Source organism: Bombina bombina, chromosome 6 (assembly GCF_027579735.1).
Source record: "Bombina bombina isolate aBomBom1 chromosome 6, aBomBom1.pri, whole genome shotgun sequence".
Lineage (NCBI taxonomy): Eukaryota > Metazoa > Chordata > Amphibia > Anura > Bombinatoridae > Bombina > Bombina bombina.
Window position 1 is genome coordinate 337515023 of NC_069504.1, and position 144179 is coordinate 337659201.

Here is a 144179-nt window from a genome sequence, read left to right on the forward strand (position 1 = left end):
CCAGGGATCCTGGACATCTCTTGCCCAAGCCTGGGCGAAGAGAGAAAGTCTGCCCCCCACTAGATCCGTTTCCGGATAGGGGGCCCTCTCTTCATGCTGTCTTGGGGGCAGCAGCAGGTTTCTTGGCCTGCTTGCCCTTGTTCCAGGACTGGTTAACTTTCCAGCCCTGCCTGTAACGAGCAACAGCTCCTTCCTGTTTTGGAGTGGAGGAAGTTGATGCTGCTCCAGCCTTGAAGTTACGAAAGGCACGAAAATTAGACTCTTTGGCCTTTGATTTGGCCCTGTCCTGAGGTAGAGCATGGCCCTTACCTCCCGTAATGTCAGCTATAATTTCTTTCAAGCCGGGCTCGAATAAGGTCTGCCCTTTGAAAGGAATATTAAGCAATTTAGATTTAGAAGTCACGTCAGCTGACCAGGATTTAAGCCATAGCGCTCTGCGTGCTTGGATGGCGAATCCGGAGTTCTTAGCCGTAAGTTTGGTTAAATGTACGACGGCATCAGAAACAAATGCGTTAGCTAGCTTAAGTGCTTTAAGCTTGTTCATAATTTCATCCAATGGAGCTGTGCGAATGGCCTCTTCCAGAGACTCAAACCAGAATGCCGCCGCAGCAGTGACAGGCGCAATGCATGCAAGGGGCTGTAAGATAAAACCTTGTTGAACAAACATTTTCTTAAGGTAACCCTCTAATTTCTTATCCATTGGATCTGAAAAGGCACAACTATCCTCCACCGGGATAGTGGTACGCTTAGCTAAAGTAGAAACTGCTCCCTCCACCTTAGGGACCGTCTGCCATAAGTCTCGTGTGGTGGCGTCTATAGGAAACATTTTCCTAAATATGGGAGGAGGGGAAAAGGGCACACCAGGTCTATCCCACTCCTTGCTAATAATCTCTGTAAGCCTTTTAGGTATAGGAAGCACGTCAGTACACACCGGTACCGCATAGTATCTATCCAACCTACATAATTTTCCTGGAATTGCAACCGTGTTACAATCATTCAGAGCCGCTAATACCTCCCCTAGCAATATGCGGAGGTTCTCAAGCTTAAATTTAAAATTAGAAATCTCTGAATCCAGTCTCCCTGGATCAGATTCGTCACCCACAGAATGAAGCTCTCCGTCTTCACGTTCTGCAAACTGTGACGCAGTATCTGACATGGCTCTCACCTCATCCGCGCGCTCTGTCCTTAACCCAGAGCTATCGCGCTTGCCTCTTAATTCTGGCAATTTAGATAATACTTCTGTCATAACAGTAGCCATGTCTTGCAAAGTGATTTGTAAGGGCCTCCCTGATGTACTTGGCGCCACAAAATCACGCACCTCCTGAGCGGGAGGCGAAGGTACTGACACGTGAGGAGAGTTAGTCGGCATAACTTCCCCCTCGTTGTCTGGTGATAATTTCTTTACATGTAAAGATTGACTTTTATTTAAAGTAGCATCAATGCAATTAGTACATAAATTTCTATTGGGCTCCACATTGGCCTTTAAACATAGTGAACAAAGAGATTCATCTGTGTCAGACATGTTTAAACAGACTAGCAATGAGACTAGCAAGCTTGGAAATACTTTTCTAAATAAATTTACAAGCAATATAAAAAACGCTACTGTGCCTTTAAGAAGCACAAAAAGCTGTTACAGTTGAAATAACAATGAACCAAAATAGTTATAGCAACCAATTTTTCACAGTAAATGTATTAAGTTAGCAAAGGATTGCACCCACCAGCAAATGGATGATTAACCCCTTAATACCCAAAAACGGATTAACAATTTAATAATTAACGTTTTTCTCACAGTCAAAACACACTGTCACAGGTCTGCTGTGACTGATTACCTCCCTCAAAAAGAATTTTGAAGACCCCTGAGCTCTCTAGAGACGATCTGGATCATGGAGGATGAAGTAGACAGATTGTGACTGAATTTTTACTGCGCAAAAAAGCGCTAAAATAGGCCCCTCCCACTCATATTACAACAGTGGGGAAGCTCAGAAAACTGTTTCTATGCAGAAAACAAAGATGGCTATGTGGTAAAAATCATGCCCCAATAAGTTTTATCACCAAGTACCTCACAAAAAACGATTAACATGCCAGTAAACGTTTTAAACATACATTTGAAAAGTTATGAATTGTTATTAATAAGCCTGCTACCAGTCGCTTTTACTGCAGTTAAGGCTCATACATTATTTCAGTATTAACAGTATTTTCAGAGTCAATTCCATTCCTTAGAAAAATACATTCAGTGTACACACACTCATCAGCCTAATACCAGTCGCTATCACTGCATTTAAGGCTGAACTTACTTTACATTGGTATCAGCAGTATTTTCTCAGTCAATTCCATTCCTCAGAAAAATAATTACTGCACATACCTCATTTGCAGGGGGGCCCTGCATGCTATTCCCCTTCTCTGAAGTTACCTCACTCCTCAGATGAGAACAGCCAGTGGATCTTAGTTACGTCTGCTAAGATCATAGAAAACGCAGGCAGATTCTTCTTCTAATGCTGCCTGAGAATAAACAGCACACTCCGGTGCCATTTAAAATAACAAACTTTTGATTGTAGAAATAAACTAAGTTAAAAAACACCACAGACCTCTCACAGCGACCTATCTAGTTACTTAGGTGCGGCGTTCCTGGCAGCGTCTGCGGGCTCAGCGAGACAGCCGGAAGTGACGCCGGTTTCAGTATAGTCCTTCCATAGAGAGCCAACGGAGTGCCGTAGCAGTGGCGAAACCCAGCCACTATGTAGGTATAGGAAAAAGAGAAGATGCAGGCACTACTATGGATAGCTTAAAAACAATGAGTCTTTATTTGAAAAGCCATTAAAAAATTAAACAGCTACAACCGCTGTAAAGACATGAGTAAAGGTACAAAAATCGACAGAGGCAAGGAAAAGAAAGAATCTAACTTTAAAGAAGCAATTGTTTTCACCACAGCATATTCCAAACAGTACAATGATATTGTAAAAATTATGCAAAAACATGCACATATACTTTCAGGCGATGATATCCTCAGACCCTTTATCAACAATATCAAATATGTTCCCAAAAGATCAAAAACCCTAGGACAGGCCATATCACCTAGCCTAGTCACTAGAAATAAAAGAAAGGAACACAACTGGCTGACACAAAAAGGAAATTACAAATGTGGTAGTCGCAACTGTAATATGTGTTCACATATTAAAGAAGGGAACACATACACTAGCACTAGTACAGGGACAGAATACAGTACAGATTTTTATGCCAATTGCAGCACCACTTTTGTGGTATATCTCCTGACATGCAATATCTGTAAATTACAATATACAGGTCAAACTTCTAGAGAAGTTAGAAAACGTTATAACGAACACGCCAGAGATATTAAAAATTATAACAAAGACTCTGCTGTAGCGAACCATTTTAATAGCTTACATTTTTCTAATGAGGCTAATATCACTATTAAAATAATTGACATTGTAAATCTATCTAGCAGAGGGGGCAACAAATTTAAGTCCCTAGAGAGAAAAGAACTCTTCTGGATGCTAAAATTGCAAACACGCTTTCCTAAAGGAATGAATCGTGAATGCGATATTAATTTTTTCATTGATAATTAAAGCAATAAATAAAATACACTATGTATAGCCTTTGGACTTTCCTAGTATCTAACTCTTTACCTAGTGTCATTCTTTTCTTTTCATACCCCAAAATATATAATCTTGTATTTAGAATTGGTTTATTACTTTTTAGGGTATATATGAATTGTACATTTAACATATATGTCATCACCAGTTTAGCATATCTTTAAGTTCATGTTTATATCAAGTCATAACCCTAAAATCCATAACAGGATTATTATTTAACATTGTTTATTAGACACTGTGTATTCAATATTCATGCTACCATTAGTTTAGCATATTTCTAAGTTTATGTTTTACATTTTCTTATAATTCGAAAAACTACAATAGGACAATTATTTAATACTGTTCTCTATCTTGTATAACAGTAATTTTGCCTAATTGTAACAGATAAGGATACAAGGCATATGTAACCATGGCACAGCTTCTATAAACTTTGTATTACACATTAATAGAACAATAATTTTCTAATGACACTTATGATATTGTACATAGATCGCCAACTGTCTCTGTTCCATGACTCACCCATTAAAACACTAACTGATATTGAGTGTAACACTGTTTAAAATAAGAACAATAATCTGAGAATTTCGTTCTTTGTTTTTAATCTTTCCAACAGAGACTAGGCGTGACTTGTCTTTGAGGGGTTAACTGAAGTTTATGTCCCAATCAATAGTAATGGACATCAGCTGAATTTTCAGACACCAGTTTTCCCTTTAAAAGGCGAGTCTAGCCTCCTCTCTGCATGTCTATGAATAAGAGTACAGTCCGTACTCGAAACTAGTCAGACAATTTTCTATGTCTATTTTTCTACCCTGCCTTGCCTCTGTCGATTTTTGTACCTTTACTCATGTCTTTACAGCGGTTGTAGCTGTTCAATTTTTTATTGCTTTTCAAATAAAGACTCATTGTTTTTAAGCTATCCATAGTAGTGCCTGCATCTTCTCTTTTTCCTAGACCTATCTAGTTAGGCTGCAAGAGAATGACTGAATATGACATGTGAGGGGAGGAGCTATATAGCAGCTCTGCTGGGTGATCCTCTTGCAGCTTCCTGTTAGGAAAAGATATATTCCATAAGTAATGGATGACCCGTGGACTGACTACACTTAACAAGAGAAAATGTGTTTATCTCATGAATAATGTACAAGCCTCAAAAGATATTCAGTAGTGTGACAAGTTGAATTTACATGGGCATTGGTTATGGTTTTTAATTGATTAAAATGTCAATTAGTTGAATTCTTGTTAATATAAATCATAGGTATTTTTTTCCTCACCTATTTGCTGATAGAATCCTTGTGCTGCTTGCACCTGCACTGCTTTGGTGTGTCTGACTGAGAAGATTTGACAGCCACAGCATCATCAGCAATCTATGATATCACATTGGTGAAGCTTCCTGTTGCCTAGAAACAGGTGTACATACTATGCTGCAGCATGTTAGGCTGACATTACAATGTTGATAATAATGAAGCTTTATGTTTATATTTAGATAGGCCTCTTTGCTGCCTCAAGTTAGTTTGAACAATCAATATAGGGATAAATGTAATGTTAAAACTATGTGAAGGCATTAAAAGAAAAATTATTTATACAATAAATTGATGTACTATGAAGAAGTTCAAAATTAAAATCAGAGAAAACAACACAAGATTGGAAAAAGATGTGAGGTGTAGAAAGTGTCACATAGGGTAAGGGTAGGAAAAGAGAGAAAATGTAGTAATAAGAAAAAAGAATAATTTCAGGAGTAGTAGTTTTTAGCTCTTGAACGGTAGCTGTGTAAGCTATTTGCTTGCTCTGACTGAATTCTTGCCATACTAGGGTTTGCTATTAGTGCTGGTGGTATAACTAAGGGCGGGGGCCTAAGCCTGAGACCAAAAGAGTATGAAGGGAGATTGTAATTTATAAGGTAGGAGATAAAAGTGATAGGGAGCAACTAACTGTCAGTGAAACCTGTAAGGAACTCACCCTATTGTTATTGTTTATGTATTGCATTGCAGGGATGGAGCACGTGATATTTTAGTAGCATATCAGCAAATAAGTTTCAAAACATTTGTTCTTGGTAATTCTCATTATTGTGTTCCAGTGAGTGAGGCAGTATGTGCTGCCAGAATTTAAAGGGACAGTGTACGGTCTTCAAACATTTTCTAGGGACAGTCTGATTTACTAGTCCGGCTCTGCATTTCTAAATATGTCTGATTGACCATGAAAGGGCTTTTTTCTGTTATCTTGAATTTCACACATTAAGGGCCAGGTTACAAGTTATTTAGCGCTCCCACTCGAGCATTAAAGGGACATGAAACCTACATTTTTTTCTTTCATGATTTGGAAAGAGCATTCAATTTTAAACAATTTTCTAATTTACTACTATTATCTAATTTGCTTAATTCTCTTGATATTCTTTGCTGAAAAGCATATCTAGATAGGCTTAGTAGCTGCTGATTGGTGGCTGCACATAGATGCCTCGTGTGATTGGCTCACCCATGTGTATTGCTATTTCTTCAACAAAGGATATCTAAAGAATAAAGCAAATTAGATCATAGAAGTAAATTGGAATGTTGCTTAAAATTGCATTATCTGTCTGAATCGTTAAAGGGACAGTCAACACCAGAATTTGTGTTGTTTTAAAAGATAGATAATCCCTTAATTACCCTTCGCTAGCACTCTCCCACCCACCCACTCCTTCTCTGGCCTGTATCTCAGGCATTTAAGCAGCTACAGACCCCCAAGACCCACCGTTGGAAAGGTAATTGCCTAACCTTCCCAACGGTATAAGTCTTGGGGATCTTAAAAAAAAAAGTTAAAAAAATATATATTTAAAAAAATAAAACATAAAAACCCCTCAAATCAGCTTAGCACCCAGGTGAGAAAATTTTGGGTTTAATGTCCCTTTAACTGCACTAGAAGTATTACAAGTTGAAAGCAAACTGTTTTCGATCGCGCCCTAACCCGACGAGTGTAAGAAGCTGAACTTACAATAATGCACGCATAATAACCTATTACCCCATAGAATTCAATGGAGCAAAAAAAGTTGGGGAAAAACACCCTACTCGCACCCAAACCGCATTGCATATTCTCAAGTGTGCTAACCTGACATGAAAATATGAATATTTCACATTCAAATGTTCTTTACATAGCAGAATATGTTCCATTTATTCATAAATACATATTTCTACATATATCTTATGGTATTTTAGTGCAATATATATATGTATGATTATATATAGGTATAGATAAATACACATATAGATAAGAATATCTATTTATAAATAATTAGAACATATTCTGCTATGTGCAGAACATTGGAATGTGAAATATTTACAGTAGATAAACACTATAACACTTAAATATGAATAGTGCATAAATATGTTTTTTTCCTTTTCTTCTACTTAACTGCAAAGGGCTCAAATGTACATATATATAAATATGTGTCTATATATAAGACCAACAGAAGAGGGAAGGGCGCACAAACACAAGGATCCTGGTGCAGTATGTTATAATTCCACAGAATTAAAACATGATCATAAGCCACACAATGCAGGCTCACATTCAAACTCACATTCAAACAACTGTTGTTTGAATGTGAGCCTGCATTGTGTGGCTGTATAGGGACCCAAGTTTTTGGAAGAGACCTTGACGAGGACTTCAATAAGTGGATAAGCCAGCTGCAACAGCACAACCAGGAGGATCAAACAGGCTGTGAAAAGCCCCCTTGCTGTCATCATACCTCATGTGCTGAGGTTGGTACAAGTGAGTACTCATTTGGCTTATGATCATGTTTTAATTCTGTGGAATCATAACATACTGCACCAGGATCCTTGTGTTTGTGCGCCCTTCCTTCTTCTGTTGGTCTTAGATTCTGCTGGGATTTCCCTTGTGAGGGATTCATTTTGCTTTGGGGATTAGGCTGCGAGACATTTTGGATCTGTTCCTCCCACACATCAACTAAAGACTGATTGGGTGCCACATAGGAGGACTGTACATCTACAGAGACTGGTGTTCTCTCATAATCCCTTAGGGATTACTTAGACACTAGCGCTTTTACTACCTCTGTGTGTTTCATATGTCTATATATGTATACATATGTATTTATGTGTTTCTATGTGTACGTATGTCTGTAAATAGATATATACACATATAAATACATATGTACACACATATAAACACACACACACACACACACACACATATATATATATATATATATATATATATAATATATCTTTATACAGTTTATGCCTTTTTTTCTAACACCTGAGACCTCATATCTTTGAGTCCTTATACATTTTTTGTGCAAATTTTTTTACATTATTTTCATTAGATTGTGTTTTTATGATGATAAATGTACTTTGTAATGTATTTTTAAGCAATGAGGTCACGCTAACCTGACGTGTGTTAACTTCAATTGCACTCAAGCAATCGCATTTACTTTCAACTTGTAATGCCCGTGATAAACCCCTTTTCACTCGCACATAACTATTAGAACATCACTCGTGATCTAGCCCTAGATAAATACACCTTATATCAATTACATTGATGGAAACCCAATTCTTCTTTGTATTTGACATTTGTCTCACCATGGTGGGATTTTTTTTAGGCATACAAAGAGAGAAGCGCTCTACCAGGAACGAACAACAGCTCATTAGCTAGTTCTATGGCGATTTACCACCCAGGAGCAGCCTCTTTTAGACCAGTGTGCTTTTCACAGAGGAAAACTTTCCTGTAGTATATCAGTCTGATCCCGCCAAGTAAGGTCAGTCCAGCCCCGAAATACCAGGCAATTCTCCTCTGAACAAGGAACATGACAACCCCAGACAATCGTTTCGGCCTCCTATGGGCCTCGTCAGTGAGGTGCAGACACATTCCTCTAAGCACACTAGGCAAGGGAGTCCACGTCTGGTTTCCCCCATCACCCATAGCGAGACCTCCCTAGGGTCATATTAATTTGCATACAAAGAGAGAAGCGCTCTACCAGGAACGAACAACAGCTCATTAGCTAGTTCTATGGTGATTTACCACCCAGGAGCAGCCTCTTTTAGACCATTGTGCTTTTCACAGAGGAAAACTTTCCTGTAGTATATCAGTCTGATCCCGCCAAGTAAGGTCAGTCCAGCCCCGAAATACCAGGCAATTCTCCTCTGAACAAGGAACATGACAACCCCAGACGATCGTTTCGGCCTCCTATGGGCCTAGTCAGTGAGGTGCAGCCATATTCCTCTATGCACACTGGGCAAGGAGTCCACGTCTGGGTTCCCCCATCACCCATAGGAAGACCTCCCTAGGGTCATATTCATTTGCATACAAAGAGAGAAGAGCTCTACCAGGAAAGAACAACAGCTCGTTAGATAGTTCTATGGCGATTTACCACCCAGGAGCAGCCTCTTTTAGACCAGTGTGCTTTTTACAGAGGAAAACTTTCCTGTCGTTTATCAGTCTGATCTCGCCAAGTAAGGTCAGTCCAGCCACGAAATACCATGCAATTCTCCTCTGAACAAGGAACATGACAACCCCAGACGATCGTTTCGGCCACCTATGTGCTTAGAGGAATGTGGCTGCACCTCACTGACGAGGCCCATAGGAGGCCGAAACGATCATCTGGGGTTGTCATGTTCCTTGTTCAGAGGAGAATTTCCTGGTATTGCCTCTGTGAAAAGCACACTGGTCTAAAAGAGGCTGCTTCCGGGTGGTAAATCGCCATAGAACTAGCTAATGAGCTGTTGTTTGTTTCTGGTAGAGCGCTTCTCTCTTGGCATGCAAATTAATATGACCCTGGGGAAGTCTCCATATGGGTGATGGGAGAAACCAGACGTGGACTCCTTGCCCAGTGTGCTTAGAGTGTGGCTGCACCTCAATGACAAGGCCCATAGGAGGCCGAAAAGATCGTCTGGGGTTGTCATGTTCCTTTTTCAGAGGAGAATTGCCTGGTATTTCGGGGCTGGACTGACCTTACTTGGCGGGATCAGACTGATATACTTCAGGAAAAAAATTCTTTGTGAAAAGCACACTGGTCTAAAAGAGGCTGCTTCCGGGTGGTAAATCGCCATAGAACTAGCTGATAAGCTGTTGTCCGTTCCTGGTAGAGCGCTTCTCTCTTCAAATGAGGATTTTTTTTAGGATTTACAACAAATGGGATTTATAATTTGGTACTGTTTAATAGTAAACTGACAACCTTACCTATTGACTAAAGTTGCAATCACTTTCAGGAATGAGTTAGGATTTTTGCTTACCAGAAAATGTGAATTTATAGAATAATCCACTTGGCTTTGACAGCATTGTAGCAGTGCTTGCGCTAAAATTCTAGTCATCATAGTAAGTAATAGCACTACTGGTACAAGAGAGTAAAAAAAGGCCTTATTGGGGTTTTTGCTCTAGTAATTGCATAAAAATTAGCTTTTGCTAAGTAAAACATTCTGCAATCATTTACTTAAACAATATTTTGCATTTCAGCCTTGCAGAATTAATTAAAGTATTTGGTTTGTAAATGAGCATTAAAGGAACATTAAACCCCAATTTTTTATTTCATGATTCAGATAGAGAATACCATTTTAAACAACTTTCTAATTTACTTCTATTATCTAATTTGCTTCATTCTCTTGATATTATTTCCTGGAAAGCATATCTAGATAGACACAGTAGCTTCTGATTGGTGGCTGCACATAGATGCCTCATGTGATTGGCTCACCCGTGTGCATTGTTATTTCTTTAACTAAGGATATCTAAATAATGAAGCAAATTATATAATAGATGTAAATTGGAATGTTGTTTAAAATTGTATTCTCTGCCTGAATTATGAAAGAACATTTTTGGGTTTAATGTTCCTTTAAAGACTCATGTTCCAAATGTTTGTTCTTTTAATCTCAGCAAGAACATAGGCCTAGATTATAAGCAGAGTTCTAAAGTTAGTGTGGGTCCTGATAAGCAATATTGCGAGCACGCATGTGTATTACAATGCACTCGAGTGCACTCGAGTGCAAACAGAATTTGCGCTCTTCGGGTTAGCACAACTTAAGACCTAGAAAAAAGAGTAAGGGGTAAAAAAGAATGTGCACCAAACACAACATGAATACATTTCAATGAAGTGTTACATTCACATATACAGTTTCTGATAAAAAAAAATGATTTACATCAATATTAATAAAAGCATTTTATAAGGGTTAAATATATATGGTATATGACAAGGTATTTGACTGGACATGGATATAATGTGTGTGTGTGTGTGTGTGTGTATGTGTTTGATTAAAACACAGGTCTGTTTGATTAAAACATTTTTGTAGAAATCCAGTGCGCAAGCAGTTCTTTTTATATTATATATACAGTATTTTACAAAAGTAAAATGACATTACGGAGCTGGTGGATGTTAGAGACCTTGCGCTACCCCACCTTCCGTTTGAGGATGCCCCACAGATGCTCAATAGGGTTTAGGTCTGGAGACATGCTTGGCCACTCCATCACTTTTATTCTTAGCTTCTTTAGCAAGGCAATGGTCGTCTTGGAGGTGTGTTTGGGGTCGTTATCATGTTGGAATACTACCCTGCGGCCCAGTCTCCAAAGGGAGGAGATCATGCTCTGCTTCAGTATGTCACAGTACATGTTGGTATTCATGGTTCCCTCAATGAACTGTAGCTCCCCAGTGCCGGCAGCACTCATGCAGGCCCAGACCATAACACTCCCACCACCATGCTTGACTGTAGGCAAGACACACTTGTCTTTGTACTCCTCACCTGGTTGCCGCCCCACACGTTTGACACCATCTGAACCAAATAAGTTTATCTTGGTCTCATCGGACCACAGGACATGGTTCCAGTAATCCATGTCCTTAGTCTGCTTGTCTTCAGCAAACTGTTTTCGGGCTTTATTGTGCATCATCTTTAGAAGAGGCTCCCTTCTGAGACAACAGCCATGCAGACCAATTTGATGCAGTGTGCGGCGTATGGTCTGAGCACTGACAGGCTGACCCCCCACCCCTTCAACCTCTGCAGCAATGCTGGCAGCACTCATACGTCTATTTCCCTAAGACAACCTCTGGATATGACGCTGAGCACGTGCACTCAACTTCTTTGGTCGACCATGGCGAGGCATGTTGAACTTCCAGTGACCAGTATGAGAGAGTCTTGCCTACAGTCAAGCATGGTGGTGGGAGTGTTATGGTCTGGGCCTGCATGAGTGCTGCCGGCACTGGAGAGCTACAGTTCATCGAGGGAACCATGAATGCCAACATGTACTGTGACATACTAAAGCAGAGCATGATCCTCTCCCTTTAGAGACTGGGCTGCAGGGCAGTATTCCAACATGATAAGGACCCCAAACACACCTCCAAGACGACCATTGCCTTGCTAAAGAAGCTAAGAGTAAAAGTGATGGACTGGCCAAGCATGTCTCCAGACCTAAACCCTATTGAGCATCTGTGGGGCATCCTCAAACGGAAGGTGGGTTAGTGCAAGGTCTCTAACATCCACCAGCTCCGTAATGTCGTCATGGAGGAGTGGAAGAGGACTCCAGTGGCAACCTGTGACGCTCTGGTGAACTCCATGCCCAAGATGGTTAAGGCAGTGCTGGAAAATAATGGTGGCCACACAAAATATTGACACTTTGGGCCCAATTTGGACATTTCCACTTGGGGGTGTACTCACTTTTGTTGCCAACGGTTTAGACATTAATGGCTGTGTGTTGAGTTATTTTGAGGGGACAGCAAAGTTACACTGTTATACAGGCTGTGTACACTCACTACTTTACATTGTAGCAAAGTTTCATTTCTTCAGTGTTGTTACATGAAAAGATATAATAAAATATTTACAAAAATGTGAGGGGTGTACTCACTTTTGTGAGATACTTTATATACACATATAAACACAACACATATATAAGCATGTATATAAGTATACACACATATATATATATATATATGTATACCATAAAAGTTGAAAAATAATTTTTAATCAATTTAATGTTCTTCACTTAGTCTAGATTACAAGTGGAGCAGTATTTAATGCCAAAGTTGACAGATCTGAAGTATATGCTTTTTTATGAATTCATATGGTCTGCTGTAAAAAAAAATGTTTTATTTGAATATTACAAAAGTTCAGCACAGCAGTAAGAAATAGCTCAGCAGTGCAAGGGTTAAGGTACAAACTACCTTAAAGGGACATGAAACCCAATTTTGTTTCTTAAACAACTTTCTAATTTACTTCTGTTATCTAATTTGCTTAATTCTCTTGATATACTTTGCTAAAAAAGCATATTTAGATAGGCTCAGTAGCTGCTTATTGTCTGTTGCACATAGATGTCTCATGTGATTGGCTCACCCATGTACATTGCTATTTCTTCAACAAAGGATATCTAATGAATGAAGCAAATTACATAATAGAAGTAGGGTTGCCAGCTATGCTTCATAAAAATAACGAACGACCTATAGGTGATTGGATACAAGACGTGGCTGGGTTCACACAATGGGGTAGATTTACCAATGTCTGTCCAGCATGATACGCTGTAGCGTATCATGTCTGACAAACGTCGCTGAATGCCAACAGCATAGGCTGTCGGCATTTATCATTGCACAAGCAGTTCACCAGAGCTGCTTGTGCAGTGCCGCCCCCTGCAGATTCGCGGCCAATTGCCCGCTAGCAGGAGGTGTCAATCAGCCCGATCGTATAGGATCGAGCGGATTGAAGACCGCAGCCTTAGAGGCAGCGGACAAGTTATGGAGCAGTGGTCTTTAGACCACTGCTTCATAACTGTTGTTTCCGGCGAGCCTAAAGGCTTGGGCGGAAACAAGAGGAAAAGGGCTATTCGGCCCTTGTTAAATCTACCCCAATGTCTTCACAAAAGCTCAACCTTAGGCCCCACCCTTGATCCCACCACATATATTTTTCACAACTAAGCAATCATTTTATCCCCTTGGTTGCCATTAACACATGTACAGAGCAGCGATGTGACCCCCTTGGCTGCTAGGGGTACATACCCAGCAGTGATTGAACACCCCCATGGTTACCTGTAACACATATAATAGAAAATGCACAGTGTAACTTCTTTTTGAGCCATATTTCTAATGCATAAAGGCACATAAAGCCCTTTACATTTAGCTTATAGGGGGTCTTTAAAGATACTGGACATTTAAAGGGTTAGAAATCTTTGCACAGTTGTATCTAAATAAAATACATTATTACAATCCTATTATATAAAAGGCCAAGTGTGTTTGTCCGAAGCTGTCATGCGCAGTAGAGACAGCAGGAGGACAAACACACCTGGCCTTTGAGATCCCTACCTGATCTGCGGCAGTGGTGGGCGTGATCGGGGGCGTGACCGGATGTGAAGGGGCGTGGCCATGCGTGAAGGCCCGTGAAGGGGGCATGGCCGGCATGAAGGGGGCGTGACCGGGTGCGGTCGCTCGCAAGATAAAGGGGAGAGAGATAGAGAGGGGGAGAGATAAAAAGAGAGGGGAGAGAGAGAGGGGGGGAGGGAGAGAGAGAGAGGGGGGAGGGAGAGAGAGAGCGGGGGGGAGGGAGAGAGAGGGGGGAGGGAGAGAGAGAGAGAGGGGGGGGAGGGAGAGAGAGGGGGAGGGAGAGAGAGAGGGGGGAGGGAGAGAGAGAGGGGGGAGTGAGAGAGAGAGAGAGAGAGGGGGAGAGAGAGAGCAAAAGAGAGGGGGGAGAGAGAGAGAGCAAAAGAGAGGGGGGGAGAGAGAGAGAGCAAAAGAGAGGGAGGAGAGAGAGAGCGCAAAAGAGAGGGGGGGAGAGCGCAAAAGAGGGTGGCAGAGAGCGCAAAACAGAGGGGGGGAGAGAGAGCGCAAAAGAGAGGGGGAAAGAGAGAGAGCAAAAGAGGGGGGAGAGAGAGCACAAAAAAGAGGGGAGAGAGCGTAAAAGAGGGGAGAGAGCGCAAAAGAGAGGGGGGGAGAGCGCAAAAGAGAGGGGGGAGAGAGAGCGCAAAAAGAAAGGGGGGAGAGAGCGCGCAAAAGAAAGGGGGAGAGAGAGAGCGCAAAAGAGAGGGGGAGAGAGAGAGCGCAAAAGAGAGGGGAGAGAGAGAGCGCAAAAGAGAGGGGGAGAGAGAGAGCGCAAAAGAGAGGGGGGGAGAGCACAAAAGAGAGGGGGGAGAGAGAGAGCTCAAAAGAGAGGGGGAGAGAGAGCAGAAGAAGGGTGATAAAGAGAGGGAGAGAGACAGCAAAAGAGAGGGGGGAGAGTGCACAAAAGAGAAGGGGGAGAGCGCAAACGAGAGGGGGGAGAGAGAGCGCAAAAGAGAGGGGGGAGAGAGCGCAAAAGAGGGGGGAGAGAAAGAGAGCGCAAAAGAGAGAGGGGGAGAGAGAGCGCAAAAGAGAGGGGGAGAGAGAGCGCAAAAGAGAGGGGGAGAGAGAGCGCAAAAGAGAGGGGGGAGAGAGCGCAAAAGAGAGGGGGGAGAGCGCAAAAGAGAGGGGAGAGAGAGAGAGCACAAAAGAGATGGGGGAGAGAGAGCGCAAAAGAGAGGGGAGAGAGAGGGGGGAAGAGAGCATAAAATAGAGGGGGAGAGAGAGCGCAAAAGAGAAGGGGAGAGAGAGAGTGCAAAAGAGAGGGGGGAGAGAGAGAGAGCGCAAAAGAGAGGGGGAGAGAGAGAGAGTGCAAAAGAGAGGGGGGAGAGAGAGAACTCAAAAGAGAGGGGGAGAGAGAGAGCAAAAGAGAGGGGGAGAGAGAGAGAGCAAAAGAGAGGGGAGGGAGAGAGAGCGCAAGGGGTGGCACCGCTGTACTGCAAAAAATGGCCCGTGTGAACGGGCTTTAGGACTGGTAACTATTATAAATGTAATGAAATAAAACTATTTTTGTATGAAAAAAAACCTTCTACATACTTTAAATATTTAGTTTAATTTTTCAACAAAGGAGTGGTAATGACCGCCCATAAAAGCAGGTATAGGTTATATAAATTTTGCTACCGCTCCCCAGCAAATGGCAAAGTGGCTGGTCCCATTATATTTTAATATTCTTATGTCATTTGTCTGCTTCCCATGTGCACTTGCTTTATAAGGTAATCGCATGCGTACTACTGTCAGAAACTTTCAGCGGCGGCCATATTTGGATTTCCTAATCATTGCAAACATATAATATTTAATATGCTCGTTAGTCTAGGGGTACTTTGTACAATTACCTAGAAGATCTTTCTAAAGTTTTTGCCGCTCCTTCCTTTGCAACATATGCTGTCCCTGGAACTTTATTGCTCTGGTGCGCCACTCCCTCCAGCGTTGACGTCATGATCTACGTGTCTGCCCTGCATCTGGCACTTGGATCATGATGCGCCGCAGGAGAGAGGATAGAGGGGGATGAGTCTGCGCATGTGTTGGCCAGAAAATAATTTCAATGTGCATGCGGGCCGCCATGATGTTTCTACCTAGGTAGAACATCGGTATAGGGCCTGCATAATGAGTCTAACAATGGGTTTGTCACAATATTATTTTTTTAATCAAAATTAGAAGAAAGGGACGTAAAACATTTAACAGGTACCATTTACAAATACCTGTATTATATATAGACGTTTTTAAAGAGTTAATAAAAAAAGTTGGGTTTTACGATCCCTTTAAGTGTCCAGTATTTTTTTTTTTTTTAACAGCTTTATTGCGTTTAAAATAGAGTTACAAGAGGGTAGAGACGCAGCTCCAAGGCGTACAATGCAATAATAACTGTGGGTTTTATAATAAACAATATATAGTGTCATAGGAGGAACTTAGGATAAAGTAACTGGGGGGGAAAAGGGGAGGGAGAGGGGGGGGGTGTGGTCCCAGTCCGTCCGTGCCTCCAGCGCTCATACCCAGTCAGTGAAGTGTTTTGAAGCTCCCATAGCCGGGGACAATTAGCCTTTGTCTGTATTTCTGTTTAGGGTCTGTGCTTTACATAATAGGTCCAGAGTTGTGTGAACTCCGCATAGGAGTTCATTTTATCGTACTTGAGGTGGTAGTATTCCTCTAGTTCTATAATTTCAGTGACCTTTTGGATCCACATGTCTGTAGTGGGGGTGTCCCTACTTCTCCAGTTTTTAGCTATTAGGATTTTAATTCCATTAATCATAATGTTTAAAAGACGGGCATATGGTTTATATTTAATCGTTGGGAAAGGTTTGTGCAGTAACCACATCAGAGGGTCTAGGGGCAATTGGGCTTCCAGTATAATTTCTATCTCTGAGATCACGGTTCTCCAGAAGTTCAGGATGGCATTGCACCACCACCACATATGGGCTGTGTCGCTATTTACATGGCCGCAGCGCCAGCACCTGTTACTTCGGGTGCGGAATAGGCGGTGCAGCTTCCTTGGAGTGAGGTACCACCTATGCAGTAGCTTGAAATTAATCTCTAAGATAGAGGAGGAGATTGAGGATCTCATTGTGGCTCGGAAGATCTGTGTGCTTGTTTGGGGCAGGATAATGACCCCTAGGTCCCTCTCCCAGCTTTCTAAGAATGATGGTACGTGGCCAGGTGGCGTGTGTGTCAAAATTTTATATATTGTCGATAGAGTATGTCTTATTGGGGGTTTTTGGACACAAAGGGACTCGAAGTTGGTCAAGGGTCTGATCGTATTTCCATGGCCTGGGTGTTTGTTGATGTAGTGTATTGTTTGTCTATAAGTAAACCAATTGGCAAAGCACTCATGTCCTCTAGAAATTAGCTCAGTTTGTGAGAGAAGTGTTTCGTTGTTGGTTAGTGTGTGAACAGTGAAGTCTCTGTCTGGGGTGTCTACCGTGGTTTTGGGGGTGAGGGGTCTAACCACAAATTCACCGTTTTCTATCAAGGAGGTCAGTGGGGAGGGGACCGACGAAACAAAGAGCGTTGTATTGATGGTGTGTTCCCACATTCGGAAGGTCTCTTGTATGATCGGGTTATCAGTTTTGACCTTTCTAAAAAAGTTAGGGTTGCTCCAGCATAATCTTCCCAGATGTGGCCTGCCCATTATGAGGTGTTCAAGAGGTACCCATCTTTTGTGTGCGTAGTGGATGTTCCAGTCAACCAGCCGTTGCAGGAATATGGCTTGGCGATAGGCGCTAAGATTCGGAACACCCATACCTCCCTGAACTTTAGAAGTTTGCATTATTAAACTGTTAATTCTAGGCGGCTTTCTGCGCCAGATGAAGTCACTAAATGCTTTTTGTATTGATGGTAGGAACGGTTTGGGCAAGGGGATTGGTAGGGTCTGGAGAAGGTAAAGAATACGTGGGAATACATTCATTTTGACGACTTCAATGCGTCCTAGCCAAGACAGTTTTTTGGAGCCCCATGATGACAGGTCTCGTATGATCGTATGTTTAATGGGTGTGTAATTGAGTCGAAATATATCATCTAGTCTGGGTGATAGATGTATCCCTAGGTACTTCAGTGAGTTGGTACACCACGTGAAGGGGGAGACTTGTTGGGTGGCTGCCAGAGATGTGTTAGTTAGGTTAATATTTAATATTTCTGATTTGGACATATTTATTATGAAGTTTGATAGAAGTTGGAAAGTGCGGAATTCATCTAGGAGATGTGGGATTGAGATTTCTGGTTTGGTGAGGGAAAAAAGCAGGTCGTCCGCGAACAGTGATACCACATAGTGTTGGTTTTCTATGGTGATTCCAGTTATCTGGGGGTTCTGTCTAATGCTGGTCGCTAAGGTCTCAATGATGCATGCGAATAGGAGTGGGGACAATGGACATCCCTGACGTGTCCCGTTGGTTATGGGAAAAGGAGGGGATAGGGTGCCGTTGACTAGGATTCTCGCTGTCGGGTGGGCGTAGAGCGAGAAGACCCTATCAAGGATCTTTGACCCCAACCCCATGTGGGTTAAGGTGGCTTTCATGAAGTCCCAGGCAACACGGTCAAAGGCCTTTTCTGCATCTGTGGAAAGGAGTACAGAGGGAATATTTTTGAGTTTAGCATAGTGGATTAAATTGAGGGCCCTGACCGTGTTGTCTTTCGCTTCTCTCCCTGGTATAAACCCGACCTGGTCAAAATGGACCAGGTCCGGAAGAACCCTGTTCAGTCTATGTGCCAGTATCCTAGCATAGAGTTTAACATCAGTATTTAGTAGCAAGATGGGGCGATAATTACCTGGGGAGTCTCGGGATTTGTGGGGTTTGGGTATTAGTATTATATGAGCCTCTAATGCTCCAGGGGGAAATGCCTTATGTTCATCTATGGATTGGAAATAGTCCAACATGTAGGGGTTTAGGATATCCTGGAAAGTGGTGTAGTATTTATGGCTGTAGCCATCTGGACCCGGAGCTTTTTCGGTGGGCAAATTTTTAAGGGCTAACTTCAATTCACTTAGTGATATGGGTTCTTCCAGTTGTTCTTTTTGCAAGTCTGTAATGTGTGGTAGTTGGAGTTTCCTAAGATATTCCCCTATCAGTTGAGTCCTATGTTCGGCAGGGTTAGGGGTGTTGGTATTTGTGTGTTGGATGTTGTATAGTTTTTGAAAATATGATTTGAAGGCGTGGGAAATTTGGTGAGTTGATTTCTGAAGGAGGCCATTGTCGTTTCTGATCTGCATGATATATTTTTTATGTGCTTTTTGCTTAAGGTATCTGGCCAATGATCTGCCTGATTTGTTCCTTCCCTCGTAGTGCTTTTGATGGGTGTATAGGGTCTGTCTTTTGTGCGTTTTGTTGAGGTGGGAGGCTAATGTTTGTCTTTCTAGGGTGAGTTTGTTAAGTAGATCTTTATTTGTCGGGGTAGTCTTGTGTAAGGATTCTAAGTGTTGTATGTTTGTTAGTAGTGTATTGGTTAGTTCCCTTTTAGATTTGTTCATTTGTGCTTTAATAGCTATCAATTCTCCCCTAATAACGGCCTTGTGGGCTTCCCATAATGCGTGTTGGGTGGTCTCAGGTATAGAGTTGTGTTCAAAGTATTCTAAGATTGCTTTTGTGATTCTAGAAGTCACTAGGGGGTCGGTCAACAAAGATTCGTCTAATCGCCAAATGTAATCTTTTAGGGGTTTTGAGGGCCAGGTCATAGTGCAGAGTACAGAGGCATGGTCTGACCATGTAATTGGGGAGATTTTTGCGGAATTGAATAGGGAGAGCCCTCCTACATCTGCAAATATGTAGTCTATGCGGGTATAGACCTCATGGGGATATGAGTAGAAGGTGTAGTCTCTTTGTTGGGGGTGAAGTGTTCTCCAAACGTCTTGCACTACTATGTTTTTAAGATATGATTTAATTTTTGATGTTCTTGAATTTGGTATTGAGGAACGTTGGGCTGAACAGTCCATACTGGGGTCAAGAGCGACATTGAGGTCCCCCCCCATGATGAGTGTCCCCTTTTGATGTTCTAAAATTAAGTTAGTTATTTTTTTAACAAAAGAGTGTTGTGCTGAGTTGGGGGCATATATTGAGGCCAATGTCAGCGGTCTACCATAGAGAAGCCCTATGAGAATAAGATATCTCCCTTCTTTGTCCCTAATGATCTGTATGGGTGTAAAAGGGATGTTTTTCCTAATTAGGACCCCCACCCGGTGTTTTTTACTGTGTGGGTGAGAGGCCCAATAGCAAGTGCCATATGTGCGGGCAAATGTGTTTGGTTCACGGCCCTTGCGGAAGTGGGTCTCCTGTAGGAATACCAAGTCCGCTTTATGTCTATGAAGGTCTCTGGATGCTAGCGTTCTTTTGCAAGGTATGTTCAGACCTTTCGCATTGGCAGAATAGATGTTTATGTGGTTTCCGGCTTGGGAGTGAGAGTTCAATTTAGCCATTATCAAGGCGGTGGGTGTTGAGTATGAGTCGTAGGCTTGGCGGTATATAGATAGGTAGTGTAGTAAAGGCAGAACACTGGGGCACTGGGCGGGCTGGGAGCAAGGGTACGCAATCAGGTTTGATTACGTGTAAATGCAAGTTTCCAGGAAATACAATAACAACGTTGGTGAGAAAAAAAACAAAAACAAGAAAATAACATAATGCCAACATTAACTTCATGTTGGCAATGAGGGTAGCGTATCACTGATGTAACCCCGCTCTTAGAAATTAACCTCTGGGGGGATTATACTATTGCGAATGAGTTTGGGTGAAGCCCCTGGGGATTTGAAGTTTAGGGGGCAGAACTTCCTGTTAATAATATCGCTGTAGCAAACCCTGTGTGACCATTGATAACTGGATCGGAGTGAGATCCAAAATAGAAGTCTAACTAGTAACAACGTCAAAATTTAAACATTTAGCAAATAAACTATAACTAGGTTTGCGGCAAACAAGCCTGGAGTCCAGTTCAGATAAATGGGGGTATAAGTCCCATTATAGTAGGGTGAGATAATGCATTCTGGCAGTGATATGTCCTTTCGCTGCGCAGTTTCAGGCGGAACATTCTAGATAGCAGCCTTGGCTTTTAGTTATCAATTTCTGATTACTATGTGTTTAATTGTCAGGCTCTCTCTTTTCTTAATTAGCCTCTTTATGGTTGATACTAAAGTTAGCAAGTTAAGGGGAATACACAAACAAAGTGAGTACATTTTCCATGAGTAGGGAGAAAAAAGAAAAAGACACATCAACATCATTTCCTACTATTATATAATGATATACCAAACCACGTTTAAAATAATATAACATTACATCTGTCAAGATCAATATATTTTACTTATCAGGTTCTAGTAGAGGTGATATGCGTCCTTTCATAACAGGATGTTTATTGGGGTTCCATGCAACAGGAACCAGGTTTTGTGTCTAGGTCTGGATTGTTCGTGGCTTACAATAATTAAGTAGAGTGAGTTTTCTCTATGTGATAGCTATCGTCCAATATAGTGTTACTTTTCCAGGGCTGAAAGGAACCTGCTCAGCCGTCTAGGGTGTTAAGCTTTTTCCTTTTGCTGACTGATGACCACTGCGGTCTTTGGGATTTGGGTGCAATGTCCGCTTGTTGAGTGGCTGATTCCGTTGGTCTTGAGGTGGGGGGGGGGGAAAGAGATGTTAAGGTCCCTTGAGAAGAGTTCGAAGTCGTCTGGATCTTTATAGATGTGGGTTTTTCCTTCCTTTTGAACAATGAGGCTGAAGGGAAAGCCCCAGCGGTATTTCACCCCCCGTTCTTGTAGGACTTGAGTGATGTAACGGATCTCCCTGCGCCTTTCAATAGTGGCAGGGCAAATGTCCTGGAATACCTGAATGCTGTAAGTCTGGAATCTAATTTCTCGCTGCAGCCTAACCTGTTTCCAGATAGCCTCCTTGTCCAGAAAACTTGCAAATTTAATAATAATGTCTCTTGGTGGATTTGGAGGTTTCGGGACAGGGCGTAGTGCCCTATGTGCACGCTCTATGGAAGTTTCAGTGAGTTTGAGTGATGGAGCGATATATTCAAACAATTGTATTAAGTAGGATGTCATAGAATCTTGAGTCGCCTCCTCTGGTACTCCCCTGATCCTGAGGTTGCTTCTTCGGCCTCTATTGTCGAGGTCTTCAATTTTTAGTTGGAGCGACTGCACAATAGCTTCGTGTCTCGTTATTTGGTGGTTAGCGTCAGACACTATGTTGTTCAGAGTGTCCTGTTCTTCCTCCAGACTTTCTATCCTCGACCCTAGCTCATTGATGTTTTTCCTCAGCGAGGTCATTTCAGTTTTGATAAATGACTTTAAGTCGGCTTGGTCTGATTTTGAGGGTAGTTGGGCTATAGTGGTTTGAATTTGAGTGAGTTGGGCAGCGTGGGGGGTATCCATCTGATCAGGTGTTATTTGAGAGGTTGAATGTGTAGATTCATTGGGTTCAGTTTCACAGCCCTATTTTTGAAAGTAAGAGTTCATAGTAGTAGAAGGTGTTATGGGAGCTTTTTTGTCAGCTCTGGGCTTTTGTCTTGTTGCCATTAGAAAGTTTCCAGGCAATCTGGTATGTGGTTTGAGTTAGTGCAGCACCTTCACAGACCCTGCATCAGGGTGCCCATTTAATTACTCCTATGCCTAGTTAATAGCCCGGTGGAACAGCATAAAGTAGTGGGGGAGGGCAGGCTTCCAGTAAGGCCAGGGATGCGGATTTCCTTTCAGGTAGGCCCTGTTTCAGGGAGCATGGGGTTTTCCCTGCTATCGGAGAGGCCGTGCAGCTTGCGGTTAAGATCGGGTATGTTCTCTGGCAGTCCGGCGCCCTAAGTCAGCTGGTAGTGGGTCGCCGTCTATGCAGGCAGTTAAGTAAAGGTCACTGTCTGGGGCCGACTTACTTTGCTAAGTGTGTATAGAGGCCGCAGGATTCCGGGTGGTTGTAGTGGCGGCGTAAAGAGAATCTGCGTGCCACGTGGGAGCTTCAATGGCGGATCGCTGAGTCTTTGCGCCCTGGGCTAACGATCTCCGGGTTCACTTTTCAGGCTGCCCAGATGCTCAAATAGCGGTGTTGTCCCAGGGCCTGGAGTGCTGCTCCACTGCGGAGGGGGACCAGAGGATGGTTAGGTGTGTGGTCTAAGCTGGTTCCGTTTTAGTTTGCACAGAGCTGCCAGCAGTGTCCGGTAAAACAGGTGGCTGTGTGTTGGGGTTAGTCTCTAGGAGCTCTCATGGGGATTAAGCGTAGTTGTGCCCAGAATATCACCAGGTTAGAGCGGGTTGACAGGGATACACTTCGGAGCTAGTTCAATGTGCAGCCATGTTCCTGCACGGCTACGCTCCGCCTCAAGTGTCCAGTATTTTTTAACAGATTTTACTGGACAGCCTGCTAAAATACTGGACTGTCCTGTTGAATACTGGAAACCTGGCAACCCTAAATAGAAGTAAACTGGGATGTTGTTTAAATTGTATTCTCTACTTAAATCATGAAAGAACATTTTTGGGTTTAGTGTCCCAAAAACTATAATGCACAAATTTGACGACAAGGAAGTTGGTTTCTTATTCGTGAAATTCTGTTTCTTATTCATGGAAGTTGCTTTCTTATTCAAATTTGTTGTCAGACTGCTTTAAAATAAAAAAATAGGTTTTATTTAAATAATAATATGATTCATATAATGTAATTACACAGAGGTGGAATCCCTTTATACAACAATTGGATATACAAACTGGAAAAAAATGGCATATGTTGGCACCAATAGAAATATTACTATTTTGAATAAGTGATATTTTCAAAGGGTTAATGACCATTGGGCCACTGATTTCACTATGAATATATACAGGGTAGATCCCCCATCATGACATGCAATTGTTTTTAGCCTGGCCCAATGGTGTTTTGGGCACAGAAATTGAGGCCAACCCTGGCATAGGTGCCCTAATTCTTATATTAGAATAAGTAACTGATATTTTCAAAGGGTTAATAACCATTGGGCCACTGATTTCACTATGAATATATACAGTGTAGATCCCCCTTCATGACATGCAATTGTTTTTAGCCTGGCCCAATGGTGTTTTGGGCACAGAAATTGATGCCAACCCTGGCATAGGTTCTTTAATTCTTATATTAGAATAAGTAACTGATATTTTCAAAGGGTTAATAACAATTGGGCCACTGATTTCACTATGAATATATACAGGGTATATCCCCCTCCATGACATGCAATTGTTTTTAGCCTGGCCCAATGGTGTTTTGAGCACAAAAATTGATGCCAACCCTGGCATAGGTGCTCTAATTCTCATTTTGAATAAGTAACTGATATTTTCAAAGGGTTAATAACCATTGTTCCACTGATTTCACTATTAATATATACAGGGTAGATTCCACTCCATGACATGCAATTGTTTTTAGCCTGGCCCAATGATGTTTTGGGCACAGAAATTGATGCCAACCCTGGCATAGGGGCTCTAATTCTCATTTTTGAATAAGTAACTGATATTTTCAAAGGGTTAATAACCATTGGGCCACTGATTTCACCATAAATATATACAGGGTAGATCCCTCTCCATGACATGCAATTGTTTTTAGCCTGGCCCAATTGTGTTTTTGGGCACAGGAATTGATGCCAATCCTGGCATAGGTTCTCTAATTCTCATTTTTGAATAAGTAACATATTTTCAAAGGGTTAATAACCATTGGGCCAGTGATTTTACTATGAGTATGTATAGGGTAGATCCCCCTCCATGACATGCATTGGTGCTGTAATTACCATTTTTTAATAAGTAACGGATATTTTTGAAGGGTTAATAACCATTCGGCCACTGATTTAACTATGAATATATACAGGGAAGATCCCCCTCCATGACATGCAATTGTTTTTAGTCTGGTCCAATTGTGTTTTGGGCACAGAAATTGATGCCAACACTGGCATAGGTGCTGTAATTACCATTTTTTAATAACTGAAAATTTGAAAAGAACGAGAGGCGCCTGTGTGTATCGGTAATAATATAATAAGTTCACCATCTATGATCCCTAATCAGGGTACTCACATTTGTGAAGAGCACTCAGACAGTGCTATTGGGAACAGACTGGATATTTAACAGCGAACCAGCTCACTGATTAGCCTGAATATAGGAACGAGATATCATCATAGTCTGGAGAGAGAAAACGGACAGGGCGCCTGTGTGTACCAGTAGTATAACCAGGTAGGGTCAGTGTATATATCCCTAGTCAGGGTACTCACATTTATGAAGAGCACTCAGACAGTGGGTTAATAACCATTGGGCCAATGATTTCACTATGAATATTGAAAATATATTACTTATTCAAAAATGGTAATTACAGCACCAATGCCAGTGTTGGCATCAATTTCTGTGCCCAAAACACCATTGGGCCAGGCTAAAAACAATTGCATGTCATGGAGGGGGATCTACTCTGTATATATTCATAGTGAAATCAGTGGCCCAATGGTTATTAACCCTTTGAAAATATATGTTACTTATTCAAAAATGGTAATTACAGCACCAATGCCAGTGTTCGCATCAATTTCTGTGCCCAAAACACCATTGGACCAGGCTAAAAACAATTGCATGTCATGGAGGGAGATCTACCCTGTATATATTCAGAGTGAAATCAGTGGCCCAATGGTTATTAACCCTTTGAAAATATCAGTTACTTATTTAAAAATGAGAAGAACAGCACCTATGTCAGGGTTGGCATGAATTTCTGTGCCAAAAACACCATTGGGCCAGGCTAAAAACAATTGCATGTCATGGAGGGGGATCTACCCTGTATATATTCATAGGGAAATCAGTGGCCCAATGGTTATTAACCCTTTACAAAATATATGTTACTTATTCAAAAATGGTAATTACAGCACCAATGCCAGTTTTGGCATTGATTTCTGTGCCCAAAACACCATTGGGCCAGGCTAAAAACAATTGCATGTCATGGACGGGGATCTACTCTGTATATATTCATAGTTAAATCAGTGGCCAAATGGCCCTTCAAATATATCAGTTACTTATTCAAAATTGAGAAGTACAGCACATATGCCAGGGTTGGCATCAATTTCTGTGCCCAAAACACCATTGGGCCAGGCTAAAAACAATTGCATGTCATGGAGGGGGATCTATCCTGTATATATTCATAGTGAAATCAGTGGCCCAATGGTTATTAACCCTTTGAAAATATCTGTTACTTATTCAAAAATGGTAATTACAGCAACAATGCCACTGTTGGCATCAATTTCTGTGCCCAAAACACCATTGGGCCAGGCTAAAAACAATTGCATGTCATGGAGGGGGATCTACCCTGTAAATATTCATAGTGAAATCAGTGGCCCAAAGGTTATTAACCCTTTGAAAATATCAGTTACTTATTTAAAAAATGAGCATTAGAGCACCTATGCCAGGGTTGGCATGAATTTCTGTGCCCAAAACACCATTGGGCCAGGCTAGAAACAATTGCATGTCATGGAGGGGGATCTACCCTGTATATATTCATAGTGAAATCAGTGGCCCAATGGTCATTAACCCTTTGAAAATATCAGTTACTTATTCAAAATAGTAATATTGGTGCCAACGTATGCCCTTTTTTCCAGTTTGTATATCCAATTTTAGTACACTGGATGTGCAAAGATCACACAGCAATTTGTACTTATAAATACAAAATGCAAAATGTAATTGTTATTTTATAGTAAAAATAGGTTTGAGCTGGCAAAGATTATATCAAGTCCTGTGTATTGCTGCTGTGCTGAGTTCAGTAATGAGTGATAAGCCAAATATTGAGCCTCCTGTCTTGTAATAATACAATATATATATATATATATATATATATATATATATATATATATATATATATATATATATATACAGGTGGCCCTCGGTTTACAACGGTTCAATTTGCACCGTTTCAGAATAACAACTTTTTTTTTCCAGTCATGTGACTGCTATTAAAAAGCATTGAGAAGCAGTGCATTGATTAAAATAGCCAGTAGGTGGAGCTGTCCGTTTGTGTTGCAGCAAAGATATGCAAGCCAAGCAAGCTGAAATTAATCAGTTTAACCAGACCTGAGCTATCAAGCAGCTTGCAAAGGAACAAGATCTTCCTGTCTATAAATCAGTCCAGAATGGAGTGTTTGCAGAAAAATGCAAGTAAAGTATGTGTTGTGTGGTTATTTTATTAGGTTTATAATGCTGTTTAGCAAAAGTTTTTGTTCATTTAACTTAGTTTAATTATATATTCTGTGTTGTGTGATTATTTTATTAGGTTTATAATGCTGTTTAGCATTTAAAGTCCTCATTTCAAAGCTTTAAAAATAATGTATTAGGTGTTACTTATGCCAATTTTGAGAGGGGCCTGGAACCTAACTCCCTCACTTCCCACTGAATTACATTATAAACTGGGTTTCAATTTACAGTAAACTGAGGGCTACCTGTATATGTGTATATATATATATATATATATATATATATATATATATATACACACACATTTGCCACAGGAGTGTATTTACTAACAAAACATTAATATTTTAAATTATTTTGGAAATCTAAAATATACTGTCTGAGCAAAGTGATTGAAAAATGTTACATACAAATATTCATCCACTCAGATTCGACAGCAAAAATGACGGTTTCAGCTACAGCGCATGGAATCCGTTTTCATTATCAATATAATCACAATTATAAATACTTCCTCAGTTATTTTATTTTTGTTATATCAAATATCAATCGATGAACAATTTTTTTTTTTTTTTTAATTTAAATACATTAGCACCTCCCCTTAGCTTTAATTTGCTGATGGAAGGAAGCGCAAGCTACGTTACGTACTACGTCGCGACGCTCGCCCGTGACAGAAACAAGGTTAGTGGTGGTGAAAAAAAGTGGGTTACAAGGAGATAAGTTCACCAGTGAGTTTTTATATCGCGTAACGTGCAATAACGTTGTCCGATGTATGCACTAAACTCTTAGTTCTGCATTTCATAATCGGGGTAGCCATGTCACGTTATTTCACTGTTTATGGTGTGCGTTTTTGCTGAAGTGATGCACGAAATCTTTTATGATCTATAACCTGGTTTTAACAAATCCTGCTAAGTGATTCTAAAACCAATGGCTTTTAACCGTTTGCATTAATTTAGAAATCGATCTATATAAAATAGTTTCCTGGCCCCTGAAACTAATACATTTTAGTCATTAGCATTTTGTGTGCTATTTCTATTTGTCACCTTCTGGTCTATAATAACATTGTAAACCAAAGTGGCACCTGATCCTTCTGTACTGCTCTGCATAGAAGCGGATTCTCTATACACTGCCTCATAATTTTAAAATCGCTTTCTTTTCTTGATAAGATTTTACAGCAGTGTGAGATGTATGCGTAGTTTGGCTTGTACAATTGCTATTATATAATTTTAGTTTGTCCCATTGAAGTGATGTATCTTATTGTAGATCATACACGAAGCAGTTAGGATCTCTACAACTTGTACCAATGTCAGTAAACATTGAAAATAAATATTTCTGTTAAGAAATTAGTTTTTTTTTTTTTTTTTTTTAACTACACCATAAGGGATTTATATGCCATGACCTTTCCATCGATTTTGTTAACTTTTTGTTGAACAGTTAGTTTATGGTTACTTCTAATACACTAACATGGCTCTACCTTTTTTCTCTAAGCAATAGAATACCCTAGTGATCAGTAGCAGGCAGTGAATTACATGCAATATAGAGCTTTTGAAGAACAAGGCACACTGTTGTAAATAAATCTATTGATGACAGGGTCAAATCTTAGTTTAGCTTTCTAAATAATTTTCTCAGCCATATCTCATTATTTTCCTACAAAAATTGGAGTGGGGTTCAGATGAGGGCTACCAACAATGCTGCAATGTTTGTGTCTCCAGATTTGTTAAGACAAAGGGAAAAGGTTACTTTCACTTTAAGGACTGTGTGCATTGTGTGAGGGTGTCCGTGCCTTTAAGTCTGTGCAAGCGTAATGTGATCTGTGCTGTTAAGGCTGTGTGTGCTATGTTTGTGCACCTGTACCATTAAAACTGTGTGTGGTGTGAGCTCCCCCTTTAAAGTCTGCGTTTGTGTCTGTCACTTTAATACTGGGTGCCCCTTTAAGGCTGTGTGCATTTGGGTGTGCTTAAAAGCCTGTGTGCCTGCCCCTTAAAGACTGTGCATGGTGTGAGATGTTCCTTTAAGGCTGTGTGCATTGCGTGTGGATGTATACTGTTATCGCTCCCTTTAAAACTGTGTGGTGTGATTTTACCCACTAAAGGTTGTGTGTGCCTGCCCCTTTAAGACTGTGAGCAGGCGGTGAGCTGCCCTCTAAGGCTGCGCTAGGTGTGCATGGTGTGAGTTGTGCCATTAACACTGTGTGGTTATGGTGCAAGTTGTTCTTTTAAAGGCTGTGCAAGTGCCCCTGTCCCTTTAAGACAGTGTCCCTTTAAGGCGCTGTGCTTTACATGTGGATGCATACTATCGCTCTCTTTTAAAACAGTGTGCGTTTAACCACTAAAGGTTGTGTGTGCCTGTACCTTAAAGACTGTGTGCGCAGGTGCCGAGCCGCCCTTTAAGGTTGCGCTGCGTGAACATTACGGTGATCTGTCCCTTTTAGGCTGTATGCGTGTGGTGCAAGTTGTCCTTTTAAAGGCTGAGAGTGCTCTGTGTGTTTGTGTGCATGCAAGTGCCACTGTCCCGTTAAGACAGAGTGTCCCTTTAAGGCTGCGTGCATCACATGGGGATGCATACTATTGCTCCGTTTAAAACTGTGCGTGTAAACTCACAAAAAGGTTGTGTGTGTCTGCCCCTTTAAAACTGTGAGCAGGTGCCGAGCTGCCCTTTAAGGTTGCGCTGTGTGCACATTGCGGTGATCTGTCCCTTTAAGGCTCTATGCGCAGGTGTCGAGCTGCCCTTTAAGGTTGCCCTGCGTCCACAATACGGTGATCTGTCCCTTTAAGGCTCTGTGCGCAGGTGTCGAGCTGCCCTTTAAGGTTGCCCTGCGTCCACATTACGGTGATCTGTCCCTTTAAGGCTCTGTGCGCAGGTGTCGAGCTGCCCTTTATGGTTGCGCTGAGTGCACCTTATGGTGATCTGTCCCTGTATGGCTCTGTGCGCAGGTGCTGAGCTGCCCTTTAAGGTTGCGCTGCGTGAACATTATGGTGATCTGTCCCTTTTAGGCTGTATGTGTGTGGTGCAAGTTGTCCTTTTAAAGGCTGAGAGTGCTCTGTGTGTTTGTGTGCGTGCAATTGCCACTGTCCCATTAAGACAGAGCGTTACTTTAAGGCTGCGTGCATCACATGGGGATGCATACTATAGCTCCCTTTAAAACTGTGTGTAAACTCACAAAAAGGTTGTGTGTGTCTGCCCCTTTAAGACTGGGAGCAGATGCCGAGCTGCCCTTTAAGGTTGTGCTGCATGCACATTATGGGGATCTGTCCCTTTAAGGCTCTGTGCGCAGGTGTCGAGCTGCCCTTTTAGGTTGCGCTGCGTGCACATTACGGTGATCTGTCCCTTTAAGGCTCTGTGCGCAGGTGTCTAGCAGCCCTTTAAGGTTGCGCTGCATGCACCTTATTGGTGATCTGTCCCTGTAAGGCTCTGTGCGCAGGTGTCAAGCTGCCCTTTAAGGTTGCACTGTGTGCACATTACGTTCATCTGTCCCTTTTAATCTTGCGCAGGTGTCGAGCTGCCCTTTAATGTTGCACTGCATGAACATTACTGCGATCTGTCCCTTTAAGACTGTGCGTGTGGTGCTAGTTGACCCTTTCAATGCTGTTTTTTGTCTGTCCCTTTAAGACTGTGTGACCAGGTGCTATCCTGCCCTTTAAGGCTATGTGAACATTATTTCCTCAGCAGTTTGTACAGTTGTTACCAAGAGGGCTGCTTTAAAGAAACATGAAACCCAATTTTTTTTCTTTCATGATTTAGAAAGAGCATGCAATTTTAAACAACTTTCTAATTTACTTCTATTATCTATTTTGCTTCATTCTCTTGATATTCTTTGCTGAAAAGCATATCTAGATAGGCTTAGTAGCTGCTGATTTGGTGGCTGCACATAGATGCTGCGTGTGATTGGCTCACCCATGCACATTGATATTTCTTCAGCAAAGAATATCTAAAGAATGAAGCAAATTAGATAATATAACTAAATTGGAAAGCTGTTTAAAATTGTACTCTCTACCAGAATCATGAAAGAAAATATTTGAGTTTAGTGTCCCTTTAAGTGTCTGTGTACAGTAAACAGTGATCTGTCCCTTTAAGGCTCTGTGCACAGGTGTCAAGCTGCCCTTTAAGGTTGCACTGCATGAATATTACTGCGATCTGTCCCTTTAAGACTGTGTGCGTGTGGTGCTAGTTGACCCTTTCAAGGCTGTGTTTTTTTTGTCTGTCCCTTTAAGACTGTGTGACCAGGTGCTATCCTGCCCTTTAAGGCTATGTGAACATTATTTCCTCAGCAGTTTGTACAGTTGTTACAGAGAGGGCTGCTTTAAAGTGAAGGTAAAGTTTTAAGCTTTTAAATACATAAATTCATTACATATTACTAGCATAATCTGATCGCTAACTTATAGTTTATATTACTTTTAAAATTATCAATGTACATACATTTATCTAAACGCTATGGTTTTGATGGCGACTCCTCCCTCCCTCCTAGTTCCTGCTTTGTTGGTCTGTGACGTATAGAGCGGTCCCACCCGCTCTATACGTCTCTCAAAATCGTGTGCACGATGATCGGATCAGATGCTCTGATCAACCGCGCCTTCGCAAATCGGCGATTCAACTGTACTGTGCATGCAAGGCCATTATCCAAATGAGAAACGGGAGCGCGCAAAGGAATTCAATATATATAATCAAGAATAGCGCATGCGCAGAGGATAAAGGAGGCGGGTGATATGGAGTGACGGCCGCCTAACGGCCAGATTATCAATTGGATAATAGAAACACGTGATAGAGCAAAAAAACAAACTAAACAAAAACGGGCTGAATTTGTGGACCAGCAGTAATTGATTTAAAACGCTAATAACTCGAATTACACTAAAAGTTAGAAGGTTTGATGAATGAAAGTCATACTGATTTTCAACAAAGAATGACATACTGGATCGGCATCAAGGCAGGTTTACCTTCACTTTAAAGGGTTAGAAATCTTTTCAAATTTGTATGAATTAAAAATAAATTATAAGATACCTCAATACTAAAACTTTTACATACACTTTAATCCAAAAACGAAGCTTCTAATACAAATGAAATCATATTTTAATTTCTTCTAAAAACGGCTCTAACGACCGCCCATAAAGAAGGCTGGAGTTCTCAAGAATTAATTCTCACATCCTCCAATCGCACTGCACTATCACACCTCTAATTTAAATATTCATTATGTTATGCCTTTTGCAAAATCGCATGCGCTGTATAATTCAAGTGCAATCACATGCGCGCTGTACACTTGAACTCCTGTTCGCCATTTTTATTTCTCTGCTCCCACGCATGGGCAGACACAGCCTACAGTCATAATCACACTGATTATGACATTGTCAAATATGCTCGTCAGTCTGGGGGTTTCTAAAGACTTAGCTAGAAATTATGCAGTAGCTCTGTGGGTTCCTCCAAGTCTGACTTGCATTGGCTATGTCCGCTCCATCTTCTGATCTCTGCTGTGCCACTCCCACAATGTTACGGTGCAGGATTGATGACAAGCCAGCTGACACTAAACTAGTAGAAATCCATTTGCGCATGTGTGGGTCAGATACCATAGGAAATGCGCATGTGGGCCGCCATGATTGTTCTACTCAGGTAGAACACGCTAATTTCCTGTTAATAATGAGGACAAAAAATGGGCTTGGCAGCAATAATAATTTAATCAGGGAAATACAAGCAAACCAAAAAAATTGCTTATACATGTCATTTGCACTTTATAAGTATTTGATAAAAGGTTTTGAAATATGGAGTTTATTTTGGGGTTTACTATCCCTTTAAGTGTCTGTGTACAGTAAACAGTTACAAATGTATAAAAAACTGTAGGCTGAGGGTTTGATACAATGTATCCATGTAGGTGAGCAGAGCTGGCTGGCTGTGGAAAGTCTATGGGGAAAATAGGGACTTTACACCCCAAAATATGGCTCCCCTTTTTGTTCCTGGAGACACAAACATTGCAGCATTGTTGGTTGCCCTCATCTCAACCCCCACGCCAACTTTTGAAGGAAAATAATGAGATATGGCTGAGAAAATAATTTATAACGCTAAACTAAGATTTTACAGATGAGAGAGTTAGATTGTTTCGTAAAATATTGTTCAGCTATTATTTACTTCCTAGGCTTGTTTGCTTTTCATTAATTTGGGAACAAATAAAATATGTTTTGTGACAGTGTGTTATTACCAACGTACACAAATGTGACAAATTAAAATACAATTTATTTGATGAACAAAGACCTACATATTAGGGCTGTCAAAAATAATCGTCACACCGATGCATCACGATGCAGCAGTGAACGATTCTGCATCGATGCAGTGAAGGCTCTTAATCGATTCCGGGTCAGTGACGTCATGGGCAGGGGATTCGGTATGTGAGGAAATGAGTCTTGTACTGTCAGTTTCCTGTTTTACTCATTGCTCCGTTTTTAAACTTCACTGTTGTTATGGAGCCACAATATAAGCCTTTCCAAGCCGCCTCCTCCCCTGTATGTCAGTTCGTTTATTTTTTTTATTGCAAGTACTGGGAGTTTGGTTTGCCCTCCCTTCACTGACTGCTGCTTTATTTAATACTATTGGTATTGGTAGTACTAGCAGTCAGTGCCTATCACTGTTCTACGTAGTGCAATATCGTGCTCGTCAGAGAGAGACTCTCGGTAGCCAGTGTCACAGGAATTCATATAATCCCTCTGAATTAGCTGCTGATAACGTAGAACAGTGATAGGCACTGACTGCTAGTACTACCAATACCAATAGTATTAAATAAAGCAGCAGTCAGTGAAGGGAGGGCAAACCAAACTCCCAGTACTTGCAATAAAAAAAATAAACGAACTGACAGGTGACATAGAACAGGCAACTCCCAGATAGGCACCATTAACCCCATACATGCCAGGCGAGTCTGACAGGGAACTCCTGTGATTCAGGACTTCCTGTGCACACTGCGCAGATATCTGACCCAGAGAGCATTACCAATAGACCTACTCTCACATGTTCCGGTCAGGAATTTTTATGACACCTATCCTAAAGAGCCGACAGCAGCCTCATGTAAACAGTGAATCTTTTCTTGTATTATCGATTCACTGTTTACTGTTGCGGTCTCTGCTGCATGTTTCCTCTCTGTCAGACCCCTAGCCCAAACGAGCATTTGAGGGTTGCTGTAAAACTTTTGACTTACTGTATCTAATAGAAACCCTCAAATGCTCGTTTGGGCTATGGTTCTGACAGAGAGGAAACATGCAGCAGAGACCGCAACAGTAAACAGTGAATCTATAATACAAGAAAAGATTCACTGTTTACATGAGGCTGCTGTCGGCTCTTTAGGATAGGTGTCATAAAAATTCCTGACTGGAACATTTGTGTATGAGAGGAGGTCTATTGGTAATGCTCTCTGGGTCAGGTTTCAGATGTCTGCATGTACTCCGTGAGAATGTTTGAGTGAGTACACTGCTGCTGGTTATATTTTCCTTTGTAAAATAAATCTACAGATACATTTCTGTGCATATTGTAGTATTATGTTTATAAGTGCTCTTCCATCTTACACAGTTGTTTAAAAGATTATTATTATTATTATTATTATATATATATATATATATATATATATATATATATATATATATATATATATATATATATATATATATATATATATATACATACACACACATATATATATATATATATATATATATATATATATATATATATATATATAAAAAAAATAAATAAAATATATATATATATATATATATATATATATATATATATATATATATATATATAATATGGAATAGAACAAGATCATGAAAATCATGGGCAGTAATCGTGATGCATCGCGATGCATCGTAGAATCGAATTGTATCGAATCGTTACAATGATAATCGTAATCGAATCGTGAGACAAGTGAAGATGCGCAGCTCTACTACATATAGAAGGGCCTGCCATTTTTGTGTATGTGGAGTAGGCCAACTGGTCAATTTATATACCCAACACCCCAGTATGTTGAAAGAGTTAAACAAGCATTCCTTTAGGGCAAGGGACATTATTAAAAAGAAAAAAAAAATTAAAAGTATAGTAAAGCCAAAATTAATCTTTCATGGTCTAGAAAGAGTGTGCAGTTTTTAAACCATTTTTTAATTTGCTTTGATCATCAAATTTGCTTTGTTCTCTTGGTATCGTTCGAGTGAACCTTGGTGGGTTCATAGGAGCTCAGGAAGCATGTGTCTTTAGCAGCCTATGGTAGAAGTGTTTATAATAATATTTATAGCATTGTTATACAAACTTACAAATACTGCTAAAGACACTTGTACCCTTCTGAGCTCCTATGAACTCATATAAGTTTACTCCTCAACAAAGAATACCTAGAGAACAAAGGGATTTGAAAATAGAAGTACATTGGAAATGCATACATTGGAAATGCTTAAAATGACATGTTCAAACTGAATCATGAAAGTTTGTTTTTTTATTTTTACTGTCTCTTTAAAATTAAGTTTTGTGTATTGACTCAAGACTATAAAGGTGCTTAACCCTTTGGCTGCTAAGCCATTTCCCACCTGGGTGCTAATATTTTCTTTTCTTTTTTAAAAAAATTTTTTGTAACTTTTTTTTTTTTTTTTTTACAGACTCCCAAGATTTACACCATTGGTAAGGATAGGTGATTACCTTTCCAACAGTGGGTCTTGGGGGGTCTGTAGCTGCTTAGATGCCTGAGATACAGGCTTCTAAGCAGCATGCTCCCTCCTCCTATACTTAACATTGTTAAGTATAAATAAAGTTGCGCGGTGACGTCACCTCGCATCACGTGAAGCCCCGGCGATGCCTGTCACTCTACAGGCACGATCACCGGGGTAGGAGCAGTAAGGAGCCCCCAGATCTCCCTCAAGGTGGGAGAGTGCTCATGACGGCTCTGAGCCGTCATTAGCACCAGAGTGAGAAACTCTGTGACGGCTCAGAGCCGTCATTAGCACTGAAAGGGTTAAAATAACAGTAAAGTTAGGGTAACTGCAATCCCCATTTATATTAAAGGGACAGTCTAGACCCAATACATAATTTTGATTACTTATTGTTACATACCAGGGAAGCTTTCTGCAATGGATCTCACATCTATCAGCTTGTAAGAAGTACATGGAACATTTAATTGAAATAGTTTTTTATTCAACATTTGTCATATTACACAATATACAACTGTTCAGATACAATTTTTATATCAAAATCACATTTCAAAACATCCGGTTATGTTAATAAATAATTGTCCCTCTCTTGAGGAATTGTCGAAGATAATAATGTTTCTGTCCCATGAGGTCTCCTTCCTGGTTTAGTAACAATCATACATTATAGTTAAGTAATTTGGACATTCTGAAGAAATGTACATTTACATTACAAATGTTCCAATTTTCAATGTAATTAACTCTTAACAGAATAAAATAGAAAACAAACAAAATTATTACAACAATTAAAACAATTCACTGTACGCCTCCTGTCTAATTATTTATTACTCCCCAAGAAGTATAGGATGGTCTAAATGTTTCTATATAAGCCAGCTTTAATATAGGGGAGCTTCCCTTTTTTTGGCATCTTGAGATATATATATATATATATATATATATATATATATATATATATATATATATATATACTGTCCCTTTAATTACATGTGAATAATGATATATATATATTCTAAATAATTTTATATATATTATTGATTTCCAATTGCTCCCAAATCTTCCAACAGTCCCCCTCCCTCCACAAATTTTTTTCTTATGTTGTTTTGCTATGGTACCCAATCATTTGTTTAGCAATACAGCTTGCTTGTTACCCATGTGCAGCGAAAGTGGTCCGATGTTTTGCCGTATAGTCTATTGTGTGCATGTTCATAATAGACTAACGCATGCGTAGATGTCTCCTGATAGGAATCCCAATGACGTCAAAGTAGACATTGAATCGGAACATTCGTTTTAGAACATTGGCCTTGAACATCGGAATCACAATTTGTCTTCTACGTAGAGAGTGGGTGGGACAACTCTCTGCAGCATTACACTGCAGAAAAATAAAATTAAGTGGCAGAGGAAAGACCAAGACTCAATAGAATAAAAAAGGATAAGTTTCATAAGTTTAGATTTCATGTTGAATAAAACTTATGTAGTGTTTTACATTTTCTAATCATAAAGCTTACAATTTTTAAATTGAGATATGACATCATTTACTCTCACTTTTACAGCAGAGCAATTCAGATAATAAAAAAATCATCTGTTAAAGGTACATGTAACCTCCCTTGCTAAATCACTTAAAAGTGATGCAGCGTAACTTTAAAAAGCTGACAAGAAAATATCACCTGCAACTCTCTATTTAAAAAAGGAAGATATTTTACCACAAAGTTTCTTCAGCTCACCAGAGTACGTGGTCTGCGATACAGAGCTACTTTTTAAAATTTATTTTTACTGTCATCTGCATGGTGAAACCCCCGCCTCCCAAAAACTTTATAAGTGCTGAGTTCATTCTTTGCTTTACTGTGATCTCATAGAATTTCACTAAAATCCCAAAATATTTCATAGTAAACTTCTTTAAACAGGGGAAGGAAATAAAGTGACTTTGCTTGCACATGCCAGATGCACGCTGCCTTGCAAGTTCCTTGACTAGCATCTTTATTGGCTGCTTAATGTCCCTTTACAGTGGGATGTGGCTTCTGAGGAAATGTTGAGGTAAAATATCCATTTTTTAAATAAAGATTTATGTGATATATTAAGGCAGCTTTTTTACAGCTATGCTGCATCAAGATTTAAGTCACTAGCTGCTAACATAAGTAAAATGCACGACCTACTGGCAGTACACAGGCTACGTTCATGCATTTTTATCTGTATTTTGAGTGGTACCCTGGAGGGCAGTATAAATAGCTAGAGGTAAAAGTGACTTCAGCACATTCAGAGTATGGCAGAAGTTGTAGGAAAGTTAAGTACTAAAATTCGGTTTGAAAATTATATGCTTTTTAAAATGCGCTTTTTTTTTTTTTTTAAATCAAAAAGCAGTTATAGTTGGTAAAATAACATGCAACATCCCTCTCATCAACTGAGCCCTATAGTTGGAAAGGATAATGGCCTCTGTAAGCCAGGTGAGCAATAACAAAAAAAAATAATAATTATATATATATATTTTCGTATGGGGAGCTCTTTTTAAACTTTTTTTTTTCTTTTTCTTTTTTCTTTGAGCTTATAGTCAGAAATGTTAAGATAAAGAACTTAAAGGGACAGTATGCATTCACTTTCATATAACTGCATCTAATAGACGCTACTATAAAGAATAAGATGCACAGATACTGATATAAAAATCCAGTATAAAACTGTTTAAAAACTCACGCCTAGATTTAGAGTTTTGCGTTAGAAGGGGTGCGTTAGCTACGCGTGTTCCCCCCCCCCCCGCACCTTTTAAACAACGCTGGTATTTAGAGTTCTCTGAAGGGCTGCGTTAGGCTCCAAAAAGGGAGCGTACAGGCATATTTACCGCCACTTCAACTCTCAATACCAGCGGCCAGCTTCAAAAACGTGCTCGTGCACGATATCCCCATTGGAAACAATGGGGCAGTTTGAGCTGAAAAAAAACCTAACACCTGCAAAAAAGCAGCGTTCAGCTCCTAACGCAGCCCCGTTGTTTCCTATGGGGAAACACTTCCTAAGTCTGCACCTAACACGTACCCCGAGTCTAAACACCCCTAACCTTACACTTATTAACCCCTAATCTGCCGCCCCCGCTATCGCTGACCCCTGCATTTTATTATTAACCCCTAATCTGCCGCTCCGTACACCGCCGCAACCTACATTATCCCTATGTACCCCTAATCTGCTGCCCCTAACATCGCCAACACCTATATTATATTTATTACCCCCTAATCTGCCCCCCCAACGTTGCCGCTACCTACCTACACTTATTAACCCCTAATCTGCCGACCGGACCTCGCCGCCACTATAATAAATATATTAACCCCTAAACCGCCTCACTCCTGCTTCAAAAACCCTATAATAAATAGTATTAACCCCTGATCTGCCCTCCCTAACATCGCCGACACCTAACTTCAAGCATTAACCCCTAATCTGCCGACCGGACCTCACCGCTACTATAATAAATGTATTAACCCCTAAAGCTAAGCCTAACACTAACACCCCCCTAAGTTAAATATAATTTTTATCTAACGAAATAAATTAACTCTTATTAAATAAATTAATCCTATTTAAAGCTAAATACCTGTAAAATAAACCCCAATATAAATACAATATAAATAATAATTATATTGTAGCTATTTTAGGATTTATATTTATTTTACAGGCAACTTTGTATTTATTTTAACTAGGTACAATAGCTATTAAATAGTTAAAGGGACAGTCTACACCAGAATTTTTATTGTTTTAAAAGATACATAATCCCTTTATTACCCATTTCCCAGTTTTGCATAACCAACACAGTTATAATAATATACTTTTAACCTCTGTGATTATTTTGTATCTAAGCCTCTGCAAACTACCCCTTTTTTCAGTTCTTTTGACAGACTTGCAGTCTAGCCAATCAGTGCCAGCTCCCAGATTACTTCACGTGCACGAGCACAGTGTTATCTATATGAAATATGTGAACTAACACCCTCTAGTGGTGAAAAACTGTTAAAATGCAATCTGAAAGAGATGGTCTTCAAGGTCTAAGAAATTAGCATATGAACCTCCTAGGTTAAGCTTTCAACTAAGAATACCAAGAGAACAAAGCAAAATTGGTGATAAAAGTAAATTGGAAAAGTGTTTAAAATGACATGCTCTATCTGAATCAAGAAAGTTTATTTTGGCCTAGACTGTCCCTTTAATAACTATTTAATAGCTACCTAGTTAAAATAATTAGAAAATTACCTGTAAAATAAATCCTAACCTAAGTTACAATTAAACCTAACTCTACACTATCAATAAATTAATTAACTAAACTATCTACAATTATCTACAATTAAATCAACTAAACTAAATTACAAAAAATAAAAAAAGATTACAAGAATTTTAAACTAATTACACCTACTCTAAGCCCCCTAAAAATAACAAAGCCCCCCAAAATAAAAAAATGCCCTACCCTATTCTAAAATAAAAAGTTAACTGCTCTTTTACCTTACCAGCCCTTAAAAGGGCCTTTTGCAGGGCATGCCCCAAAGAAAACCGCTCTTTTGCATTTAAATAAACATATAATACCCCCCCAACATTACAACCCACCACCCACATACCCCTAATCTAACCCAAACCCCCCTTAAAAAACCTAACACTAAGCCCCTGAAGATCTCCCTACCTTATCTTCACCACGCCGGGTATCGCCGATCCGTCCAGAAGAGGGTCCGAAGTCTTCATCCTATCCGGCAAGAAGAGGTCCAGAAGAGGGTCCGAAGTCTTCATCCTATCCGGCAAGAAGAGGAGATCCGGACCAGTAGACATGTTCATCCAGACGGCGTCTTCTATCTTCATCCATCCGGCGCGGAGCGGGACCATCTTGAAGCAGCAGACGCAGATCCATCCTCTTCTTCCGGCGACTCCCGACGAATGAAGGTTCCATTAAGTGATGTCATCCAAGATGGCGTCCCTCAAATTCCGATTGGCTGATAGGATTCTATCAGCCAAGCGGAATTAAGTTAGGAAAAATCCGATTGGCTGATTGAATCAGCCAGATTCAAGTTCAATCCGATTGGCTGAGCCAATCAGATTGAGCTCGCATTCTATTGGCTGTTCCGATCAGCCAATAGAATGCGAGCTCAATCTGATTGGATCAGCCAATCGGATTGAACTTGAATCTGGCTGATTCAATCAGCCAATCGGATTTTTCCTAACTTAATTCCGCTTGGCTGATAGAATCCTATCAGCCAATCGGAATTTGAGGGACGCCATCTTGGATGACATCACTTAATGGAACCTTCATTCGTCGGGAGTCGCCGGAAGAAGAGGATGGATCTGCGTCTGCTGCTTCAAGATGGTCCCGCTACGCGCCGGATGGATGAAGATTGAAGACGCCGCCTGGATGAACATGTCTACCGGTCCGGATGTCCTCTTCTTGCCGGATAGGATGAAGACTTCGGACCCTCTTCTGGACCTCTTCTTGCCGGATAGGATGAAGACTAAGGACCCTCTTCTGGACGGATCGGTGATACCCGGCGTGGTGAAGATAAGGTAGGGAGATCTTCAGGGGCTTAGTGTTAGGTTTTTAAAGGGGGGTTTGGGTTAGATTAGGGGTATGTGGGTGGTGGGTTGTAATGTTGGGGGGGGTATTGTATGTTTATTTAAATGCAAAAGAGCTGTTTTCTTTGGGGCATGCCCCGCAAAAGGCCCTTTTAAGGGCTGGTAAGGTAAAAGAGCTTTGAACTTTTTATTTTAGAATAGGGTAGGGCATTTTTTTATTTTGGGGGGCTAAGAGTAGGTGTAATTAGTTTAAAATTCTTGTAATCTTTTTATTTTTTGTAATTTAGTGTTTTTTTTTTTGTAATTTAGTTTAGTTGATTTAATTGTAGATAATTGTAGATAGTTTAGTTAATTAATTTATTGATAGTGTAGTGTTAGGTTTAATTGTAACTTAGCTTAGGATTTATTTTACAGGTAATTTTGTAATTATTTTAACTAGGTAGCTATTAAATAGTTATTAACTATTTAATAGCTATTGTACCTAGTTAACATAAATACAAAGTTGCCTGTAAAATAAATATAAATCCTAAAATAGCTACAATATAATTATTATTTATATTGTAGCTATGTTGGGGTTTATTTTACAGGTAAGTATTTAGCTTTAAATAGGATTAATTTATTTAATAAGAGTTAATTTATTTCGTTAGATAAAAATTATATTTAACTTAGGGGGGTGTTAGGGTTAGACTTAGCTTTAGGGGTTAATACATTTATTATAGTAGCGGCGATGTCCGGTCGGCAGATTAGGGGTTAATACTTGAAGTTAGGTTAGGGAGGACAGATTAGGGGTTAATACTATTTTTATTATAGGGTTTTTGAGGCGGGAGTGAGGCGGTTTAGGGGTTAATACATTTATTATAGTGGCGGCGATGTCCGGTCAGCAGATTAGGGGTTAATAAGGGTAGGTAGCGGCGACGTTCGGGGGGGGCAGATTAGGGGGTAATAAATATGATATAGGGGTCGGCGATGTTAGGGGCAGCAGATTAGGGGTACATAGGGATAATGTAGGTTGCGGCGGTGTGCGGTCGGCAGATTAGGGGTTAAAAAAAATTATTAGAGTGGCGGCGATGTGGGGGGACCTCGGTTTAGGGGTACATAGGTAGTTTATGGGTGTTAGTGTACTTTTAGAGCACAGTAGTTAAGAGCTTTATGAACCGGCGTTAGCCCAGAAAGCTAATAACTCCTGACTTTTTTTCTGCGGCTGGAGTTTTGTCGTTAGATTTCTGACGCTCACTTCAGCCAAGACTCTAAATACCAGTGTTAGAAAGATCCCATTGAAAAGATAGGATACGCAATTGATGTAAGGGGATCTGCGGTATGGAAAAGTCGCGACCCTTTCCTGACTGACTCTAAATACCAGCGGGCGGCCAAAACCAGCGTTAGGACCCCTTAACGCTGGATTGGACGGCTAACGCAGAACTCTAAATCTAGGCGTTACTTAGCTCTGTTTAGCTCTGTTGAAAAGGTAGCTGGAAAGCCCACTGCAAGTGGGAATAAGACACTCCCCCTTCTTTTGCATATGAAAAAAACCTTAACACAAACAAGAGCAAGCTGGAGAAGGTAGCTGACGGTATTCACATAAAACTTTGGGGCTTGGTTAGGAGTCTGAAAACCATACATTTAAAAAAAACAAAAAACTTTTTGGGCTATATAAATAGATCATCTACAAAACATTTATGCAAAGAAAAAATGTGTATAATGTCCCTTTAAGATTTCTTGTTTTTTATTATATAGGCATATTAAATTGCTTTTGTGCAATTATGGCCCATGCAGGTCAATTGTGGGGCAAGATTACATATACGGTGCAGGCTTCAGCGGAATCGCTGCAACCCGCGCCGCCCGTAATTTCACCTTGCTCATCGGGGTATCCAATAAACCCCGCCGGCAGTTCATAAAGTGCCATAAGTAGAATAAACTAGCAATGTCCTGAAATGAGCGTAAATACAAATTTCTGGAGTCGCCAGTGACTTACGGCACTTTAGAAACTGCCAGCGCCTATGAAAAGTAAAAAAAAATCAAATCTCCCGTAAAAGTCTTAACATGCCTCCCAAAAATAAGCCTGACACACAAAACCCCTATATCCGCCATGAAACCCACATCAGAACTAATAAAATTATTAACCCCTAAACCGACACCCCCCCCACAACGCAATATGCCTATTTAAACTATTTACTCCAAAATCCGCCAAAATTGCAAACTACCTATTAAAGTATTAACCCCTAAACCGCCAAAGCCCACAACGCAAATAAAAAAATAAATTACTAAGCCCCCTAACCTAACACCGCCGAAATTAACCTAAATTACAAAATACTAAAGTAACTAACTATTAAAATAAAAAAAACTAACACTACTTTAAAAATAAAAAAATTAAGTATAAATGAAAGGGACAGTCTAGTCAAAATTAAAATTCTGGTGTAGACTGTCCCTTTAAGCTACAATTACAGAAAATAAAAATAAAAATTATCAAATTTGTAAAAATTATACCTATTTCCTATGAAAATAAAAAAGCCCCCTAAAATAAAAACACTCCTTACTCTTAAGAATAAACTACCAGTAGTAGTTTAAAAGGGCTTTTTGCTGGGCATTGCCCCAAGATAATCAACTCTTTTACATTAAAAATACACCAAGTCCCCCCTAACAGTAAAAACCCCCACCCACCAAACCCCCCAAAATAAAAAAACCTAATACTAAAAACCTAAACTAAATGCCCACCCTAATCTAAATAAAAAAAAATCAAAAATTAAAAAACAACAACTAAGTTTCGCTGTCATTGGTCTTCAGCTCCACCCTCCGCTTCGTGCCGGATTGTTCCTGGAAGAAGAAAGAAGAGGTCGCTGCTTGGAAGAATACTTCACGGCATGGGACAGGACCTTCTCCGCCTTACTTCAGGAATGGTGAGTATCAAACTTAGGTTTTTAAAAAAAAAAAAAAAAAAAATTGTAAAAATGCCCTTTTCAGAGCAATGGGTAGTTTAGGTTTTTTATTGTTAGGTTTTTTATTTTGGTGGGTGGGGGGTTTTACTGTTAGGGGGGGGACTTTGTGTATTTTTAATGTAAAAGAGCTGTTTATTTTGGGGGGGGCTTTTTTATTTTCATATGGATTATGTATAATTTTTTTTAAATTTTATAATTTTTTTTATTTTATGTAATTGTAGCTTAAAGGAACAGTCTACACCAGAATTTTGACTAGACTCTCCCTTTAATTTATACTTAGTTTATTTTTTATTTTTAAAGTAGTGTTAGGTTTTTTATTTTAATAGTTAGTAACTTTAGTATTTTGTAATTTAGGTAACTTGGGTTAATTTAGTGTTAGGTTAGGGGGCTTAGTAATTTATTTGCGTTGTGGGCTTTGGCGGTTTAGGGGTTAATACTTTGATAGGTTTATTGCGTTGTGGGCTTTGGCGGTTTAGGGGTTAATAGGTTTATTGCGTTGTGGGCTTTGGAGGTTTAGGGGTTAATACTTTGATAGGTTTATTGCGTTGTGGGTTAATGGCGGATTAGGGGTTAATAGTTTTATTAGGTAGTTTGCGGTGTTGGGGTTGGTGGATATAGGGGTTAATACTTTATTTGTAGTTGCGGTGTGGGTTTAATGGCGGATAATATAGGGGTTAAAACACTTAATTAGTTATTGCGGTGGGGGTTGGCGGTTGACAGATATTGCGCATGCGTTAGGTGTTTATTTTTGCAGGCAGTTTCGGGAGTTACTGTGCTCCCATACTCAGCGCAAGGCCTGCTGCGACTGCCTTAGTATGGCGAGGTGAAAATGGAGATTTCTCCATTTTCGCCACTTAAGTCCTTGCGCTGAATATTGGATACCGATTTGCGACGCGGTCCCATGTTAGCTTATGGGAGTAAAATTGCGGGCGACGGGTGAAATATACATGCGTAACTTGTATGCTACGCCGTATATGTAATACCAAAATCGCGTAAAAACCAGCATCGCTGGCTTTTGCAGGCGACGCCGCATATGTAGTGGGGCCCGTGATGTCTGACGATTTGACCTTGTTCAAAGATTTGTGGGCCCTAATTTACTATTGAGCCTTTGCACCCTGCCAATGCTGATCATGCTTTGAGATGTAAGCAGCATTGTGAGAACTGTTATTCCATCATGCTTAGTACTTTTCAAAGTGTTATGATGGGGGCTATGTGATCATACTTTGATGCCACTGTATCACATTAGAGATAAGTAAATGGCTCTCACAAGTGTGTTATGCAGCAATGGTTATTAGCTATGTCTGCATCATGTGTTTTTTGGTTGTCAAGGAGTTAAATGTGCGTGCACATACTTGTATGAACCAAGAAAGCAGGTATTTATGGCTACTAAGTTTTTGTCTTGGCTTTTAGATTTTTTTTAATAGTATGTTAAGCGCTGTTCTGTGTGTTTCATCCCTCTGCACATCCCTTGTGGAAGTGTTTATTCTCCCACCCCATATGGAGCTAAGAAAAGTTTTTTTTTTTTTTTTGTAATTTTGAAAGTAATTCCTATAGTGGTAGAAACATTAATCTAAGCTTGCACATGGCTGTCTTGTCTTTTTATTGCAGAAAATGTACTGTTTTCTCTGATGTAAAGTGTTATGACTGAACCATTTTTGTTCCATCTTGCGCTAAATTCCCTTGACATTTAACTGGTTAATATGATTGCACGAGTCATGCATCATTCTTGCAAAGCTCACAAGAAAATGATGCAATGTGATGTGCTTTTTTGTTACCTGGGGAATGATCAGAGCTCTTCTGCAAGAGGGGTAAAGGTATAATTGAATTACATATTTAATAGATGGATTAGCTTACTTTCACAGACTGCCTGCAAATTTTTATAAATACCACCTTTGTCTTTATCTTAAGTTTTATGTTTTTTTTTTTTATTTTTATTTTCATGTTTTTTGAATCTATGGACTGTTTTTGTCAGTTTGCTTAATTATATTCTCAGTTCCATTTCTAATACAAATTATAATATAAAAAACAGTCAGTATAAATTATAGTGAGAAAAAAACTCTTTACTGTAAGGAAAATTATATAAGATCATTCTGTAGCAAATTCATACATTAAAAGTGCCTTTGTTTCGGCTTCTATAATCCAAAAACATTTATTTAGGAAATAAAAAGTACTCCTGCAAAGTACATAACTGGGGATTTGCCTGTTAAATGAAAACAAATGTATTTTAAAAAAACTAAGCTTTGTGTCACTTAGTGCCCAACACCCTAGCATACCCCTGAATTCAATGTCATAAAAATTGGGACCATTATTTGTGTATAAGACCACTTAATGCTCCCTAATTTCACTGCCAATATCCTTGATCGCAGGTGATAATGGCAAATACATACGTAATATTTCTCTTTCTTATAAAAGCTTTGGGTCACATACGGCTAGATTTAGAGTTCTGCGGCCAAAGGGGTGCGTTAGCTACGCGTGCTTTTTTTCTCCCGCACCTTTTAAATACCGCTGGTATTTAGAGTTCACAGAAGGGCTGCGTTAGGCTCCAAAAAGGGAGCGTATAGCATATTTACCGCCACTGCAACTCTCAATACCAGCGGTGCTTACGGACGTGGCCAGCTTAAAAAACGTGCTCGTGCACGATTCCCCCATAGAAAACAATGGGGCATTTTTGAGCTGAAAAAAACCCCAACACCTGCAAAAAAGCAGCGTTCAGCTCCTAACGCAGCCCCATTGTTTTCTATGGGGAAACACTTCCTAAGTCTGCACCTAACACTCTAACATGTACCCCGAGTCTAAACACCCCTAACCTTACACTTATTAACCCCTAATCTGCCGCCCCCGCTATCACCTGCATATTTTTTAACCCCTAATCTGCCGCTCCGTACACCGCCGCAACCTACATTATCCCTATGTACCCCTAATCTGCTGCCCCTAACACCGCCGACCCCTATATTATATTTATTAACTCCTAATCTGCCGCCCCCAACGTCGCCTCCACCTACCTACTCTTATTAACCCCTAATCTGCCGACCGGACCTCACCGCTACTATAATAAATGTATTTACCCCTAATCCGCCTCAATAACCCTATAATAAATAGTATTAACCCCTAATCTGCCCTCCCTAACATCGCCGACACCTAACTTCAAGTATTAACCCCTAATCTGCCGACCGGACCTCGCCGCTACTATAATAAAGTTATTAACCCCTAAAGCTAAGTCTAACCTTAACACTAACACCCCCCTAAGTTAAATATAATTTAAATCTAACGAAATAAATTAACTCTTATTAAATAAATTATTCCTATTTAAAGCTAAATACTTACCTGTAAAATAAACCCTAATATAGCTACAATATAAATTATAATTTTATTGTAGCTATTTTAGCATTTATATTTATTTTACAGGCAACTTTGTATTTATTTTAACCAGGTACAATAGCTATTAAATAGTTATTAACTATTTAATAGTTACCTCGTTAAAATAATTACAAAATTACCTGTAAAATAAATCCTAACCTAAGTTACAATTAAACCTAACACTACACTATCAATAAAATATCTACAATTATCTACAATTAAACCTAACACTACACTATCAATAAATTTATTAAATGCAATACCTACAAATAAATACAATTAAATAATCTAACTAAAGTACAAAAAATAAAAAAGAACTAAGTTACAAAAAATACAAACATTAGAAAAATATTACAACAATTTTAAACTAATTACACCTACTCTAAGCCCCCTAATAAAATAACAAAACCCCCCAAAATAAAAAAAATGCCCTACCCTATTCTAAATTAAAGTTCAAAGCTCTTTTACCTTACCAGCCCTTAAAAGGGCTTTTTGCAGGGCATGCCCCAAAGAAAACTGCTCTTTTGCCTGTAAAAGAAAAATACAACCCCCCCAACATTAAAACCCAACACCCACATACCCCTAATCTAACCCAAACCCCCCTTAAATAAACCTAACACTACCCCCCTGAACATCATCCTACCTTGAGTCGTCTTCACTCAGCCGAGCCACCGATGGAACTGAAGAGGACATCCGGAGCGGCAGAAGTGATCCTCCAAGGGGCGCTGAAGAAGTCTTCCATCCGATGAAGTGATCCTCCAGGCGGCGCTGAAGAAGTCTTCCATCCCGGCGATGTCATCTTCCAAGCGGGGTCTTCAATCTTCTTTCTTCAGAATCCATCTTGCAGACCTCCGACGCGGAACATCCTGCTGGCCCGACGGACTAGCGACGAATGAAGGCTCCTTTAAGGGACGTCATCCAAGATGGCGTCCCTCGAATTCCGATTGGCTGATAGGATTCTATCAGCCAATCGGAATTAAGGTAGGAAAATTCTGATTGGCTGATGGAATCAGCCAATCAGATTCAAGTTCAATCCGATTGGCTGATCCAATCAGATTGAGCTCGCATTCTATTGGCTGTTCCGATCAGCCAATAGAATGCGAGCTCAATCTGATTGGATCAGCCAATCGGATTGAACTTGAATCTGATTGGCTGATTCCATCAGCCAATCAGAATTTTCCTACCTTAATTCCGATTGGCTGATAGAATCCTTTCAGCCAATCGGAATTCGAGGGACGCCATCTTGGATGACGTCCCTTAAAGGAGCCTTCATTCGTCGGTAGTCCGTCAGGCCAGCAGGATGTTCCGCGTCTGAGTCTGCAAGATGGATCCTGAAGAAAGAAGATTGAAGACCCCGCTTGGAAGATGACATCGCCGGGATGGAAGACTTCTTCTTCAGCGCCGCCTGGAGGATAACTTCATCGGATGGAAGACTTCTTCAGCGCCCCTTGGAGGATCACTTCTGCTGCTCCGGATGTCCTCTTCAGTTCCATCGGTGGCTCGGCTGAGTGAAGACGACTCAAGGTAGGATGATGTTCAGGGGGGTAGTGTTAGGTTTATTTAAGGGGGGTTTGAGTTAGATTAGGGGTATGTGGGTGTTGGGTTTTAATGTTGGGGGGGGGGTTGTATTTTTCTTTTACAGGCAAAAGAGCAGTTTTCTTAGGGGCATGCCCAGCAAAAAGCCCTTTTAAGGGCTGGTAAGGTAAAAGAGCTTTGAACTTTTTAAATTTAGAATAGGGTAGGGCATTTTTTTATTTTGGGGGGCTTTGTTATTTTATTAGGGGGCTTAGAGGAGGTGTAATTAGTTTTAAAATTGTTGTAATATTTTTCTAATGTTTGTAAATATTTTTGTATTTTTTGTAACTTAGTTCTTTTTTATTTTTTGTACTTTAGTTAGATTATTTAATTGTATTTATTTGTAGGTATGGTATTTAATAAATTTATTGATAGTGTAGTGTTAGGTTTAATTGTAGATAATTGTAGGTATTTTATTTAATTAATTTATTGATAGTGTAGTGTTAGGTTTAATTGTAACTTAGGTTAGGATTTATTTTACAGGTAATTTTGTAATTATTTTAACTAGGTAACTATTAAATAGTTAATAACCTATTTAATAGCTATTGTACCTGGTTAAAATAAATACAAAGTTGCCTGTAAAATAAATATAAATCCTAAAATAGCTACAATATAATTATAATTTATATTGTAGCTATATTAGGGTTTATTTTACAGGTAAGTATTTAGCTTTAAATAGGAATAATTTATTTAATAAGAGTTAGTTTATTTAGTTAGATTTAAATTATATTTAACTTAGGGGGTATTAGTGTTAGGGTTAGACTTAGCTTTAGGGGTTAATACATTTATTAGAGTAGCGGTGAGGTCCGGTCGGCAGATTAGGGGTTAATACTATTTATTATAGGGTTATTGAGGCGGGAGTGAGGCGGATTAGGGGTTAATAACTTTATTATAGTAGTGGTGAGGTCCGGTCGGCAGATTAGGGGTTAATAATTGTAGGTAGGTGTCGGCGACGTTGAGGGGGGCAGATTAGGGGTTAATAAATATAATATAGGGGTCGGCGATGTTAGGGGCAGCAGATTAGGGGTACATAAGTATAACGTAGGTGGCGGCGGTGTGCGGTCGGCAGATTAGGGGTTAAAAATTTTTAATATAGTGGCGGCGATGTGGGGGGACCTCGGTTTAGGGGTGCATAGGTAGTTTATGGGTGTTAGTGTACTTTAGAGCACAGTAGTTAAGAGCTTTATGAACCGGCGTTAGCCCAGAAAGCTCTTAACTTCTGTTTTTTTTCTGCGGCTGGAGTCTTGTCGGTAGATTTCTAACGCTCACTTCAGCCAAGACTCTAAATACCGGCGTTAGAAAGATCCCATTGAGAAGATAGGATACGCAAATGGCATAGGGGGATCTGCGGTATGGAAAAGTCGCGGCTGGAAAGTGAGCGTTAGACTCTTTAATGACTGACTCCAAATACCAGCGGGCGGTAAAAACCAGCGTTAGGACCCCCTAACGCTGGTTTTGACGGCTACCGCAGAACTCTAAATCTAGGTGATAGTGACTAATACTAGGGATGCACTGAAATGAAAATTCTGAACCAAAAAAAGATACCTAAGATTCAGGATGCCCCTGGCCGAAAACCGAAACCAAATTTTTTTTTTCTTTAACTACAGTGTGTGTGTGTGTGTGTGTAACTGAGAGAGCTTGTAGGCGGGAAAACTCCAACAAATGGGCGTGGTCACTTGTACCGTAGGGCGTGATTTGCAGTGAAACTGGTGGAGCTCTACAAGGGAGAGCGTGGTTATAGCCAGACAACAATACGAGGTGGACATGTGTTTCTCTTGTTAGGTGTATCCAGTCCACGGATCATCCATTAATTGTGGGATATTCTCCTTCCCAACAGGGAGTTGCAAGAAGATCACCCACAGCAGAGCTGCTATATAGCTCCTCCCCTAACTGCCATATCTAGTCATTCTCTTGCAAGCTCTCAACATAGCTGGAGGTAGTAAGAGGAAAGTGGTAAAATATAGTTTTCTTCAATCAAAAGTTTATTGTTTTTAAATGGTACCGGAGTGTACTATTTTATCTCAGGCAGCATTTAGAAGAAGAATCTGCCTGCGTTTTTCTATGATCTTAGCAGAAGTAACTAAGATCCACTGCTATTCTCACATATGTCTGAGGAGTGAGGTAACTTCAGAGGGAGAATGGCGTGCAGGGTATCCTGCAATAAGGTATGTGCAGTTAAGTTTTTCTAGGGATGGAATTTGCTAGAAAATGCTGCTGATACCGGATTAATGTAAGTTAAAGCCTAAATACAGTGATTTAATAGCGACTAGTATCAGGCTTGCTATCAGAGGTATATAATCTGATTAATGTGCAATATAAAACGTTTGCTGGCATGTTTAATCGTTTTTATATATGCTTTGGTGATAAAACTTATTGGGGCCTAGTTTTTTCCACATGGCTGGCTTTATTTTTGCCTAGAAACAGTTTCCTGAGGCTTTCCACTATTATAGTATAAAAGTTACAGTTGGTGCAGTTAAAATTACAAACTGTGACATTCAGCTTCCCTCAGCAGTCCCCTGCATGCTATAGGACATCTCTGAAGGGCTCAAAAGGCTTCAAAAGTAGGAGCTGTGGCAGTTGTTATGACTGTTTAAAAAACATATTTTTCGTTTTGTTAATCTGTTTTTTGTATTAAGGGGTTAATCATCCATTTGCAAGTGGGTGCAATGCTCTGCTAACTTGTTACATACACTGTAAAAATTTCGTTAGTTTAACTGCCTTTTTTCACTGTTATTTCAAATTTTGGCAAAATTTGTTTCTCTTAAAGGCACAGTAACGTTTTTTTATATTGCTTGTTAACTTGATTTAAAGTGTTTTCCAAGCTTGCTAGTCTCATTGCTAGTCTGTATAAACATGTCTGACATAGAGGAAACTCCTTGTTCATTATGTTTAAAAGCCATGGTGGAACCCCATAGGAGAATGTGTACTAAATGTATTGATTTCACTTTAAACAATAAAGATCAGCTGTTATCTTTAAAAGAATTATCACCAGAGGATTCTGACGAGGGGGAAGTTATGCCGACTAACTCTCCCCACGTGTCGGACCCTTTGACTCCCGCTCAAGGGACTCAAGCTAAAATGGCGCCAAGTACATCAAAGACGCCCATAGCGATTACTTTGCAGGACATGGCGGCAATCATGGATAATACCCTGTCAGCGGTATTAGCCAGACTGCCTGAATTCAGAGGAAAGCGCGATAGCTCTGGGGTTAGACGTAATACAGAGCCCACAGATGTTTTAAGGCCCATGTCTGATACTGCGTCACAATATGCAGAAGCTGAGGAAGAGCTTCAGTCTGTGAGTGACGTCTCTGACTCGGGGAAACCTGATTCAGATATGTCTACTTTTAAATTTAAGCTTGAGAACCTCCGGGTGTTGCTTGGAGAGGTTTTAGCTGCTCTGAATGACTGTGACACAATTGCAGTGCCAGAGAAATTGTGTAGACTGGATAAATACTATGCGGTGCCGGTGTGTACTGACGTTTTTCCAATACCTAAAAGGTTTACAGAAATTATTACTAAGGAGTGGGACAGACCCGGTGTGCCGTTTTCCCCCCCTCCTATTTTTTTAGAAAAATGTTTCCAATAGACGCCACCACACGGGACTTATGGCAGACGGTCCCTAAGGTGGAGGGAGCAGTTTCTACTTTAGCAAAGCGTACCACTATCCCTGTCGAGGACAGTTGTGCTTTTTCAGATCCAATGGATAAAAAATTAGGTTACCTTAAGAAAATGTTTATTCAACAAGGTTTTATCCTGCAGCCCCTTGCATGCATTGCTCCTGTCACTGCTGCTGCGGCGTTCTGGTTTGAGTCTCTGGAAGAGGCCTTTCAGACAGCTACTCCATTGACTGAAATACTTGACAAGCTTAGAACACTTAAGCTAGCTAATTCTTTTGTTTCTGATGCCATTGTTCATTTGACTAAACTAACGGCTAAGAATTCTGGATTCGCCATCCAGGCGCGTAGGGCGCTATGGCTTAAATCTTGGTCAGCTGACGTGACTTCAAAGTCTAAATTACTTAACATTCCCTTCAAGGGGCAGACCCTATTCGGGCCTGGTTTGAAGGAAATTATTGCTGACATTACTGGAGGTAAGGGTCATACCCTTCCTCAGGACAGGGCCAAATCAAGGGCCAAACAGTCTAATTTTCATGCCTTTCGAAACTTCAAGGCAGGTGCAGCATCAACTTCCTCTGCTACAAAACAAGAGGGAACTTTTGCGCAATCCAAGCCGGCCTGGAAATCTAACCAGGCCTGGAGCAAAGGCAAGCAGGCCAGAAAGCCTGCTGCTGCCTCTAAGACAGCATGAAGGAACGGCCCCCTATCCGGCAACGGATCTAGTAGGGGGCAGACTTTCTCTCTTCGCCCCAGGCGTGGGCAAGAGATGTTCAGGATCCCTGGGCGTTGGAGATCATATCTCAGAGATATCTTCTGGACTTCAAAGCTTCCCCCCCACAAGGGAGAATTCACCTTTCGAGATTATCTGTAAACCAGATAAAGAAAGAGGCATTCTTACGCTGTGTGCAAGACCTCCTAATAATGGGAGTGATCCATCCAGTTCCACAGATGGAACAAGGACAGGGATTTTATTCAAATCTGTTTGTGGTTCCCAAAAAAGAGGGAACCTTCAGACCAATTTTGGATCTAAAGATCTTAAACAAATTCCTCAGAGTTCCATTGTTCAAAATGGAAACTATTCGGACAATCCTACCTATGATCCAGGAGGGTCAGTACATGACCACAGTGGATTTGAAGGATGCTTACCTTCACATACCGATTTACAAAGATCATGATCGGTTCCTAAGGTTTGCCTTTCTAGACAGGCATTACCAGTTTGTGGCTCTTCCCTTCGGGTTAGCTACAGCCCCAAGAATTTTTACAATGGTTCTGGGGTCTCTTCTGGCGGTCCTAAGACCACGGGGCATAGCAGTGGCCCCTTATCTAGACGACATCCTGATACAGGCGTCAAACTTCCAAATTGCCAAATCTCATACGGACATAGTGTTGGCATTTCTGAGGTCGCATGGGTGGAAAATGAACGAGGGAAAGTGTTCTCTATCACCCCTCACAAGGGTTTCCTTCCTAGGAACTCTGATAGATTCTGTAGAAATGAAAATTTACCTGACGGAGTCCAGGTTATCAAAGCTTCTAAATTCCTGCCGTGTTCTTCACTACATTCCGCGCCCTTCGGTGGCTCAGTGCATGGAAGTGATCGGCTTAATGGTAGCGGCGATGGACATAGTGCCATTTGCGCGCCTACATCTCAGACCGCTGCAATTATGCATGCTCAGTCAGTGGAATGGGGATTACACAGATTTGTCCCCTCTGCTAAATCTGGATCAAGAGACCAGAGATTCTCTTCTCTGGTGGCTATCTCGGGTCCATCAGTCCAAAGGTATGACCTTTCACAGGCCAGATTGGACAATTGTAACAACAGATGCCAGCCTTCTAGGTTGGGGTGCAGTCTGGAATTCCCTGAAGGCTCAGGGATCGTGGACTCGGGAGGAGAAACTCCTCCAAATAAATATTCTGGAGTTAAGAGCAATATTCAATGCTCTTCTAGCTTGGCCTCAGTTAGCAACCCTGAGGTTCATCAGATTTCAGTCGGACAACATCACGACTGTGGCTTACATCAACCATCAAGGGGGGACCAGGAGCTCCCTAGCGATGTTAGAAGTCTCCAAGATAATTCGCTGGGCAGAGACTCACTCTTGCCATCTATCAGCGATCCATATCCCAGGTGTAGAGAACTGGGAGGCGGATTTTCTAAGTCGTCAGACTTTTCATCCGGGGGAGTGGGAACTCCATCCGAAGGTGTTTGCTCAATTGGTTCATCGTTGGGGCACACCAGAATTGGATCTCATGGCGTCTCACCAGAACGCCAAGCTTCCTTGTTACGGATCCAGGTCTAGGGACCCAGAAGCGACTCTGATAGATGCTCTAGCAGCACCGTGGTTCTTCAACCTGGCTTATGTGTTTCCACCGTTTCCTCTGCTCCCTCAACTGATTGCCAAAATCAAACAGGAGAGAGCATCGGTGATCTTGATCGCGCCTGCGTGGCCACGCAGGACCTGGTATGCAGACCTGGTGGACATCCTTTCCACCTTGGCTTCTGCCTCTGAGACAAGACCTTCTACTACAAGGTCCTTTCAATCATCCAAATATAATTTCTCTGAGACTGACTGCCTGGAGATTGAACGCTTGATTTTATCAAGGCGTGGCTTCTCCGAGTCAGTCATTGATACCTTAATACAAGCATGAAAGCCTGTAACCAGGAAAATCTACCATAAGATATGGCGCAAATATCTTCATTGGTGTGAATCCAAGAATTACTCATGGAGTAAGGTTAGGATTCCTAGGATATTGTCCTTTCTCCAAGAGGGTTTGGATAAAGGATTATCAGCTAGTTCTTTAAAGGGACAGATTTCTGCTGTGTCTATCCTTTTGCACAAGCGTCTGGCAGAGGTTCCAGACGTCCAGGCATTTTGTCAGGCTTTGGTTAGAATTAAGCCTGTGTTTAAACCTGTTGCTCCTCCATGGAGCTTAAACTTGGTTCTTAAGGTTCTTCAAGGAGTTCCGTTTGAACCCCTTCATTCCATTGATATCAAACTTATCTTGGAAAGTTCTGTTTTTGATGGCTATTTCCTCGGCTCGTAGAGTCTCTGAGTTATCAGCTTTACAATGTGATTCTCCTTATCTGATTTTCCATACAGATAAAGTAGTTCTGCGTACAAAACCTGGGTTTTTACCTAAGGTAGTTTCCAACAAGAATATCAATCAAGAGATTGTTGTTCCATCATTGTGTCCTAATCTTTCTTCAAAGAAGGAACGTCTTTTACATAATTTAGACATAGTCCGTGCTTTAAAGTTTTACTTACAAGCGACTAAAGATTTTCGTCAAACATCTTCCCTGTTTGTTGTTTACTCTGGACAGAGGAGAGGTCAAAAGGCTTCGGCAACCTCTCTTTCTTTTTGGCTTCGGAGCGTAATACGCTTAGCCTATGAGACTGCTGGACAGCAGCCCCCTGAAAGGATTACAGCTCATTCTACTAGAGCTGTGGCTTCCACCTGGGCCTTTAAAAATGAGGCTTCTGTTGAACAGATTTGCAAAGCGGCAACTTGGTCTTCGCTTCATACCTTTTCAAAATTTTACAAATTTGATACTTTTGCTTCTTCGGAGGCTATTTTTGAGAGAAATGTTCTACAGGCAGTGGTCCCTTCCGTTTAAGTACCTGCCTTGTCCCTCCCTTCATCCGTGTACTTTAGCTTTGGTATTGGTATCCCACAAGTAATAGATGATCCGTGGACTGGATACACCTAACAAGAGAAAACATAATTTATGCTTATCTGATAAATTTATTTCTCTTGTGGTGTATCCAGTCCACGGCCCGCCCTGTCCTTTTAAGGCAGGTCTAAATTTTAAACTACAGTCACCACTGCACCCTATGGTTTCTCCTTTCTCGGCTAGTTTCGGTCGAATGACTGGATATGGCAGTTAGGGGAGGAGTTATATAGCAGCTCTGCTGTGGTGATCCTCTTGCAACTTCCTGTTGGGAAGGAGAATATCCCACAAGTAATGGATGATCCGTGGACTGGATACACCACAAGAGAAATAAATTTATCAGGTAAGCATAAATTGTTTTTGTTTTTGGGTGTAGTTATCCGTGCGATGGGCGTGGCTGCACCTGATCCTCTCATCGTATCTCCGCCTTTTTCCTGGTTCGGGTCTCACACTGACCAGTCAGATTATATGTCCGGAGCCCCAAATGGAGTCTGCCTGTCATCTATCACCAGAACCACCGGTCTTAGCTATGACCTTATGTGCAAGGTGGTTATAGAAAGTTACTGTGCTTTTTTTGTATACACTGTCTGGTGGGTGCTAATTTGTACCAACTGTGTGTGAGCTTGGGGCTTATGCATATATAGTGTGCACGCATATTTGCCTCAAGCGAATAGAATGTCTACGCACAAGAGGCTGATGTATAAGCACTGTATATAAGGCTTATACATATTCACTGTGTGTGGTTAGGGCTGTGTTTGATAATATCAAGTGTTTATAAACATGTTACTTATTCCCCTTTGAATACTGTATTCAGAGCTTTGGTTTCCTTCTTAAAAAAAAAAAAGGCACTGCTGGTTTCAAATATCATTATGTCATGGTACTTATGTGTGTGCTCTTTATTTAGTTCTGTGTAACAGAATGGTTTTTTTTTTACCAATTGTCAAAATAAAGTATAGTCCTGGAAAACTATTATATGCAAAACAGTAAGTCAAGTAATGAACTCAAACAGCAGCTCTAGGCTGGCATCAAATTTGAAATATGCTACACAATAATTTTACCGAAAATAAAAGGCAAAAAAACCGAAAACCGAAATAACCAAAAATGCTATTTTTGGTGCATCCCTAACTAATACCCTATGATACTCCAGACTGAGCAGAATCCAATAGCATCAAAGTTGAGACCCTAATTTGGGAATAAGGCTCCTCAGGAGCCTCCTGAATGCACTGCCCTTATCCACTCTCATAGGAGGTGATAATAGCGAATACATACTGTACATCATATATAAACATCTGCCCTTTAAAAACTAATTTCCTTCTTAATATGAGGAGAGTCCACGGCTTTGTTACTTATGGGAAATACAGAACCTGGCCACCAGGAGGAGGCAAAGACACCCCAGCCAAAGGCTTAAATACCTCCCCCACTCCCCTCATCTCCCAGTCATTTTTTGCCTTTCGTCACAGGAGGTTGACAGAGAAGTGTCAGAAGATTTGGAGTAGTTCCTTATGGAGGGTAGTACTCTTCGAATGGGACTAGAGTTTTAAGTATTACATTGCATTGACGGAAGTTAGAGTCTGGAGATGCAGGGAGAGTCTTTCTGCGAACCCATCCATCCATCATATTAACAGCTCCTTAAGCAATCGGCGTTGACTAGTTTCGCTGCCTGCTTTCTTCACTCAAGTCCATGTCAGAAGTGCTGCTACAATCTGTCAAACTTGAAGGACCGTGTCACTGTTCCACGGCATAGATTCCAGTAAGATAATTTCATTATTTTACACACATGTTAACGATAGAAGACAGGGTCACAGTGGGACTCCTTTATCTTTATGGAGTCAAGGGTTAATATCTCCTGAGGGGGATTATTGAACAGTGGGGTTTTTTAAATAATATTTATTATGTGATTTCAACTGCTTATGTGTGAGAACATTTGGGCTCTTAGGCTGATACGGAACGTACAAATTATTTTCATTTTGAGAGCTGCGCAGTTTCTTTTATCAAGATGGCACACTTTTTCCTTAGCAGGGCCAGGTCCTGCAATGCATGAGTACCATGTGACCGGGAGTGGTCACGTTTTTTTCCCCGCTTCTTATTCCTGACCAGGTGTCTGCGAAGAGGAGTATCTTCTCTATCTGTCTGGATCATAGGAGGGTATAAGGTGGCAGTTGGTTTTCCTTTTCTATAATTTGATATAGACAGGTTATGGAGGATTCTGATATTTTAGAGGGGGATCCCTCCGATACAGAATTTGATACCTGTGTATATTGTGAGGAGGCCCGGGTAATCCAGCCCTCTCAATTATGTTCCGGATGCCGCAATAGAGTGTTTTTATCAACCAATGTTGAGATGTTAGAGACCACTGAGCCGTCCGCCTCTGAAGACTCTTCGTCCAGTGAGGTGTGTTCCCTAGATTCTGTTCCTACATATGCAGTTTTCCCGAGTTCCGATCCTCCTTCGCCTGTAAGGGGTTTATTTCCACCAGAGGTTACTTCGCAGTTCCGCATGGCCATATCTACGGCCTTAGCGATGTTACCTATTCCTGCTACGCGTAAGCAAAGGGGTAATCTAGGCTCTCCTGCCCGAGGACATTTGTGTAAAATAACGATTGTGTCCGATCAGTCCTTTTGGAAATGCGGTTCCCTCTGAGGCTTCAGAGGAAGAACTTCCAGGGTCAGAGTCTGCTGACTTGGGACCTCCGACTGCGGAGGCATTAGCATTTAGATTGGCACGCCTGCGTTTACTCCTGAGAGGTTTTGGCTTGTTCGAGGTTCCCAGTACTGATCCGTCAGTTGAATCTCAGTCCTCTAAATCTGATAACGATCTTAACTAGACGAGGGGAGGATGATATCCTATTTCTTGTCATCTTGTTTTACTTTTGTTTTATTTTTTATATAGAATCCCAGTTCCAAGCTCTATGGGGGATTGTGCCGTATGACGGGCAGGACCTGTTTTTTGTTTGCACACTACTTTTTCAGGGGTTGCCTGTTTTCTTTACTTTACTATTCTGTTTCGGATAGTTTTTTTAGTTTTTTAGAGCTCTGGATTGTTATATAAACTCTTCTTATAGGCGTTTCATCACATGCGATTTTTGGTACTATCGACTTTGATGGTCGAGATTGTTAGAAACTTCCGGTGGAAGCTTACAGTTTTCTGTTCGGGGTGATCCCCTGATTTCAAGCAAAAATGTAAGCCTCGAAGCTTAATTTCTTTAATTTGATTATTGAGTTGTTTTAGCTTTGCTGGAACTTAAGAGTTTCGTTTTCGCCTTGGATTGTTCCGGCAGATACGTTGTTTCCTAGATAACAGGCAGGACCTGTTGTGGATACTAGTTGGTTTTTCTAGATCTCTGGTCTAGGTACAGCAGGCCCATCTATCCTAGTTAACAGGCTGGACCTGTTTAGGTATTATCTGGGGTCAATTTATTTTACACATTAAAGAGCCATATTAAAGGGACACTGAACCCAATTTTTTTCTTTCGTGATTCAGATAGAGCATACAATTTAAGCATCTTTCTAATTGATTCCTATTATCAAATTTTCTTTATTCTCTTTGTATCTTTATTTGAAATGCAAGAATGTAAGTTTAGATGCCGTCCCATTTTTGGTGAACAACCTAGGTTGTCCTTGCTGATTGGTGGATAGTCATCCACCAATCAAAAAGTGCTGTCCAAAGTACTGAACCAAGAAAAAAAGCTTAGATGCCTTTTTCAAATAAAAATAGCAAGAGAACAAAGAAAAATTGCTAATAGGAGTAAATTAGAAAGTTGCTTAAAGGGACACTGAACCCAAATTTTTTCTTTCGTGATTCTGATAGAGCATGAATTTTTAAGCAACTTTCTAATTTACTCCTATTAAACTTTCTTCATTCTCTTGGTATCTTTATTTGAAAAGCAAGAATGTATGTTTAGATGCCGGCCCATTTTTGGTGAACAACCTCGGTTGTTCTTGCTGATTGGTGGATAAAGTAATACACCAATAAAAAAAGTGCTGTCCAGAGTGCTGAACTAAACAAAAACAAAGCTTGGATGTCTTCTTTTTCAAATAAAGATAGCAAGAGAACGAAGAAAAATTGATAATAGGAGTAAATTAGAAAGTTGCTTAAAATTGCATGCTCTATCTGAATAATGAAAGACAAAAATTGGGTTCAGTGTCCCTTTAAAATTGCATGCTCTATCTGAACCACGAAAGGAAAAAATTTGCGTTCAGTGTCCCTTTAAATGATCTATCTCTACATCTTGAGTCAATGTGTTTGAAGATTCTGTGATAACTTGTTCCCAAAACCCACGTAAGTTAAAGGGACACTGTACCCAAAAATTTTCTTTTGTGATTCAGACAGAGCATGCAATTTTAAGCAACTTTCTAATTTACTCCTATTATCAATTTTTCTTTGTTCTCTTGCCATCTTTATATGAAAAAGAAGGCATCTAAGCTTTTTTCTTGGTTCAGAACTCTGGACAGCAGTTTTTGATTGGTGGATGAATTTATCCACCAATCAGCAAGGACAACCTAGGTTGTTCACCAAAAATGGGCCGGCATCTAAACTTACATTCTTGCATTTCAAATAAAGATACCAAGAGAATAAAGAAGATTTGATAATAGGAGTAAATTAGAAAGTTGCTTAAAATTGCATGCTCTATCTGAATCATGAAAGAAAATTTTTGGGTACAGTGTCCTTTTAAGACAATGACACCAAAGATGAGACACATCCCCAGCTTACCAGTCATTAAATATTGTATCTGTGCAAAACTTTAAAGTTTGGCTCTAAAATCTGTGTAGAGAATGAGAATTTCATGATATTTGCAGATATTCTCAAATACTCCTTAAATGAAATGTCTATACCTAGTTCCCTACTCTAACTTTCTATAAATCCAGGTATAACTCCCATATCCACATGTTGTAAAAGGGAGCATACTAAATATGGTGTGTGCCTAATAGTCTGTGGTGTGGTACATCATTTTTTTAATTTGTAAATGGTCTGATATTTTTTTTCCCTACCCTTTTGTGTCTACTAATAAATGAATGTACCTGATTATAAGCATACCATTGGCTGAAGAAACGTAAGTCCCCTTGTTCTAATTCTGACTAGGTATGTAAATCAGCAGCTCCTGAGCCTATCTAGAAATGATTTTCAACAAAGATACCATAAGACTTAAAACAGGTGATATAAATTATTTTGAGGACTCCACAGCTTGGGTATTACATCTCACATTTAATAAAAAGTGGTGTTTTGTAGATCATCATCATCAAGGTGTGCTGTGTGAGTCAATCATCTTTAGTGTATGCAAGATTACCTTGCTTACATAAATCATCCCTTTTCAGTGTCTGGTTATCTTTTCCTACATTACTTTAACCCTTTTGGTTGCCAGGGTGATGCAAATTGTACACTGTAGTGTTCCATCCATTACATTTATGTAAGGGAATCATGTAAATTGACTTTTTTGAAGTACGTGGAGTCTGTGAAACACCCCAAATTTAAATAGAATGTTTTAAATATTTCAGTATATTTACTGTAAAAAAAATGTATCGATTATGTGTCTGATTGCCCAGACACTTCACATAAATCTTATAATATAAGATGTTAAACCCCTGTGTGGGGGTTACATACATGGTTACAGGCAAACAATTGTGCGATTAAGAGAATTTTTATTCTTTCCGCCCCTACATGGAAATACAGCGTTGCTTGTCAAACACTACCTAAAGAGGCCAAAGAGCAAATTTTGTAACTTAGGTTTTCTTCAAACTGCTACAGTTCAGTAAGTAGCTGATTTAGGCTGTTTGAAGCATTTTGAAGAAAACCTAGGTTACAGCATTTGCTTTATGGCTTGGCTAGGGAGTGTTGGACAAGCACAATTTTTACACAAAAGCAAGTGGTGTTGAATGGCCCTTTTACCCCTTTGATGCGCATGACGAGGCATTCTCGTCATGCACATCGCTACCTGTAGGCACCTGATGAGCCTTTCTCGTTATGCAGGGGGATCACTGATCAAACACTGTTTTCTGAGATCCTTCTCACTACAGGCTGGGGATCGTTGGTGGCCTAGTGGGCGAAACTTCCAGGCTTCATCACAAAGGGAAACAGAGAAGCTGGATGGGAGGAGGTTCTTCAATCTCCAAGACCCTAATTTGAAAGAGGATCGCCTGTTCTGTGTGGTGCTGCTCAAATGATCGTATAGACAAGTCCATCTCTCCAAAAAAAGATGAATTTTGTCTGTATAGTCAGGTGATGACTGTGGTAACAGTGAACACCTTTCAAGAAAAAAAGTGCTTTTATTTCTGTACTGAGCAATGGGGCCTCTCTCTAATCTATATTATAACCCCCAAAAGCCTGTATGGGCTCCTATTTCATATGTGACTATCCATGATGACAATTTAGTAAGATGATCACAGTAACAGCAATGGTCACTTGGCCATTCTCAGTATTATTTACTGAAATCTAAAAAAAAATATCTCATATGCAATGAATTATAAATGTATTAATGGTATATTGTAAATCTGCTGGGCCAGCTGGGAAAAAAAACCTATATATAATTTGTGTGGTTCATTCACCTGAATTTGATTTGTAATAGGTAGCAAAAACGCTTTAAAAGGCTTGGCAGTGAAAGGCTTAAAGGAAAATGAAACACTAAATACATGTTAAATGCAATGATGTATTTAAGCAGATTTTTATTAAGCAGTTTGGGTCCATAAAGCAGTAGACACCTAGACAATGTTATTTCTTTGTCTGCTGGGGCCAATTAGGTACAGTTTTAAATGGGTCACTGTGTCAAAGTTACCCAACAGCAATGTGAAAGACTGGTGGAGAGCATGCCAAGACGCATGAAAGCTGTGATTGAAAATCAGGATTATTACACCAAATATTGATTTCTGAACTCTTGCTAAGTTAAAACATTAGTAGTATTGTCTTGTTTAAAATGAATATGAACTTTGGGAGAAATGTTGTCAGATTTATATATACATATATAAAAATATTTTCTCATAATTACTGTATTTTCCTTTAGGTCAGATTATAAAAACTTATTGCAATGCCTGCTGGAGTATCATGGCCCCGCTATTTGAAAATGTTTGGAGCAAGTATTTTGTCCATGTTTGCTGGAGCTGAAATTGTACATCGATATTACAGACCAGATCTTGTAAGATATTATGAAATGCGTGTTTTGGGTTGTTTTTAATTGGATAAGATTTAGTATTAAATTATGTAATTGTTTTTATATATATATATATATATATATATATATATATATATATATATATATATATATATATATATATATATATATATATATATATATATATATATATATATATATTTTCCCCCTTCCATCTTCAATTCTGATTTCTTTTTTAATTTGGTCTCTATCTTGTTTACTAATTTGTATATACTGTAAAAAAGCATGAAAAATGGACTGCACCCTCATACTGGACTGTGTACACATTCTATGACCCTGATTGCCAGCACTCGCAGACAGCTGTACAGCTTTCAGGGACTAAGGTAGTTTACCTCAGACAAGCATGGGTGCAAACCTCATAGGGTAAATTACAAAACAAAATTATTAACACAACACATATATTAATCCTATGACCATGCAAAACTCGAAACAAACATTTATTGTAACGTTTCGGAGACAGAGGGTCTGAGGAAGGGGATACTCTGTCTCTGAAACGTTACAATAAATGTGTGTTTCTGAAGGAAAGACCAGTGAGTGCAAGTTCTTGTTACTGAGATATATATATATATATATATATATATATATATATATATATATATATATATATATATATATATATATATATATATATATATATATCTCTATCTATCATCTATCTATATCTCAATATAGGGTGGCGGTGCACCATCTTGAACCCAATCAGAGATAATATATAAAAAATGTTTCTGGGGGCGGAGCCAACTGTTGAAGAGTATGGCTGCACTACTCTGGAGCTCTGCAATAGAAATTTAAGAAAACAGCAAAAAATGCTCAACAAGATATTCTGATAGCCTCCTCTGGCGATGCTAAAACCTTCTGAATGTATCCACGGAGTTTGGAATGAATGGAGTGGCTGTAAGCATATCTGAAACCAACATCTTTATTCCAGGCCTACACTCCCTGCACTTAGGAGCTGAACCGCATGGATCTATAGCACATAAGTAATGCAGCTTATACAGAAGCTCTGAAAGACTTTATCATTATCAATCACTGTGAGCCCATATACAGGAGAAATGGAGACTGCACTACATCTATCTATAAAAAGTCTATGTGACAAACTTGATTTTTATTACACGCAGCTCTCACGCTGCTTCTCTGAATGCTATCACACCTGCAGCTTCCAAGATGGCGACTTGGCCTCTGCCATTCTGCCTCCTGAGTCTGCGGCATTAAGTGACACTGTTGCAGACTGGTTCTTACAGCAAGAAGCTCTCCCTCGGGAGGAGTCTGAAGGTCCCGTTTCTACGGCGTCAGGGGTGCAGGAGGATGAGGATATAGCTCACTTGCACATAGGGCAGCGAAGGCATGCGAGTGAGATCCGCCCGACACCGGCAGTTTGGAGGCTCCAGTATTTGGATATAGACGCACCTATCCCCGAGCCACTGAAAGCAGACAATATCTACCCGGTCTACCTCCTCTCCGCTCACACCTCTGTCCCTGACGTAGGAGATCCCTATACCTACTTGCAGATTCACGGCGCCACAGCGATCTGGTGTTCAGCCCAGTACCTTTTCGATATCTGTTGCACTGTATTGTCCCTTCAACTGAGCATCGGGCTCCTGCTTATGGGGGAAGACAATAGCGCCCAGCACTTACTACCGCCAGCTGACTCAGGGGAACTATGGAACACTCACCCATCGGGCATTGGCTAAACTTAGCACAGGTCCTGAGATTTCTCTGCGTGAAGATTCTGGACATTCCTGGTTATATTGTGAGCTATGTTTTGTTTTCACTAATTCCCCATATTAACTTCTTATTTGTGAGTGTACCGGAGAACATCTCAGATATTGTTCACTTCACTACTATGTCCCCACACTTTGAACTTTAATTTGAGACTCATGCGGATGCTCAGTTAATAGCACATTTAATTTACTTATTATATCTGTTATTTGTTAAATGTTTTCTGTCATTTTTCAATGTTTGAATATGTTTTAAGGATCTCTCTGTAAAAAATGCTAAGGTTCAGTTACAAAGGTCAATGTTAATTTCTATACATAACTAATTCATCCCAGCTACGTATACCCCTTAGAGACATATTGATAGTTATTCCTCAATGAGGGTGTTCAAGAATTCACATTGAAGTTAGATTTTAAGGGTAATGATATAATACTATTTGTTAAATAAGGTATGTGGGAGTGTGGCTGTCAAGTTTTATGTGTAATCCCCTATAAAGTGCAGTTATTACTTCCACATGCTTGCTCTCTGTGGCTAACTAACCGTTAAAATAAGTTTACAATACGAAATACTCACTGAGGGTAGGCCAATAGGATTTGTGTGTCATACAAACTGGAGTCGGTTAGACTGTTTATGCTTCCTATTGTTCAGGTCTCTCCCTGACAAATATGTCATCCCTGTAATGACCGGACTTCTGAAGTATATATGAGGGGACGCTATGCATCTTCTGTTCACTTTTACTAAGCCAGATGAAAGCACTATACATGCCGTTTGTAGAGTTTTTGTTTTCTCCAACATAGGTGTGTCCGGTCCACGGCGTCATCCTTACTTGTGGGATATTCTCTTCCCCAACAGGAAATGGCAAAGAGCCCAGCAAAGCTGGTCACATGATCCCTCCTAGGCTCCGCCTACCCCAGTCATTCTCTTTGCCGTTGTACAGGCAACATCTCCACGGAGATGGCTTAGAGTTTTTTAGTGTTTAACTGTAGTTTTTATTATTCAATCAAGAGTTTGTTATTTTAAAATAGTGCTGGTATGTACTATTTACTCAGAAACAGAAAAGAGATGAAGATTTCTGTTTGTATGAGGAAAATGATTTTAGCAACCGTTACTAAAATCCATGGCTGTTCCACACAGGACTGTTGAGAGGAATTAACTTCAGTTGGGGGAACAGTGAGCAGTCTCTTGCTGCTTGAGGTATGACACATTCTAACAAGACGATGTAATGCTGGAAGCTGTCATTTTCCCTATGGGATCCGGTAAGCCATGTTTATTAAGATAGTAAATAAGGGCTTCACAAGGGCTTATTAAGACTGTAGACTTTTTCTGGGCTAAATCGATTCATTATTAACACATATTTAGCCTTGAGGAATCATTTAATCTGGGTATTTTGATAAGATTATATCGGCAGGCACTGTTTTAGACACCTTATTCTTAGGGGCTTTCCCAAATCATAGGCAGAGCCTCATTTTCGCGCCGGTGTTGCGCACTTGTTTTTGAGAGGCATGACATGCAGTCGCATGTGTGAGGAGCCCTGATACATAGAAAAGACTTTCTGAAGGCGTCATTTGGTATCGTATTCCCCTTTGGGCTTGGTTGGGTCTCAGCAAAGCAGATACCAGGGACTGTAAAGGGGTTAAAGTTAAAAACGGCTCCGGTTCCGTTATTTTAAGGGTTAAAGCTTCCAAATTTGGCGTGCAATACTTTTAAGGCTTTAAGACACTGTGGTGAAATTTTGGTGAATTTTGAACAATTCCTTCATATTTTTTCGCAATTGCAGTAATAAAGTGTGTTCAGTTTAAAATTTAAAGTGACAGTAACGGTTTTATTTTAAAACGTTTTTTGTACTTTGTTATCAAGTTTATGCCTGTTTAACATGTCTGAACTACCAGATAGACTGTGTTCTGAATGTGGGGAAGCCAGAGTTCCTTCTCATTTAAATAAATGTGATTTATGTGACAATGACAATGATGCCCAAGATGATTCCTCAAGTGAGGGGAGTAAGCATGGTACTGCATCATTCCCTCCTTCGTCTACACGAGTCTTGCCCACTCAGGAGGCCCCTAGTACATCTAGCGCGCCAATACTCCTTACTATGCAACAATTAACGGCTGTAATGGATAATTCTGTCAAAAACATTTTAGCCAAAATGCACACTTATCAGCGTAAGCGCGACTGCTCTGTTTTAGATACTGAAGAGCATGACGACGCTGATAATAATGGTTCTGAAGGGCCCCTAAACCAGTCTGATGGGGCCAGGGAGGTTTTGTCTGAGAGAGAAATTACTGATTCAGGGAACATTTCTCAACAAGCTGAACCTGATGTGATTACGTTTAAATTTAAGTTGGAACATCTCCGCATTCCGCTTAAGGAGGTATTATCCACTCTGGATGATTGTGACAAGTTGGTCATCCCAGGGAAACTATGTAAAATGGACAAGTTCCTAGAGGTCCCGGGGCTCCCAGAAGCTTTTCCTATACCCAAGCGGGTGGCGGACATTGTAAATAAAGAATGGGAAAGGCCCGGTATTCCTTTCGTCCCTCCCCCCATATTTAAAAAATTGTTTCCTATGGTCGACCCCAGAAAGGACTTATGGCAGACAGTCCCCAAGGTCGAGGGAGCGGTTTCCACTTTAAACAAACGCACCACTATACCCATAGAAGATAGTTGTGCTTTCAAAGATCCTATGGATAAAAAATTAGAAGGTTTGCTTAAAAAGATGTTTGTTCAGCAGGGTTACCTTCTACAACCAATTTCATGCATTGTCCCTGTCGCTACAGCCGCGTGTTTCTGGTTCGATGAGCTGGTAAAGGCGGTCGATAGTGATTCTCCTCCTTATGAGGAGATTATGGACAGAATCAATGCTCTCAAATTGGCTAATTCTTTCACCCTAGACGCCACTTTGCAATTGGCTAGGTTAGCGGCTAAGAATTCTGGGTTTGCTATTGTGGCGCGCAGAGCGCTTTGGTTGAAATCTTGGTCAGCTGATGCGTCTTCCAAGAACAAGCTACTTAACATTCCTTTCAAGGGGAAAACGCTGTTTGGCCCTGACTTGAAAGAGATTATCTCTGATATCACTGGGGGTAAGGGCCACGCCCTTCCTCAGGATCGGCCTTTCAAGGCCAAAAATAAACCTAATTTTCGTCCCTTTCGTAGAAACGGACCAGCCCAAAGTGCTACGTCCTCTAAGCAAGAGGGTAATACTTCTCAAGCCAAGCCAGCTTGGAGACCAATGCAAGGCTGGAACAAGGGAAAGCAGGCCAAGAAACCTGCCACTGCTACCAAGACAGCATGAAATGTTGGCCCCCGATCCGGGACCGGATCTGGTGGGGGGCAGACTCTCTCTCTTCGCTCAGGCTTGGGCAAGAGATGTTCTGGATCCTTGGGCGCTAGAAATAGTCTCCCAAGGTTATCTTCTGGAATTCAAGGGGCTTCCCCCAAGGGGGAGGTTCCACAGGTCTCAGTTGTCTTCAGACCACATAAAAAGACAGGCATTCTTACGTTGTGTAGAAGACCTGTTAAAAATGGGAGCGATTCATCCTGTTCCATTAGGAGAACAAGGGATGGGGTTCTACTCCAATCTGTTCATAGTTCCCAAAAAAGAGGGAACGTTCAGACCAATCTTAGATCTCAAGATCTTAAACAAGTTTCTCAAGGTTCCATCGTTCAAAATGGAAACCATTCGAACAATTCTTCCTTCCATCCAGGAAGGTCAATTCATGACCACGGTGGATTTAAAGGATGCGTATCTACATATTCCTATCCACAAGGAACATCATCGGTTCCTAAGGTTCGCATTCCTGGACAAGCATTACCAGTTCGTGGCGCTTCCTTTCGGATTAGCCACTGCTCCAAGGATTTTCACAAAGGTACTAGGGTCCCTTCTAGCTGTGCTAAGACCAAGGGGCATTGCTGTAGTACCTTACTTGGACGACATTCTGATTCAAGCGTCGTCCCTTCCTCAAGCAAAGGCTCACACGGACATCGTCCTGGCCTTTCTCAGATCTCACGGATGGAAAGTGAACGTGGAAAAGAGTTCTCTATCTCCGTCAACAAGGGTTCCCTTCTTGGGAACAATAATAGACTCCTTAGAAATGAGGATTTTTCTGACAGAGGCCAGAAAAACAAAACTTCTAGACTCTTGTCGGATACTTCATTCCGTTCCTCTTCCTTCCATAGCGCAGTGCATGGAAGTGATAGGTTTGATGGTAGCGGCAATGGACATAGTTCCTTTTGCGCGCATTCATCTAAGACCATTACAACTGTGCATGCTCAGTCAGTGGAATGGGGACTATACAAACTTGTCTCCGAGGATACAAGTAAATCAGAGGACCAGAGACTCACTCCGTTGGTGGCTGTCCCTGGACAACCTGTCACAAGGGATGACCTTCCGCAGACCAGAGTGGGTCATTGTCACGACCGACGCCAGTCTGATGGGCTGGGGCGCGGTCTGGGGATCCCTGAAAGCTCAGGGTCTTTGGTCTCGGGAAGAATCTCTTCTACCGATAAATATTCTGGAACTGAGAGCGATATTCAATGCTCTCAAGGCTTGGCCTCAGCTAGCGAGGGCCAAGTTCATACGGTTTCAATCAGACAACATGACAACTGTTGCGTACATCAACCATCAGGGGGGAACAAGGAGTTCCCTGGCGATGGAAGAAGTGACCAAAATCATTCTATGGGCGGAGTCTCACTCCTGCCACCTGTCTGCTATCCACATCCCAGGAGTGGAAAATTGGGAAGCGGATTTTCTGAGTCGTCAGACATTGCATCCGGGGGAGTGGGAACTCCATCCGGAAATCTTTGCCCAAGTCACTCAACTGTGGGGCATTCCAGACATGGATCTGATGGCCTCTCGTCAGAACTTCAAAGTTCCTTGCTACGGGTCCAGATCCAGGGATCCCAAGGCGGCTCTAGTGGATGCACTAGTAGCACCTTGGACCTTCAAACTAGCTTATGTATTTCCGCCGTTTCCTCTCATCCCCAGGCTGGTAGCCAGGATCAATCAGGAAAGGGCGTCGGTGATCTTGATAGCTCCTGCGTGGCCACGCAGGACTTGGTATGCAGATCTGGTGAATATGTCATCGGCTCCACCATGGAAGCTACCTTTGAGACGAGACCTTCTTGTTCAAGGTCCGTTCGAACATCCGAATCTGGTCTCACTCCAGCTGACTGCTTGGAGATTGAACGCTTGATCTTATCGAAGCGAGGGTTCTCAGATTCTGTTATCGATACTCTTGTTCAGGCCAGAAAGCCTGTAACTAGAAAGATTTACCACAAAATTTGGAAAAAATATATCTGTTGGTGTGAATCTAAAGGATTCCCTTGGGACAAGGTTAAGATTCCTAAGATTCTATCCTTCCTTCAAGAAGGATTGGAAAAAGGATTATCTGCAAGTTCCCTGAAGGGACAGATTTCTGCCTTGTCTGTGTTACTTCACAAAAAGCTGGCAGCTGTGCCAGATGTTCAAGCCTTTGTTCAGGCTCTGGTTAGAATCAAGCCTGTTTACAAACCTTTGACTCCTCCTTGGAGTCTCAACTTAGTTCTTTCAGTTCTTCAGGGGGTTCCGTTTGAACCCTTACATTCGGTTATTATCTTGGAAAGTTTTGTTTTTGGTTGCAATTTCTTCTGCTAGAAGAGTTTCAGAATTATCTGCTCTGCAGTGTTCTCCTCCTTATCTGGTGTTCCATGCAGATAAGGTGGTTTTACGTACTAAACCTGGTTTTCTTCCAAAAGTTGTTTCTAACAAAAACATTAACCAGGAGATTATCGTACCTTCTCTGTGTCCGAAACCAGTTTCTAAGAAGGAACGTTTGTTGCACAATTTGGATGTTGTTCGCGCTCTAAAATTCTATTTAGATGCTACAAAGGATTTTAGACAAACATCTTCCTTGTTTGTTGTTTATTCCGGTAAAAGGAGAGGTCAAAAAGCAACTTCTACCTCTCTCTCTTTTTGGATTAAAAGCATCATCAGATTGGCTTACGAGACTGCCGGACGGCAGCCTCCCGAAAGAATCACAGCTCATTCCACTAGGGCTGTGGCTTCCTCATGGGCCTTCAAGAACGAGGCTTCTGTTGATCAGATATGTAGGGCAGCGACTTGGTCTTCACTGCACACTTTTACCAAATTTTACAAGTTTGATACTTTTGCTTCTTCTGAGGCTATTTTTGGGAGAAAGGTTTTGCAAGCCGTGGTGCCTTCCATCTAGGTGACCTGATTTGCTTCCTCCCATCATCCGTGTCCTAAAGCTTTGGTATTGGTTCCCACAAGTAAGGATGACGCCGTGGACCGGACACACCTATGTTGGAGAAAACAGAATTTATGTTTACCTGATAAATTACTTTCTCCAACGGTGTGTCCGGTCCACGGCCCGCCCTGGTTTTTTAATCAGGTCTGATAATTTATTTTCTTTAACTACAGTCACCACGGTATCATATGGTTTCTCCTATGCAAATATTCCTCCTTAACGTCGGTCGAATGACTGGGGTAGGCGGAGCCTAGGAGGGATCATGTGACCAGCTTTGCTGGGCTCTTTGCCATTTCCTGTTGGGGAAGAGAATATCCCACAAGTAAGGATGACGCCGTGGACCGGACACACCGTTGGAGAAAGTAATTTATCAGGTAAACATAAATTCTGTTTTTTAGTGCTTCACTGGCCCCACTTAACACCAAATGGTAGTCCCTTTTACAAGCCCGCTGTTCGCTCCTAAGTATTCCTACTTGGCCATGTGACTGACTCCTGCGAGATCCATGATGTGGGCCTACTACTAAAACGCTACTCTTAGATATTGTTCCCATCTGTCCCTACACTGATGTTTATTTTTATGTTTTAATTTATAGTAGGTTCTATGTTCTTCCTCTCTTATTTTTATAGCAGTCTCTATGACCATATAACACTGACTATCCTAGTACATTTCTATAACTATTGACAGCACATACTAATGCCAGCTTTGTATATAGTTGTATACATATTTGCAATGATTTATTGGTATGTGTATACAGCACAGTATTCTTGAGTGAGTGAGGGTTATGTACTAGACTCTGATGCACACCTTGCATACTTTAACTAGCAGAGTTGCAGCTCACTAAAGTCCTGTAACACCTACGCAGGGAGTCAGCATAGTATGCCTAATAAGCCCCATTTAAAGATTTATTGAAAATAGTTTGTTTGATATGTTTCAGTCTCATGAACTAAGGTTGAGATTCATTTATCTTATTGTTGTAATATCAGGAGTTTCTATCCTTTATAGATCAGGCTTAACGTTTACAGATATTACATTAGCACATAGATAAGCTGAGGTAAATTTATCTGCATTGTATAGTCAGAGTTGAAAGATAGGTGCAATTTTCATGCATTTGAGCGATATGCATGTTATATGTATCTCACATGCTTATCTTAATGGCAGAATAGATACTCTGTATATATGCACAAATCCATATGGTAAACAATTGCTTTACACTCTTACTTCACCCCTATATGAGTCTCTCTTCTAACAGTGGAATAAGGGTTATGTACTAGACTCTGATGCACACCTTGCATACTTTAACTAGCAGAGTTGCAGCTTACTAAAGTCATGTAGAACCTACGCAGGGAGTCAGCATAATATGCCCAATAAGCCTAATTTAAAGATTACATTCAAATGTGCTTCAATAGGGCTACTATTCTATAACATAAGCTTGCTCCAGATAGGTAACCTTTTCTTAGTATATCATTGACATTTGTCAAGGTTATACTTTCTAAACATTCTAAGTTGGTAAGTTTGCTTTAGACACCCTAATTGTGAGTCAGGATGTAGCAGTATACATGGATAATGTATGTTTACTTAGAAGGGTTCGGTATACTAATCTAGGCTTGTTCTGCTGGTTGCGGCCGGGCCAGTGGAATTGGCATTATACGTAACTAATACTGAAGAGACTCCTCTCCTCCCTTTCCCGTCGGTACTTGTTGCCTACGGGTCATACCCCTACTCCCTTTTCCCTTGTCGCCGGTAGATGGCACCTCCCCAGGAGAGGAGCCCCTCTAGAAGCCCTTTATATCTCGTTTTATACTATGTTTCATATTATCTACCTCATATTTCATGGTACATACATCCTGATACTTTGCTATGAGAATAATTGTTCCAGAATGTAATCTGACCCGTATTATACACAAAAACCCAGGATATTTGAACAGGTCTCTACGTAAGAGTATATATGGAGTTCAGCTATAATGATGACAGCCTGGAAAGTTTGTAAACTCTAATTGAATCTATAACTCCGTCCCCCCAGCTTTCATAGTTATAATCCACTCTTATATTAGGTGGATAAATAAGCGGTATTAATCCGCTACAAACATTATTCTGTCATAAGTTGCTCTTAGTCTTGTATTTAATAGGAGCAACTTGTTTTGATTCCCTATAATTTGTCAATCCTTCAAAAATACACCTCTATTATAATAAACGTATCACCCTATAGGAAGTATAATTTACCAGGGTTGTTTAAATTCTTTCATTCTTTCATTATTATCTTTATGTTATGACATAGGAAACGAAATAGAAAAGAGGTAAATTCAGAATGTAGAAGTTGTACTTCGCATTTACAGCCAATGTTTTATTAATAACATATGTTATGTTCTATAACAAGCTGCTGATTGTATACTGTTTGATGTTTTGTATCTTTGATATTGCCTCAATAAAAAAACTTTGATTTAAAAAAAAAATGTTTCTTTCCTAATATGGTGAGCCCACGGCGTCGTCCTGGCCAGCAGGAGGCGGCAAAGAGCACCACAGCAAGAGCTGTTAAGTATCCCTTCCCACAATCCCCAGTCATTCTCTTTGCCTTCAGTGCAAGGAGGAGGTGAAGTTTGGTGTCAAAGATTTTTCTTCAATCAAGATTTTATTTTGAAAGCCAGAGTAGGTTTGCTCTGATCTTTCCTGACTAGGTCTAGCTGTACTCCACGTTAGTCTCTTCAGTAGGGCTATGATGGCTTTCAAGCTAGGTTAAGTTAAGTTAGGAACTTGTGGGATGGGCCTCACTGCGTTTTCCTAACAAGTTGCCACCCTTGCATAGAAAGCCAGAGTAGGTTTACTCTGTACTTTCTTCTTTTCACAGGTCTCTGTGGGGAGTGGCTTCCTCTCATACTGGGTGAGCTGTCCTCCTGCCGGACAGCCAGAGGTGCAGGTAAGTGCCATTTTTGTTTATTTGTGAAAACAGAAACTCTGGCACTTAATAGTACAGCTGCACATTATTTGAGACTAGACTCCTGCATTGTCTAATGGGATATCATTGGCAGGGAGCAGACACTGGGGCTTTAGAGAGTGTGTTGTTTTTCACTGGTGGCTCAGTATCTTTATTGGGGACCCGGTAGCATAAGGATGGGTCTGGTACATGTCTCAGTTTAGGATCTAACTCCTAAGCCATGTTACGGAATGATGTTCCTCCTGTGTATTTTACAGTAATTTCTATGGGCTCCGGGACCGCCTTTGTTGTAACTAGAAGAAGGCGGATCTTCTCTGAGGCGGTCTTTATCCCTAAACGCGCGCTTTTCCGATAGTGGCGTAGCCTTTAGCGTAAGTGTTTTTTTTTGTCAAGCCTCTGCAGACACGGAGCTATTGGCAAACACTTCAGGCTCCGGTTTTTAGTCGGATTTCGATCCCGGAGTGCAGAGGTGGCAGGTAGGCACTTCAGAAGAGCGCTGAGGTGTAGAGGTACCATGTTTTTAGCTAGACTAACATACATATTGAGTTTTGGGCATTGATTTACCTCATTTTCTCCAACATAGGTGTGTCCGGTCCACGGCGTCATCCTTACTTGTGGGATATTCTCTTCCCCAACAGGAAATGGCAAAGAGCCCAGCAAAGCTGGTCACATGATCCCTCCTAGGCTCCGCCTACCCCAGTCATTCTCTTTGCCGTTGTACAGGCAACATCTCCACGGAGATGGCTTAGAGTTTTTTAGTGTTTAACTGTAGTTTTTCATTATTCAATCAAGAGTTTGTTATTTTCAAATAGTGCTGGTACGTACTATTTACTCAGAAACAGAAAAGAGATGAAGAATTCTGTTTGTATGAGGAAAATGATTTTAGCAACCGTAACTAAAATCCATGGCTGTTCCACACAGGACTGTTGAGAGCAATTAACTTCAGTTGGGGGAACAGTTTGCAGTCCCTTGCTGCTTGAGGTATGACACATTCTAACAAGACGATGTAATGCTGGAAGCTGTCATTTTCCCTATGGGATCCGGTAAGCCATGTTTATTACGATTGTAAATAAGGGCTTCACAAGGGCTTATTTAAACTGTAGACTTTTTCTGGGCTAAATCGATTGATATTAACACATATTTAGCCTTGAGGAATCATTTTATCTGGGTATTTTGATATAATAATATCGGCAGGCACTGTTTTAGACACCTTATTCTTTAGGGGCTTTCCCAAAGCATAGGCAGAGTCTCATTTTCGCGCCGGTATGGCGCACTTGTTTTTGAGGACAGCATGGCATGCAGCTGCATGTGTGTGGAGCTCTGATACATAGAAAGGTCTTTCTGAAGGCATCATTTGGTATCGTATTCCCCTTTGGGCTTGGTTGGGTCTCAGCAAAGCAGATTCCAGGGACTGTAAAGGGGTTAAATATAAAAACGGCTCCGGTTCCGTTATTTTAAGGGTTAAAGCTTCCAAATTTGGTGTGCAATACTTTTAAGGCTTTAAGACACTGTGGTGAAATTTTGGTGAATTTTGAACAATTCCTTCATACTTTTTCGCAATTGCAGTAATAAAGTGTGTTTAGTTTAAAATTTAAAGTGACAGTAACGGTTTTATTTTAAAACGTTTTTTGTGCTTTGTTATCAAGTTTATGCCTGTTTAACATGTCTGAACTACCAGATAGATTGTGTTCTGACTGTGGGGAAACCAAGGTTCCTTCTCATTTAACTATATGTATTTTATGTCATAAAAATTTTTTAGTAAAAATGATGCCCAAGATGATTCCTCAAGTGAGGGGAGTAAGCATGGTACTGCATCATCCCCTCCTTCGTCTACACCAGTCTTGCCCATACAGGAGGCCCCTAGTACATCTAGTGCGCCAATACTCCTTACTATGCAACATTTAACGGCTGTAATGGATAATTCTATCAAAAACATTTTAGCCAATATGCCCACTTATCAGTGAAAGCGCGACTGCTCTGTTTTAGAAAATTCTGTAGAGCATGAGAACGCTGATGATATGGTTTCTGAAGGGCCCCTACACCAGTCTGAGGGGGCCAGGGAGGTTTTGTCTGAGGGAGAAATTTCAGATTCAGGAAACATTTCTCAACAAGCTGAACCTGATGTGATTACTTTTAAATTTAAGTTGGAACATCTCCGCGCTCTGCTTAAGGAGGTGTTATCCAATTTGGATGATTGTGATTATCTGGTCATTCCAGAACCACTATGTAAAATGGAAAAGTTCTTAGAGGCCCCGGGGCCCCCCGAAGCTTTTCCTATATCCAAGCGGGTGGCGTCCATTGTTAGTACAGAATGGGACAGGCCCGGTATACCTTTAGTACCTCCCCCCATATTTATAAAATTGTTTTCCTATAGTCGACACCAGAAAGGACTGATGGCAGACAGTCCCCAAGGTCGAGGGGGCGGTTTCTACTCTACACAAGCGCGCCACTATACCCATAGAAGATAGTTGTGCTTTCCAAGATCCTATGGATAAAAAATTAGAAGGTCTGCTAAAGATGTTTGTTCAGCAAGGTTCCCTTCTACAACCAATTGCATGCATTGTCCCTGTCACTGCAGCCGCGTGTTTCTAGTTTGAGCTAGGAAAGGCGATTATTAGTAATTCTTCTTATGAGGAGATTATGGACAGAATTCGTGCTCTTAAATTGGCTAATTCTTTCACCCTAGACGCCACCTTGCAATTGGCTAGGTTAGCGGCGAAAAAATTCTGGGTTTCCTATTGTGGCGCAGAGCGCTTTGGTTAAAATCTTGGGCAGCGGATGCGTCTTCCAAGAACAAATTGCTTGACATTCCTTCAAGGGGAAAACACTCTTTGGCCCTGACTTGAAAGAGATTATCTCTGATATCACTGGGGGCAAGGGCCACGCCCTTCCTCAGGATAGGTCTTTTCAAGACCAAAAATAAACCTAAGTTTCGTCCCTTTCGCAGAAACGGATCAGCCCCAAGGGCTACGTCCTCTAAGCAGGAAGGTAATACTTCTCAAGCCAATCCAGCCTGGAGACCTATGCAAGGCTGGAACAAAGGAAAGCAGGCCAGGAAACCTGCCACTGCTACCAAGACAGCATGAAATGCGGGCCCCCGATCCGGGACCGGATCTGGTGGGGGGCAGACTCTCTCTCTTCGCTCAGGCTGGGGCAAGAGATGTTCTGGACCCTTGGGCGCTAGAAATAGTCTCCCAAGGTTATTCTCTGGAGTTCAAGGGGCTTCCTCCAAGGGGGAGGTTCCACAGGTCTCAGTTGTCTTCAGACCACATAAGAAGACAGGCATTCTTACATTGGGTAGAAGACCTGCTAAAAATGGGAGTGATTCATCCTGTTCCATTAGGAGAACAAGGGATGGGGTTCTACTCCAATCTGTTCATAGTTCCCAAAAAAGAGGGAACGTTCAGACCAATCTTAGATCTCAAGATCTTGAACAAGTTTCTCAAGGTTCTATCGTTCAAGATGGAAACCATTCGAACACTTCTTCCTTCCATCCAGGAAGGTCAATTCATGACCAAGGTGGATTTCAAGGATGCGTATCTACATATTCCTATCCACAAGGAACATCATCGGTTCCTAAGGTTTGAATTCCTGGACAAGCATTTCCAGTTCGTGGCGTTTTCTTTCGGATTAGCCACTGCTCCTAGGATTTTCTCATAGGTACTAGGGTCCCTTCTGGCGGTGCTAAGACCAAGGGGCATTGCTGTAGTACCTTACTTGGACGACATTCTGATTCGAGCGTCGTCCCTTCCTCAAGTAAAGGCTCACACGGACATTGTCCTGGCCTTTCTCAGATCTCACGGATGGAAAGTGAACGTGGAAAAGAGTTCTCTATCTCCGTCAACGAGGGTTCCCTTCTTGGGAACTATAATAGACTCCTTAGAAATGAGGATTTTTCTGACAGAAGCCAGAAAAACAAAACTTCTAGACTCTTGGTCGGATACTTCATTCCGTTCCTCTTCCTTCCATAGCGCAGTGCATGGAAGTGATAGGTTTGATGGTAGCGGCAATGGACATAGTTCCTTTTGTGCGCATTCATCTAAGACCATTACAACTGTTCCTGCTCAGTCAGTGGAATGGGGACTATTCAGACTTGTCTCCGAAGATACAAGTAAATCAGAGGACCAGAGACTCATTCCGTTGGTGGCTGTCCCTGGACAACCTGTCACAAGGGATGACCTTCCGCAGACCAGAGTGGGTCATTGTCACGACCGACGCCAGTCTGATGGGCTGGGGCGCGGTCTGGGGATCCCTGAAAGCTCAGGGTCTTTGGTCTCGGGTAGAATCTCTTCTACCGATAAATATTCTGGAACTGAGAGCGATATTCAATGCTCTCAAAGCTTGTCCTCAGCTAGCGAGGGCCAAGTTCATACATCAACCATCAGGGGGGAACAAGGAGTTCCCTAGCGATGGAAGAAGTGACCAAAATCATTCTATGGGCGGAGTCTCACTCCTGCCACCTGTCTGCTATCCACATCCCAGGAGTGGAAAATGGGGAAGCGGATTTTCTGAGTCGTCAGACATTGCATCCGGGGGAGTGGGAACTCCATCCGGAAATCTTTGCCCAAGTCACTCAACCGTGGGGCATTCCAGACATGGATCTGATGGCCTCTCGTCAGAACTTCAGAGTTCCTTACTACGGGTACAGATCCAGGGATCCCAAGGCGGCTCTAGTGGATGCACTAGTGGCACCTTGGACCTTCAAACTAGCTTATGTGTTCCCGCCGTTTCCTCTCATCCCCAGGCTGGTAGCCAGGATCAATCAGGAGAGGGCGTCGGTGATTTTGATAGCTCCTGCGTGGCCACGCAGGACTTGGTATACAGATCTGGTGAATATGTCATCGGCTCCACCATGGAAGCTACTTTTGAGACGAGACCTTCTTGTTCTAGGTCCGTTCGACCCACTCCAGCTGACTGCTTGGAGATTGAACGCTTGATCTTATCAAAGCGAGGGTTCTCAGATTCTGTTATTAATACTCTTGTTCAGGCCTGAAAGCCTGTAACCAGAAAATTACCACATAATTTGGTATATCTGTTGGTGTGAATCTGCAGGATTCCCTTGGGACAAGGTTAAGATTCCTAAGAGTCTATCCTTCCTTCGAGAAGGATTGGAAAAAGGATTATCTGCAAGTTCCTTGATGGGACAGATTTCTGCCTTGTCTGTGTTACTTCACAAAAAGCTGGCAGCTGTGCCAGATGTTCTAGCCTTTGTTCAGGCTCTGGTTAGAATCAAGCCTGCTTACAAAATTTTGACTCCTCCTTGGAGTCTCAACCTAGTTCTTTCAGTTCTTCAGGGGGTTCCGTTTGAACCCTTACATTCCGTTGATATTAAGTTATTATCTTGGAAAGTTTTGTTTTTGGTTGCAATTTCTTCTGCTAGAAGAGTTTCAGAATTATCTGCTCTGCAGTGTTCTTCTCCTTATCTGGTGTTCCATGCAGATAAGGTGGTTTTGCGTACTAAACCTGGTTTTCTTCCAAAAGTTGTTTCTAACAAAGACATTAACCAGGAGATAGTTGTGCCTTCTTTGTGTCCTAATCCAGTTTCAAAGAAGGAACGTTTGTTACACAACTTGGATGTAGTTCGTGCTCTCAAATTTTACTTAGCAGCTACTAAGGTTTTCAGACAAACTTTGGCTTTGTTTGTTGTTTATTCTGGTAAACGGAGAGGTCAAAAAGCAACTTCTACCTCTCTCTCCTTCTGGATTAAAAGCATTATCCGATTGGCTTATGAGACTGCCGGACGGCAGCCTCCTGAAAGAATCACAGCTCACTCCACTAGGGCTGTGGCTTCCACATGGGCCTTCAAGAACGAGGCTTCTGTTGATCAGTAATGTAAGGCAGCGACTTGGTCTTCACTGCACACTTTTTCTAAATTTTACAAATTTGATACTTTTGCTTCTTCTGAGGCTATTTTTGGGAGAAAGGTTTTGCAAGCCGTGGTGCCTTCCATTTAGGTGACCTGATTTGCTCCCTCCCTTCATCCGTGTCCTAAAGCTTTGGTATTGGTTCCCACAAGTAAGGATGACGCCGTGGACCGGACACACCTATGTTGGAGAAAACAGAATTTATGTTTACCTGATAAATTACTTTCTCCAACGGTGTGTCCGGTCCACGGCCCGCCCTGGTTTTTTTAATCAGGTCTGATAATTTATTTTCTTTAACTACAGTCACCACGGTAACATATGGTTTCTCCTATGCAAATATTCCTCCTTTACGTCGGTCGAATGACTGGGGTAGGCGGAGCCTAGGAGGGATCATGTGACCAGCTTTGCTGGGCTCTTTGCCATTTCCTGTTGGGGAAGAGAATATCCCACAAGTAAGGATGACGCCGTGGACCGGACACACCGTTGGAGAAAGTAATTTATCAGGTAAACATAAATTCTGTTTTTTATTTTCTAAATTAAGGAGGAGAATATATTAAGTCCTATTTTTCACTCGTTTTTACTTTGGGAATGAATGCTCTTAAAGGGACAGTTTTAAAAGATTTTTTTTTTGGTTTGTCGCTAGTGCTTCAATTTTAATTGCAAGATGGACCAGGAGACTATGCCTTCTGTTGAATGCAAGCTTTTAGACAACCAAGTTGAACCTCCTTTGTTCTGATTTTATTGAGAGAACATTAACACTCTCAGGTTGATGCTGCTCAGACAATGCCGAAGCTTTCTCCTCAAACGTCCCAAGCCTTATCACATTCTGTGCCCCGCAGGTCCCTCACAATCTCCTCAAGGAGTATATTTGTATGCAGAAATTGCTGCCCAGGTAGCTGAGGCGTTGGCTGCCATTCCCATGCTTCAGGGAAGACGCAAGTGGAGAATCAGATAGTAAGGTTTCTGATCTAGTCCAGGCTAACAAAGTTGCTCTTTCTCATAAGTCTGAAGAGGAAGATACTTCGGTAGCCTCCTGAGGGTGAGATCTCAGATTTGTATAGTATAATTCCTTCTTCTGATGCTGAAGTTGTTTCCTTCAGATTTAAGCACCTTCGTGTTTTGTTAAAGGAGGTTTTGGTTACCTTGGATGACTCTGATACCTCTGTCGTTGTCAACCCTAAGAAATCTAGTAAATTAAATATATGCTTTGATGTTTCGGGGCAAATTAGTTTAAATGAAAATATTTCCCAATATATTGACTATTGTTTGCAACCATTCATGACACTTTCTTCCTTTATTCAAGACACTAATTAAATGCTCAGAAAACTAGATGGACTAACAGTAGAACATAACACCATACTAGTTACAATAGACATGGAAGCTCTATATTCTTCAATCCCCCATAAGCTGGGAATTGAAGCGTGCAAATATTATCTAGACCAAAGGTGCAGAGAATATACAGCACATACTAACTTCACACTAGACTTATTATCCTTTTGCACTTGAGAGGAATTTCTTAATATTTGACGACAAATTTTACCGTCAAACACTTGGTACAGCAATGGGGGCAAGTTGTGCCCCACATATGCCTGTTTATATTTGGGAAAATGGGAGGTAGACTATATAAGAAATACACTATCAATATATGAAGAAAAAATAAGTCTATGGGCACTCTATATAGACCAGCCCTTCTTAAACTGTGGGTTGGGACCCCTTATGGGTTCGCAGAACCCTTATGTGAGGGTTGCGGGAGCTGTGGGGGTCGCGGGAGCAGTGGAGAGCAGTTTATTATTTTTTTTTATTATTTAAATCTTGCGCAAAGTTTCTGCAAACAGTTCTCGCGGGAGGAAGTATTTCCTTTTTCCTGCTCCTGAGTCCTGTACACACACACTGTAGTGAGTCACAGCAGCGCACAGCAGCGCACAGGAGGGAAGAGCGGAGCTCCTGAGACTGACTAGGTAAGTAAGTGAATGAATGGGAAGAGGGACGGGGTTGTTGGAGTAGGTAGTTAGCAGCCCTTCCTAATCTGTTAGGCCTGGAACAGTGTGACTGTGTATGACACTATCTCTGGATTACTGGGTGCTATTTGAAAAACGGCTGCAAGATTTACATGCCACACCTCTCATTGGGTGTTCTGTTATAAATATCAAGTGATTTGAGATTGATAGAGTTGAAATGTAGTAACAGAACACCCGATGAGAGGTGCGGCATGTAAATCTTGCAGCCGTTTTTCAAATAGCACCCAGTAATCCAGAGAGAGTGTCGGTTCTGGTCCTCACGATTATAAGCTGAAATACAAGTGGCTGAGCGCAGCGAGAACGCACATAAGCCTGGATGGTTCATGCGTAGTGGTCTTACTACCTGTTGCAGATCTGCACGTAGCCCTGATGATTGCCGACTGGCTTTTGCTGTTTCAGATCCCCTGATTGTGAGCAACCTGGAGTGGTACCCCTGACAACATGTTTGTAACACACATTCAAAACCCTCCTGGAGACAATCTGCCTTTTTTGCTCCTCATAGAACTGTGGTGGCTAAAATTCAATGTTATTGATTTGTAAAAGGCTTTTTTTTCTAACTTTGTTTAATTGGAAGTAGATATGACATCTAATGTGATATAATTATAGTTTCATGTTACTAATTGCCATACTAAATATATGCTGTAAACATGTCTTGGTTTGGGGACTTGCTAAAAGTAATTACTGTATGCATGCTGCCCATGTTCCCCTTATGTACGGACTTCCAATATGTAAAACCAATCAGGTGAAGGGGAATATAAGATACACAACTTTTCTGCCAGTAATGTCTAATTAAACTTTCTGTTTGCAAAATAATGCATACCATATCATCGGGTTCATATTGGAGGTTGGAAGAAACACCTCAAATCAAAATTTAGTAACATCATATGGCGGTGCTAATGTCAGTGTCTTTAGTAGCATCATAATATGGCGGTGTTAATGTCAGTTTGTTTATTAACATCATAATATGGCGGTGTTAATGTCAGTTTGTTTATTAACATCATAATATGGTGGTGCTAATGTCAGTGTGTTTAGTAACATCATAATATGGCGGTGCTAATGTCAGTGTGTTTAGTAACATCATAATATGGCGGTGCTAATGTCAGTGTGTTTAGTAACATCATAATATGGCGGTGCTAATGTCAGTGTGTTTAGTAACATCATAATATGACGGTGCTAATGTCAGTGTGTTTAGTAACATCATAATATCGCGCTCAACAAATGTAATTTTATAAACTAAAGATAGTTTTTATTTATATTTTCGGTTTAGGACAAAAATATTTTTCTTTTACAAGATATGACGAGTCCACGGATTTCATCCTTACTTATGGGATATTGCCTCCTGGTCAGCAGGAGGAGGCAAAGAGCACCACAGCAGAGCTGTGTATATATAGCTCCTCTCTTCCCTCCCACTCCAGTCATTCTCTTTGCCTGTGTTAGTGATAGGAAGAGGTAAAGTGAGGTGTTAGTTTAGATTCTTCAATCAACAGTTTATTATTTTAAATAGTGCCAGTGTGTGCTATTTTTTCTCAGGGCTAGAGCTTCTGGCTTTTCAGCAATGGACTGGGGAGATTCTCACATCTGCAATGCTCCCATATTGATTGCTGCCTTGCTGATGGTCTTAGCAGATATTATCTAAGACTTTATTTGTCCCCACAGACGTGCTGGAGGTGAGGAAAGGGAACATCTTCATTGTGTGGGACAGCTTCATATTGCGTTCAGCATTGAGGTATGTATAGTCATTTATTTCTGGGGAGACTGAAGTATCTCAGAACAGACTGGCATTTATTCCCTGTACAGGGAAGAGGGTAATCGTTTTTGCATTACAGATTATGTGCTTAAGTATTCCCTTTTTTGTGTGGATAATCAGTAGCCTAATAAAGGGTTAAACTGGGGCTATATTTTTACTATGGGCTTGACGCTGGGAGATCAATCTGTTAGTGCGCAGTACTTTATATGAGCGTTTTAACATGTGCAGCAACGTATATTGACATTACTGGGCTAGTGTGTGTTTATGTGAAGGGGCACATTGGTGATTCGAGGTACTGTTATAGGAACCAACATTTTTATTTTCCATGCGGTACTTGCTCCGGGGACTTTAGTTGCGCCCACGAGGGGCGGGCTTGAATTTTGCATGCTCAGTCGCGCATTTTCTATCCAGATCCTGTCTTGGAGCAGCATGTATCTAAGCTCCGGTGTGGCCTAAGTCGTCTGTGTTTGCATACTTCACAAGCGATTTCAGGAGCGCCGTCCACGACTATTCAGTGTTTCGTTCTGGGACAGGTAGGCGCCACAGCAGAGCTGTGGCGAGGTGCAAGGGTTTAATTAGACTTACATTGTTTTATTTGCTAAATACATTTTCAGTATAAGTTGTTAAACATCTTAGAGTGTTGCCAAATCAAGGCAGCTTATTGCGGAGTAACAAATGCTTAGATGGCTTAATTTTTTAATGAGACAGTACACCTGTTTTTTAAATTTATTGTGAACTTTAGAGAAACCGACCAATATTGCTATTGCTAGTTTGTTATCATGGCTGAACTTCAGGATAGTATCTGTAGTATGTGTTTAGATGCCAATATGGAACCCCCTATTACTTTTTGTCCCTCATGTACTGAGAGGGCTTTACAATGTAAAGAACACATTTTCTTTAATGCAAGTATGACTTAGGATGCTTCTCTGACTGATGAGAATCAGGGTATGACGCATCTTTCTCCCCAAGCGTCACAACCTTTAACGCCCACCCAAGCGATGCCGTGTTCCTCAACCGCGTCCACTTCATTCACTCTGCAGGATATGGCTGCAGTTATGTCATCCACTCTTACAGAAGTGTTATCTAAGTTTCCAGTGTTACAAGACAAACGCAGCAGGTCAGAGGCCCATGTGTTTCCTGTGACTTCTGATGCTTTGATAGCTATCTCCGATGTACCCTCCCAGGGTTCTGAATTGGGGGTAGGGAGACCCTGTCTGAGGGGGAACAGTCTGACTCAGGAAGTGCGTTGCCCCAGACAGATTCGGACGTCATCTCCTTCAGATTTAAACTTGAACACCTCCGCCTGTTGCTGCGAGAGGTTTTGATGACTCTGGACGACTGTGACTCTATTGTGGGTCCCGCCAGAGAAGTTGTGTAAGATGGACAAATACTTAGAAGTCCCTTCTTATTCCGATGTTTTTCCAGTTCCTAAGAGGATTTTGGAAATTGTTGCAAGGGAATGGGGAAGACCGGGTATCCAGTTCTCTCCTTCCCCTATTTTTAAGAAAATGTACCCTATAGCTGATGCCGTCCGGTACTCTTGGCAGATGGTCCCTAAGGTGGAGGGAGCTATTTCTACCTTGGCGAAGCATACGACTATTCCTAATGAGGACAGTTGTGCTTTCAAAGACCCCATGGATAAGAAGTTGGAGGGTCTTCTCAAAAAACTCTATGTTCATCAAGGGTTTTTATTGCAACCAGTGGCCTGCATTGTAACAGTCACGACTGCGGCTGCTTTTTGGTTTGAAGCTCTAGAAGAGTCTCTTAGGACTGAGACTTCATTGCAGGAAATACTAGATAGAATTAAGGCCCTTAAGCTGGCTAATTCTTTTATTGCGGATGCAGCCTTTCAGGTCACCAAATTGGCGGCTAAGAGTTCGGGATTCTCCATCTGAGCACGGAGAGCCCTATGGTTGAAGTCTTGGTCTGCGGATGTATCCTCTAAATCCAAGCTTTTGGTTATTCCTTTCAAGGGTAAGACCCTATTCGGACTTGACTTGAAAGAAATAATTTCTGACATTACGGGAGGTAAGGGTCATCTCCTCCCTCAAGATAAGACATCTAAGCAAAGGGGACGACAGAGTAATTTTCGTTCCTTTCGTAATTTCAAAGGAGTCTCCACTTCCACTAAACAGGAAGGGAATTATCCTCAAACCAAGCTCACCTGGAGACCCAACCAGGCTTGGAACAAGGGTAAACAACCCAAGAAGCCCGCTGCTGCTCCCAAGACAGCATGAAGGGGTGGCCTCCGATCCGGGACCGGATCTAGTAGGGGCAGACTTTCTCTCTTTGTCCAGGCTTGGAAAAGAGACGTTCAGGATCCCTGAGGGTATCAGCTGGAGTTCAAAAATTCCCTCCCAAGGGGAAGGTTTCTTCTTTCACGATGGTCTGTAGAACAGATAAAAAGAGAGGCGTTCTTACGTTGTGTAAAAGACCTCTCCACTATGGGAGTAATTTGTCCCGTTCCAATACAGGAACAGGGACAGGGGTTTTACTCAAATCTTTTTGTGGTTCCCAAAAAAGAGGGAACGTTCCGACCCATTTTAGATCTCAAGAGTCTAAACAAGTTTCTCAGAGTTCCATCCTTCAAGATGGAGACTATTCGGACAATTCTTCCATTGATCCAGGAGGGTCAATATATGACTACCGTGGACTTAAAGGATGCATATCTTCATATCCCTATCCACAGAGATCATCACAAGTTCCTGAGGTTTGCCTTTCTGGAAAAATATTTTCAGTTCGTGGCCCTTCCTTTCGGGCTGGCCACGGCACCCAGAATCTTCACAAAGGTTCTAGGGTCTCTACTGGCGGTTCTCAGACCGCGAGGCATTGCAGTGGCGCCTTATCTGGACGATATTCTGATCCAGGCGTCTTATCAGCTAACAAAGTCTCACACCGACATGGTTCTATCCTTTCTAAGGACTCACGGGTGGAAGGTGAATCTAGAAAAGAGTTCACTAATTCCACAGACCAAGGTTCCTTTCCTGGGAACTTTAATAGACTCTCTATCCATGAAAATCTTTTTGGCGGAAGTCAGAAAGTTAAAGATTCTGAATACATGCCGATCCATTCAGTCCAATCCTCGGCCATCAGTGGCTCAGTGTATGGAGGTAATTGGATTGATGGTGACTGCAATGGACATCATTCCGTTTGCTCGTTTTCATCTCAGACCTCTACAGCTGAGCATGCTCAGTCAATGGAATGGAGATTATGCAAATTTGTCTCTTCAAATAGATCTGGATCAGGAGACAAGGGATTCTCTTCTTTGGTGGTTGTCGCCGGATCATCTGTCCCAAGGGTCGTGCTTCGGCAGCCCCTCATGGGTGATAGTGACAACGGACGCCAGTCTACTAGGATGGGGTACAGTCTGGAATCCATGATTTGGTTTTTAATATATATATATTTTTTTTATAGATTGTACGAATAAACATTGTCATTTGTATGTGTAAAAACATTTTGGATCATTCCTAGTATATCCCTCGGCCGTAGGCGCTGTACACGCACCTGCTTCATTCCTATTTCTTCAGGGCTAGTTAGGCGGCCTTTTTGTACACAGCCAGAGGACATCCCTTAGCGCTTGGTCATTACTATTATCGGAATTCCCTGAAGGCTCAGGGTGTATGGACTCAGTCGGAGTCTTTACTTCCGATCAATATTCTGGAGTTGAGAGCAATATTCAATGCGCTTCAGGCTTGGCCTCAGTTGGCTTCGGCCAAATTCATCCGATTTCAGTCGGACAACATCACGACTGTGGCTTACATCAATCATTGGGGAGGAACAAGGAGTTCCTTAGCGATGACAGAAGTATCCAAGATAATTCAGTGGGCGGAGGCTCACTCTTGTTATCTGTCAGCAATCTACATCCCAGGAGTGGACAACTGGGAAGCGGATTTTTTTGAGCAGACAGACGTTTCATCCAGGGGAATGGGAACTCCATCTGGAGGTCTTTGCCACTCTGATTCTCAAATGGGGCAGACCGGAGCTGGATCTTATTGCGTCCCGTCAGAATGCCAAGCTCCCGAGATACGGATCCAGGGATCCTCAGGTGGAACTGATCGATGCCTTGGCAGTGCCTTGGTCGTTCAACCTAGCTTATGTGTTTCCACTGTTTGCTCTCCTTCCCCGGGTGATTGCTCGGATCAAACAAGAGAGGGCCTCAGTGATTCTCATCGCTCCTGCGTGGCCTCGCAGGACTTGGTATGCAGATCTGGTGGACATGTCCTCTCTGCCACCGTGGAGGCTCCCATTGAGGCAGGACCTTTTCATTCAGGGACCCTTCCATCATCCAAATCTAATTTCTCTACAGCTGACTGCTTGGAGATTGAACGCTTGATTTTATCTAAGCGAGGGTTCTCTGATTCGGTCATTGATAAATTGATTCAGGCGCGTAAGCCTGTTACTAGAAAGATTTACCATAAGATATGGTGTAAATATCTTTATTGGTGCGAATCCAAGGATTACTCATGGAGTAGATTAGGATTCCTAGGATTTTGTCTTTTCTCCAAGAAGGATTGGAGAAGGGGTTATCACAAGTTCCTTTAAAAGGACAGATTTCTGCTTTATCTATTTTGTTACACAAACGTCTGGCAGATATTCCGGATGTTCAATCCTTTTGTCAGGCTTTGACTAGGATCAGGCCTGTGTTTAGACCTATTGCTCCTCCTTGGAGTTTGAATTTAGTTCTTAAAGTTCTTCAAGGGGTTCCATTTGAACCTATGCATTCCATAGATATTAAGTTGTTATCTTGGAAAGTTTTATTTTTAGTTGCTATTTCTTCTGCTCGCAGAGTTTCTGAGCTTTTGGCTCTACAATGTGATTCTCCTTACCTTATTTTTCATTCCGATAAGGTAGTGTTACGTACCAAACCTGGTTTTCTTCCTAAGGTTGTTTCCAACAAAAATATTAACCAGGAAATTATTGTCCCTTCATTGTGTCCCAATCCTTCTTCTAAGAAAGGGAGCGTCTGTTACATAACTTGGACGTGGTCCGTGCCCTGAAGTTTTACTTGCAGGCGACTAAAGAATTTCGTCAATCATCTTCTTTATTTGTTGGTTTTTCCGGAAGACGTAGGGGCCAGAAAGCTACGGCTACCTCCCTCTCTTTGTGGCTGAAGAGTATCATCTGTTTTGCATATGAGACTGCTGGACAACAGCCTCCTGAAAGAATTACGGCTCATTCTACTAGGGCTGTGGCTTCCTCATGGGCATTTAAAAATGATGCTTCTGTTGAATAGATTTGCAAGGCTGCAACTGGGTCGTCTCTTCACACTTTTTCCAAATTTTCCATATTTGATACTTTTGCCTCATCCGAGGCTGTTTTTGGGAGAAAGGTTCTTCAAGCAGTGGTGCCTTCCGTTTAGGTTCCTGTCTTGTCCCTCCCTTTCATCTGTGTCCTATAGCTTTGGTATTGTATCCCATAAGTAAGGATGAAATCTGTGGACTCGTCATATCTTGTAAAAGAAAAGGAAATGTATTCTTACCTGATAAATTTATTTCTTTTACGATATGACGAGTCCACGGCCCACCCTGTCATTTTTCTAAGACAGGTCTTTATTTTTGTTAAACTTCAGTCACCTCTGCACCTTGGCTTTTCCTTTCTCTTCCTAACTTCGGTCGAATGACTGGAGTGGGAGGGAAGGGAGGAACTATATATACAGCTCTGCTGTGGTGCTCTTTACCTCCTCCTGCTGACCAGGAGGCGATATCCCATAAGTAAGGATGAAATCCGTGTACTCGTCATATCGTAAAAGAAATAAATTTATCAGGTAAGCATAAATTTCCTTTTCATTATGGATAAGTGGCTAAATGTAGACAGAAGAGGAAAAAATACTGGTGACAATGCGACCGAGTGTTCGCTACCAGTTTGTAGCACACCGAAAGTGACCAGAAAACAAAAATATGATGAATCATTTTTGCAATATGGATTTACTTATAATGATCATGATGGTGTGGGAAAACCTCTTTGCCTAATTTGTAAGGAAGTTTTGACTGCGGAGAGCTTGAAACCAGCCAAACTAAAAAGACATCTTAATACCAATAAACCAAAGGAATATTTTGAACGCCTTTTTAAAATTTTCAAATAAAGAAAAAAAAAACTTTTGAGACATTTGTTACTGTCAACGAAAAGTATTTACTTGCATCTTACGAAACTTCTTAGTTAATTGCAAAAACTAAAAAGCCCTACACGATAGGTGAATATCTAGTGTTACCTGCTGCTATTAAAATGTCAGAAATAGTTCATGGGAAAAAGTATGGGGATGAAATTCGTAAAATTCCTTTATCGAATGATACTGTTTCCAAAAGAATTACTGAAATTAGTAATGACCAATTCCAGCAGCTTATTACCAGGCTTAAGGACAGCCTGAAGTTTGCAATTCAGTTAGATGAAACAACTGATATTTCTAACATGGCACATTTTTGTTACTTTATGTAAGATATGTTTATGAAGGAAGCATACATGAGGAATTATTGTTTTGTCGCCCTTTTGGAAGGGCACACAAGAGGGGAAGATATATATCTTAGAGTAGATAAATTTTTCAAAAAAAGAAGGGCTACAGTTGAAAAACTGTGTTGGAGTCTGTACAGACGGCGCTGGAGCAATGATGGGCAGAAATGTTGGATTTTTAGCAAAAGTTAAAGCTGGTGGCAATGAACATACCACTTTTACTCACTGCATGATCTATCGGGAGGCACTCGTAGCCAAAAAGTTATCACCAGATTTAGATGATGGGCTTCGCGATACTATCAAAATCATTAACTTCATTAAAAGCCATGCCCTTAACAGTCGTTTGTTTTCAAACCTTTGCAAAGACATGGATTCCGATTACAAAAGCTTATTAATACATGCAGAGGTAAGGTGGCTCTCAAGAGGGCGAAGTTTAAACAGATTATTGAAATTGAAAGATGAAGTTGTTATATTTTTGACTGAGCAGAAATCAGATTTTGTTAATTTTTTTCATAATGGCTTATGACTTTCAAAACTGTTATTTGTCGGATATTTTTGAAAAACTCAATGATTTAAACATGTCGCTTCAAGGAAAAAATTGTAACATATTTGTGTTAAAAGATAAAGTTGAAAGTTTTACTAACAAAGTTAACATATGGAAGAATAGGGTGGAAAAGGGATCTTTAGAAATGTTTACAGCTACACGATTTTATAATTGAAAATAACCTTCCCAAAGATTTAATTGTAAGAGTTATAATTGATCATCTGAAGTGCCTGGAGACACAGTTTCAGAAATACTTCTCTTCAAATTTTGATTCACAAAAACAAAGTTGGGTTACTCAATGGAAATCGAAAACGTCAGTCATCTGCCATATGACATATAAGATAATCATTACAACAATTTTGTGCCTTATAAGTTATGTTATAGACAAATACCGACTTTAATTTATGTACCACCTTAAAAAGGACACTACAATACAGGAAGTACCGCATCCGGAACTTCTGAAACACACCTTAAATTCCCGTGAGGGATTACAAACCATAAGGAAATTTACGCCTTGAAAAAGCCTCATTGAGTATCCCCAGCGGAGAAACACGTGTAGCGTTTTGCTATACTACCTCGACAAGACCAGCCGAGTGTCCTGATCCACTCTGACCATTTGGAAAACTGCATGCCATACCGGCCACACAGACCAAGCTGCGAGTTTTCAGCAATAGCAATCCATCTTGGGAGACCTAGCGCTTATCACACACACAGGGAAAGTAGCTTTGGAGCGATAATGACCTGGATAGCTGTGACCGAATCATCATATACATGGACTCTGCACCGCCATGAAGATTGGTAAGATCTAACTTGTTCTCTCGCTTTATCATTAGGGTCCCTTAGGCGAGGGTAAGCCCTCAGTGGGTTGTACCCTGCAAGTGAGAAATACTTAGTTGTGATCTGGGAGCCTGTACTTGATGTCCATATTTACGGATGGTCTGTGTTGCATAAATTGCCTAAATGTTGTTCCATTGCTAACTTGCATTGCATGAACTGCTTCCCTGCTAGTTAAAGGACCAGTCAACACATTGGATTTGCTATATCAACAAATGCAAGACAACAAGACAATGCAATAGCACTTAGTCTGATCTTCAAATGAGTAGTAGATTTTTTTATAACAAATTTCAAAGTTATGTATATTTCCACTCCCCTTGTACCATGTGATGGCAATCAGCCAATCACAAATGCATATACGTATAGCCTGTGAATTCTTGCACATGCTCAGTAGGATCTGGTGACTCAAAAATTTTAAATATAAAAGACTGTGCACATTTTTTTTAATGGAAGTAAATTGGAAAGTTGTTTAAAATTACATGCTGTATCTGAATCATGAAAATTTAATTTAACCTGAGTGTCCCTTTAACATTCTCTGAAATTGCCTGCTGCTTTATTCTCGCTACTTATGTACTCATTGTCATTGCTTGGAATATTGTGTGTTATCTGGCATGGACTATGTGAAAGAGACTCTGATGTTAAATAAGCATATGGGAGTATTATATGAGCTGTTCTTTTTTCATCTATGAAGGCTCAGACACTGACATCAGTCACCTTATCCTATCCTATTAATATCATCTATCATCATTTTTTTTTTTTTTTTAGCTCTTTGCATCTAAATGGGATTTTTTTTTTTTGTCTTTCCCAATGGCCATTGGAGGATTGGTACCAATTTTATATAGGCACTTATTTATTGTTTTAAGTTTATATGTATGAATTGTTTAATAAATACTGCTTTTTGTAAATTCATCTGCTAGCAATACAGTGTTTTTTGGGAGAGGGGTTTGTGTTTCTCTCGGACCAGTAGCCACCACCCCTGCATCTTAATGGATTGTGCTGGCATAGGGCATACTGTTTTTCTCTCCCTTTTTGTTTTTTTATCCCCTGTTTTTCTCTTAGTATTATATATATTCCTGATAATGAAGATATACTGAACAGTATATGATTGTATGTGTAATACCTTTCAGCTTATAACAACTGGTTGTTTTTTTTCGTAATCAGGATTTATGGCCTAAGATCATACAGAAAAAAATGTACATTGGCCCTCCCTGGTTATATTTAACAGTGAGAAATTCCTCTCTGGAGGGGCATGAGCAGAAAAGGTGATTTCCTTTCTTTCCCTACTCCTAATTTTGTCCTACCTTCAGGTGAACAGGTACTAGAAAGCTTCCTCTCTGATTTTTAGTGCAGTAAGCTTTTGCTGCACTAATAGTTTTGATTTTTACAGCAACCTTCTTTTCTTGTGTCTCCTGGGCAGTCATTCTGAGGCTTTGATCATATTAGAGAATGTGGGGAGCAGCATTTAGGAGTTTTCCCTTTGGAGGATTCCTGTGTGCTCCATCATGGGGGTCCAGTGTTGACCGGAAGTGAAGTTATTTGGGTGCGACTTATAAAGCGCAAGCATGCTTTGTTCATTACTGGCATCTATCCATTCATTCATGGAAGATCCTACAGTTTGCTGGAGTGTGGTATTGGTATTTCCCCAAAGTAAGCCTCAGTGTCTATATGGCATTTCTTGTGTACTATTGTCAGCCTAATATATTTATTACCTGATATATCTACTGGAAGTTTTGTTTTTAATTTTGGGTTTATTTTCCTTTTGTGTATATGCTCTTTTCAGCTTTGAGCCCACACTTAAATCAGTATGTGCTTTATGTGAAAACCTCTGTTATCAGAACAAGAAACCTGATGTGCACTGATTTGAATCTAGTTCTGAAGGGGATATTTTGTTTTTCTAATGAGACTGATGACCCTGTTGCAATGGATTCTTCTGTGCTTTGATAATTTAAAAAATATTAAAGAGCAACTAGGTATTCTAGAAGAAACTGCCTCATCCTTCTCAGATTGGTTTAAACCTAGATCCGAAAATTTCAGAAGGTTTTTTTTTTTTTTTTTCTGTTTTGAAACTATTTCTCAAATGTGTTTGTGCATTTTTCTCTAGCAATGAGAAACAATTTGATGTGCCTAAGAAATTATTTGTCATTTCCAATTCCGAAAACTATTCATACACTTTTTTTTTTTTCTTGCCCACCCAAAGTGAATGCTGCTTTTACTGGACTTACTAAGAAGATGCTGTTTCCCTTAGGTGACTCAGGAGCTTTCACATATATGGATAAAAAGATGGAACACTAGCTTAAGAAAATGTTTTTGCAGTAAGGGGCTTTTTTTCATTCTTTATTATCAGGTTTTTTTTTATAATTAAGTCCACAGAAATTTGGTCTACAAATGTTTTCAGAATCAGATTATTATTTTTTGTCAGATTTAAAGGTGGGGAATTTGTTTTTGATGTCAGCTGCTTCATAGATGTTACAGTTGACTGCAAATTCTATGACTAATGCAAATCTGGTCAGATGTGCTCTTTAGCTACAACACTGAGAAGCAGACCCTAGTTCTAAAGTTAATCTGCTGGTATTGCCCTTTTGAAAGTAATATTGTATTTGGTAAACAGTTGTAGACTGAGAAGAGATCAGGAGGTAAGCGTTCCTTGCTAGTACCTAAAATATTGCAGGTCTCCATTTTATGCTTATAAGCCTAGGTATTGGTATCAGGGGTATAAATATTCTCGTAAAAAAAGATTCTTTAGTGCCCATGCTTCACAAGGTTGGAAAGGACAGACCAATGTTCGAGAAGGAGCTTGTGGGAAGACAGTCACATTGCAACAGATTAAGAAACAATGATGGTGCCCCTATCCAGATGTTTCCACTATGGGGCACCATAGTAGGAAGTGCCCACTATCAATTTGTTGCCCTTTCTTTCGGCATCTCTGCTGTTCCAAGAGTTTTATTAAAAATTCTGGTTGCTCTAATTAAGGGTTAAAGGATTTTTTTTGTGACCCTTTACTTAGACAACATTCTCGTGATTGCAGATTCTTTCATTCAAGTTTTTCTTCACAGAGGACACATTTTTAAAATTCTTCATCTTCACAGTTGGCTTATAAATTATCAGAAAAATCATCTGTTTCCATCAAAGAAAGTTGACTTTTTGGGAGCTAAATTCATTACAAAGGAAAAGATAGTTTCCTTACCTCTGCAGCGAGTAAAGTTTCTGAGCTGATACATACTGTCTGCCAGTATGTAAGAAGGGGGGGACCACTGGGGGCTGGGTGAGGGAAGAGAGCTGTTTGACAGGGATCAGGTGGTGGAAGTGTCAGGTGGGGGGGTAATTACACTAAGGTTAAAATTAACCTTACCAGCTTCCTAATTAACCCCTTCACTGCTGGGAATAATAAGTTTGGTGCGCAGATGCAATTAGCAGCCTTCTAATTGCCAAAAAGAAATGGCAAAGCCATATATGTCTGCTATTTCTGAACAAAGGGGATCCCAGCTAAGCATTTTACAACCATTTGTGCCATAATTGCACAAGCTGTTTGTAAATAATTACAGTGAAAAACCTAAAGTTTGTGCAAAAGGTTTTTTTTAGAAAAGTTTTAATTTTTTTTATTTGATCGCATTTGGCAGTAAACTGGTGGTATGATCAATACTTTGGGTTGTCTACTAAAAAGAAATATATATAGTTTTCTTTTACAAGATATGACGAGTCCACGGATTTCATCCTTACGTATGGGATATCGCCTCCTGGTCAGCAGGAGGAGGCAAAGAGCACCACAGCAGAGCTGTATATATAGCTCCTCCCTTCCCTCCCCCCCAGTCATTCTCTTTGCCTGCGTTAGTGATAGGAAGAGGCTGAGTGAGGTGTTTAATTATAGATTCTTCAATCAAGATTTTATTATTTTTAAAGTGGTGCCGAAGTGTGCTACTTTGTTCTGAGGTGTAGCTGCTTGTATGTACGGAGTGGCTCTGTTTTTACACTTTCGTCATGCTCCCTGATACCTTCGGCTTGTGTTACTAAAGAAGGCAGCTGACAGGGCGGGTGAGTCTGTTTTCAGCAGTTTTACATATTGGGTTCATGTCCCTGCGCCTAATTATACTGCAGTTAACAACTATAGGGGAGTTTTAGATTTGTTAGTACTGCAGGTAACAACCATAGGGGAGTTTTAGGTTTGTTCGGCATGAAACATGCATGCTGCGTGTCCCAACTCTCGTCAGCGGTTTTTTTTAAGTTAATGGCTAACAGGGAGGTTTATTTCTCTCTTGTATGGGTGTTCACTTGGAATGTCCCTACTTGCAAGGGCTTACGGTCCTAAGATTCTGAGAGATTTACACGACCGCTTGGCAAGGTAACAGCCGTCACTATGCTAATTCAGCTTGAGTGTATGAGGCCGAATGCATGTTCCTGCTCCCTTCGGGTATAATGCTAATTCAGTAGCCTACACAGAGGTTTTTTTTTCTGTTGCGTTCTACGATGTGCATGACTGTTACATGTCCCTGTCCCCAATGGATGATTGGTGCATGTTTGATTTCCTTCCACTTACAGAAATTAACAGCCGATTGGGAGTGTTATACGCTTTTCACATGATACTCCCTATGCCTTCTAATAATAATTTTAGCAACCGCACAGGGAGGTTTTTGTTATCTTTGCATGAGTATGCTAAATAAACTGTATATATTCCTGCTCCTCACGGCTCTCATTAATAAACTAGTAGCCGAGGGGAGGGTTCTTCTCTTCGGACTCCTCTTTGGTAGTCGGCAGGGAGAATTTTGATAATTTATGCTGACTGTGTAATTGCACATTCAAGGTTCCCTATGGCTTGTTTTCACTCTGGAGCCTACTGGGAGATTAGTTTGCTATTATTATATACCCACGAGGGTTGTTAGTTCTCCCGGCGGTTTCATTTTCTTATACTTGAGCCGCCCAGAGATTTAGTGACATACGCCCACGATGGGCGGGGCTAAGATCCGCGCCTTGGTTTGCGCGCCTTTTTGGAAAGTTAATCCTCAGATGTCTTCTCTGCGTATACAGCAGAGAGGTTTTTTGTCTAGACTTGGAACATATTTCTTAGGTGGGATACGCCCACGATGGGCGGGACTAGGTTCCGTGCCTTTTGTTTACACACCTTTTGGCTTGCCAGCTGCCTTCTCGGCTGGTTCAGCAGAGAGGCTCTTGGCACTGTTTAGAAGGTAATTTTGTTAGGTACTTGATTTAGCAACTTCACAAACAGCTCTACTGTGGGACGCCTTCTTGCTGCGATTAGATTCAAATATGCAGCAGTAAAGTTTGCACAAAACACACAGAAATTGAGTGTTCATTCCTAATTAGGACTCTATTATCGGGTTATTGTTCCATCCGGTGGCAGACAGATTTCTCTAGGATTGGTTGAAGTCTGGAGATTTATTACTATACGTTACATACAGTAGTGCATACTAAGTCAAATATTAACTAGCTCACAGAGCCTGTTTAATATTTTCTCATATATTTTGATATATCATTTAAATCACAGTAATTCACTTTGGTTTTGGACAATGAGTGAATTGGAGGTGACTGGATGGTTATGTCCTTATTGTAATGTGGAGCATGCAAGGAATTTTTCTATTCCACATGTATTCAGGTCCATTCTTGTCTCAGCAGCTACAAGAAGTGTTCTGACATAGTTTAATATTTTAAGCAGGTTTATTTTCTGCACTTGTGGCATCCTTTCCAGGAGCTTTGCTTTCTACTGGACATCGCTGCCCCTTTTCTTCTATAAGATACGAGTCCACGGATTCATCCTTTACTTGTGGGATGATATCCTCCTGCTAACAGGAAGTGGCAAAGAGCACCACAGCAGAGCTGTCTATATAGCTCCTCCCTTGACTCCACCCCCCAGTCATTCTCTTTGCCTACTCTAAGTAATAGGAAGGGTAAAGTGATAAAATGTCAGTTTTTATTTTCTTCCAGCAAGAGTTTTTTATTTTAAATGGTACCGGTGTGTGCTATTTTCTCCCAGGCAGCAGATGGATGAAGACTTCTGCCTGGAGGCTGATGATCTTAGCAGTTGTTACTAAGATCCAGAGTAGTTCCCATGGAATGGCTGAGGAGTACTTAAGAAACTTCAGTGTGAGGAACGTTTTCCATGCTATAAGCAGTGAGGTATGTTCAGTCATTTTTTTCTGGAGTGACTGTTATTTCAGAATTGGCTAACAGTATCCCCATGAGGGAAAGGGTAAGCAGTAATCCTAAAGTATAAAGAGGGGTATTACTGAACTTGCATATTGGGCTATGAAAAAATGGTTGACACTGATGTTACGATGTTTGTGGGAAATGTTTTGATGACTGGGAGTTACAGATAACGTTTTTTATGATAGACGTTTTTCTACTTTATATGAACCCACATGGGTATAAGAGGGTACACATGGCTTATTTATGGGTTTATGAACCCACATGGCTAGGTTTTAGACCGCTCTGGTGCGGTTATTGTAGGCTGTGAGACATCGAGTGAGATGGGCGGAGCCTATTTTCGCGCCTCAGTTGCTCAGCTGTTTTTCCCAGACAAACAGCAAGCTCCAACTCCGGTGGGCCTTTCAGAACAGTATTGGGCCTAATCGAAGGTTTAATCCGATTTTGCAGACCCTTGAGGGCAGGTAGGCACCACAGCAGGGCTGTGGCGAGGTGCTGGGGGTGTTTTTTTATCTGAAATTAGCGTTTTTATGCATAACTTTTTTTGGTAAGGGTTAAGTATTCCTTTCCTTGTGGGGCAAACTTAGCTGTCATGTTGGGATGCTTTTTTCATAAAATTGGCATAATTTTATTGTGTTAAAGCAGTTTTGGAAAAATTGTATGCTTTTTTTCTCAAAGGCGCAGTACCGTTTTTTAAGATTGTTATTTTTTCACTAAATAAAGTGTTTTCAAACCTGTTTGTGGTCATTACTAGCCTGTTTAACATGCCTGACATTGAGGAAAGTCAATATTCCATGTGTTTAGAAGCCATTGTGGAACCCCCACTTAAAATGTGTCCCTCATGTACTGAAAGGGCCTTGCATTGCAAAGAACATATTTTAGCTGATAAAAGTATGTCTCAGGATGATTCTCAGTCAGAAGAGAATCGGGTTATGCCATCTACCTCTCCCCAAGTGTCACAACCTTTAACGCCCGCCCAAGCGACGCCAAGTACTTCTAGTGCGTCTAATTCTTTCACCCTGCAAGATATGGCTGCAGTTATGTCTACTACCCTCAGAGAGGTATTATCTAAACTGCCTGGTTTGCAGGGGAAGCGCAGTAGGTCCGGTAGTAGAGTAAATGCTGAGCCCTCTGACGCTTTATTGGCCATCTCCGATGTACCCTCACAATGTTCTGAGTTGGGGGGTGGGGGAATTGCTGTCTGAGGGAGAGCTTTCTCATTTAGGAAAGATGTTCCCTCAAACAGACTCAGATATGACGGCCTTTAAGTTTAAGCTTGAACACCTCTGCTTGTTGCTCAGGGAGGTTTTAGCGACTCTGGATGATTGTGACCCTATTGTAATTCCACCAGAGAAATTGTGTAAAATGGATAGATATCTAGAGGTCCCTACTTACACTGTTTTTCCAGTCCCTAAGAGGATTTCGGACATTGTTACTAAGGAATGGGATAGACCAGGCATTCCGTTCTCTCCCCCTCCTACTTTTAAGAAAATGTTTCCCATATCTGACACCATTCGGGATGCGTGGCAGACGGTCCCTAAGGTGGAGGGAGCTATTTCTACCCAGGCTAAGCGTACAACTATACCTATTGAGGACAGTTGTGCTTTCAAAGATCCTATGGATAAAAAAAAAAAAATTGTTTATTCATCAGGGTTTTCTTATACAACCTATAGCGTGCATTGTTCCTGTAACTACTGCAGCTGCTTTTTGGTTTGAGGCTCTAGAGGAGCCTCTTAAGGTTAAGACCCCATTAGATGATATTTTAGATGGAATTAAGGCTCCCAAGCTAGCTAATTCTTTTATTACAGATGCCGCTTTTCAACTGGCTAAATTAGCTGCAAAGAATTCAGGTTTTGCCATTTTAGCGCGTAGAGCGTTATGGCTTAAGTCCTGGTCTGCTGATGTGTCGTCAAAATCTAAGCTATTAGCTATTCCTTTCAAAGGTAAGACCCTATTCGGGCCTGAACTGAAGGAGATCATTTCCGACATCACTGGAGAAAAAGGCCACGCCCTTCCTCAGGATAAGACACATAGAAAGAGGGCCAAACAGAATAATTTTCGTTCCTTTCGAAACTTCAAAGGTGGTCCCTCTACCTCCTCCACTGCCACAAAGCTTGGAGCATTTTGCTCAATCCAAGTCAGTCTGGAGACCTAACCAGACCTGGAATAAAGGTAAACAGGCCAAGAAGCCTGCTGCTGCTACCAAGACAGCATGAAGGGGCAGCCCCCGATTCGGGGCCGGATCTAGTAGGGGGCAGACGTTCTCTCTTTGCTCAGGCTTGGGCAAGAGACGTTCAGGAATCCTGGGCTTTAGAAATCGTGACCCAGGGGGTATCATCTAGAATTCAAAGATTCTCCTCCAAGTGGGAGATTTCATCTTTCAAGGTTGTCTGTAAACCAGACAAAAAGAGAGGCGTTCTTACGCTGTGTAGAAGACCTATATACTATGGGTGTAATCTGCCCAGTTCCAAAAGCAGAACAGGGGCAGGGGTTTTACTCCAATCTGTTTCTCAGAGTCCCATCTCAAGATGGAGACCATTCGGACAATTTTACCAATGATCCAGGATGGTCAATATATGACAACCGTGGATTTGAAGGATGCGTATCTTCACATTCCTATCCACAAAGATCATCACCAGTTCCTCAGGTTCGCCTTCCTGGACAAGCATTTACCAGTTTGTGGCCCTTCCTTTCGGGTTGGCCACAGCTCCCAGAATTTTCACAAAGGTGCTAGGGTCCCTTCTGGCGGTTCTAAGGCCGCGGGGCATAGCAGTGGCGCCCTATCTGGACGATATTTTGATTCAGGCGTCAACTTTCCAGCTAGCCAAATCTCACACGGACATCGTGTTGGCTTTTCTAAGATCTCACGGGTGGAAGGTGAACATAAAGAAGAGTTCACTAGTTCCTCTGACAAGAGTTCCATTCCTAGGAACTCTGATAGACTCGGTAGACATGAAATTTTTTCTGACGGAGGTCAGAAAATCAAAGATCTTAACCACCTGCCGAGCACTTCATTCCATTCCTCGGCCGTCAGTGGCTCAGTGTATGGAGGTAATTGGACTAATGGTAGCGACAATGGACATTAGTTCCGTTTGCTCGCTTGCATCTCAGACCACTGCAACTATGCATGCTCAGACAGTGGAATGGGGATTATGCAAATTTATCTCCTCAGATAAATCTGGATCAAGAGACCAGAGACTCTCTTCTTTGGTGGTTGTCACAGGATCATCTGTCCCAGGGAAGGTGTTTCCGCAGGCCAGCATGGGTCATAGTGACGATGGACACCAGCCTCTTGGGCTGGGGTGCAGTCTGGAATTCCCTGAAGGCTCAGGGTGTGTGGACTCAGGAGGAGGCTCTCCTTCCAATAAATATTCTAGAACTGAGAGCGATATTCAACGCGCTTCAGGCGTGGCCTCAGCTGGCTTCGGCGAAGTTCATAAGATTCCAGTCAGACAATATCACGACTGTAGCATATATCAATCATCAAGGGGGAACAAATAGTTCTCTAGCGATGATGGAGGTTTCAAAAATCATTCAATGGGCAGAGACTCACTCTTGCCATCTATCAGCAATCTATATCCCAGGAGTGGAAAACTGGGAAGCGGATTTTCTCAGTCGTCAGACTTTTCATCCGGGGGAGTGGGAGCTCCATTCGGAGGTGTTTGCACAATTGATTCATTAATGGGGCACAGCAGAATTGGATCTGATGGCATCTCGTCAGAATGCCAAACTTCCTTGTTACGGGTCCAGATCAAGGGATCCTCAAGCAGTACTGATAGATGCTCTAGCTGTACCGTGGTCGTTCAACCTGGCTTATGTGTTTCCTCCTTTTCCTCTCCTTCCTCGTCTGATTGCCAGAATCAAACAGGAGAGGGCTTCGGTAATTTTGATAGCACCTGCGTGGCCACGCAGGACTTGGTATGCAGATCTGGTGGAAATGTCATCTCTGCCACCGTGGAAACTGCCACTGAGACAGGACCTTCTCATTCAGGGTCCGTTCCAACATCCAAATCTAGTTTCTCCTACATTGGTGTATCCGGTCCACGGCTTCATCCTTACTTGTGGGATATTCTCTTCCCCCACAGGAAGTGGCAAAGAGAGCACACAGCAGAGCAGTCTATATAGCTCCCCTCAGGCTCCGCTCCCCCAGTCATTCTCTTTGCCGCTCTGAACAAGTAGCATCTCCACGGGGGTGGTAAAGAGTATGTGGTGTTAGTTGTAGTTTTTTATTTCTTTGTTTGTTATTTTAAAATAGTGCTGGTTTGTACTATTTACTCTACAGCAGAAAGTGATGAAGATTTCTGTTGAGAGGAGTATGATTTTAGCACCAGTAACTAAAATCCATTGCTGTTCCCACGCAGGACTGTTGAAATCAGAGAACATCAGTTGGGGGGAACAGTTTGCAGGCTTAACTGCTTCAGGTATGATCAGGCATTTTTCTAACAAGACCATGTAATGCTAGAAGACTGTCAGAAATTCCCTCTGGGATTGTTAAGCCATTTTTTTTCTAATAGACTCTGGCTTATATTTAGGGCTCTATGCTGGTTGACACTATTGTGGGCTTTAAAATAGATTGCTTTTTAGCATGTTTTTCACTATAAATAAGGTGTTTTTTCAGACTTTAAAACACTTTTGGGGTTTAATTTCGGCCTGGCACTTATTTGGACACCTAAATCTAGTCAGAAAGGCCCCTCCACTCTAGAATGAAGAGGGAGGAGGCCTAATTTTTAGGCCTCAATTGTGCAGTTGTTTTTGCCTAGGCAATCCATGCAGCTTCATGTGGGGAGTCAAGAGGCATCATAAAAGACTCCAGGGAGGCTTATTTCCTGCTAAAATAATCCCTAATTAAGGTAAAAGGCTACAGTGAAAGCTGTAGCTAGTACTGTAGTGTGTTAACTGGTTAATAACTGTTATTAGCTCCGGTTTGGGCATTAAGGGGTTAATTGATCTTAAACTTTGTGTGCAATCTTTTCAAAGCATTAAGACTGTGGTGAAAATTTCATTAAAATCGGATGTTTATTTCATGGGTTTTTAATATTTCAGTAAAAAAGTGTGCTTTTTTATTATTTAAAGAGACAGTAACGTTTTTGTCAAAAATAATTTTTATTGCATTGTAGTTCTGTTTTAAGTCTGTTAAACATGTCTGAGTCTTCAGATAGCCTATGTTCTGTATGTCCAAAGGCCAAGGTGGTTCCCCCATTAAATTTATGTGTGAAGTGTGCCATAGCGTCCAAACAGCTTAAGAACAGTACAATCACACTTAAAAATATAGCCCAAGATGATTCTTTAGCTGAAGGTAGTGAAAATAGCTTGCTTTCCTCTCCTTCTGTGTCAACGCCAGCTATGCCCGCGCAGGCGATGCCCAGTACATCTAGCGCACCAATTGCGATTACTATGCAACAGTTAGCAGCAGTAATGGATAATTCTATCGCAGCATTTTTATCCAAACTGCCAGCTTTCCTAGGAAGCGTGATTGCTCAGTTTTAAATACAGAAAATGAGCAAGTAGACGCAGAGGGTAATTTATCTGTAGTGCCCTCGCATCAATCTGACTTGGCGGTGAGGGAGGGCCTGTCTGAGGGAGAAATTTCTGACACAGGAAAAGTTTCTCAGCAGGCAGAGCCTAATACCATAGCATTTAAATTTAAGCTAGAACACCTCCGCGCTCTACTTAAGGAGGTCCTGGCTACTCTTGATGATTGTGACCCTTTGGTGGTCCCAGAAAAATTGTGTAAAATGGATAAATTCTTAGAGGTCCCAGTACACACTGATGCGTTTCCGATACCTAAGAGGGTGGCGGATATAGTGAATGAGTGGGAGAAACCAGGTGTACCTTTTGTTCCCCCCTCCTATATTTAAGAAAATGTTCCCCATTGTTGACCCCAGAAGGGACGCGTGGCAGACGGTCCCTAAGGTAGAGGGGGCAGTTTTCAAAGTAAAGGTTTATTTAAGAAAATTTTTGTTCAACAAGGTTTTCTTCTTCAACCAATTTCTTGCATTATTCCTGTAACCACTGCAGCTGCTTTTTGGTTTGAGGAATTAGAAAACTCGCTCCTGAAGGAGACTTCTTAGGATGAAGTCATGGATAGAATTCACGCCCTGAAGTTGGCTAATTCTTTCATGACAGATGCCGCTTTTCAGTTAGCTAAATTAGCGGCGAAAAATTCTGGTTTCGCAATAGTGGCGCGTAGAGCGCTTTGACTAAAATCGTGGTCGGCGGATGTGTCGTCCAAAACAAAATTGTTTAATATTCCTTTCAAGGGTAAGACCCTATTCGGGCCAGAGTTGAAAGAAATTATTTCAGATATCACTGGGGGAAAGGGCCATGCCCTTCCACAGGATAGACCTTTCAAAGTTAAAAATAAGTCTAATTTTCGTTCCTTTCGTAGTTTCAGGAACGGACCGGCTTCTACCTCTACAGCCACTAGGCAAGAGGGTAATGCACCCCAGCCCAAACCAGCATGGAAACCATTGCAAGGCTGGAACAAGAGTAAACAGGCCAAAAAACCTGCTGCTGCTACCAAGACAGCATGAAGGGGTAGCCCCCGATCCGGGACCGGATCTAGTAGGGGGCAGATTTTCTCTCTTTGCTCAGGCCTGGGCAAGAGATGTTCCGGACCCCTGAGCACTAGAAATTGTCTCTCAGGGGTATCTTCTAGAATTCAAGGACCTTCCTCCAAGGGGAAGGTTCCACTTGTCTCGCTTATCTTTAGACCAGATAGAGAGACAGGCATTCTTACATTGCGTAGAGTACCTTTTAAAAATGGGAATGATAAACCCATGTGATATTCACAATCACTTTAAATGGTGAATACAAATCTATGACAAAAATAAAGGTTTTGTTGCTCTTTTCTTATAATAATCAAGAAGAAATAACTTGTTCAACTTGTTATATAAGGTGAGGCATTAGTTTAGTAATTGATTTAATATACATGAAATTATATCTTGCAATAACACATAAGGAAATGTGGATAGGCACTGATATAAGAACGATATAACAAGGAGAACCACAGAGAAAATGAGAGTAATAAATGGGTTAAATCACTCAAATGGCAGTTCAATAATATCCAGGGTAAAGTTGTTGCTTTTATGTATAAGCAAGGTTTTCACGCACTCACACAAGCACTCAATAAAATATGTACAGTCCAAACACACTCTCATATATCCCAAGTACGTATCAAAAGCACTTTTCCAGATGATAGGTTAATATACAAAAAGGCAATCGTATATAGGATTGATGCAAAAATAACAAGGTAAGTATTTGTGCGTGGAGAGTGGTACTTAGCTTGTAACCAGGGAGGTTGAGGCAGCGTGGGTATGAGAGAGCTAAGAGGAGCTGACAGGCAGGCAGATTGAGCTCCGGTGACTGCTCAGTGTGAGCGCGACTTCGGCGTCTGTAGTAAGAAGTTCCGGTAAGCGTAGTAATCTGGGAGGCTGGTTCCGGTAGGGAGTAAAGGTAGCAACAGAATATGCAGCGCATATAGTAAGAAATGAGCTTAAGGACCTGAAAGACTTAGTAAAGTCTAAGAACAAAGTTATTTCACAGGAGACAAAGTGAACTGTGAAGGAACAACTTCAATTTTCAGGCCCAGAATGAGGCTAGAGTGTTTCCTTAAATAGGAAGGAAGTACTTGTGATGTGCAAATTTAAAGGTATATCACAACCCAGTTCCAACAGCAGAACAAGGACTGGGATTTTACTCAAACCTGTTTGTAGTTCCCAAAAAGGAAGGAACTTTCAGGCCAATTCTGGATTTAAAGATCCTAGACCAATTGCTCAGAGTTCCATCATTCCAAATGTAAACCATTCGGATTACCAGTTCGTGGCTCTTCCCTTCGGATTGGCCACTGTTCCGAGAATTTTCACAAAGGTGCTAGGGTCCCTTCTAACGGTGCTAAGGCCAAGGGGCATTGCAGTAGCACCTTAACTAGACGACATTTAATACAGGCGTCGTCTTTTCACAAAGCAAGGGCTCATACGGACATTGTTCTAGCCTTTCTAAGGTCTCACGGGTGGAAGGTGAACATAGAAAAAAGTTCTCTGTCCCCGTTCACAAGGGTTCCCTTCCTGGGAACAATAATATACTCGGTAGAAATGAAAATCTTTCTGACATAGGTCAGGAAATTAAAACTTTTGAACACTTGTCGAGTTCTTCAATCCATTCCTCAACCCTCCATAGCTCAGTGCATGGAGGTAACAGGACTAATGGTTGCGGCAATGGACGTGGTTCCTTTTGCTCGAATTCATTTAAGACCATTGCAACTGTGCATGCTCAAACAATGAAATGGGGATTATGCAGATATTTCTCCCCAGATTCAGATGGACCAGCAAACCAGAGACTCACTCCTCTGGTGGTTGTCTCAGGATCACCTGTCTCAGGGAATGAGTTTCCGAAGACCGGAGTGGATCATTGTCACGACCGACGCCAGCCTCTTAGGCTGGGGCGCGGTCTGGAAGTCCCTGAAGGTTCAGCGTCTATGGTCTCGGGAAGAATTTCTTCTCCTGATAAACATTTTGGAATTGAGAGCGATATTCAATGCGCTCCAGGCATGGCCTCAACTAGCGGAGGCCAAATTCATCAGATTTCAGTCGGACAACTTGACGACTGTTGCGTACATCAATCATCAGGGGGGAACAAAGAGTTCCCTGGCGATGAGGGAGGTATCCATGATCATCAAATGGGCAGAGGATCACTCCTGCCATCTATCAGCAATTCACATCCCAGGAGTGGACAACTGGGAAGCGGATTATCTGAGTCTTCAGACTTTCCATCCGGGGGAGTGTGAACTCCACCCGGAGGTTTTTTGCTCAGCTGACCCAGCTATGGGGCATTACAGATCTGGATTTGATGGCGTCACGTCAGAACTCCAAAGTTACACGTTACGGGTCCAGGTCCAGGGATCCCAAGGCGACATTGGTAGATACCTTAGTAGCGCCTTGGTCGTTCAATCTAGCTTATGTCTTTCCACCGTTTCCCCTTCTCCCCCGGCTAGTAGCCAGGATCAAGCAGGAGAAGGCTTCGGTAATTCTATAGCTCCTGCGTGGCCACGCAGGACTTGGTATGCAGACCTGGTGAATATGTCATCGGTTCCACCATGGAAGCTGCCTTTGAGGCAGGACCTTCTAATTCAAGGTCTATTCGAACATCCAAACCTAGTTTCTCCAACATAGGTGTGTCCGGTCCACGGCGTCATCCTTACTTGTGGGATATTCTCTTCCCCAACAGGAAATGGCAAAGAGCCCAGCAAAGCTGGTCATATGATCCCTCCTAGGCTCCGCCTACCCCAGTCATTCTCTTTGCCGTTGCACAGGCAACATCTCCACGGAGATGGCTAAGAGTTTTTTGGTGTTTAAATGTAGTTTTATTCTTCAATCAAGTGTTTGTTATTTTAAAATAGTGCTGGTATGTACTATTTACTCTGAAACAGAAAAGATAAGAAGATTTCTGTTTGTGAGAGGAAGATGATTTTAGCAGACGTTACTAAAATCGATTGCTGTTTCCACACAGGACTGTTGAGATGAAGTAACTTCAGTTGGGGGAAGCAGTTGGCAGACTTTTCTGCCTGAGGTATGATGGCCACATTTCTAACATGACTTGTTAATGCTGGAAGGCTGTCATTTTCCCTATGGGGACCGGTAAGCCATTTTCTTAGATTAAGTATAAGAATAAAGGCTTTATAAGGGCTTAAAAAACTGGTAGACATTTTTCTGGGCTAAAACGATTACTTGCTAAGCATATTTGACAGATTATAGCGCTTTATAGTTATTATAATCTTGGGGATTGTTGTTAAAAAACGGCAGGCACTGTATGGACACCTTTTTCAGATGGGGGCCTTCTCTAGTCATAGGCAGAGCCTCATTTTCGCGCCACTAATGCGCAGTTGTTTTTGGAAGGCAAGGCATGCAGATGCATGTGTGAGGAGCTAAGATCCACTGAAAAAGCTTATAGAAGGCGTCATTTGGTATCGTATTCCCCTCTGGGCTTGGTTGGGTCTCAGCAAAGCAGATTCCTGGGACTGTATAGGGGTTAAATGTAAAAACGGCTCCGGTTCCGTTATTTTAAGGGTTAAAGCTTTCAAATTTGGTGTGCAATACTTTTAAGGCTTTAAGACACTGTGGTGAAATTTTGGTGAATTTTGAACAATTGCTTCATACTTTTTCGCATATTCAGTAATAAAGTGTGTTCGGTTTAAAATTTAAAGTGACAGTAACGGTTTTATTTTAAAACGTTTTTTGTGCTTTGTTGACAAGTTTAAGCCTGTTTAACATGTCTGAACCATCAGACAAACAATGTTCTATATGTATGAAAGCCAATGTGTCTCCCCATTTAAATATATGTGATAATTGTGACATGGTGTCCAAACAAAGTAGGGACAATGATGCCACAGATAATAATAGTGCCCAAGATGATTCTTCAGATGAGGGGAGTAAGCATGGTACTGCATCACCCCCTTCTGTGTCTACACCAGTTTTGCCCACACAATAGGCTCCTAATACATCTAGTGCGCCAATACTTATTACTATGCAACAATTAACGGCTGTTATGGATAATTCTATTAAAAATATTTTATCTAAAATGCCTACTTATCAAAGAAAGCGCGATTGCTCTGTTTTAAACACTGAAGAGCAAGAGGACGCTGATGATAACGCTTCTGACATACCCTCACACCAATCTGAAGGGGCCAGGAGGGAGGTTTTGTCTGAGGGAGAAATTTCAGATTCAGGAAAAATTTCTCAACAAGCTGAACCTGATGTTGTAACATTTAAATTTAAATTAGAACATCTCCGCGCACTGCTTAAGGAGGTATTATCTACTCTGGATGATTGTGACAATTTGGTAATTCCAGAGAAATTATGTAAGATGGACAAGTTCCTAGAGGTTCCGGTGCCCCCCGATGTTTTTCCTATACCCAAGCGGGTGGCGGACATAGTAAACAAGGAATGGGAAAGGCCCGGCATACCTTTTGTGCCTCCCCCTATATTTAAGAAATTATTTCCTATAGTCGACCCCAGAAAGGACTTATGGCAGACAGTCCCTAAGGTCGAGGGGGCGGTCTCTACTCTAAACAAACGCACTACTATTCCCATAGAAGATAGTTGTGCTTTTAAAGATCCTATGGATAAAAAATTAGAGGGTTTGCTTAAAAAAAAAAAAAAATGTTTGTTCAGCAAGGTTACCTTCTTCAACCAATTTCATGCATTGTTCCTGTCACTACGGCAGCGTGTTTCTGGTTCGAAGAACTAGAAAAGTCGCTCGATAAAGAATCTTCGTATGAGGAGGTTATGGACAGAGTTCATGCACTTAAATTGGCTAACTCTTTTATTCTAGATGCCGCTTTGCAATTAGCGAGATTAGCGGCGAAAAATTCAGGGTTTGCTATCGTGGCGCGCAGAGCGCTCTGGCTGAAGTCTTGGTCAGCGGATGTGTCTTCCAAGACAAAATTGCTTAACATCCCTTTCAAGGGCAAAACACTGTTTGGGCCTGATTTGAAAGAGATTATTTCAGACATCACCGGAGGAAAGGGCCACGCCCTTTCTCAGGATAGGTCTTTTAAGGCTAGAAATAAGCCTAATTTTCGTCCCTTTCGCAGAAACGGACCAGCCTCTACTTCTACATCCTCTAAGCAAGAGGGTAATACTTCTCAACCCAAACCAGCCTGGAGACCGATGCAAGGCTGGAACAAGGGTAAGCAGGCCAAGAAGCCTGCCACTGCTACCAAAACAGCATGAAGGGATGGCCCCCGATCCGGGACCGGATCTGGTGGGGGGCAGACTTTCTCTCTTTGCTCAGGCCTGGGCAAGAGATGTTCAGGATCCTTGGGCACTAGAAATAGTTTCTCAAAGTTATCTCCTGGAATTCAAGGAACTACCCCCAAGGGGAAGGTTCCACAGGTCTCAATTATCTTCAAACCAAATAAAAAGACAGGCATTCTTACATTGTGTAGAAGACCTGTTAAGGATGGGAGTAATTCATCCAGTTCCAATAAGAGAACAAGGGATGGGGTTTTACTCCAACCTGTTCATAGTTCCCAAAAAAGAGGGAACGTTCAGACCAATTCTAGATCTCAAGATCCTAAACAAATTTCTCAGGGTTCCATCGTTCAAAATGGAAACCATTCGAACGATCCTTCCTACCATCCAGGAAGGTCAATTCATGACCACGGTGGATTTAAAGGATGCGTACCTCCATATTCCTATCCACAAGGAACATCATCAGTTCCTAAGGTTCGCTTTTCTGGACAAGCATTACCAGTTTGTGGCACTTCCATTCGGGTTAGCCACTGCTCCGAGAATTTTCACAAAGGTACTAGGGTCCCTTCTAGCGGTTCTAAGACCAAGGGGCATTGCAGTAGTACCGTACTTGGACGACATCCTGATTCAAGTGTCGTCTCTCTCAAAAGCAAAGGCTCATACGGACATCGTCCTAGCCTTTCTCAGATCTCACGGATGGAAAGTAAACATAGAAAAAAGTTCTCTTTCCCCGTCAACAAGAGTTCCCTTCTTGGGAACAATAATAGACTCCTTAGAAATGAGAATTTTTCTGACAGAGGTCAGAAAATCAAAACTTCTAAGCTCTTGTCAAATTCTTCATTCTGTTCTTCGTCCTTCCATAGCACAGTGCATGGAAGTAATAGGATTGATGGTTGCGGCAATGGACATAGTTCCTTTTGCACGAATTCATCTAAGACCATTACAACTGTGCATGCTCAGACAGTGGAATGGGGATTATACAGACTTGTCTCCGACGATTCAAGTAGATCAAAGGACCAGAGATTCACTCCGTTGGTGGCTAATCCTGGACAATCTGTCACAGGGAATGAGCTTCCGCAGACCAGAGTGGGTCATTGTCACGACCGACGCCAGTCTGGTGGGCAGGGGCGCGGTCTGGGAACCCCTGAAAGCTCAGGGTCTATGGTCTCGGGAAGAATCTCTTCTCCCGATAAACATTCTGGAACTGAGAGCGATATTCAATGCTCTCAAAGCTTGGCCTCATCTAGCAAAGGCCAAATTCATAAGGTTTCAATCAGACAACATGACGACAGTTGCTTATATCAACCATCAGGGGGGAACAAGGAGTTCCCTGGCGATGGAGGAAGTGACCAAGATAATTCAATGGGCGGAGGATCACTCCTGCCACTTGTCTGCAATCCACATCCCAGGAGTGGAAAATTGGGAAGCGGATTTTCTGAGTCGTCAGACATTCCATCCGGGGGAGTGGGAACTCCACCCGGAAATCTTTGCCCAAATAACTCAATTATGGGGCATTCCAGACATGGATCTGATGGCGTCTCGTCAGAACTTCAAGGTTCCTTGTTACGGGTCCAGATCCAGGGATCCCAAGGCGACTCTAGTAGATGCACTAGTAGCACCTTGGACCTTCAACCTAGCTTATGTTTTCCCACCGTTTCCTCTCATTCCCAGGCTGGTAGCCAGGATCAACCAGGAGAGGGCTTCGGTGATCTTGATAGCTCCTGCGTGGCCACGCAGGACTTGGTATGCAGACCTGGTGAATATGTCATCGGCTCCACCATGGAAGCTACCTTTGAGACAGGACCTTCTTGTTCAAGGTCCATTCGAACATCCGAATCTGGTTTCTCTCCAACTGACTGCTTGGAGATTGAACGCTTGATTTTATCAAAGCGTGGGTTTTCAGATTCTGTAATAGATACTCTTATTCAGGCTAGAAAGCCTGTAACTAGAAAAATTTACCATAAGATATGGAAAAAATATATCTATTGGTGTGAATCTAAAGGATTCCCATGGAACAAGATAAAAATTCCTAGGATTTTATCCTTTCTACAAGAGGGTTTGGAGAAGGGATTATCTGCAAGTTCTCTGAAGGGACAGATTTCTGCGTTATCTGTTTTACTTCACAAAAGGCTGGCAGCTGTGCCAGACGTTCAGGTGTTTGTTCAGGCTCTGGTTAGAATCAAGCCTGTTTACAGACCTTTGACTCCTCCCTGGAGTCTCAATCTAGTTCTTTCAGTTCTTCAAGGGGTTCCGTTTGAACCCTTACATTCCGTAGATATTAAGTTATTATCTTGGAAAGTTTTGTTTTTGGTTGCAATTTCTTCTGCTAGAAGAGTTTCTGAGTTATCTGCTCTGCAGTGTTCTCCGCCCTATCTGGTGTTCCATGCAGATAAGGTGGTTTTGCGTACTAAGCCTGGTTTTCTTCCGAAAGTTGTTTCCAACAAGAATATTAACCAGGAGATAGTTGTACCTTCTTTGTGCCCGAATCCAGTTTCAAAGAAGGAACGTTTGTTACACAATTTGGACGTAGTCCGTGCTCTAAAATTCTATTTAGAGGCCACTAAAGATTTCAGACAAACTTCTTTGTTTGTTGTTTATTCTGGTAAAAGGAGAGGTCAAAAAACAACTTCTACCTCTCTTTCTTTTTGGCTTAAAAGCATTATCCGTTTGGCTTATGAGACTGCCGGACGGCAGCCTCCTGAAAGAATCACAGCTCACTCCACTAGGGCTGTGGCTTCCACATGGGCCTTCAAGAACGAGGCTTTTGTTGACCAGATATGTAAGGCAGCGACTTGGTCTTCACTGCACACTTTTGCCAAATTTTACAAATTTGATACTTTTGCTTCTTCAGAGGCTATTTTTGGGAGAAAGGTTTTGCAAGCCGTGGTGCCTTCCATTTAGGTGACCTGATTTGCTCCCTCCCTTCATCCGTGTCCTAAAGCTTTGGTATTGGTTCCCACAAGTAAGGATGACGCCGTGGACCGGACACACCTATGTTGGAGAAAACAGAATTTATGCTTACCTGATAAATTACTTTCTCCAACGGTGTGTCCGGTCCACGGCCCGCCCTGGTTTTTTTAATCAGGTCTGATGAATTATTTTCTCTAACTACAGTCACCACGGTATCATATGTTTTCTCCTATGCATATTTCCTCCTGTACGTCGGTCGAATGACTGGGGTAGGCGGAGCCTAGGAGGGATCATATGACCAGCTTTGCTGGGCTCTTTGCCATTTCCTGTTGGGGAAGAGAATATCCCACAAGTAAGGATGACGCCGTGGACCGGACACACCGTTGGAGAAAGTAATTTATCAGGTAAGCATAAATTCTGTTTTCTCTGCAACTGACTGCTTGGAGATTGAACGCTTGATTCTAGCTAAACGTGGGTTTTCAGAATCAGTTATAGATTCTCTGATCCAGGCTAGAAAGCCTGTCACCAGCAAAATTTACCATAAGATATGGCGGAAATATCTTTGCTGGTGCGAATCCAAGGGTTACTCATTGAGTAAGATTAGGATTCCAAGGATACTATCTTTTCTCCAAGAAGGATTGGAGAAAGGTCTGTCAACTAGTTCTTTTAAGGGACAGATATCTGCTCTGTCTGTTTGGTTACACAAGCGTCTGGCAGCCATGCCAGATATTCAGGGTTTGTACAGGCTTTAGTCAGAATCAAGCCTGTCTACAGACCTGTGGCTCCTCCATGGAGTCTAAATTTAGTTCTTTCAGTTCTTCAAGGGGTTCTGTTTGAACCACTTCATTACATAGATATTAAGTTACTATCTTGGAAAGTTTTGTTTTTGTAGCTTTTTCTTCTGCTAGAAGAGTTTATGAATTGTCTGCTTTGCAGTGTAATTCACCCTATCTGGTGTTTCATACAGATAAGGTCGTTTTACGTACCAAACCTGGTTTTCTTCCAAAAGTGGTTTCCAATAAGAATATCAACCAGGAAATAGTTGTTCCTTCTCTGTGTCCTAATCCAGTTTCTAACGAGGAACGTCTATTACACCATCTTGATGGGGTTCGTGCTTTAAAGTTTTATCTAAAAGCAACTAAAGACTTCAGACAAACATCGTCCTTGTTTGTCGTCTATTCTGGCAAGAGGAGAAGTCAAAAGGCGACTGCGACCTCTCCGTCTTTCTGGCTGAAAAGCATCATCCGGTTGGCTTATGAGACTGCTGGAAGGCAGCCTCCTGAACGAATTACAGCTCACTCTACTAGAGCTGTGGCTTCCACATGGGCTTCCAAGAATGAGGCTTCTGTTGAACAGATTTGTAAGGCAGCGACTTGGTCTTCACTGCATACGTTTGCCAAATTTTACAAATTCAATACTTTTGCTTCTTCGGAGGCTATTTTTGGGAGAGAGGTTTTGCAAGCATTGGTGCCTTCCGTTTAGGTTACCTGACTTGTGCCCTCCCTTCATCCGTGTCCTAGAGCTTTGGTATTGGTTCCCACAAGTAAGGATGAAGCCGTGGACCGGATACATCAATGTAGGAGAAAACAGAATTTATGTTTACCTGATAAATTTCTTTCTCCTACAGTGTATCCGGTCCACGGCCTGCCCTGGCATTTTGGTCAGGTTTAAATTTATTTTTTGTAAACTACAGTCACCACTGCACCTTATGGTTCTCCTTTTTCTCCTAACCGTCGGTCGAATGACTGGGGGGGGCGGAGCCTAATGGGGAGCTATATAGACTGCTCTGCTGTGTGCTCTCTTTGCCACTTCCTGTGGGGGAAGAGAATATCCCACAAGTAAGGATGAAGCCGTGGACCGGATACACCGTAGGAGAAAGAAATTTATCAGGTAAACATAAATTCTGTTTTCTCTGCGGCTGACTGCCTGGAGATTGAACGCTTGATGTTATCTAAGCGGGGATTCTCTGAGTCGGTCATAGATACCTTGAGTCAGGCCCGAAAGCCTGTCACTAGGAAAATTTATGATATGGCGTAAATATCTTTATTGATGCGAATCCAAAGGCTACTCATGGAGTAAGATCAGGATTCCTAGGATTTTGTCCTTTCTCCAAGAAGGGTTGGAGAAGGGGTTATCAGCTAGTTCCTTAAAGGGACAGATTTCTGCTTTGTCAATCTTACTTCACAAGCGTCTGGCAGATGTCCCAGACGTTCAGTCATTTTGTCAGGCTTTGGTTAGAATTAAGCCTGTGTTTAAACCTGTTGCTCCGCCATAGAGTTTGAATTTAGTTCTTAAAGTTCTTCAAGGGGTTCCGTTTGAACCTATGCATTCCATAGATAATAAACTGCTATCTTGGAAAGTTCTGTTTTTAGTTGCTATCTCTTCTGCTCAAAGAGTTTCTGAGCTATCTGCATTACAATGCGATTCGCCTTATCTTATATTCCATTCTGATAAGGTGGTTTTGCGTACCAAACCTGGATTCCTTCCTAAGGTTGTTTCTAATAAGAATATTAAAAAGGAAATTGTTGTTCCTTCTCTGTGTCCTAACCCTTCTTCTAAGAAGGAGCGTCTGTTACATAACTTGGACGTGGTTCGTGCCTTGAAGTTTTACTTGCAAGCGACCAAGGATTTCCGTCAAACATCTTCTCTGTTTGTTGTCTATTCTGGAAAACGTAGAGGTCAAAAAGCTACGGCTACCTCTTTCTTTTTGGATGAAAAGCATCATCCGTTTGGCATACGAGACTACTGGACAGCAGCCTCCTGAAAGAATTACAGCTCACTCTACTAGAGCGGTGGCTTCCACATGGGCTTTTAAAAACGATGCTTCTGTTGAACAGATTTGTAAGGCTGCGATGTGGTCTTCACTTCATACCTTTTCCAAATTTTACAAATTTGATACTTTTGCTTCTTCGGAGGCTATTTTTGGGAGAAAAGTTCTTCAAGCAGTGGTGCCTTCTGTTTAGGTATCTGTCTTGTCCCTCCCGTTCATCCGTGTCCTGTAGCTTTGGTATTGTATCCCACAAGTAAAGGATGAATCCGTGTACTCGTATCTTATAGAAGAAAAGTAAATTTATGCTTACCTGATAAATTGATTTCTTCTATGACACGAGACCAAGTTTTTGATTTAAAACTTCAGTCACCTCTGCACCTTGTAGTTTCTCCTTATTCTTCCTATACCTTCGTTCGAATGACTGGGGGGTGGAGTCAAGGGAGGAGCTATATAGACAGCTCTGCTGTGGTGCTCTTTGCCACTTCCTGTTAGCAGGAGTATAATATCCCACAAGTAAAGGATGAATCCGTGGACTCGTCGTATCATAGAAGAAATCAATTTATCAGGTAAGCATAAATTTACTTTTTTTGAGTAAACGTTGTTGGTTCTCCCTTGCTGCAGAAGCGCAAGGGGAACTATAAGAGTTTTGTGAGTAAGGTTTCTTTCACAACAGCCTGTTCTCCTTCCGAGGTCGATAAATGAACCACTCCTTGAGACCCTTATGGGCCCTTAGCCGTGCTTTACAAGTACTCAATACATACATGCATGTATTTTAAGTGGTTGCTATTCCAGGATATAAGTACCTAAAAGAAACTGTCTGGTTCACTTGGAGTCCTCACCAATTTTTGATCAGGGATAAATGCCCCAAGAAGTCTGCTGCTGTTCCGAGTCAGCATGAAGGGGTTACTACCGGTTACGGTCCGGAAAAGAAGTGAGGCGTTCTTACCTTGTGTATGAGTCCTCTTTTACATGAGATACTTGTTCCCGTCCCCATACTGAAACAGGGGCGGGGCTTCTTCACTTCTGTTTTTATATTTCCAGAGTGGAGGGAGCCCTCAGACCTATTTTAGGCTTCAGGAGTATCAACAAGTTTCTCGCAGTTCCTTCATTTTGGATGGACACTATCGCTCTATCCTTCCATTGATCCAGGAGAGTCAATTTCAGACGACATTGGATCTAAAAGATTTATATCTTCTTGTGTCTATCACAGAGTTCTTCACTAGTTCCTGAGATTTACCTTTCTGGACAAACATTTTCAGTTTGTGGCTCGTCCTTTCGGTCTAGCCACGGCTCCCAGAAGTTTCTCGAAGATTCTGGGGTCTCTGTCGGCGGTTCTGAGACCGCGGGACATTGCAGTGGCGCCTTATCTGAACGATATCTGATCCAGGCATCGTCCTATCTTCTAGCAAAGTCTCATACCGACGTTTTTCGGTCCTTTCTGAGGACTCGCGGGTGGAAGGTGAATCTAGAAAAAAGTTCACTAATCCACAGACAAGGGTTCCTTTCCTGAGAACTCTAATAGATTCTATATCCATGAAAATCTTCTTGACGGAAGTCAGAAAGTTAAAGATTCTGAATACATGCCGATCCCTTCCGTCCAATCCTCGGCCATCAGTGGCTCAGATGGAGGTAATTGGATTGATGGTGGAGGCAATAGACATCTCTCCGTTTGCTCGTTTTCATCTCAGACCTCTACAACTGAGCATGCTCAGACAGTGGAATGGAGATTATGCTAATTTGTCTCCTCAGATAGATCTGGATCAGGAGACGAGACTCTCTTCTTTGGTGGTTGTCGCAGGATCATCTGTCCCAAGGGACGTGCTTCCGCAGACCCTCATGGTTGATAGTGACAACGGACGCCAGCCTACTAAGATGGGGTGCAGTCTAGTATTCCCTGAAAACTCAGGGTGTGTGGACTCGGTCGGAGTCTCTACTTCCAATCTATATTCTGGAATTGAGAGCAATATTCAATGCGCTTCATACTTGGCCTCAGTTGGCTTCGGCTAAATTCATTGATTTCAGTCGGACAACATCACGACTGTGGCTTACATCAATCATCAGGGAGGAACAAAGAGTTCCTTAGCGATGACAGAAGTATCTAATATAATTTGGTGGGCGGAGGCTCACTCTTGTTATCTGTCAGCGATCTACATCCCAGGAGTGGTCAACTGGGAAGCGTTTTGTTTTAGCAGTCAGACGTTTCATCCAGGGGAATGGGAACTCCATCCGGAGGTCTTTGCCACTCTGATTCTCAGATGGGGTAGACCAGAGCTGGATCTTATGGCATCTCGTCAGAATGCCAAGCTCCCGAGATACGGATCCAGGTCCAGGGATCCTCAGGCCGAACTGATAGATACCTTTGCAGTGCCTTGGTCGTTCAACCTAGGTTATGTGTTTCCACCGTTTGCTTTCCTTCCCCGGGTGATTGCTAGGATCAAACAGGAGAGGGCTTCTGTGATTCTCATCGCTCCTGCATGGCCTCGCAGGAATTGTTATGCCGATCTGGTGGACGTGTCCCCTCTGCCGCTGTGGAAGCTTCCATTGAGGTGCAGGACCTTCTCTTTCAGGGATCCTCTGCAGCTGACTGCTTGGAGAGTGAACGCTTGATTTTATCTAAGCGAGGGTTCTCAGAGTTGGTCATTGATATCTTGATCCAGGCACGTAAGCTTGTTACAAGAAAGATTTCCATACGATATGGCGTAAATATCTTTATTGGGGTGAATCCAAGGGCTACTCATGGAGTAAGTAGGATTCCTAGGATTTTATCCTTTCTCCAAGAAGGATTGGAGAAAGGGTTATCAGCAAGTTCCTTAAAGGGACAAATTTCTGCTTTATCTATTTTGCTTCACAAACATCTGGCAGATATTCCAGATGTTCAATCCTTTTGTCAGGCTCTGAATAGTCTCAGGCCTGTATTTAGACCTATTGCTCCTCCTTGGAGTTTGCATTTAGTTTTTAAGATTCTTCAAGGGGTTCCGTTTGAACCTATGCATTCCATAGATATTAAGTTTTGTTTTTTGGTTACTATTTCTTCTGCCCGCAGAGTTTCTGAGCTTTCAGCTTTACAATGTGATTCTCCTTAACTTATTTTTCATTCCGATAAGGTAGTGTTACGTACCAAACCTGGTTTTCTTCCTAAGGTTGTTTCCAACAAAAATATTAATCAGGAAATTATTGTTCCTTTATTGTGTCCTAATCCTTCTAAGAAGGAGCGTCTGTTACATATCTTGGACGTGGTCCGTGCCCTGAAGTTTTACTTGCAGGCGACTAAGGAATTTCGTCACTCATCTTCTTTATTTGTTGTTTTTTCTGGGAAACGTAGGGGCCAGAAAGCTATGGCTACCTCTCTTTCTTTTTGGCTGAAGAGTATCATCTGTTTTGCATATGAGACTGCTGGACAGCAGCCTCCTGAAAGAATACGGCTCATTCTATTAGGGCTGTGGCTTCCTCGTGGGCATTTAAAAATGATGCTTCTGTTGAACAGATTTGCAAGGCTGCAACTTGGTCTTCTCTTCACACTTTTTCCACATTTTACAAATTTGACACTTTTGCCTCGTCCGAGGCTGTTTTTGGGAGAAAGGTTCTTCAAGCAGTGGTGCCTTCCGTTTAGGTTCCCGTCTTGTCCCTCCCTTTCATCCGTGTCCTATAGCTTTGGTATTGTATCCCATAAGTAAAGATGAAATCCGTGGACTTGTCATATCTTGTAAAAGAAAAGGAAATTTATGCTTACCTGATAAATGTATTTCTTTTACGATATGACGAGTCCACAGCCCACCCTGTCATTTTCTAAGACAGGCCTTTATTTTTGTTAAACTTCAGTCACCTCTGCACCTTGGCTTTTCCTTTCTCTTCCTAACTTCGGTCGAATGACTGGAGGGGGAGGGAAGGGAGGAGCTATATATACAGCTCTGCTGTGGTGCTCTTTGCCTCCTCCTGCTGACCAGGAGACAATATCCCATAAGTAAGGATAAAATCCGTGGACTCGTCATATCGTATAAGAAATAAATTTATCAGGTAAGCATAAATTTCCTTTTTGATGGGTAAATAAAAAAAAAAAAGGCTCTATTTCTGTTTTAATGAAGTGATTACAAAAATGGGGAAGTTTTAGTCTGAAATGCCCGGTCCTGTGGTGCACCAAAGTTTATAAAGAGGGTCAAGTATAAAGCAAAATGCTCCACCTATATATAGCCTGTTTCATTTTACAGTAACATATCTTATGAACACACTTATGAACAAAATCTTATTAAAAAACAGGGAGCGTGACTAGGAAGGGATCAAAGGTGTATTTATGAAGTGCTTTATACTTAACTTTAATTAAAATAGTATAGCACAGAACTAGATAAAAACTCTACTACTTGAGCATGATCGGCTTGGCGCTCGAGTGATATCCAATCTAAATTAACTGCACGCCCCATAGGAGTCTGATATTTGTAAGAGTTAGCACACCCTGCAATCCAACACGAAGATGTTAGCACACTCTAAACTATTCCTCTGGGACTAAAAATAACTTTGGACTGATTGAGCTTCAGCAATGTACAATAGCACTAATACCTTTTGTGCTCCCTGTATCCACATTTTTGATCCGGATTCTTCTTTTTTTTTTTTTTGATGTGTAAATTAATAGCATATTTGGAATATAAATGAATGGTTATTTCTTCCCTAAAATATTGTTTATGGTTTTTCAGTTACTGAAGAGCTGTGAAATTTGTATTCTGTCTGTATAATAAGATATATCACTGAATCATTTCAAATTACAAGTGGAGCGCTAAATTATCGCTCACCCGCAAATGGACGCGCAATATTTAATCAGTCATTACAAGTGACTGGTTAATTTTATAAATCTGCCCCCAATGGGGTTAAAGTTGGTGGGAGTGGGGTGTTAGAAAAAAGAAACGGCACTGAAAAGTGACTTTACATTGCAGTCTATGGGGAATTGTGTGTTCCCAATAAATATGTATGTATGTATATGCTTACTGTATATACATATAAGTTTATGTGTTAATATGTGTATAGACACATAAATATATATTATATAATCATATAAATGTATATTTATATTTTCTGCCATCACTGCGTGACTTACCCACTTTGCTGGTGCTGAAGTTCTGATGCCGTCTCCGACGTATGAACGCAAGGTCGTGTTCGCATTGCTTAAAACTTGTAATAATACCAGCACTCGTTATCGTGAACTGGTATTACACAATGGAGTGCAAATATCGCTTTTATCAAAGCGATATATTATTTAGCGCTCTACTTGTAATCTGGCACTTTATGTCTATAATATATAGTTTGTGTGCAATACTTTATAATTATACAGTGATTAATAACTATATCATTTGTCTTTCAGAGTGTGCCTGATATTCCACCCAGACCCGGAGATCTTAAAACTGAATTACTTGGACTCAAAGAAAAAGAAAAAAAACATGAAGCAAGCTGGTGATTGAAAGATAGTAGTCTACAAATTGGATTTTTTTTTTTCATTATTTATGTAAACTTGTTTTTAAAAGTTAAAATTTGTAACAATGTTTATGTTGGAGAATTTTAAGAAATACATTTTGATGAAATAAAATATGAAATAAAATATTTTTTTTAAAAATTCCTGTTTATTGCATAGGTTAGTTGTTAAATAGGGTTAAGCAGAGCAGCAAATTACATCTTTATACCCTCTGTACTGCAATCAGCCAGAGGTGGAATACTAAGTTTCATGATTGCAGCACAGAAAAGAACAGATGTGTCTTAGGTGCTTTCAAAATAAGCTAATTATGTCTAATGCTAAACAGCATGGAAATTCAATTACTAAACTACTCTATTCAAGAGACTTTGAAAATTATAATAAAATACAACACATTTGATTGGGAGTTTAATTTCAGAATTTCCATGCTTTTTAATGTTTGTTTGGGGACTCTGGTATTAAACTTTTAAAGACGTTAGGACGTTTCATGACATCCTAACTGCGCTTGGCTTTAGCGCCTTTAGGACGGCATGGAACGTCCTAGCCGTTTGGCTGTCCTGAAGCCAACTGCGCTTACTGCATGGGATCAGGTCATGGTGGGCATGCCTAGCGTTGTAGGCTCGCCCCCTGACCCAATCCCACAATTGCACAATCCCACAAGATTTCAGTTTGTTTCCGATGTAGACAAATTTAACCTGACACGAAAGAGTTAATGTAAGTTGTCAAGTTTTTTTAAGTTTTTTTTTTTTCTTTTACATTGAATTATTTATTAAAAGGACAGTTAAAAAAAAAAACTAAACTAAAAACTTGCTTTTGTGCAAGATTGCGCTTTGTCCCATGCTCCATAGAGAGGCCAGATAGCAAAATTAGCAACCTAGATTTTCAAAATGTTTCCGATTGTCTAAACCACTTTATTTTATTTGCAGCATTTGCTGGTTACAGAATTTGATTGTTGGCCTCTCTAGGGAATGTAGGACAATCTGAAGAATGACTTCTCTAGGGAGTGTAGGACAATCTGAAGAATGACCTCTCTAGGGAGTGTAGGACAATCTGAAGAATGGCCTCCCTAGGGAGTGTAGGACAATCTGAAGAATGGCCTCCCTAGGGGAGTGTAGGACAATCTGAAGAATGGCCTCCCTAGGGGAGTGTAGGACAATCTGAAGAATGGCCTCCCTAGGGGAGTGTAGGACAATCTGAAGAATGGCCTCCCTAGGGGAGTGTAGGACAATCTGAAGAATGGCCTCCCTAGGGGAGTGTAGGACAATCTGAAGAATGGCCTCCCTAGGGAGTGTAGGACAATCTGAAGAATGGCCACCCTAGGGGGAGTTTAGGACAATCTGAAGAATGGCCTCCCTAGGGGAGTGTAGGACAATCTGAAGAATGGCCTCCCTAGGGGAGTGTAGGACAATCAGATGAATGGCCACCCTAGGGAGTGTAGGACAATCAGATGAATGGCCACCCTAGGGAGTGTAGGGCAATCTGAAGAATGGCCTCCCTAGGGAGTGTAGGGCAATCTGAAGAATGGCCTCCCTAGGGAGTGTAGGGCAATCTGAAGAATGGCCTCCCTTGGGAGTGTAGGGCAATCTGAAGAATGGCCTCCCTAGGGAGTGTAGTGCCATCTGAAGAATGGCCTCCCTAGGGAGTGTAGGGCAATCTGAAGAATGGCCTCTTTAGGGAGTGTAGGGCAATCTGAAGAATGGCCTCTTTAGGGAGTGTAGGGCAATCTGAAGAATGGCCTCTTTAGGGAGTGTAGGGCAATCTGAAGAATGGCCTCTTTAGGGAGTGTAGGGCAATCTGAAGAATGGCCTCCCTAGAGAGTTTAGGGCAATCTGAAGAATGGCCTCCCTAGGGAGTGTAGGGCAATCTGAAGAATGGCCTCTTTAGGGAGTGTAGGGCAATCTGTATATGAAGAAGCAAGCCTAGTTCATTATTTCATAACAATACATAAAATATTAACCCATAGACTAGGTTTGTTGGTACCACAAAACCTGATATGAAATTCTTTGTTTCCAAGATGGTTATTATTGTCAGTATTAGATGGATACTAGGAATGGTGGTACCTATAAGCATTGTTTACAAGTTAAAGGGACATGAAACCCATTTTCTTTTCTTTCAGGATTCAGATAGAACAAACTATTTTAAACAACTTTCGAATGTACTTCTATTAGCAAATCTGCTTCATTCTCTTGTTATCTTTTGAAGTAGCAGCAATCCACTACTAAGAGCTAGCTAAACACATCTAGTCAGCCAATCACAAGAGACAAATGAGTGCAGACACCAATCATCAGCTAGTTCACACTATTGTAGGATATGTACATATTCTTTTTCAACACTGGATGCCAAGAGAAGAAAGTACATTTGAAAATAGGAGTGAATTTAAATGTGTCCTAAAATAACATGCACTTTCTGAATCATGCAAGTTTAATTTGGACTTTCCTGTCCCATTTTAATGTTTTAAGCATTTTTTTTTTCATTTTTATTGGATTTATTTACTGCAAGGAAATTATAAATATATGCATAAGTATTGCATTTTACAAGATATCAGAGTTTCCACGTAATAGCATGGTTTGAGACAAGATAACATTAATGACATTTAAAAGAGGCTCAACAGCCTAACTTCCAATAACCAAATCGCTAGATTAAGCCCGTCAAATGTTCAACATCCAAGAGAGCTTATGCTTGCAATGTCCTAGAAAGAAAAAGGAAGTGTTTGTGTCCTGTCCCAGTATTGTAATGTTCTTTTTTTCCTCCTCAAAAAGTCTGATCAATGGTTAAACTTAAACATACAAAGCAAATGTTCAACCCTGCCAGAACCTAGAAAAAGGCAGGTCCTTTTTTTATTTATTATTTAAATTTACATAATAAAACTGTAAACATTAGACTCAACAATTAACAGACTATTCCACAGTAATAACAAATCATCATCAACAGTGACATCAACTTTAGATAACCATTTTGTTATTGAGTTACAGTAATGAAGTAATGAAATATGACGCGTAATTTGCGCACAATAAATGTGTAGACAACACCTCCCTAAGTGAAAGAGAGAAAAGAAAACTTTCCCCTCCCAACCAGCCCCACTCCCCTTTTACGTTTAGTAAAAGCAACTCCATTCACCTCTCAGTGATGCTAATAACATTAGCTCCGTCTGCGCAAAGGGTAAAAGAATCTATCTCTAACTTGGAATTTAATGTATATTTGCCATTTGTAGTATCTAGTTGTTCAATAAATAACTGTCTCAGCACTTAACTTTTTAATTGAGGTATGGAGGGGGCACTTCTAATAGTCCAGTTGAAGAATGCATTTTCTGGCTAGGAGGATGACAGTAGTGAGGAGTGGTCTGGTAGTGGATAACTGATCATTCCAGTCCAGAAATCATATTTGATTTATTCCCAGTGTATAATGTAGAGAAAATGTTTTTTATTAATCCAGTACTGTACCCTGTCCCATAAGTTTTTAATAAGGGGACATGTGTGGAAGTAGTGTAGGAAGTCAGAGTTGAACAGTTGGCATTTACTACATTTATTTTTAATATTGGTTTTCCATTTGGTCAGCCTGCGGGGTGTGATGTAGTCTTTATGGAGCATCCTTAACTGGGATTCCCTAAGATTTATTTAAGTGTTGTTTTTCTCACCATATTTAAGCTGTCCTGAAACAAAGTGGGTATGTTATCATGTCTTATGTCTGTCACCCACGATCTTCCCAAACCGTTGAGTCACTTTCGCCCCTTTCTGCAACAGACTTTTGTAGAGGCCTGAGATTGTAAAGTTACCTAACTTAAAGGAGGCTTGGGTAAGTGCAAAAATATAAGGATCCCAAAATAGTTAGTCTTCTCTTATAAGCTCAGCGATGTAGTGCCTCATTAGTAAATATGCAAAAAAATTGCACATGTTGTAGGTTAAATTGAGCTTGTAGGTCTGTAAAAGATTTTATCCCGCGAGTAGCATGAGTAGCATAGAAGTATCAATGCCGGCAGGAAAATACATATTTCTTTTGCAAGATGTACCGAGTCCACGGATTCAATCCTAACTTGTGGGATATTGTCCTTCCTGACAGGAAGTAGCAAAGAGAGCACCACAGCAGAGCTGTCTATATAGCTCCTCCTTAACTCCACCCCCCAGTCATTCTCTTTGCTGGCTCTAAGCAGGAAGGGTAAAGAGAAGAGGTGTTAAACTGTTATATTTTATCTTCAATCAAGTGTTTGTTATTTTTAAATGGTACCGGTGTTGTACTATTTACTCTCAGGCAGGACATAGATGAAGATTTCTGCCTGGAGGATGATGATCTTAGCATTTGTAACTAAGGTCCACTGCTGTTCCCACAGAAGCTGAGGAGTACAGGAAAAACTTCAGTGTGAGGAACGGTTTCTTGCTATACAGCAATGAGGTATGTTCAGTCATATTTTCTGCAGAGACTGTGTTAACTCAGGCTGACAGTGTCCCCATTAGGGGAAGGGGAAGCAGTAATCCTAATGTTATCAGAGGTTTTTACTAGCTTGCATAAAGGGTTAATTTTTTGTGGGCACTCAGTTTATGTGAATTTGGGACAAACGTTTTTGTGTCTGGGAGTAACGTTTTCAGTTTTATGGGACTTTTGCTTGAGGGTTCTTTGGGGTTGTTTATAACCCACATAGCTTTCAAGCAGGGTTTATTAGTTTTGTGTAGGCCCCAGCAACATCGTGTGAGGTGGGTGGGACCTATTAACAAGCAGCAAGCAACTCCTGAGGTCCTGATAGTCTTCTGAGGGACTAATTGAAGCTTTAAACCCCATATTATCGTTTCCTAAGGGCAGGTAGGGCCACAGCAGAGCTGTGGCAAGGTGCTTTAGGGTTTTTTTTAACTGGTTTTAGACAATTATCAATCCGTTTTTTTCATTTGGGGTCTATTGCTTTTTTACTTGTGGTGCAATCCTTCTAAAGCTTAGTGGGTACACTGTTAAAATTTCGGAATTTTTGAAGCAATTTGAACCTGTTTTGCAGTTTGTATATGCCTTTTTTTCACTTAAAGGTACAGTACAGTTTTTGCAAATTGTGTTTTTTTCATTAAATAAAGTGTTTTCCAAGCTTGCTTGCTTCATTACTAGCCTGTTAAACATGTCTGACACTGAGGAAACTCATTGTTCAATTTGTTTAGAAGCCATTGTGGAACCCCCTCTAAGAATATGTCCCAATTGTACTGATATGTCTATAAATTGCAAACAGCATTTTTTGACTTATAAAGGTTTGGCATTAGATGATTCTCAGACAGAAGGTAATCAGGTTTTGCCATCTAGTTCTCCCCAAGTGTCACAACCAGTAACGCCCGCACAAGTGACGACAAATACTTCTAGTGCGTCTAATTCTTTCACCTTGCAAGATATGGCCTCAGTTATGAATACTACCCTCACAGAGGTTTTATCTAAGCTGCCAGGGTTGCAAGGGAAGCGCAGTAGCTCTGGGTTAAGAATAAATGCTGAGCCTTCTGACGCTTTAGTAGCCGTATCCGATATTCCCTCACAATGTTCTGAAGTAGGGATGGGGGATTTGCTATCTGAGGGAGAGATTTCTGATTCAGGAAAGTTGTTCCCTCAGACAGACTCAGATATGACGGCATTTAAATTTAAGCTAGAGCACCTCCGTTTATTGCTCAGGGAGGTTTTAGCGACTCTGGATGGTTGTGACCCTATTGTAGTTCCAGAGAAATTGTGTAAAATGGACAAATATTTAGAGGTTTCTGTTTACACTGATGTTTTTCCGGTCCCTAAGAGGATTTCGGACATTGTTACTAAGGAGTGGGATAGACCAGGTATTCAGTTAGCTAAAATGTTTCCCATATCTGACACCATAAAGGACTCATGGCAGACGGTCCCTAAGGTGGAGGGAGCTATTTCTACTCTGGATAAGCGTACAACTATACCTATTGAAGACAGTTGTGCTTTCATTGATCCTATGGATAAAAAATTAGAGGGTCTCCTAAAGAAATTTTTTGTTCTTCAACCTATAGCGTGCATTGTTCCTTTAACCACTGCAGCTGCCTTTTGGTTTGAGGCTCTAGAAGAGGCTCTTCAGATGGAGACCCCACTAGATGATATTCTGGACAGAATTAAGGCTCTTAAGTTAGCTAATTCTTTTCTTACAGACGCCGCTTTTCATCTTGCTAAGTTAGCGGCAAAGAATTCAGGTTTTGCCATTTTAGCGCGAAGAGCGTTATGGCTTAAGTCCTGGTCAGCTGATGTGTCAAACTAAATCTAAGCTTTTGACCATCCCTTTCAAAGGTAAGACCCTATTCGGGCCTGCACTGAAAGAGATCATTTCAGACATCACTGGAGGGTCAGCCAGACAGATAGGTCAGCATGCTAAGGCACTGTGGCTGACCTCTGTAGCAACCCAAGGGTTGGAGGTTTGATCCCCGGCGAGGTCCACTTAGCCTTTCATCCTTTCAAAGTTGATAAATTGAGCAACGCCTTGAGACCCTTACGGGTGATTAGCCGCGCTTTACAAGTACCCAATACATACATACATACATACATACATGCCCTCCCTCAAGATAAGTCAAATAAGACACGGACCAAACAAAATAAAAAAAAATTTGTAACCCAGGGGTATCTCCTAGATTTCAAAGATTCTACTCCAAGGGGGAGATTCCATCTTTCTCAATTGTCTGTCAACCAGACAAAAAGAGAGGCATTCTTACGCTGTGTAGAAGACCTTTTTACCATGGGAGTGATCTGCCCAGTTCCGAAAGCAGAACAGGGGCTAGGTTTCTTCTCCAATTTGTTTGTGGTTCCCTCTTTTTTCCCTCTTCAGACCAATTCTAGATCTCAAGATCCTAAACCAATTCCTAAGAGTTCCATCCTTCAAGATGGAGACCATTCGGACTATTTTACCAATAATCCAGGAGGGTCAATATATGACTACCGTGGATCTAAAGGATGCGTATCTACACATTCCTATCCACAAAGATCACCAGTTCCTCAGGTTTGCCTTTCTGGACAGGCTTTACCAGTTTGTGGCTCTTCCCTTCGGGTTGGCCACGGCGCCAAGAATCTTCACAAAGGTGCTAGGGTCCTTTCTGGCTGTCTTAAGGCCGCGGGGCATAGCAGTGGCGCCTTATCTACACGACATCTTAATTCAAGCGTCGACTTTCCAACTTGCCAAGTCTCACACGGACTTAGTGTTGGCCTTTCTAAGATCTCATGGGTGGAAGATGAACGTGAAAAAGAGTTCTCTTATTCCTCTCACATGAGTTCCATTCCTGGGAACTCTGATAGATTCGGTGGACATGAATATATTTCTGATGGTGGTCAGGAAATCAAAGGTTTTAACCACTTGCTGAGCTCTTCATTCCATTCCTCGGCCGCCAGTGGCTAAGTGTATGGAGGTAATCGGACTTATGGTAGCAGCAATGGACATAGTTCCGTTTGCTCGCTTGCATCTCAGACCACTGCAACTATGCATACTCAAACAGTGGAATGGGGATTATGCAGATTTATCTCCTCGGATAAATCTGGATCACGAGACCAGAGACTCTCTTCTTTGGTGGTTGTCACAGGATCACCTGTCCAGGGGAATGTGTTTCCGCAGGCCAGCTTGGGTTATTGTGATGACGGACGCCAGCCTTCTGGGCTGGGGTGCAGTCTGGAATTCCCTGTAAGCACAGGGTTTGTGGACTCAGGAAGAGGCCCTCCTACCAATAAATATTCTGGAATTAAGAGCGATATTCAATGCTCTTCAGGCGTGGCCTCAGCTGGCTTCGGCCGGATTCATCAGGTTTCAGTCGGACAACATCACGACTGTAGCTTATATCAATTATCAGGGGGGAACAAGGAGTTCCTTGGCGATGATAGAAGTTTCCAGGATAATCCGATGGGCAGAGACTCACTCTTGCCATCTATCAACGATCTATATCCCAGGGGTAGAGAACTGGGAGGCAGATTTTCTAAGTCGTCAGACTTTTCATCCGGGGGAGTGGGAGCGCCATCCGGAGGTGTTTGCTCAACTGGTTCAGCTATGGGGCACACCAGAATTGGATCTGATGGCGTCTCGTCAGAACGCCAAACTTCCTTGTTACGGATCCAGGTCCAGGGACGCTCAGGCAGTACTAATAGATGCTCTAGCAGTACCCTGGTCGTTCAACCTGGCTTATGTGTTTCCACCTTTCCCTCCCCTTCCGCGTCTGATTGCCAGAATCAAACAGGAGAGAGCTTGAGTGATTTTGGTAGCACCTGCGTGGCCACGCAGGACTTGGTATGCAGACCTGGTGGACATGTCATCTCTACCACCATGGACTCTGCCACTGCGACGGGACCTTCTAATTCAAGGTCCGTTCAAGCATCCAAATCTACTTTCTCTGCAATTGACTGCTTGGAGATTGAACGCTTGATTTTATCAAAGCGGTCATAGATACCTTGATTCAGGCTCGAAAGCCTGTCACCAGGAAAATCTATGATAAGATATGGCGTAAATATCTTTTTTTGGTGTGAATCCAAAGGCTACTTATGGAGTAAGATCAGGATTCTTAGGATTTTGTCCTTTCTCCAAGAAGGATTGGAAAAAGGGCCGTCAGCTAGTTCCCTAAAGGGACAGATATCTGCTTTGTCTATCCTATTGCACAAGCGTCTGGCTGATGTCCCAGACGTTCAGGCTTTTTGTCAGGCTTTAGTTAGAATCAAGCCTGTGTTTAAACCTGTTGCTCTGCCATGGAGTCTATCTTGGAAAGTTCTGTTTCTAGTTGCTATCTCTTCAGCTCGAAGCGTTTCTGAACTATCTGCATTACAATGCGACTCGCCTTATCTTGTTTTCCATGCTGATAAGGTGGTTTTGCGTACCAAACCTGGGTTCCTCCCTAAGGTTGTTTCTAACAGGAATATCAATCAGGAAATTATTGTTCCTTCTCTGTGTCCTAATCCTTCTTCTAAGAAGGAACGTCTGTTACACAACTTGGACGTGGTTCGTGCCTTGAAGTTTTATTTGCAGGCAACCAAAGATTTTCGCCAATCATCTTCTTTCCTTTTGGCTGAAAAGCATCATCCGTTTGGCTTATGAAACTGCTGGACAGCAGCCTCCTGAAAGAATTACAGCTCACTCCACTAGAGCGGTGGCTTCCACATGGGCTTTTAAAAATGATGCTTCTGTTGAGCAGATTTGTAAGGCTGCGACTTGGTCTTCGCTTCATACCTTTTACAAATTTTACAAATTTGATACTTTTGCTTCTTCGGAGGCTATTTTTGGCAGAAAGTTTTTGCAAGCAGTAGTGCCTTCCGTTTAGGTTCCTGTCTTGTCCCTCCCTTCATCCGTGTCCTAAAGCTTTGGTATTGGTATCCCACAAGTTAGGATGAATCCGTGGACTCGGTACATCTTGCAAAAGAAAACAAAATTTATGCTTACCTGATAAATTTCTTTCTTTTGCGATGTACCGAGTCCACGGCCCGCCCTGTCTATTCAAGACACTATTTTTTTAATGTAAACTTCAGTCACCTCTGCACCTTATAGTTTCTCCTTTTCTTCCTTGTTCTTCGTCAAATGGCTGGGGGGTGGAGTTAAGGGGGGAGCTATATAGACAGCTCTGCTGTGGTGCTCTCTTTGCTACTTCCTGTCAGGAAGGACAATATCCCACAAGTTAGGATGAATCCGTGGACTCGGTACATCGCAAAAGAAAGAAATTTATCAGGTAAGCATAAATTTTGTTTTCCCTGGAGCAAGGTGAGCCTTAAAAAACAAAAAGTTTGATCGAAGTGCCGGAGAGCCAAGTGCAAAGCTTTCAGAACGTCCTTATATAAGAGAGGTGATTTAATAGGGGCTGGGAACATCTTTTAATTTAGCGAAATGAAGAAAGGAGAGTTTCTAATCCTTTATGGCAGTTTGCTCCAGTTCCAGAATGTAAAAGTGTTTAGTGTCCAGTTGCCAATCAATCATATGGCGTATCTGTGTAGACAATTATTGTTTTAAGCATATTTTTAAATTAATAAACATGGTTTGCTTCTGCATAGTGCAAATGGAAGATCTATTTATGTTTTATTCAGTATCTTACTCAGTGATATGTAAGTAACATGATTGTGGGCAGAGATGTGACAACTATTGTGTAGCAGCAAAATCTTTTGTTTACTGATCATTTTCATTACCAGAACAAATTACCAGAGCAATAAAACTCTCTAGTTGTTAGTAGGGTTGTGCATTTTTTCCTTCACACAGGTGGTGCAAGTTCACTATTTATTACTCCTGGGAATAACTTTTCCCTACCAATAGAAGAAGGCAAAGATTCCCAAACCCCAGGAACTCTCTAAAACCCCTACCACCTCACTGGCAACTTAGTCTTCTCATTGCCTCTCCTGGAAGAGGTTGAATGAAGATGTGCATTTGATTTTTCAGTGGGAGTGGGTTCTCAGGCTAAGTTGAGGCCCATTTCCCTTCAGAGCACAGTGATTGTTGGAGGGATGTATCTGGAGTATTGGCAGTAGAATATATTTCACCTATTGGGATTTAGTCACAAGCATTTCCATGGATGTTGCAGGGACTTATCCTTTGCCTCCTCCTGTTAATTTCTCAATATACTCCTATTCAAGATCCTCTGCTGTTATGTTCAGCAAAATAATCTAATTATGTCTATCCAATGTTAAACAGCATGGAAGTTCCAATACTAAACTACTCTATATATTTTTAATTTCTCCAACATTGGTGTGTCCGGTCCACGGCGTCATCCTTACTTGTGGGAATATCTCTTCCCCAACAGGAAATGGCAAAGAGTCCCAGCAAAGCTGTCCATATAGTCCCTAGGCTCCGCCCACCCCAGTCATTCTCTTTGCCGTTGCACAGGCAACATCTCCTCGGAGATGGTTAAGAGTATGTGGTGTTTAGTTGTAGTTTTTTAATTCTACTATCAAGAGTTTGTTATTTTAAAATAGTGCTGGTATGTACTATTTACTCTGAAACAGAAAAAGATGAAGAGTTCTGTTTGTGAGAGGAAGATGATTTTAGCAGACAGTAACTAAAATAGTTTGCTGTTTCCACATAGGACTGTTGAGATGAAGTAACTTCAGTTGGGGGAAACAGTTAGCAGACTTTTCTGCTTAAGGTATGACTAGCCATATTTCTAACAAGACTGTGTAATGCTGGAAGGCTGTCATTTCCCCTCATGGGGACCGGTAAGCCATTTTCTTAGTCTCAAACAGAATAAAGGGCTTAATATGGGCTATAAAACTGGTAGACACTTTTATGGGCAAAATCGATTGCTTTATTTGGGCATTTTATACATATATTCACACTTATAAGCTTGGGGAACGTTTTTTAACGTCAGGCACTGTGTTAGACACCTTTCCAGTCAGGAAGGGCCTTCCCAGTTGTAGGCTGAGCCTCATTTTCGCGCCATTAATGCGCAGTTACTTTTGAGAGCAAGACATGCAGATGCATGTGTGAGGATCTGAAAGTAGTTGGAAAAGTTCCTCGAAGGCTTCATCTGGTATCGTATTCCCCCCTGGGTTTGGTAAAGTCGCAGCAAAGGCTGTAGCTGGGACTGTAGAGGGGTTAAAACTGTAACCGGCTCCGGTTTCTTTATTTTAAGGGTTAAAGCTCTGAAAATTGGTGTGCAATACTTTGAATGCTTTAAGACACTGTGGTGAAAATTTGGTAAATTTTGAACAATTCCTTCATACTTTTTCACATATTCAGTAATAAAGTGTGCACTGTTTAAAATTTAAAGAGACCGTAACGGTTTTGTTTTAAAACGGGTTTTGTACTTTTTTGACAAGTTTAAGCCTGTTTAACATGTCTGCACCTTCAGATAAGCTATGTTCTATATGTTTGAAGATCAATGTGTGTCCCCCTTCAAAATTGTGTGATAATTGTGCCATAGCGTCCAAACAAAGTAAGGACAGTATTGCCACAGATAGTAAAGTTGCCCAAGAGGATTCATCAGATGAGGGGAGTAGACATAGTTCTACATAATCTCCTTCTGTGTCTACACGAGTTTTGCCCACGCAGGAGGCCCCTAGTACTTCTAGCGCGCCAATGCTTATTACTATGCAACAATTAACGGCAGTAATGGATAACTCCATAGCAAATATTTTATCCAAAATGCCTGCATATCAGAGAAAGCGTGATTGCTCTGTTTTAAACACTGTAGAGCAGGAGGGCGCTGATGATAATTGCTCTGTCATACCCTCACACCAATCTGAAGGGGTCATGAGGGAGGTTTTGTCGGATGGGGAAATTTCAGATTCAGGTAAATTTCTCAACAAGCAGAACCTGATGTTGTGACATTTAAATTTAAATTAGAGCATCTCCGCGCACTGCTTAAGGAGGTGTTATCTACTCTGGATGATTGTGACAACCTGGTCATTCCAGAAAAATTATGCAAGATGCACAAGTTCCTAGAGGTTCCGGTGCACCCTGACGCTTTTCCTATACCCAAGCGGGTGGCGGATATAGTGAATAAGGAGTGGGAGAAGCCTAGCATACCTTTTGTCCCCACTCCTATATTTAAGAAATTATTTCCTATGGTCGACCCCAGAAAGGACGTATGGCAGACAGTCCCTAAGGTCGAGGGGGCAGTTTCTACTTTAAACAAGCGCACTACTATTCCTATCGAGGATAATTGTGCTTTCAAAGATCCTATGGATAAAAAATTGGAGGGTTTGCTTAAAAAGATTTTTGTACAGCAAGGTTACCTCCTGCAACCCATTTTGTGCATTGTTCCTGTCACTACAGCAGTGTGGTTCTGGTTCGAGGAACTAGAAAAGTCGCTCAGTAGAGAGACTCCGTATGAGGAGGTTATGGACAGAGTTCACACACTCAAGTTGGCTAATTCTTTTATTTTAGATGCCACTTTGCAACTAGCTAGATTAGCGGCGAAAAATTCAGGGTTTGCAATTGTGGCGCGCAGAGCGCTTTGGCTAAAGTCTTGGTCAGCGGATGTATCTTCCAAGACAAAATTACTTAATATCCCCTTTAAGGGTAAGACTCTCTTTGGGCCAGAATTGAAAGAGATTATTTCAGACATCACTGGGGGAAAGGGCCATGCCCTCCCACAAGATAGGCTTTTTAAAGCCAAGAATAAGTCTAATTTTCGTTCCTTTCGCAATTTCAGGAACGGACCGGCCTCTAATTCTGCATCCTCTAAACAAGAGGGTAATGCCTCTCAATCCAAACCAGCCTGGAAACCGATGCAAGGCTGGAACAAGGGTAAGCAGGCCAAGAAGCCTGCTGCTGCTAACAAAACAGCATGAAGGAGTAGCCCCCGATCCGGGACCGGATCTAGTAGGGGGCAGACTCTCTCTCTTTGCTCAGGCTTGGGCAAGAGATGTTCAGGATCCCTGGACACTAGAAATAGTTTCTCAGGGTTATCTTCTAGAATTCAAGGAACTACCCCCAAGGGGAAGGTTTCACATGTCTCACTTATCCTCAAATCAAATAAAGAGACAGGCATTCTTACATTGTGTAGAAGACCTGTTAAAGATGTGAGTGATACACCCAGTTCCAACGGCGGAACAAGGAATGGGATTTTACTCAAATCTGTTTGTAGTTCCCAAAAAAGAGGGAACTTTCAGACCAATTCTGGATTTAAAGATCCTAAACAACTTTCTCAGAGTACCATCGTTCAAAATGGAAACCATTCGAACGATTCTACCCACCATCCAGGAAGGTCAATTTATGACTACCGTGGATCTAAAGGATGCATATCTACATATTTCTATCCACAAAGAACATCATCAGTTCCTAAGGTTTGCCTTTCTGGACAAACATTACCAGTTTGTGGCCCTCCCATTCGGGTTAGCCACTGCTCCAAGGATTTTCACAAAGATACTGGGATCCCTTCTAGCGGTTCTAAGACCAAGGGGCATTGCAGTAGTACCGTACTTGGACGACATTCTAATACAAGCGTCGTCTCTTTTAAAGGCAAAGGCTCACACAGACATCGTTCTGGCCTTTCTCAGATCTCACGGATGGAAGGTGAACATAGAAAAAAGTTCCCTGTCTCCGTCGACAAGAGTTCCCTTCTTGCGAACAATAATAGATTCTTTAGAAATGAGGATTTTCCTGACAGAAGTCAGAAAGTCAAAACTTCTAAACGCTTGTCAAGTTCTTCATTCTATTCCTCGTCCTTCCGTAGCTCAGTGCACGGAAGTAGTAGGATTGATGGTTGCAGCAATGGACATAGTTCCTTTTGCGCGAATTCATCTAAGACCATTACAACTGTGCATGCTGAAACAGTGGAATGGGGACTATACAGACTTGTCTCCAGTGATTCAAGTAGATCAGAAGACCAGAGACTCACTCTGTTGGTGGCTAACCCTGGACCACCTGTCCCAGGGAATGAGCTTTCGCAGACCAGAGTGGGTCATCGTCACGACCGACGCCAGTCTAGTGGGCTGGGGCGCGGTCTGGAAATCCCTGAAGGCTCAGGGACTATGGTCTCGGGAAGAGTCTCTTCTCCTGATAAACATTCTGGAACTGAGAGCGATATTCAATGCTCTCAGGGCTTGGCCTCAACTAGCAAAGGCCAGATTCATAAGATTCCAATCAGACAACATGACGACTGTTGCTTATATCAATCATCAGGGGGGAACAAGGAGTTCCCTGGCACTGAAAGAAGTGACCAAAATAATAAAATGGGCAGAGGATCACTCCTGCCACCTATCTGCGATCCACATCCCAGGTGTGGAAAACTGGGAGGCGGATTATCTGAGTAGTCAGACATTCCATCCGGGGGAGTGGGAACTCCACCCGGAGATCTTTGCCCAGTTGACTCAATTATGGGGCATTCCAGATATGGATCTGATGGCGTCTCATTAGAACTTCAAGGTTCCTTGCTACGGGTCCAGATCCAGGGATCCCAAGGCGACTCTAGTGGATGCACTAGTAGCGCCTTGGACCTTCAACCTAGCCTATGTGTTTCCACCGTTTCCTCTCATTCCCAGGCTGGTAGCCAGGATCAAGCAGGAGAGGGCCTCGGTGATCTTGATAGCTCCTGCGTGGCCACGCAGGACTTGGTATGCAGACCTGGTGAATATGTCATCAGCTCCACCATGGAAACTACCTTTGAGACAGGATCTTCTAGTACAAGGTCCATTCGAACATCCAAATCTAGTTTCCCTCCAGCTGACGGCTTGGAAATTGAACGCTTGATTCTATCAAAGCGTGGGTTTTCAGATTCTGTGATAGATATACTCTAGTTTCAAGCCAGAAAACCGGTAACTAGAAAAATTTACCATAAAATGGAAAAGATATATCTGCTGGTGTGAATCCAAGGGATTCTCATGGAATAAGATCAAAATTCCTAGGATCCTTTCCTTTCTACAAGAGGGTTTGGATAAAGGATTATCAGCGAGTTCTCTAAAGGGACAGATTCCTGCTTTATCTGTCTTATTACACAAACGACTGGCAACTGTGCCAGATGTTCAAGCATTTGTTCAGGCTCTGGTTAGGATCAAGCCTGTTTACAGACCTTTGACTCCTCCCTGGAGTTTAAATCTAGTTCTTTCAGTTCTTCAAGGGGTTCCGTTTGAACCTCTACATTCCATAGATATTAAGTTGTTATCTTGGAAAGTTTTGTTTTTGGTTGCTATTTCTTCTGCTAGAAGAGTTTCTGAGTTATCTGCTCTGCAGTGTTCTCCGCCCTATCTGGTGTTCCATGCAGATAAGGTTGTTTTGCGTACTAAGCCTGGTTTTCTTCCAAAGGTTGTTTCTAACAAAAATATTAACCAGGAGATAGTTGTTCCTTCTTTGTGTCCGAATCCAGTTTCAAAGAAGGAACGTTTGTTACACAATTTAGACGTAGTCCGTGCTCTAAAATTCTATTTAGAAGCTATAAAAGAGTTCAGACAAACTTCTTCTCTGTCGTCTATTCTGGTAAAAGGAGAGGTCAAAAAGCGACTTCTACCTCTCTTTCTTTTTGGCTTAAAAGCATCATCCGATTGGCTTACGAGACTGCCGGACGGCAACCTCCAGAAAGAATCACAGCTCACTCCACTAGGGCTGTGGCTTCCACATGGGCCTTCAAGAACGAGGCTTCTGTTGATCAGATATGTAAGGCAGCGACTTGGACTTCACTGCACACTTTTGCCAAATTTTACAAATTTGATACTTTTGCTTCTTCAGAGGCTATTTTTGGGAGAAAGGTTTTGCAAGCCGTGGTGCCTTCTGTTTAGGTAACCTGATTTGCTCCCTCCCTTCATCCGTGTCCTAAAGCTTTGGTATTGGTTCCCACAAGTAAGGATGACGCCGTGGACCGGACACACCAATGTTGGAGAAAACAGAATTTATGCTTACCTGATAAATTACTTTCTCCAACAGTGTGTCCGGTCCACGGCCCGCCCTGGTTTTTTAATCAGGTTTGATGAATTATTTTCTCTAACTACAGTCACCATGGCACCCTATGGTTTCTCCTGTTTTTTTCCTCCTGTCCGTCAGTCGAATGACTGGGGTGGGCGGAGCCTAGGAGGGACTATATGGACAGCTTTGCTGGGACTCTTTGCCATTTCCTGTTGGGGAAGAGATATTCCCACAAGTAAGGATGACGCCGTGGACCGGACACACCGTTGGAGAAAGTAATTTATCAGGTAAGCATAAATTCTGTTTTTATATTTGCCACTCTATAAGCCTGTTAGGTTATTGTTATATATATTTATTATATATGTATATGACCTTGGGACGGTTACATAATTTTTAAGTAATGTCCCATTTATTATTTAGTGATTATATATTTGCGTCATGTTTTTGGCCACATACATTTTTGTATGCTTCACGGCTTTTCACGTGTGTGCTTTTAAACACACTTAATTTTTTTTTTTTTTTCATGCGTCTACTTTTTTTTTTTTTTAAACCCACGCATGTGGGCTTTCGGGCCTGCAGCGGCGTGATGTCGTACATTTTTTGGCGTGCTTTTTTACTTTATATGATGCGTGCCTCCTTTCTTATATACACCATAACAGGTAAACTGAGTACTTCTGCATCTGGTCTTGTCTGTAGTCAGAGTATTGCAGTATTTCCTTCTCTGGATGATTTGTTGTTGCTTCTTCAGCATCTTTGTTTTTTTTTTAAAAAATTAAACATTTTTTAAAGAGTTTGCTGGTTTCTCAGACTAAGATTGTTGTTTCTCATATTCAGTTTCCATGAAACTTTTCTTGACCGTTTTAAGGAGTAAAAAAGCCCAGTGTCCGCGTGTCTTACCCTTTGTTTTTCTTTTTTCCCCTCAGTTGGGCTTTGCATGGAGGTGTTAGGTTGTATGTTGGCGGCTTCGGATACTATTCCTTTTGCTCACTTTTCTCATAAAGCCCTCTTCAGTTTTGTATGCTTCTGCAGTGATGCCGGGAGTCTTACTCTGTTATTTCTAGGATTCATCTAGATTTCAGATCGAGCCAGTCTCTGTTTTGGTGGCTGTATCATTAGCTTCTTCCGCAGGGGGCTTGTTTTGTTAATTTTACTGGATCTGTATTCTTTACAGATGCTAGTCTATAAGGATAAGAGGCCATCTGGGGGTGTCAGAGAATGCATGTTTTTTTCCTCGCAGTGGGGTTTCCTTTTAATATTTTTGAAATCTGTGCAATTTTCAGAGTTCTTCAGAGTTGGCCTCTGTTGGAAAGGGAGTCTTTTTTTCCAATTTCAGTTTGTCTATGTTTTAGCAGTAGCATATGGCAATCGTCAAGGGGGGACTCTCAGTTGCCTGGCCATGAGGGAAGTATTGGGAATTCTTTCCTGGGCAGAAGTTAATTGTTCTTTTATTTCTGCTGTTCGTATTCCTGGAGTGAACAATTGGGAAACAATTTTCTCAGTTGTTAGTCTTGGCATCCAGGAGAGTTGTTTCTTCATTTGGATATCTTCTATCAGAAAGTGGATCTTTGGAGCCTCCGAGACATTGTTCTGATGTCCTTTTCTCTTGTAAGTTGTATGCAGTCCACGGATCATCCATTACTTGTGGGATATTCTCCTTCCCAACAGGAAGCTGCAAGAGGATCACCCACAGCAGAGCTGTCTATATAGCTCCTCCCCTAACTGCCACCTCCAGTCATTCTCTTGCAGCTCTCGACAAGGCAAGTCGCATAGAGAGATGTGGTAACTTAGTGTAGTTTATCTTCAATCAAAAGTTTGTTATTTTTAAATGGTACCGGAGTTGTACTGTTTTTTACCTCTGGCAGAAATTAGAAGAAGTGTTTTGCCTGAGGTTTTTGATGATCTTAGCAGGTTGTAACTAAGATCCACTGCTGTTCTCAGACATAACTGAAGAGTATGGGAAAAACTTCAGCTGGGAGAACGGCCTGCAGATTCAACTGCCTTGAGGTAAGTTCAGTATATATTTTTTTCTAGAGAGATAATAAGAAGTCTAGAAAATGCTGACAGTGCCTGATATATTTGAGGTAAGCCTGATTGCAGTGATTTAATAGCGACTGGCATCATGCTTGCAGTAAAGGGTAATTTTCATGTTAATTGCTCTAATAACTTAGTATGTGAAACGTTTACATGTATTATAAGGAACGTTTTTACTAAGGGTGATAAATCTTTATTTGGGGCCTAGTTTTTCCACATGGCTGTTATTTGACTCCTAGGAGTAGTTTTTTAGGCCCTCTGACTTTCAGTTCATGGTGGGAGGGGCCTATTTTCACGCTCTAATTGCGCAGTAACTTGTCAACTCTGAGACATCCAACTTCCCTGAAGGAGTCCCCTGACAGATTGGACCTCTCTAAAGGGTTTTTGTGCCTACAAAAGTCATTTTAAGGGAAGGTAGGATACACAGTAGAGCTGTGGCAGTTTGCCTGTGACTGTTATAACGGTTTTACAGTTTTTTGGCTTAGTTTTTGAGCCTGAGGGGTTAATCATCCATTTGCAAGTGGGTGCAATGCTATTTTACCATAGTACATACACTGTTAAAATTTCATAGAGTTAACTGCTTTTTTCACTGTTTTGCAGTTTTTGTGTTTGTTTTTTTCTCTTAAAGGCACAGTACCGTTTTTTATATTCTGCTTTTTTACATTAAAGTGTTTTCAAAGCTTGCTGGTCTCATTACTAGTCTGTTAAACATGTCTGACATAGAGGAAACTCCTTGTTCATTATGTTTAGAAGCCATTGTGGAACCCCCTCTTAGAATGTGTACCAAATGCACTGATCTTACTATAAGTTATAAAGATCATATTTTGGCTTTAAAAAATTTATCACCAGAGGAAACTGACAAGGGGGAAGTTATGCCGACTAATTCTCCCCACGTGTCAGAACCTATGACTCCCGCTCAAGGGACGCCCGCTCAAGAGGCGCCAAGTACATCTAGCGCGCCCATAGCGTTTACCTTACAAGACATGGCGGCAGTTATGGATAATACCCTTACAGCGGTATTGTCCAAACTACCAGGGTTACAAGGAAAGCGAGACAGCTCTGGGGCTAGGAAAAATACAGAGCACTCTGACGCTTTAGTTGCTATGTCTGATATCCCCTCACAATATGCAGAAGCTGAGGAAGGAGAGCTATCTGTGGGTGATTTTTCTGACTCAGGGAAGATGATTCTGATATATCTACATTTAAATTTAAGCTTCAACACCTCCGCGTGTTGCTCAGGGAGGTTTTAGCTGCTCTGAATGACTGTGACACCATTATGGTCCCAGAGAAATTGTGTAGATTGGATAAATACTATGCAGTGCCTGTTTACACTGATGTTTTTCCAATACCTAAGAGGTTTTCAGAAATTATTACTAAGGAATGGGATAGACCAGGTGTACCGTTCTCTCCCCCTCCTGCTTTTAAAAAGATGTTTCCCATAGATGCCACTACACGGAACTTATGGCCTAAGGTGGAGGAAGCAGTCTCTACCCTAGCTAAGCGTACAACTATCCCAGTCAAGGACAGTTGTGCTTTCCTAGATCCAATGGATAAAAAGTTAGAGGGTTACCTTAAGAAAATGTTTATTCAACAGGGTTTTATTCTCCAGCCTCTTGCATGCATTGCCCCTGTCACTGCTGCTGCGGCCTTCTGGTTTGAGTCTCTGGAAGAGGCTCTACAGGTAGAAACCCCATTGGATGATATACTTGACAAGCTTAAAGCTCTTAAGCTAGCCAATTCATTTGTTTCTGACGCCGTTTTTCATTTAACCAAACTAACGGCTAAGAACTCAGGTTTTGCTATTCAAGCGTGTAGGGCGTTATGGCTTAAATCCTGGTCAGCTGACGTTACTTCAAAGTCTAAGCTTCTCAACATTCCCTTCAAGGGGCAGACCCTATTCGGGCCCGGACTGAAGGAGATCATTTCTGATATTACTGGAGGAAAAGGTCACGCCCTTCCTCAGGATAGGTCCAACAAATTAAGGACCAAACAGACTAATTTTCGTGCCTTTCGAAACTTCAAGACTGGTGCAGCATCAACTTCCTCTAATACAAAACAAGAGTGAAATTTTGCCCAGTCCAAGCCGGTCTGGAGACCTAACCAGGCTTGGAACAGAGGAAGGCAGGCCAAAAAGCCTGCTGCTGCCTCTAAGACAGCACGAAAGATCAGCCCCCGATCCGGTAACGGATCAAGTAGGGGGCAGACTTTCTCTCTTCGCCCAGGCTTGGGCAAGAGATGTCCAGGACCCCTGGGCGTTGGAAATTGTGTCCCAGGTGTATCTTCTGGACTTAAAAGCTTCTTCCCCACAAGGAAGATTTCACCTCTCACAATTATCTGCAAACCAGATAAAGAGAGAGGCATACTTACATTGTGTTCAAGACCTCCTAGTTATGGGAGTGATCCACCCAGTTCCAAGGGAGGAACAGGGGCAAGGCTTCTATTCAAATCTGTTTGTGGTTCCCAAGAAAGAGGGAACCTTCAGACCAATCTTAGATCTCAAGATCCTAAACAAATTTCTCAGGGTCCCATCCTTCAAAATGGAGACTATTCGAACCATCCTACCTATGATCCAGGAGGGTCAATATATGACTACCGTGGACTTAAGATGCTTATCTTCACATTCCGATACACAGAGATCATCATCGGTTTCTCAGGTTCACCTTCCTAGACAGGCATTACCAGTTTGTAGCTCTTCCCTTTGGGTTAGCTACGGCACCAATAATCTTTACGAAGGTTCATGGGTCACTTCTGGCGGTCCTAAGGCCGCAGGGTATAGCAGTAGCCCCTTTCCTAGACGACATTCTGATACAGGCGTCGAACTTTCAAATTGCCAAGTCCCATACGGACATTGTTCTGGCATTCCTGAGGTCTCATGGGTGGAAAGTGAACGAAGAAAAGAGTTCTCTATCCCCTCTCACAAGAGTTTCCTTCCTGGGAACTCTGATAGATTCTGTAGAAATGAAGATTTACCTGACAGAGGCCAGGTGGTCAAAACGTCTAAATTCCTGCCGTGTTCTTTATTCTACTTCTCGACCTTCAGTGTCTCAGTGTATGGAAGTAATCGGCTTAATGGTAGCGGCAATGGACATAGTGCCGTTTGCCCGCCTACATCTCAGACCGCTACAACTCTGCATGCTCAGTCAGTGGAATGGGGATTACACAGATTTATCCCCTCTACTAAATCTGGATCAATAGACCAGGGATTCTCTTCTCTGGTGGCTATCTCGGGTCCATCTGTCCAAAGGTATGACCTTCCGCAGGCCAGATTGGACAATAGTAACAGATGCCAGCCTTCTGGGCTGGGGTGCAGTCTGGAACTCCCTGAAGGCTCAGGGATCGTGGACTCAGGAGGAAGCACTCCTTCCGATAAACATTCTGGAACTAAGAGCGATATTCAATGCTCTTCAGGCTTGGCCTCAGCTAGCTGCGGTCAGGTTCATCAGATTTCAGTCGGACAACATCACGACTGTAGCTTACATCAACCATCAAGGGGGAACAAGGAGTTCCCTAGCAATGTTGGAGATTTCAAAGATAATTCTATGGGCAGAGATTCACTCTTGCCATCTATCAGCTATCCATATCCCAGGAGTAGAGAACTGGGAGGCGGATTTTCTAAGTCGACAGACTTTTCATCCGGGGGAGTGGGATCTCCATCCGGAGGTATTTGCACAGTTGATTCAACTTTGGGGCAAACCAGAACTGGATCTCATGGCGTCTCGTCAGAACGCCAAGCTTCCTTGTTACGGATCCAGGTCCAGGGATCCCAAGGCAGCACTGATAGATGCTCTAGCAGCGCCTTGGTCCTTCAACCTGGCTTATGTGTTTCCACCGTTTCCTCTGCTCCCTCGTCTGATTGCCAAGATCAAGCAGGAGAGAGCTTCAGTGATTTTGATAGCACCTGCGTGGCCACGCAGGACTTGGTATGCAGATCTGGTGGACATGTCATCCTTTCCACCATGGACTCTGCCACTGAGACAGGACCTTCTACTCCAGGGTCCTTTCAACCATCCAAATCTTATTTCTCTGTGTCTGACTGCTTGGAGATTGAACGCTTGATTTTATCAAAACGTGGTTTCTCTGGGTCGGTCATTGATACCTTAATACAGGCCTGAAAGCCTGTCACCAGGAAAATCTATTATAAGATATGGTGTAAATATCTTCATTGGTGTGAATCCAAGGGTTACTCATGGATTAAAGTCAGGATTCCTAGGATATTATCCTTTCTCCAAGAAGGATTGGAGAAGGGTTTGTCAGCTAGTTCCTTAAAGGGACAGATTTCTGCTCTGTCTATTCTTTTGCACAAACGTCTGGCTGATGTTCCAGATGTTCAGGCGTTTTGTCAGGCTCTGGTTAGAATCAAGCCTGTGTTTAAACCCGTTGCTCCGCCATGGAGTTTAAATTTAGTTCTTAAAGTTCTTCAAGGGGTTCCGTTTGAACCTTTGCATTCCATAGATATTAAGCTCTTATCTTGGAAAGTTCTGTTTTTAGTAGCTATCTCCTCGGCTCGAAGAGTTTCGGAGTTATCTGCTTTACAATGTGATTCCCCTTATCTCGTTTTCCATGCAGATAAGGTAGCGTTACGTACCAAACCTGGTTTTCTACCTAAGGTGGTATCTAATAAGAATATCAATCAGGAGATTGTTGTTCCGTTTCTGTGTCCTAATCCTTCTTCAAAGAAGGAACGTCTATTACACAATCTTGACGTGGTTCGTGCGTTAAAGTTTTATTTACAAGCTACTAAAGATTTTCGTCAAACATCTGCATTGTTTGTTGTCTACTCTGGACAGAGGAGAGGCCAAAAGGCTTCGGCAACTTCTCTTTCTTTTTGGCTAAGAAGTATAATCCGCTTAGCTTATGAGACTGCTGGCCAGCAGCCTCCTGAAAGAATTACAGCTTATTCTACTAGAGCGGTAGCTTCCACATGGGCTTTTAAGAATGAGGCTTCTGTTGAACAGATTTGTAAGGCGGCGACTTGGTCTTCGCTTCATACTTTTTCTAAATTCTATAAATTTTATACTTTTGCTTCTTCGGAGGCTATTTTTGGGAGAAAGGTCTTACAGGCAGTGGTGCCTTCCGTTTAAG

The 144179-nt window shown here is 41.5% G+C and overlaps 1 long non-coding RNA gene across 1 annotated transcript; it reads left to right on the plus strand.

The window, feature by feature from the left end:
* The first annotated feature begins 63278 nt into the window (after window positions 1–63278).
* On the plus strand, window positions 63279–120954 carry LOC128662924 (uncharacterized). Its single transcript, XR_008402822.1, has 2 exons — window positions 63279–63410; window positions 120719–120954. It is a non-coding gene; the product is annotated as an uncharacterized LOC128662924 (long non-coding RNA).
* The last annotated feature ends 23225 nt before the right edge of the window (window positions 120955–144179 follow it).